General features: G+C 36.7%; 4 protein-coding genes, 1 long non-coding RNA gene and 11 other non-coding genes across 19 annotated transcripts; 8 read left to right on the top strand and 8 right to left on the bottom strand.

Moving 5' to 3' along the window:
- Positions 1 to 28,903: 28,903 nt before the first annotated feature.
- On the bottom strand, positions 28,904 to 28,977 carry TRNAW-CCA (transfer RNA tryptophan (anticodon CCA)). Its single transcript has one exon. It is a non-coding gene; the product is annotated as a tRNA-Trp (tRNA).
- Positions 28,978 to 29,148: 171 nt separating this feature from the next.
- TRNAP-UGG (transfer RNA proline (anticodon UGG)) lies at positions 29,149 to 29,222 on the bottom strand. The gene has a single exon. It is a non-coding gene; the product is annotated as a tRNA-Pro (tRNA).
- A 19,664-nt stretch (positions 29,223 to 48,886) lies between these two features.
- Positions 48,887 to 48,959, bottom strand: TRNAF-GAA (transfer RNA phenylalanine (anticodon GAA)). The gene has a single exon. It is a non-coding gene; the product is annotated as a tRNA-Phe (tRNA).
- Positions 48,960 to 51,114: 2,155 nt separating this feature from the next.
- On the top strand, positions 51,115 to 51,187 carry TRNAT-UGU (transfer RNA threonine (anticodon UGU)). The gene has a single exon. It is a non-coding gene; the product is annotated as a tRNA-Thr (tRNA).
- A 1,398-nt stretch (positions 51,188 to 52,585) lies between these two features.
- Positions 52,586 to 52,672, bottom strand: TRNAS-GGA (transfer RNA serine (anticodon GGA)). The gene has a single exon. It is a non-coding gene; the product is annotated as a tRNA-Ser (tRNA).
- An 8,729-nt stretch (positions 52,673 to 61,401) lies between these two features.
- On the top strand, positions 61,402 to 61,475 carry TRNAM-CAU (transfer RNA methionine (anticodon CAU)). Its single transcript has one exon. It is a non-coding gene; the product is annotated as a tRNA-Met (tRNA).
- Positions 61,476 to 61,715: 240 nt separating this feature from the next.
- TRNAG-GCC (transfer RNA glycine (anticodon GCC)) lies at positions 61,716 to 61,786 on the bottom strand. The gene has a single exon. It is a non-coding gene; the product is annotated as a tRNA-Gly (tRNA).
- A 4,660-nt stretch (positions 61,787 to 66,446) lies between these two features.
- On the bottom strand, positions 66,447 to 66,518 carry TRNAT-GGU (transfer RNA threonine (anticodon GGU)). Its single transcript has one exon. It is a non-coding gene; the product is annotated as a tRNA-Thr (tRNA).
- A 1,412-nt stretch (positions 66,519 to 67,930) lies between these two features.
- On the top strand, positions 67,931 to 68,013 carry TRNAY-GUA (transfer RNA tyrosine (anticodon GUA)). Its single transcript has one exon. It is a non-coding gene; the product is annotated as a tRNA-Tyr (tRNA).
- Positions 68,014 to 68,345: 332 nt separating this feature from the next.
- Positions 68,346 to 68,419, top strand: TRNAD-GUC (transfer RNA aspartic acid (anticodon GUC)). Its single transcript has one exon. It is a non-coding gene; the product is annotated as a tRNA-Asp (tRNA).
- Positions 68,420 to 71,849: 3,430 nt separating this feature from the next.
- On the bottom strand, positions 71,850 to 71,920 carry TRNAC-GCA (transfer RNA cysteine (anticodon GCA)). Its single transcript has one exon. It is a non-coding gene; the product is annotated as a tRNA-Cys (tRNA).
- Positions 71,921 to 90,666: 18,746 nt separating this feature from the next.
- On the top strand, positions 90,667 to 91,565 carry TIC20-V (TIC 20-v-like protein). The gene has a single exon (XM_078587543.1). The coding sequence runs from the start codon at positions 90,789 to 90,791 to the stop codon at positions 91,419 to 91,421; it is 633 nt and encodes a 210-aa protein (XP_078443669.1). The 5' UTR covers positions 90,667 to 90,788; the 3' UTR covers positions 91,422 to 91,565.
- A 333-nt stretch (positions 91,566 to 91,898) lies between these two features.
- LOC144713062 (uncharacterized) lies at positions 91,899 to 94,815 on the bottom strand. 2 transcript variants are annotated; one of them, XR_013583946.1, is made up of 5 exons: positions 94,584 to 94,815; positions 94,426 to 94,504; positions 93,366 to 94,350; positions 92,415 to 92,601; positions 91,899 to 92,302 (listed from the first exon to the last, which is right to left on the bottom strand). It is a non-coding gene; the product is annotated as an uncharacterized LOC144713062 (long non-coding RNA). The 2 variants fall into 2 exon arrangements; XR_013583945.1 differs by having other exon boundaries at positions 93,366 to 94,504.
- A 10,502-nt stretch (positions 94,816 to 105,317) lies between these two features.
- LOC144712922 (Ribosomal protein S21 family protein) lies at positions 105,318 to 108,779 on the top strand. Its single transcript, XM_078587335.1, has 2 exons — positions 105,318 to 105,807; positions 108,599 to 108,779. Exons 1-2 carry the CDS (start codon positions 105,449 to 105,451, stop codon positions 108,606 to 108,608), a joined length of 369 nt encoding a protein of 122 aa, XP_078443461.1. The 5' UTR covers positions 105,318 to 105,448; the 3' UTR covers positions 108,609 to 108,779.
- Positions 108,780 to 110,410: 1,631 nt separating this feature from the next.
- On the top strand, positions 110,411 to 111,107 carry LOC144712921 (uncharacterized). Its single transcript, XM_078587334.1, has one exon. The coding sequence runs from the start codon at positions 110,467 to 110,469 to the stop codon at positions 110,956 to 110,958; it is 492 nt and encodes a 163-aa protein (XP_078443460.1). The 5' UTR covers positions 110,411 to 110,466; the 3' UTR covers positions 110,959 to 111,107.
- A 1,307-nt stretch (positions 111,108 to 112,414) lies between these two features.
- MPB2C (movement protein binding protein 2C) lies at positions 112,415 to 118,570 on the top strand. 3 transcript variants are annotated; one of them, XM_078587631.1, is made up of 6 exons: positions 112,415 to 112,819; positions 112,892 to 112,966; positions 113,104 to 113,412; positions 114,302 to 114,520; positions 117,019 to 117,171; positions 118,286 to 118,570. In XM_078587631.1, exons 1-5 carry the CDS (start codon positions 112,616 to 112,618, stop codon positions 117,157 to 117,159), a joined length of 948 nt encoding a protein of 315 aa, XP_078443757.1. In that variant the 5' UTR covers positions 112,415 to 112,615; the 3' UTR covers positions 117,160 to 117,171; positions 118,286 to 118,570. The 3 variants fall into 3 exon arrangements, with proteins under 3 accessions (XP_078443757.1, XP_078443756.1, XP_078443755.1); XM_078587630.1 differs by lacking the exon at positions 118,286 to 118,570 and adding an exon at positions 117,395 to 117,423 and having other exon boundaries at positions 112,416 to 112,819; XM_078587629.1 differs by lacking the exon at positions 118,286 to 118,570 and having other exon boundaries at positions 112,419 to 112,819; positions 117,019 to 117,423.
- Positions 118,571 to 144,179: the final 25,609 nt, after the last annotated feature.

The raw sequence follows: 144,179 nt of genomic DNA, 5'->3' as shown, positions 1-144,179 counted from the left end.
GTCGCCTGAAATTGTCGATGTCCTCGTCGACTCCCGCTGCTCCGCTTCATATGCTCGCAGTAGGTCCTCGAACTGCCATAAGTCCGAGTCGCACTCCCAGGTGACTAATTCCTCTAGTCTATTCTTCCACTTGATTAGGTACTCTATCTTGTGGTAGCAACCGTGACGTCCTCCTCGGTCAATTTCCCGCTTCGCCAGGACAGCTTCTACTTCCTGATCAAAGTGTGTCCGCACATGTGTGGCGCACGCTGGGGCTGGTTCCTCGTCATGTCTTCAGGATCTGTTATATATCTCTTCAGAACCAACACGTGGAAGACCAGATGGACCGCAAGCCGACAGGGAATATTGAGTCGGTAGGCAACCCATGCGATTTTAGTTACCACTTTGAAAGGTCCATCATAGCGGGTAACTAGACCCTTGTGACGCTGCTTTGCTTGCTTCATCTTCAACATCTGAGCATTGTTCTTCAACAAAACCTTGTCACCCACTTGGAACTCAGAGTCCCATCTGTGCTGGTCTGCGTACTTCTTTATTCTTTGAGCAGCACGCTCCAACGCCTCACGGGCTTCCTCAATGCGAGCATGATAGTCTCGCACAAAGTGGAAGGCCACATGGAAATGTCCATTCCCTTTTCTCTTCACAACTTTCAGAGGAGTCAGTGGCTGTCTTTCCGTTGCAATCTCAAACGGCGAGTGACCTGTAGCCGAGCTCCGGTTGATGTTGTGCGCAAATTGTACTGTATCCAACAGGTCCACCCAATTCTCCTGATTGGCAAAAACATAATGCCGGAGGTATTCTTTGAGCATGGAGTTGACACGTTCTATCTGACCATCTATTTTTTCTAGGGGGGAAGATCGTAGAAAATTTGAGCTTGGAGCTCATGTATTTGAACAACGACTCCTAGAACCGACCAGTGAACCCTGTGTCTCTATCGCTAATAATGTCCAGTGGAAGACCCAAATACTTCGCCACATAGGACATGAACAGACAAGCCACGCCATCTGCGTGCACCTCTGACGTGGTGGGAATGAACGTCACATATTTAGAGAAATGATCCACGACAACCAGGATGGCGTCTTGCCCACCCACGTGCGGAAGGCAAGTGATGAAATCCATCGAAATAGACTCCCATGGTCTGCTCGCCCTCGGGAGAGGTTCCAGCATTCTACCTGCCTTGGCCTTCTCCGTCTTGTCTTGTTGACACACCAGACATGAATGAACATAGGCTTCTACATCTCGTTCCATTCCCGGCCAGTGATAGCTGCTGGATAGGAATGCAAGCGTCCGGGCCTGCCCTAGGTACCGGGCGTGGGGTGTGTCGTGTGCTTCGTAGAGGAGTTTCTAGCGCAACCCACCTGCACGCGGCACATAAGGCATGTTCCTGTTTGTGTATATAATGTCATCCTCGATCCAGAATCTTCTTGTCTCGCCAGCAGCAATGCGCTTCATCAGGCGAACAGCTTCCGGATCATCTTTTAGCGCCAACTTGATTTCGTCGAGAATGCTTCCTTGGACTGTTGAAAGAGCAGCCAGAAACACTTCTGGTTCTTTGCGTCTTAGGGCGTCGGCCACTTGGTTGGCGCGCCCCGGCTTGTACTTCAAGTCGAAGTCAAACTCCGCCAAGAAGTCTTGCCATCTCGCTTGCTTCGGGGTCAGCTTCTTCTGGGACTCAAAGCAACTGGTGGCCACATTGTCGGTGTAGACCACGAATTTCCCTCCGAGGAGATAGTGGCGCCAACCTCTCAGGCAATGTACCACCGTTGTCATCTCTGTCTCGTGCACCGAGTACCTCCTTTCCGTGTCATTCAGCTTGCGGCTCTCGTAAGCCACAGGGTGTCCGTCCTACATCAAGACACCTCCAAGTGCAAAATCAGAAGCATCGATGTGTACCTCGTATGGCTTGTTGAACTTGTGCAGTCGGAGCACTGGTTCACTAGAGATTGCACTCTTCAGCTTATCAAATGCTTTTTGACACCGGTCTATCCACTGCCACTTCACATCCTTCTCCAACAAGTCTGTCAGAGGGGCAGCTAGTCGGGAGAAGCCTTTGACAAACTTCTGGTAGTAATTTGCCAACCCAAGGAAAGATCTCAGCTGCGGCACTCCCTTTGTCTCCGTCCAATTCCTGTTGGCCTTCACCTTGGAGGGATCCATGCTCACACTTCCCTTCTCGACTAGGTGTCCAAGAAACTCAATCTCATGTAAGGCTAACTCGCACTTTTTCGGGATGAGGTAGAGCTCGTGCTCTTTCAGCTTGGCCATCACCTTCCTCAAGTGCCTCACATAGTCATCCAAGCTCTGGCTGTATACGAGAATATCATCCAAGTATACAACGACAAAATCATCGATATAATCCCAAAAAATATTGTTCATCAAGTAACAAAACGTACCAAGAGCGTTTGTGAGCCCGAAGGGCATCACGCAAAACTCAAAGGAGCCATAGCGAGTCACGCACACCGTCTTCGGTTCATCCCCCTCCTTGATCCGCACTTGGTGGTACCCGCTCTTCAAGTCCATTTGTGAGAAGCAACAAGCCTCGCCGAGCCTGTCAAATAGCTCTTCAGCATTCAGTACAGGATATTTATTTTTCACTGTTACCTTATTCAATGCTCGGTAGTCCACACAAAGTTGGAGCGACCCATCCTTCTTCTGGAAAGGAACCAGGGCACCGAAGGAAGCCTTGGACGGTCGAATGAGCGTGCTCTCTAGTAGTTCTTGGAGCTGCTTCCTCAGCTCCTCCAGGTAAATGGGGGTCATCTTGTAGGGTGCCCGCGCGGGGGGACGTGTACCGGGGAGCAATTCAATCTTGTGGTCCACATCCCGCCTGGGCGGCAGCTTCGCGGGGAGTTGCGCAGGCATCACCCCGGCAAACTCCCGTAGTACGTCCACATTTGGCCCCGGTAGTCCACCCGTGACTGCACCGCGGTTGTTGTCACCATCGTCACCCCAACTAAGTGCCGCCAAACGGGCTGGTGCACACCCCTGCCTTTCACCCTTTTTCCGAGGTGTCGGTTCTCGTATGGTGACGAGGAAGGTCTCTTCCCCCTTCCTCAATCCGCCCATGATTTGCATGGCGGACAGGAGAACGGTGTTCTGTGGCTTCTTGACCCCTTGGTCCCTCACGAAACATGGGTGAGATCCCTCCGTGAATAGTACACCGTCGTACTGGGGGAACACGACAGCAAGTGAACCCATCAAAAGGTCGACACCAAAAACGACCGTGAAGGCATCCATGGGGGACACCATGAAGTTGGTCAGGCCCTCCCACATTCCCACCTGCAGCAGCACCCCCTTGGCCACGCCGACGATATCTCATGCTTCCGTGTTGACGGCCTTGATCTTCCCCGCACTTGGGGTCAACTACAGGCCAAGCTTCTTAGCTTCCTTCTTAGCGATGACGTTGTGCGTTGCCCCCGTGTGAACCATGGCCGTGGAGGGCTTGCCGTTGATCAGTACCCAGACGTGCAAGAGGTTCAGACCCTCATACTGGACTAGGGCTCCCCCTTGTAGTGTCGCTAAACACTTCAAGGGGTTTAGGGTCACCGTACTGCTTTCCCCGCGAACATCTGGTTGGGACGGCGGCACGACCATTGCATTAACGTTGGTGGCCGTTGTCGTCCCTCTTGGGCAATCCTTCATGAAATGGGGTCCTCCGCAAGTGAAACACGTTAGCTCATTGCCCCCATTGCCTGGACCCTGTTTCCAAAGTCTCGGACTCTTGCCCTTGTCCTGGCTTTTGCCGTGCCTAGTTTAAACTTCCTCTTTAGGCCTTGATTGCTTGGTGTTGCTGGTGCCTCAGTGCACTCTTGGCGCGGCCTATTCCCTTTCACAGGTCTGTCCTCTGTCTTGGCGGGTCTAGAGGGGCGGAGCTCCGTGACTTCCACGACCTTGTAGGCCGAGTTCAGATCTCAACATTGTCTCCTCTCCAGCTCTGTTTGGAGCCAGTGGGAAAGGCCCTTGGCGAAGTGGTAGAGCTTGTCCGCCTCAGACATGTCGGTTATCGTCTGGATTATGGACACGAATCGGCCCACATATTCCCTCAGATTTCCCGTCATCTTGAGGTTTTCCAGCTCTCCCCTTGCAATCCACGCCATGTTGTGCGGCATGAAGCTCTCCTTTATCTCCCGTACAAACTCTTCGTATGTCGGGGGTGGCCGATTTCCACATTCTTCCTTCGGTGGCCACCACGACTTCGCCTCATCTGTGAGGAAGTAGCTAGCCTGTAGGATTTTACTTTCATCTGAGTGTTGTCTTTGGCCAAAATACCGATCGTAGTCATATAGAAAATCTGCCACTACGTCTTCCCGGCGAGAACAGTCGAACCGTGGTTCAGGGAGTGAGTGCTTCCTCCAATGGTCATTGCTGGGATGACGGCTGGTGCCTTCTTCCAGCTTCTCCATCTAGAGCTCTAAGGTCAGGACCATCTCGGTCAGCTGCCAGATGGTGTCCTCGTGTTATCTGATTGTTTCTTCGAGGACGTCTTGCCTCTGGCGGGTCTCCACCCGCACTTCCCTTACATCTGACTTCAACTCATCGTAGTTTCTGTCAACTTGGGTCTTCAAACCCATCACATTCTTGTGCAGTAGCCTCTGCTCCTTCTCCTTCTGTCGTCTCTCTTCACGCAAATGCGCGCGAAAGGACTCCATCTCCTCAACCAGAATTCGGAAGCATAGGGGGGGCGATCCAACCTGGCTCTGATAACAATGTCACACGGTCAAATCTTGAGCTAGGTTTCTTGCTTGGAAATGGAGTGTGCCGGCCTTAGTTCTTGGAGCAGAACACTAAGCAGCCTTGATCTCTTGCAACGGAAGTTTTTGCAATTGCTTAAGATCGCATAGAAGGGGTTAGAGGAGATGGTGGTGCTAGGCACAGTTAGTGAATAGGTTTATTGCATTCATATCATAAAGAGTACCTCATAATTGGGGATGATTACATGGGAGAAGACGAGGGGTGATACAAGAAATGAGACGAGGCACTTTGCGCCGAGGTAGTGTCGCCACACCCCCTTAGGGCCGTCGCTCTGCGCGTGCACGCCCACTCTACCGCTACACAATTGCGCCGGGTCGGGCGTCATGCGCCCGCAGACCTGGCGATCACACACGCTACCCCTGCCTTGACGATCATGCATGCGACCGGCACCCGTGTCAACACTCTAGCGCGCAGCTTGCATTCGGCGCCCCCGAGCTGGGCGCTGCGTGCCCAGCACTACCCGCAGGAGCGTTGCACGCCCGTTGTGCCGTCTCGGCGCTCTCTGTGCGCCACATGCCTTAGTCTCCTGGCGGGATGTCTCCCGGCCCCGCGCCCCGCACACGCAATGCGCGCGCTGCCCGCACGGCAGCTGCGCGGCATCTCGCACAACTCCGCGTGCTGCAACCGCGGCATGCCACCTAGCCTGCGCGTCCCGCACCCACGCGCAGTGCTTCCCGCTCTTGCGCAGAGTGCTCGGCACTGGCGGGTAGCGTTGGCGGCCGCGCGTGGTGCTTGGCATTGGCGCGCGGCGCTTAGCGCGCGCACACACACCGTTCGGCCCGCGCGCCCAGCACGCGCAGACCGTACCTAATCCGTCCTGCCTTGGGCGTGGACGGGCACGTGCACAGTCTGCCGTGAATCACCACTGACAGTGGCAATGGCCTAAAAGATCAGGTATTTGGGCATCGTTACCAATTATGACTCAGTCCTTTAAAGTTGTGAGCCGAATTACACGGACACTCCCTCCGAATGAGCACGTAGGCCTCTAGAAAATGAATGCTACCTAGTTAGGGGCCTAACACAGGCACAGCCATAGCCGCAGGTGCTAAGGTAGCACCGAGGGCCACAGTTGTAGCTACATGTGAAGGTAATCACAGCTGTTTTAGGTCATCGAGGAGGAACACAACAATGATCAGGGTATGCAAGCATTGGAGAGTGGTGAATTAATTTTCAGTACTATTTTTGCGCAGCATTTTTATAGGTATGATATTTCTTATTAATCTTATTATAAATAAGAAATAAGAAAACTTTACTTGCCTTTCAGACAAGTATATCTCAAGCCTATGGCCAAGAAAATATGGCCTGCAAGCCATATCAGTAACAAATAAATAATTGTAAGAGGAGAGTGGGCGTGTGGTTGACCTGGCCCGAAGCCCGTCACAAAACGAGCTTCTATTAAATGATTGTATGTAATCGTGATAGTCGATATTTTTTAAGAACAACGAATAGTCAAGTTCAATCCCCATTTTTTTTTAATATCTCTTTCTCTCTATTTTAGGTTATAAATCAACAGTGGGCACTAACGTGGACAAATGAAGAAAGGCCAGCTGGAGATAAAAGCTGACTGAACCTCGCTGACAAGGACGAGGGCCACCAAAACTTAAGAGGGTGCATGGCTATGATTTAAACATAGTCGTTGAACCCTCCAAGATAGGAATCGAACAACCCCAAGGAAAGATTTTCTCTTCTTACCCCTGGCCCAGTCTCTGTCACTGAAGGAGAATCTCCCCCCAATTGCCACTGGGAAGCAGCAGGGAGTGGTCCCATACCATTGAAGGAAGTTCTAGGAACATTCCCGTCTTACCAAACCTGAGTTTATAAGTTAAGAACACCTCTAAAATCTAATTCAAAAGTTGAGTTTAAAATCTAAAACAGAGAAAGATCCTCCTTCATGTATGCTTTCTTTGTCCTTGAACCTTTCAAAATGAGGGGTCACAACTTCAAGCTCTTGAGTGAAGGTTAGTGAATGAATGAATAAGAGGAAGCATAGCTGGAAGAGTAAGCTTCACATAGGAGGAATCTAAACCTAACGGTGATTTCTTCATGGCGGCGATGTCTGGTAAGTAAATCAAAAACATACATAAAAAAATCATAGATTAAATTAATATTTTTTCACGTGGGCATTTTCTCAAATACCTTACAGATCTTATTTTCAAATGGTTATTATTTTTTTCCTTTGAAATTATTAAAATTACCTTAATTCTCTAATCAATGGTATTCTCATACAAACTTCAGCTTCTAATAAAATCAATAGAGTAAAATTTCATCATAAATTCCTATAAAAATTTTCACAAACACTTAATGATTACTTTCATTTTCTTCAACAACTGTTTTATTTTTTCTGTTTCTTCACGATTCCTCACTCTTTACATTCTGATTATCTATCTCCAGAGATATATCCTTACATCCTACTCTATCTGTGAATTTTCAAGAATAATAATAATCAGAAAATTTTCCATTAGTATTATTCTCCTACTATATTGTATCCCTTTCTTCTAATTCCTTAACTAACTCTACCTTTCAGATCCACTCTCTAAGGAGACGACCTAACTCTCTGCTATACATCTTTTAGTGAGATTAGAAATTTCTAACTAATATTTGATTGATGTGAAATTAATGACAACGACATATTAACATATCCAATTTTGCCTTATCACAAATTTTGTTTAATTTAGGCAAATTAAATTACAATGACATAAAAATTAACATCGCAATTTATTTGGCTTCATCACTTGCACAATCATGATATAAAAAACCTAATTGACAATTTGATATAATATTATTCATGTAATATTACAGATCAATTTAGTATAATATCATTAGGCATTTTTACCCTAAAGAGAACCCATAATATGTCCTTAATGTCTTCACAGTAATGGCTACATCGTCAAAAATACTCCACATATGAGTGACTAGATAGTGCTATTTTATCCAGATATTTCAAATTTCTTCTTAATGTCTCCCACTAACCCAGACATTGGATTGAAGACCGATAGTGTGAGGACAGCCATTGCCACTAGTGTGATTGCCCTTGACGAGTCCAACCCAGGGCATACCAATAGAGATTCTATCCATCGGAATGATGAAAGGCGCGGCGGTGGCACGGCATGATGGAAGAGCAGTGCGGCGGTGGTGTGGTGTGGCGGTGGTGTAGCACGACACGGCACAGCGGTAGCACGACGTGGCAGTGACGCGGCATGGCGCCATAGTGGAGCGGCACGGCGTGGCTTTGTCAATGGTTGTCAGCGTAGTGGCTTGAGCGGTGCGAGGGGTGGTGTCGACATACGGGCTCGGGCAGCAGCGGTGACAAGGCCAGCAAGCGGTGGGCAGCGCTGATGGAAGCAGCTGTACAGGAGGTGGCACAGCGAACTGTGGCGATAGTAGCGCTCTCAACAGCATAGCGGCGGCAAGTGCAGTGCTCTAGGCAGCGCAGTGTCGGCAAAGGCAGCCGAAGACGGCAGCAACAGCATTCGAATGGTGATACATGGTGGTGGTAGGCGTGCAATGGGTGCACACAGTAGAGGCAAATGCAGATGCATAGCGGGCGCGGCCATGCAGCGGACTCGGGCAAGCACGAGTGAGCGTAGGTGAGGTAGTGAACGCAGACCAGGAGGCGCGAGCGAGAGTGAGCAGCAGCCTGTGTGGGCATGGCGGCTGGTGAGGGCATGGGTGGTGGCCAATGCGGGCGTGGTTGGCGGATTGGAAGGCGTGGCGGCGGCTTAAGCGGCGGCAGTGGTGTCCTAAGCAGATGTGGCGGTGGCAAGTGTCAGTAATGGCAGCAACCAAAGGCGGCAGCTGTGGCGGCCAGAATTAGGTTTTCAAACACGATGCCATTTTTCTGGTGGCATTTCGTAAATAACTTGAAAAGTAAAAAATACACTAAAAATAAAAGAAAAATGTTTTTTTCTCCGTTCCTCTTCTCAGCTCAATGAGGGATGCCCCTCCCCCTTACATAGGGGTGGTGTCATATGGGCCTTCCTCTAAGGGAATGGAAAAGAGGCCCACTATAGGGGCCCTAGTGGTCCTCTAGACGTAAATGAGGTCCATACATACGAACACGTAGGCCCATATATGGCCTTCAAAACTAGAAAGAAGTGATAAAAAATATGACGAAGATAACGTCAACCTTCGAGGGCTCGTTGACTAGGCCGAGTACTTGAAGATTGGGTCTCTCCTTCAGCCCACGCTACACGCGCTAGCTGAGCCCGTCTTCGGTGCTAGATGGTCCCCATCACATAGACTTCATATTAAGCATCAAAAGTTTATTCTAATAAATAGGTATTGTCTCAATCAACATTGAACAACATATGGAATGTGCGGTTGGTTTGTTAGAAAAATATACTTATACCAGGTCCCACATGTGTACTAGCCTATTTTTTACTGTACACCTCTGAATAAGGTATTTTATTTTGTTATTTGTATTTCTGTGGTACAGGCTATGCTTAGACATTAGATTATATATTAAAGATGCAATAAAATTATAAAATATTTATAAATAAGTAAACTCATAAGACTTCCATTATCATTTATCAACACTTTATGAACCCAGCATACATGCTATGAAACCCTACATATTTGAAAGTTATTTTTTGCATCATTTTATTGATATCACCTTCATTTTGGTATGAATTCTCATTTCACGAATATTTTTTCCATTTGGTTAAACAACACCTTCTAGTATATAACTTCTACATTATTTAGATGCCAAAAAAAAGTATCATTCAAAATGAAGTTTAAAAGCATCCTTTTGATGAACTTCATTCACTTTTGAGTTGATGTTGTACATTATGCAGGGCTGGAGTGAAATAAAAATTAAAAAATATTTTCTAAATATTTTCTAACCACACAAGGAGCCCTCACAAGGCCCACACAAAGCGCCCACGGAAGCCTTCATAAACACTAATGAAACATTTCACAAAAACTACCATATGATCCCTATCATTCTGAAAGATATTTGGCATGCATTGTTGAAAGGTTGGAGGAGCATTACATTACACAAATGGCATTTTACGGAATGCATGTGTCAAATAGGCATGTGGATGTAGCTATTTCATTATCCTCAGGAGAAATTTTTATCCGATTGTAACCAGAGTACCCATCTAAGAAAGAAAAATATTGATGACTGGTAAATCTCTCTAATATTTGGTCCATGAACGAGAGACGAAAGTTATATTTCTTTGTTGCGACATTCAAATTCCAATAATATACACATAATCTCCATTTAGTTGGTAGCCATGTTTAAATTTCTACATCTAGTTCATTTATTGCAATTGTGACACATACTTTCTTTGGAACCACATGGATTGGCTCACCCATGAGCTTTCTAAAATAGGGTATATGATCCCAGCCTGTAGCTATTTCATTATCTCTTCCTTCATTGCATCCCATACTCAAGGATTGAGAGTTCTTTGAGCCTCTCATACTAGTCTTGCATTATCCTGTGAATAGATTTCATGCATGCATGAGACTGAATCTAGCGCTTTCAAGTCCATAAGTGAACACCTGATCAAGTCTCAATATAATCGAAGCACACTTAGACGTTGCATTCCTTGATCTGTGGTAAGCTGCACAGATATAATCACCGATGAGGTTCTCTGCTTCTGAGAAAGGCACATTGAGTTTCATTTCCAACATTTTCAATGTAGTAAAGGGAATTCTCACCAAAATCATCAAAGTCTTCCTCAACTATTTCCACATCATCCACATCTTCTGGAGCTTCAGAGGGATGTTTTATAAGTCTTGAGATATTTAGTTTCACCCTCTCATGTCCGACCTTAAGCTCTACCTCCCCCTTTTCCCATTCTGTGATGGCCTTTATTGTTGCCAAGAAAGACCTACCTAATATAATCAGAGCTTGACTAAGCTCTATAGAAACCCTCATCAGTTTGTTGAGAATAGTTTCCTGGTTCTCAATCTAGCTCCCTTCACCGGGTTGGCCCATGCTTTTTTGCATATTATAATGTGAAAAAAATTGACATTCTGGAGTCATGAAATGGCTTGTAGCTCTTCCTCTCATTGTTCAATCACGTGAATTTGATTCATGTGATATTGAATTGTTGATGATCCCAGGTTTTGAGGTTCTGAGAATATAATGGATATCAGAATTAACTTTATTTCCCTCCTATCTGTCACTGCTTATTGCTCCCGCAGACTATAACTTCTCTACTCTTGATGTTGCTTTGTGAGCAATCTCATTTGCTCGATCATCTGTGTCATCATAGCCTGCATAGATTTTTCTTCCCTTGAAAATGTTTATTGTGATCTCCCTAAGGTACGGTGGGGCCTAAGATGACTGGGATAATATTTTTGCTCAGCTCCCATTTTGAACCTGGGGCTCTGAGCCATATTTCCATTGCTCATGCTTCCATTGTTGTACCTATTCATGTGGTGGTATCGCTATATATGCCCTTGAGCAATGTATTGATTGTAGCACTTTGATCATGAATATCCACCACATTAGGGTTTAACTAACATTCAGCTTCATCATACTCTAAAATAAAGCAGAATACACAAGGGGCTGCATCTGTATTTAGCTGGCTTGTCTGGAGGTACTGACCTGATCGTGTTTTTCTGATAAACTTCCTTGCCCTGCCGCCAGATTTTCTATATTTTCCATGATCATGTCTGTTTGCACTACTTGCACATTGACGCTCCCCTCTTAGGAATAACGCTCCTCCCTATTTGAGTTAATGTTGCATGAGGAGCTGTGTTTTCAGCCACTAACTCTATGATTTAAAAGGTATTGTCATCATATTTTCACATGAATTCTCTACTAGTAGCTTCATGCAGCATAAGTCGATCTGAATGGTTCAGGCCTTCGTAGAATATATATACAATCTCATGATCAGGAATACCATAATAAGGGTATGATATAGTATATTCTATCAATTGCTCCCATGTCTCATTGAATGATTCTCCAACACCTTGATGAAAATCCCAAAGGGATTTCCTAATAGCATTGGTCCTTTCTGTAGGGTAAGTTTTCCCAAGGAATGCTTGCTCAATCTCGTTCCATGAGTCTAAGGTTCAAGCTAGATTTCTGAACCATTCCTTAGCACTTTCCCTTAGTGTAAACAGAAAGAGACGCACCTTCATCTCACATACTCGTTAAAGATATTCAATCAACCTATTAGGGTCTGCGGAAGGTTTCCCTAGAAATGTTGGTAGAAGGCTCTTAGTGTGATCATCAATTATAAAGTTCACCCTTGCATCAATAGGGGCATTTAGTGTTGTCATCAGTCTATACTGCATCGGTGATGAATGGTCTTGCAGTCGCATTCTTTCATTGTGCATGTATTCCCTTCCATCATACAAAACTATGGTGTTGACATAGAGAAGTCTTCAAAAGATGACCCTTGTGCTGGGCTTAAACGGCTAACGAGAGGATTTTTAAGCGACCTCCTCCCGGGGACACGCAATTCACCTCTATAGATGGAATGAGTAAGGAGAAATTACTCATCAATGTATCCCCTAATGAGAGGAGATAACTCAACTTCTATGGGGATTCTCTTTCTAGTAATCCATTCACTAGGATCTTATTCTATCTGCCTTCTTCTCCTCTCTTATTTCAATACAACATGGTTTATCTGAAAAAGACAAAAAGAAACACTAGAAATTATCTTTCAAAAAAATATCTATATCTAATAATATCTAAATCAAAGAAGGCAAAAAAAAAAATTCTAGAGGTAAATTGAGATATCATAATTAAAAAAAGAAGAAACAACTTAATCTACTCTTGGGGATGTCAAGCTGGAAATGGCACCAATTTGATGAAGCAAATTTAGGTTTCTTAATATGTTGTTGTTATTAATTTCACTTGAATAAAATAATATTTCAGAGTTTTAATCTTAATCTTATTACAACATCTATAGCAAATAGCAAGGTTGTCTCCTCAAGGATCGGCACTTAAGGGTTGATTTAACTAAAGATTTAGAAGAGGGACAGGGAAAGAGATATTAAGATAACTATACTAGTTTGGAATTTATTATTATTAAAATGCTAGGCGTGCGTAATGCACCATCTGGGTCCCACATGCATGGAGCACGTGAAGGGCACGTGGCACACAGAGCCGCACACGGGGGCGCTGAGTGCGCACATAGGCGCAGAGCGTGTGAAGCGCCCACATGCGCGTGGAGTGCGCGGAATGCACGAAATGTGCCCAAAGCGTGCGGAGCGCGTGCAGGTTGGCACCGGCGGCTGACGGCCAGGCGACTGGCATATGGCGGCACGTGGGAAGGGCACACGGGAACTGGGTGCCGGCGCGCTTGCTAGGATGCGTGGCAAGGCAACCCAGCATTGAGCGCATGGTCAGGCAAAGGGGTGCACAGCGCTGGAGAATGTGTGGGTGGGGTGAGAGCGACGTTGCGTGCTGGAGCTGGACGATGGGCGCAAGGACCTTGAATGCACAGCGCTGACTCCGGGAGCATGGATACAGGCTGGGCGCTGATGCAGGTGTGAGCTGGGCGATGGTTCTTGGTGTGGTGGGGCGCAATCCACGATCGACGAATTGACAGGCTACGTTGTCGAGCAGCAAGATCACAACGAGCGCTCAAGAACAGGGTTGTTCTAGGAGGATGGCTCCAAGAAAACCCAAGAACTGCTACGATTATCAAGAAATGGCTGATGGCGATGTTGTCATTCTTCCATGGAGAAACGGTTCGACGTGGTGAAACTAGCGATAAGATGACGTGTGGCTTCCCACGAATTACTCTAGAAACCTGTAAATGTATAATTCCCAAAGGGAGGAGGTGGGATCCCAGATGAAGTAACTTTCTTTCAATTTTCAAATGAACTCCAAGTGGCTCCTTGGGCATGCCTCCCTTTATATAGGGTAAGGAGGATGCCCAAGTGGACCGAGTTAGGGGAAACCGTCCCATGATGAGGACTTTCCCCTAACCATCCAGCAATACATGCAAAAAATTAAAACGATAATGGATGAGGCCCAAAACACAACGGCCAATCCGATAACTCAAAAAACACGTACAAGAAAATAAAGGCAACCAAGGCAATTGTTGCTAGGCTGTATACTTGAAGCTCGGGTCTCAAACATCGGCTCAAGCTTCCCGTCGTGGTTGTTCATGAACCGTTGTCCTGGTAGTTGGATGGTCCCCCATCACATTGCATGTGTTAATGAAGTTCAATTAAATATATTGCACATGCATTATTATAAATATATTGTATTGATGTATATTGAGTGAGATGTGGAATGTGTGATTGGCTTCCATGCCACATATATTTCCAATAATGTGATGGCGTTAAATATGGAGTAATTCCAATTCCTTTCATAAAACACTCAAATAACTCCCATGAAACTTGATTTGACTTAAAATTTTATGTTCTTCATAAATTTTAAAAATCCATAAACATATGAAAAAACAACATTCACAATATTATTCTAAAAAAGATTCATAAAAAATATTTTAATATTGATAAAACACATGAGTGATCATTTTAATGCAAATCAACATAAAAGATTTACTGGACCAATATGGTAATAATCATGTCATTATACATCTAGTCTATCTCTTTTTTTCACACCCACATGTTTGTGTGTGATGGGCCCACGGGCTTCAGCACATAATACCCACAGCACGTAGACTCACAAGTGTAGTGCATGCATGCATCCAATAAAATATTACCCTAATACACAAAAAATTGGGGTTAATTACATTCTTTAAGGCTTTTTATTTATAGGACCATATTTATAATTTTCCTTACGAGCAAAGGGCTAGTAAGGGTCGTATCCACCAGTAGCCAGTATTAAATGACTGAATCAAATCCATAAGGAAAGGACTGAACAAATGAATCTTACATTAATTTTTTTTACTCATAAATCTTTAACTAATTATATTTAATAAACTTACCTAGCAAAAACTAATTCTAAAATGATGATGAAATAGTTTACCTAACCAACCTAATTTAGTCAAGTTTTATGAATTTTATAGTATAAATTTTATAGTATAACCTAATGGAATTTCGTAGTATAAATTTTAAATAAATAGCTTAGTCAATGGCGGTGGCATGAATGGAGTGCCAAGTGATAGTTGATGGCAGTGGCATCAACGGAATGAGCAGATGAGTTCGATCATTGTAAATAATGAAGAGATGGATATGAATACGTGCTGAAAAGTAGAGCAGGGTGAGGGATGCAGATTGTATTATCCCCGGTGGTGACAAGATCAAGGCAAACTCATGTTGACGAGTGATAGAGTTGGTGGTAGCGTGTGTAGTGGTGAAAACCTACTCAATCAATGACAACAACCTGCACAAATGGATGACAACGTGAGTTCAAAAAAATAGGATAACACTGACCTTTTCATAACGTTTCCAATGGGCCAAGTGGTGCTTTCTCTTCTTGAGTCTTGATCTAAATGTTACTCTTTGAATGATTCACTCTTGGAATGCAAAAACGGGCCCAAATGAGATTTTGAATGAGCCTAATGATGAATCCAAATTGATGCATGAAATCTTACATATTTTAAGGCCATTTTGGCATCATTATGTTGGTATTATCCTCATTTTAAGTTGAATTTGCATTGCATGCATGAATTGGATCATTGTATTAAAACTACACTTTTCGTATGATTTTAAAACAGTTTATAAAAGCCCAATAATTTTCTACTTCAAAATATAATTTAACATTTCGACCTTTAATGGGGAAGAGCATATTAATGATTTTAATTCTTCTCTTGATTTGGTTATTTTATATTTTGCAGGGCTGAATTTAAATTTAAATTAATAAAAAAGAGAAATAGCAAAAGAAGGGGTTTTAGCCAAAGCGTCGTTCGTCAAGCCAGGGATAGCAGTGCTCAAGCCAATTGCAAGTCGGCAAGCATAGAGTGCTCCAGCATATAGCGTCAATACACAAGCATCAGCACCTGGCAGGTTCAGCACAATGAGCCTATCAAACCCCACGCTGCCCACATTTGAGGCCTAGAATAGAGATAGCACACTCTGCAGACTCACACACTGGGGAAGTTTACTTAATTCATCTTATAATCATGCTGAAGATTTATACAATAACTGTGGCTCTTAATTTTTCCAATATTGCACATCACTCCAATGGTTTCGTTCAGCTTCACTCCAGTCCAAACCCACAATACAAGAGAAGGATTGTGGCCCATTAGGTCATCATCTTAGGGAAAGAAGAAAGATAATAAAATTCTCTCATCTCTCTTGATCTTAAAATCTTATCTTATATAAATGTTTATCCAGTTCATTATCTACATAGCATAAAATAATATCTTCCTTATTATCATCATAGTTCTTATCTCCTTTTCTTCTCCATCGTTGCTCTTATCTTCTATTAAAATAAAATACATCTATCCAAAAAATCCCTAAATCTTAACATCCATTTAGTACTTATTTCTACTTACTAGTTACCTTTTATTATTCAACTATGTAACATCTTATTATTATTCATACTATTCATTATTCTTCTAAAATATTAACTCATGTATTTGATCTACCTCTAAATCCCATCCCGCATGGAGATGAACTCCCTCCTACTATATATAATTGAGTGAGTTTCTCTACGTAAAAAATTGATTTAATATTGGCAAATTAAGTTTATAATGACATTAAAATGAATATCCTAACTTGTGTTCATTCCCTATCACTCTGTTCATTGCACTTAGGAACCAATCCATGGGTATCTTTTTAGCAACGATAGGGGATCTAATTATAGATCCAACGGTGGATGAATAGAATAGGATAAATAGAATCACTCTTAAAATTTAGCCCATAACTCACTCTAGATCATTAGATATCACTATTTGAAGTTGAATCAATCTCAATAGTCCAATTTTCTCTCTCCTCCTCAATCCATGAGGTACATTACCACTGTGGCACAAATTATGAGGAAGATCAGAAAATTTTAAAACTACTTAAAATATGTGAATAAATTAAAAAATATAACTTGTGACTTATGAAAGTATTTTCTTATTGAATATAACATCAGAAACTTCCATAAAAATACCATAATTAGAAAAATCAAATATTTTAAGAGTGATTCTATTTAGTGATTGTAAAATAATAAACCCCAAAATTTTAAATAAATCCAAATATTTATATTGACTTATATTTTTCTGAATTTAATGTCCGTAAATTCCATTAAATTACCATACAATCAGGAAAGTTCATGTTTTCATTCTAGAAATATAATCAACCCTTGAAAAAAATTAAATAAATCCAAATACATATTTTTTACTTGTAACAATAATGTAAAAAAAAAATTAAAGAAGTAGGAACTTCATTCTTAAAGTGCAATTGATAATTTTAAACCTTAATAGCATGAATTTATAATCATTTTAAGGAAAATAAACACACATAAAATATATAAATTACTATTTAAATTAACATGTTATTTGAAATTATCATATGCCTAGGACCGCACGGTCTTGAGAATTCCATGCTGTAATACAGCCCATACACACTTGCATCATGTGAACACCCAATAGTGTCGTGCATGCAGCGCTTACCATCCCCATTTGAGCATCACTGCCCACACTCCTGATAATCTCAAATTATGTTGTTTTTACTGGGTTTTTACTAATTAGTCGTGTGAGTATTTGAGATAGTCAACGAAAAATTAACCTCACAGCCTTAGGGCGAGTAAGGTGTCGAATCACAAGGAGCAGGTAAGGTAATAGTAATTCTTTTCAATTTAGTTCGTGATATCAAATCAGCAATTAAAATATCTTTAGTAAAACTTTGTTGAATATTCTTCAGTGAAATCAATTTAGCAGGATCTCCAGCAGATAATTTTAAGTTAAACAAATCTTAACTAACTTCTATTAGGTCTTTCTGCAGAAGATTATATTTAGAAAATATAATCTTCATAAAATGCTGAAGTACCTTTGGCCTTGCTTAGTTACAAGCTCTCTCTTGTAACTGCTCAGTTACAGGCCTACGCCTGTAACCTTGAGCGAGAGCAGGCTTGCGTGTGGGTGCGCTTGTGCGCGGCCTGTGCGCGATGATGCCTGTGCGCGGCCTCGGCTGTGCGCGCGGCCTCAGCTGTGCACGCGGTGTGACTGCGCGCAGCTTGCGTGCGGGCTTGCCTGCGCGCGGGGCTGCGCACAGTGATGTCTGCGCACGGCCTCAGCTGCGCACGCGGCGTGACTGTGCGGGGGCTGCATGTGACGTTGGCTTGCGTGCGGGCTGCTTGAGGTGCTGGCTTGCGCGCGGCCTCAGGTGCGCGCGGGTTTGCTTGTGCGCGGGCTGCGTGTGGCACTGGGTTGCGCGCGGTGCTGCTGCTGGCGCAGCTTGAGCCCTCTACTGAGCTGAAGAACGGTGAGAATGGGTGGATGGAAGTGGATGGATTGATGGAAATGGGAGAATCACAAGAACGTGCTGAACAAGAAACTTCAGATAAACTAGAACAAACAACAATTTCAGCTGGAAAATGCTGGAAATACACTGATTGATGCTTTCCAACCCAACCTAGATTGTCTTAGAGGGAGATGAGCACAATCTCTGAAACCAAAACAATCACACCAACCTTGTATCACAATCCTTCCAGCGAGGTGGTGATCGTCTTGCTCTGGTTATGCCTCAGCTTGATTATCCTCCCCAACTCCAATGCTCATCAGCTCTTGGAAGGTCTACAAATTTCTGTTTAGGCAGAAATTATAGACAGCCTAAAATGACTCTTTGAAGGATTGTTGATAGGTTTCCTCTCTTGGGCTTCTTGGGCCTTTTGGGCTTCTTGGGCTTTAAGGCTGGCCCAAGTGAGTGACCTTCAGTATTTGGAGAATTTGACTTCTTCTTTCAAATCTTGTAAGTAAGTCTTTCTTACTCAGGTGCCTTCTTCGTTGGATTTCATCTACACCTGTACTCATTTAAATGAAAGATAAGATCTAATCCACTTGATTCCCTGAACCAAGTGGGGTTAGTAAAAATCATATTTGAAACGGTAAATATGGAAATACTGCATGCAAATAATGCTTTGATTAATGGCAATTCCCTGATTATTTATGACATAATTAAAGTCATCAGCTCACAAGCACCATCTCTATAGCATAATACATCCTCTAATGTTGTTCATGTACTATTTCTTTGTCTCTCACTCTGTCTATGCCTCTGTATCTGTCATGTCTGTCTCTGTCTCTCTATGTCTCTCTCTATCTATGTGCTTGTCTCTCCCTATCTTTGTCTTTCTCTCTCTATCTATGTCTCTATCATTTTCTCTCTATCCATTTCTGTCTTTTTATCTCTCTATCTATCTATCTGTGTGTCTTTGTCTCTCTATCTGCGTCTCTATCTACCTCTCTATCTATGTATTTGTCTATCTCTATCTCTCTATGTCTCTCTATGTCTCTCTGTCTCCCTCTATCGCTCTGTGTCTCTATATGTGTCTCTCTATCTATATATCTATCTATCTCTTTGTGTATCTATCTATTTATATCTCTCTATGCCTCTCTCTCTCTCTTTATCTATCTATCTCTCTGTCTCTCTCTCTACCTCTCTCTCTGCCTCTCTCTTTGTGTGTCTCTCTCTTTCTACCTTTATCTTTGTGAGTGTCTCTCTCTCTGCCTCTCTTTGTCTCTCTACCTCTCTCTATCTCTTTATTTCTCTCTCTTTCTCCCTCTCTATCTCTCTTTGCCTCTCTCTTTCTGCCTCTCTCTCTTTACCTTAATGTTTCTCTCTGCCTCTCTCTCTATCTATGTCTCTCTGTATGGGTGTGTCTCTTCCTCTCTTTCTCTCTGTGTGTATGTGTCTTTGTCTATGCCTGTATGTGTGTGTGGCTGTTCATTGTCTTTGCCTCTCTATCTATCTATATGTGTTTTTGTGTATCACTCTCTCTCTCTCTGTTTGTGTGTATATGTATGTGTATGTGTTTGTGTCCCTGTCTATGTCTCTATTTGTGTCTTTGTCTGACTTTGTGTGACTTTTTGTGTCTTTGTGAGTCTTTCTGTGTCTTTGTCTCTCTGTCTCTCTGTCTCTCTGTCTATCTCTCTCTTTCTCTCTGTCTATCTGTCTCTTTGTCTATGTCTCTTAGTCTCTCTGTCCTCTGTCTATCCCCTCTCTCTCTATGTCACTCTGCTCTATCTCTCTCTATCTCTATGTCTCTCTCTCCCTCCCTTTCCGGCCTCTTTCTATCTATCTTTTCATTAGCAATTACTTTTATATATTAATCGACTTATATTAGCGTCTCCATTCCTTTCACTTAATTCCAAACTGAGTCTATGTATAATACCTCATTCCCAAGAAGATAGCCTCTCTTTTAGCTATGCGAATTGAAATACAAGTTTTATTTCATTAAAACAAAATAAAATACAACGGCACATATTTACATATACAATTTTGATTTTTCTAAAGGCCCATCATATGATACATGACGAGATGAAGGGAATATTGAAGAATAAGAAGAAAACATGCATCTAATGTTACACCATGTTGTTATCTTAATAAAAGACCTGTAGTACACTGTAATCATCCATGAGTTAATTAAAATTGACCTTTGTTACCTCATTTGGAGAGAGGACATTCCATGGAGTATCACATACATCAAGGAATTCATCAGGGATTACTTGGTTTTTTCACAGTTTGAGATGAATATTCTGAGCTCCATAATAGTAAGTCAATCTTAAAAAATACTTATGAAGCTTGAGTTGGCACCACATCTCGTCACCATTGAAAGCATCTCCCTTAAAATTGATGCATGGACAATGAATAATCATATTGAACTCATAGGCCTCATTATGCATCAAATCAAAGATTAATGTAACTTATAGGATAATGTTTAAGCAATTATGGAACTTCCCTATGGACACTTGACTGACAGTATGTGTTATATTGTGCTCAAAGATCATGATGAGTTTGGGCTTAATTAAAGGTATCGTCAAGATTAACCACATTTTTTAATTCCAGATTGATTTTGACTAACAGATTGTGTTAAAAGTTTGTGTAATTATATTTGATATCACTTTCAGCAATTGCAAAATGATCAAGTTTCTCTTAAAAAGAATGAAATATGCGAATCTCATGATAAAATATTCTGAGCTCCACAATAGTAAGACAATCTAAAAAATACTATGAAGATATGATAAACTTAGTCATCCAAGCTGGCCTGGTGAATCTTTGCACCAGATATAATATTTTGACTAATGAAAGTGATGAAGAACTGACAAAGGAGAGTATATTAACTGTAGATTCAAATTTCTCTCACAAAACATCTTTCTCCATACAAGAGGCTCTATCACTTAATTAAAAGAGCTGACTTATTTTATTCATAATCAACCCAACTTGCCAAAAAATATTATGAGATATGCATTATTTTTGGATTACAATTCCAATTGGCTTGGGCTTTAAATTCCAAAGAGATGGAATTTCGACTCACGTTGTGATCACCACACTACTAAAGAGAAATGTCCTTGTCAACATGACCTTCATCATTAATGCACATTAGGTTTTTTATGTGCCATCTGAAATTTCTTCTTTTGACCTAGGTTTTTGGTGTTCTGTACAGTGGGTTATGCAAGTGGAGCTTGGGAATAGATGTGGAGGTAAATCACCAACCTACTACTTATTTTGATGCTTTTTATTTAACCCATTTGATATTTATTTCATACATTCATCTTCAACCTTTTCAATACTGAACTGTTATGTGCATGTTATTTTGTGAAACAATCCCGTCAACTTGAATTTATTTGACAGAAATATTTTCACATTTTTTTATTTCTTGTACTTGAACTTGAACATATCTTCATAATCTGATATCATATGCACAAACTTATAAATTTGAGTTCATCCAGATTAAATTTTTTATCATATTTTGGATTGAAACTACAAACTTTTTGAGGTCATATCCTGATCATGCGCATGATGATCAAGGGTATGGTGATAGATTCAGTATTAATTCCACAAAACCAATGTTTAAGGTTTCTGTCATGAAAAACTTTGGTTAGCTGATGATTTTGGCTGAGATTGAACTGGATAGCTCACCAGAATTAACTGTTACACTTTCTGTAGAATTACGGGTTCATTTTGGCAAATTATTTATCTAGAATTATGAGTCCAGCAATTAAATCACACTCTCTATATCTCATTCAATGTTCACTTATACAATATATTCATGAATACATAATCTTTCTAAGTGAATACATGATCACTATCCTATAAACATATGTTATAAATATTCCTATTTGAAGGATACTTATGAAGGACATAAAAATATCCAGTTAGAATATCACTATCTAGCGGGTGATCATGTAGCCATTAATATGGAGACATTAAAGACATATATTGGGTGATTTTTAAGGAAAATAGTTCAATAAATTAATCAATATGAATATCCAAATGGTATCATACCAAATTTCCCATTATGTTTATTCATGGCATGCTCATGTAAGTGGTCCTAATACATGAAATGCCAAAGACATCTTGTGGATGGACAAGTATGTTTTGACTATGATTTAGGAGTTCTTGTTCAGTGAATTATAAACTATCTTATCTCAGATGCATCAAGAAGTTCACGAAGATGATGAAGTTAAATCCCTGTCCAGTGTAGTGTAAACATTGGATAAGATGTTCTAAGATGATTTCTCCACATATAAGTATTAAGTGGGATGATCAATTAGTGTTTGATAGTTGACCTCACCCTCAGTCCTCTAAGGAGTCAAAGAGATGAGAGATTATACGTACAGAAGAAATGATTACAGTGATGGTTCCGTGAGAGAGTTGATATAGTACTTTGAATATTCTAGAGCATGAGGTGTAGCATGACAACCTACCTTCTGCAAACTAAACCTATGGGTTTGGTTAAATTGATCTTTAATAAATTAATATATATTCATATATTCAAGTTGTAAGATCGGTGATATGACGTAAATTATGGGGTTAATTTTGGGAAGGATACACTTTTATGCATTAAAATGAATATAAATATGTGTTATCAACCTTTAAATGATTAAACCTATTTTTTAGATTAATAATCATATTTTTGTGGATTTATTTGTATCTTTAAGGATTTTCCAACATCTTATCCTTAAAGAACTTAGTTTTCTTATTTGGAATATATTTTTTTTCAATTTTTTGAACCTATATTCAGATATGTGAATATTCTAAGTTGAAATATATATTTATTATATTTTTGACATAGTATTTATTTTAGAATGATTTATTAATCTATATTACAGCTTGAATATGCGCACTCCATGTGTCTCCATTCAATTCATTGAATGTCAACCAATGATGAGTATCCACAATGATTAGCTGAGCTAATCATTGTTAAAATGCGCAATTATGGCAAGGTGAATCGCGATGTCATAATGCATCAATTATTAGCAGACACTATCTTTAATTTTTTACAGGAGGTGACATGGACCAATAGAAAAAGGCACAATTTAAATTGTAATATATGTAATTCGAAAACTAAGAAAACTAAATAACAAAAAAAAGGAAGAGAAAAGTCACATGTTGTGGCGGTACGCATGGCGCGCACGTTAATGCTGACGTAGCATGCAGAAATGTGTGGCATGTCAAGCAATAATAAGCAAATTTTCCCCTTTTTCTGACGAGAATGACACGCGTCATCATGTCATTCAGGGAAAAAGAGGAATATTAAGATGTGGTGTGTGGCGACAAGCTGCCACGTCACAAATATTAAAAACAAATTTTAAAGTCATCTTTTGTCTTTTCTCCTGCAAGTACATGCGGCGTTCTTGGTGTGTGCCATCACAGAAGACGAGGTGATCTCTCCAATCATTAACTATATGATGATTGGAGTAGTTAAGTGAAAACCAAAAAGAGGAAGTGTCAGCGCCAATAAGGAGGAAAAAATGAACAGTTAGGAGTATTGTGATGTGGTGCGTGGCAACGCGCTGCCATGTCACAAATATTAAAAACAAAATTTAAAGTCATCTTTTGTCTTTTCTCCTGCAGGTACATGTGGCATTCTTGGTGTGTGCCATCACAGAAGACGAGGTGATCTCACCAATTATTAACTATATGATGATTGGACAGTTAGGATTGCTCCAACTTCAAAGTGCGATATCTGATTATCGAGAGGTCCGATTGAGCTGAAATTTTCAGGTCACCCCCTGTTTCCATCCATACCCTCTGATCTATAAATAGGGGTTTGGATCACTATAAAAATCATCCTTAAAGTTTCTTCCTACTCATGTAAGGTGATTGAAAGATAGTTGTTGGGTTCTTGAATCCTAGATTTAGATGAATAAATCAAAATGACACGCAGCGCAGGACTTTTGCAAAATTGAATGACATCGATAAAACCATGAAACGATGTACCTTTGCACAGATCACATCCGTGATTTCTTGGATCCCGGAGTTATAATCTGTTTCGCTATTCTAAGTGGTTATTTTATTCTGAGTAATAAAAAACTTGTCATTCTTAATTCTTGGATTCAGGAATTCTTATATAACTTAAGTGACACAATAAAAGCCTTTTCGATTCTTTTAGTCACGGATTTATGGATCGGATTCCATTCTCCACATGGTTGGGAATTAATGATTGGTTCGGTATACAACGATTTTGGATTGGCACATAATGATCAAATTATATCCGGTCTTGTTTCCACTTTTCCAGTTATTCTAGATACAATTGTAAAATATTGGATTTTCCATTATTTAAATCGTGTATCTCCGTCCCTGGTAGTGATTTATCATTCGATGAATGAATGAGACTGAAGAATTTATTGGATCTCCTTATATTAATCCAATCTGAATCTTGCTTCGTACATAACGAAATTTTAATTTGACTTACTCTTTCTTTATACTTCTACCTGTTTAGTTAAAGTATTTGTATTCCAGTACAACGACAGACTCGTGGATAGGGAACTAGACTAGCTACCTACCTAATTTATTGTAGAAATTTGGGGATCAATAAGAATAATTGGACCATGCAAAATAGAAATACTTTTTTTTGGGTAAAGCAGCAGATGACTCGATTTATTTCTGTATCGATCGGGATATATGTAATAACTCAGACATCTATTGCAAGTGCATATCCCATTTTTGCGCAGCAGGGTTTTGAAAATCCACGAGAAGCAACGGGACGAATTGTTTGTGCCAATTGTCATTTAGCTAGTAAACCCGTGGATATTGAGGTTCCGCAATCTGTGCTTCCTGATACTGTATTTGAAGCAGTAGTTAGAATTCCTTATGATACACAAGTGAAACAAGTTCTTGCTAATGGCAAAAAAGGTGGTTTGAATGTGGGGGCTGTTCTTATTTTACCTGAGGGATTTGAATTAGCCCCTGCCGATCGTATTTCTCCTGAGCTGAAAGAAAAGATCGGCAATATTTCTTTTCAGAGTTATAGTCCGACCAAAAAAAATATTATTGTCGTGGGTCCAGTGCCTGGTCAGAAAACTTGAGTCTATTAAACTTGATCAACTATTAACGAGTAATCCAAATGTGGGGGGATTTGGTCAGGCAGATGCTGAGATAGTCCTTCAAGATACCGCACGCGTCCAAGGTCTTTTGTTCTTCTTAGCATCAGTTGTTCTAGCACAAATCTTTTTAGTTCTTAAAAAGAAACAGTTTGAAAAGGTTCAGTTGTTCGAAATGAATTTTTAGATACAGGTATTTCTTAATACTAAGTTGATAAAAAAAGGAAAGGACGAACTTTTTTTGATTGAGGGCATCCTTTTTAATAATCATAAAGATTTGTACAGTCTTTTTTGTCTGTTTTATTTATACGCTTTTTTGAGAGATATCGAGATTTTATTACCTTTAATTTCTAGTACATAGTACTACTAATGGATATTAGGTATACAAAGACAATACACAGGAACCAACTACCTGGTCAAGTATAACTAACAAAGAAAAGACAAATGCTTCTAAGGGGTTTTTATAGTCTTTCTATTCTTCGATTCGACACAAAAAAGGGATATTCCTTTTTTTATTGTGTCGAATCTAAGAATAATATAATCCTTGTTTTCTCCTGTGCGTGAAAGATAAATGACTTTTTTGTCCTTTTACAAATCTATTAGAACTTTTAAATTAATAAGAATTAGTGAACAAACAAAAAAGGGCGGATGATTTTTAAAAAAATGTTTGATAAAATTGAATTCCTTCAATCAATTAGTCAATTCCCTTAATTTTATTTTTAAAAGAATTAATAACAAAAATTTCACAAGTTATTTATCTTTTGTTTTCTTCTTTTTTCTTAGGCTCTGTCATATTATATTGAAAAGTGAATAATTTATACACACCTTTTTATTTTCATAATATTATCACAGTGAAATTTTGCTCTTACGTATAAATAGAATTGGATTTGATGTGTATCATCCATAGAATGGATCCATTACTTTTAAAAGTGAAAAAAAAAAATGGAACATCAATGATAAGGAGATAATAGAGAGAGAAGGGAGCAACTCTCAATTCTCATTAACGAATTCACTTCTTCAAAAATAGAGATAATCCAAATCAAAGGAATCCCATTTTAAAAGTATTAAACTAAAATATCAGAACAAGCGATTTTTTTTCGGATATTTTATTTACAAGTAAAAATAGTAGTGATTGTGTTGAATAAAAATTTTCCTGCTTTCTTTTAGCTTATGGAATGACTTAAAAGTTCGTTATACTCTAAAATAGTCATATAATAACTCGGCAGGACCGTACCCTTTGTTTTATTTGATTCGAGGGTATGGTCCTGCTGAGTTATTAGTTTTTGATGTGTACAATTCTGCTCATCTTATTACTAGAGAGATGAGCCTAATCCGGAATATGAACCGTAAAAGAAAAGACCAACTAAACCAATCACAAGAATACCAGCTACAGTACCTATCAGCCAAAGAGGAATCCTTCCAGTAGTATCGGCCATTTATCCCACCTTCCTCCACATTTCATCAAGTGATCATGCTAGAGACAAAAACAGTCATGGATAATTATGAAGAGAGTATCCTTCCGAATGGGATAAGAGAATCCTTACTATTTTGTTCTTTCCCTTAACCTTAATTGAAGAAATAATTAGAAAATAAAACAGCCAGTACAAAAATGAGTAATAACCCCCAGTATAAACTGGTACGATTTAATTCAACATTTTGTTCATTTGGATTTGATTGTGTCATAGCTCTATAATTTGGATTAGGTTTATCGTTGGATGAACTGCATTGCTGATATTGCTCCCAAAAAAGAAACGGTAGGTACAGCTAGTCCATGAACAGCCAACCATCGCACTGTAAAAATTGGATAGGTTCGATCTATAGTCATTGGGGACCTCCTAAAAGGATCTACTAAATTCATCGAGTTGTTCCAAAGAATCAAAACGTCCAGTAATTAATGGAACACTTTGTCGGTTCTCTGTAAAATATTCGTTTGGCCGAGGGCTTCCAAACACATCATAAGCTAAACCCGTACTGACGAATAACCAACCCGCAATAAATAGGGAAGGTATAGTAATACTATGAATTACCCAGTATCGAATACTGGTAATAATATCAGCAAAAGAACGTTCTCCCGTGCTTCCAGACATGCTGAGCTCCACATATTCTTGTACAGTCAAAAAGGGGAATCGATTCTGTAAAAGATGGGATCAGTAAATAGAAAACTACTGATATAACATCTTTGTAAGATCGTCAATATTGTACCGAAGGTGTATTTAGAGTATACCGAATCAGTATAGCTATCCTTCCTCTGACACAGCAACGCATTTTAGAACAGTATTAAAATGAAATCCTATTGAATTTTTGCCTATTTTTTATTGTTGCTTGTCTATGTGTATGTTATTCAACACAATATACTTAAACTTCACGTGTTTATTTATTAGTATAAATAATAAAAATTTTTATTGCTGGTTTAATAATATAAATTCCTGATTTTAGTTTAGTAAAGTTCGAATAAAAGGTTTCTGTTTCTAATATAATTCTTAATTAAATATTATATGAAATTTTTTGATAGTGAGGCAATACAATAAATGCTAAATCCATTTTAAAAAAAGTTTTTTTTTGCTCTACCTTTATTTAATTATTTAATTTCAAAAAGTGGATGCGTCATACAATAGACTCTAAAAGAATAAGATATAGACGTTAATGAAGAGAACAAATAAAACAATAGTTCTAGAAATCTAAATTTAGAATGCAACCTTTAGTTCAGCTAAAGGAAAGGTTCCTTTTGGACCTAACCAGAATAGAATTAGAATCTAATGATCCAACTACCTAAGAGGATATGTCAAAAAAGACTGGAGAATCTCAAAAGATAATGTAGTGGAAACTCCTAACGCTCGAATTGAGTTGTACCCCCAAAAATAAAGTCAAACTTTATTTTATTTACTAAATACTATCATCGGATACCTTTTTTTATCTTCTTATTGGATTGGAGATTTTTGATTTATTATGTTATGGTCAATTGCTTCCTGCTAAATCTAATGAGTTAAAATAGTAAATAAATGAATAGGGTTCAAGCATTAACGTACGAGTTGCACAATGAATCGCCGATTCATAATTATAGGATTATATTAAATTAATTTAGATTCACAAAATTCAATCTTTTTTTATCTCTATGTCATTCTATCTTTGTTAGTATTGTTTATAATGACTGATGAATCAAGAATTTTAAATTTGAATTAATTCTATTCTGTTGGTATTTTTTTTTATTGTATCTTGCAAAAAAAAATAGAAGCTTAGGTAAATGTTTTATGAGTCTATGTAGCAAAAGAATATATTTTTTTGGGTGTTTCATGCTTACTATAACTAGTTATTTCGGTTTTCTGTTGGCTGCTTCAACTATAACCTCAGCGCTTTTCATTGGTTTGAACAAAATACGTCTTATTTGAAGTTAACTGAGTCAAGAATAAAAAACAACGAATATTTCTATGAGATTTCAAGTATTCTAAGGTTCTTCTCCATGTCAATTGCTAAAAAGGGTAATTGAGATTCACGTATGATTCAGATTAATATTTAGGAATAACTTGTACCTCTCCTTTTTCCTTTACTTAAACAAAAAATAAATCGAAATGATTGAAGTTCTTCTATTTGGAATTGTGTTAGGTCTAATTCCTATTACTTTGGCAGGATTATTTGTAACGGCGTATTTACAATACAGACGGGGTGATCAACTGGACCTTTGATTGATTAAGTAAGATTTCAATCTTTTTTTTTGATTGACCTCCTCTTTGCAGGAGGTCAAATTGCAGTTGTAATTCAACTTTTGAAGGTAGTTTATTGTTATTCACTACAACAAAGAATATAGTCACGCTCTGTAGGATTTGAACCTACGACATCGGGTTTTGGAGACCCACGTTCTACCGAGCTGAACTAAGAGCGCTTTCTTATGATAGAAAATACAACTGTAGGGAAAAGAATTCCTTTTGTACGCTTAGCGTAAATCAAGAAAATAAATCTTGGATGCATAGAGTAGGATAATAATGAAAGATTATGTCTAATTTTAAGCGATCTCAATTAATCCCCCGTTACTGCCCATAGGAGGAGTAATAGGTAGGGATGACAGGATTTGAACCCGTGACATTTTGTACCCAAAACAAACGCGCTACCAAGCTGCGCTACATCCCTTTTTTCAATTGTTGTACAGTGTCATTGTACAAAAGCCCGGCCTTGTTTTCCACATTATTATTTTATTCTTTATCTATCATATCATAAAATTGTCTTGCCATTTCTTTTTTATTTTTTGTTTCATATACATATAATAAACTATATACATCTGAAATGATGTATAAGCACAAAAAGAATGACAATTTTGTGTTGATCTTGAGGAAGAGGGGATCATTTTTTCGATTTTATAGGGGAAGCACCGTCTACTCGCTGATTGCACATAGACATTTTAGTTAGAAATGTTGCATAACATAAAAATACGAGCGATCCTTTAGTTACTTTCAGTATCTAATTATATATGTATTACACTAAAGAAGGAGAATTTTCAATGCAAGATCTAAAAACATATCTCTCTGTGGCACCTGTACTGAGTACTCTATGGTTTGCTATTTTAGCAGGCTTATTGATAGAAATTAATCGTTTATTCCCGGATGCTTTGTTATTCCCTTTTTTTTAATTCTAATTCGAATTATTGATATCAAAATCAATCAAGTAAATTATAGATATAAACAGGTCTCTGTGACTCATTTATATCACCGCCCCTTCTTTTGATTTATTTAGGATAGTAACAAAATCTAAAGACTAAAAGGTTACGGCAGCTGATTTGTTGTTTAAGATAGAATTTTCTTAGTAGAATTGAAATAGAAATATGGGTCTAATAGAAAGACAGGTTCCACAAAATAAAATACATAAATGAAGTCCTATTGATTAGACTACAAAAAATCAATATATAGTTAGAAAAAGTTGTATCAGTTAATAATTATATTACGTTATAATAAAAACTTTAGAAATGAAATTTGAGTAATTTCTATTGAATTTTTTCCTTTCTTCTTCTTCGGTTCCAGTTGAAAAGAGAAGAGTTGAGTCGGTCCGAAATCCAAATCAAAGGAGGTACATGGCCAAAGGTAAAGATGTCAGAGTCAGAGTTATTTTAGAATGTAACAGTTGTGGCAGAAATGAAAACGGTGCCACTAAGGAAGTTCCGGGTGTTTCTAGATATGTTATTTCAAAAGAATCGACACAATACACCCGGTCGATTAGAGTTAAAAAAATTTTGTCGCTATTGTAACAAGCATACAATTCATGTGGAAGTCAAGAAATAGATAGATAGAATAGAGCCTGTGATCGAGTTTTTACATTCAATTCAAGTAACAAACAGGAAGACATTAATAAGATATATTATAAATATATATAAATATAGAATAGAACATTAAAATTAATATATAGAGAGAAATAAAGAATATAACATATATAAATATATAACTAAAACCCTATTTCAGTCGTATATAAAAGGTATGTATATGTATGAAGAAATAGGATTTTAAAGATAAGGACTAAACTATGGATAAATCCAAGCAACCCTTTCATAAAACCAAGCGATCTTTTCGTAGGCGTTTGCCCCAATTGGATCGGGGGATCGAATTGATTATAGAAACATGAGTTTAATTAGTCGATTTATTAGTGAACAAGGCAAAATATTATCTAGACGAGTCAATAGATTAACCTTGAAACAACAACGATTAATTACTATTGCTATAAAACAAGCTCGTATTTTATCTTTGTTACCTTTTCTTAATAATGAGAAACAATTTGAGAGAACCGAGTCGATCCCTATAGCTACTGGTCCTAGAACTCGAAATAAATAGGCATACTATACTCTTCAATTGGCTAAAAATTTCAATATTAACTCAACATTGAAGTTTTTGAAAAGACTATAATTATAATCCGTATTTAATTATTGTGTTGTAATAAAAAAAATGGAGAAGGAGACGAATAAATCAAATCCTTTTTTGTTATTGAAACATGTTCGTTCATTTATACTACTTATCTTAATTTTTTGAGTCTGTGTTCCCGGAGTTTATTCTCCGGGGAATTTTTTTTTTCAACCATTCCTATATATGATTTAAAAATCTATTTTATTTAATGATTTTTTCGGAAATGATGGAAAAACAATTCTTATTCAATATAGCTATTTGCGCAAGTATTTTACGATTAAGAAGCAATTTCCTCTTGTACAGATTATGTATCAATCTACTATAACTATAGGAAGCCTCGTTCTCAAGTGTTACTGAATTTATTCGAGTGATCCACAAACGACGAAAATCTCTTTTGTCTACCTCTATCTCTATAGGAAGAAACTAAAGCTCTCATTTTCTGTTGAGTAATAGTGCGAGTAAGTCTTGAATGAGCCCCTCGAAAGCTTGATGCAAATAAACGAATTTTTGTTCGGCGTCTACGAGCTATATATCCCCGTTTAACTCTGGTCATTTAATAAAATTAAACTTTGATGAACAACTAATTGATTTCTGTTCATTCAGTCATTCTTTTCCCCCCGGTTCTATTAATAACAAAACGGATTATTCCGATATATAAAATATAAATTCCAATGGCTTTTGCTACTATAACCTTCCCAACCACAATTTATTAGTTCTTTCAGTCGGGTCTTTCGCTTGTGTGTGTAAAGAATAAATTCGACTGATAAAAAATTGTAAAACCAATCACAATTTTTTAGAAAAAAAAAGAGTGGATTCCTTCGTTTCTATGGTTACTTCTTAAACGGTGAGGTCCTTTCTATACACGGAGCTCTTTCTCCCATCCCATTTGATCAATGTTTTTGGTAACTTGTACAGTTCGCACTTTTTGGCTCTACCTAAGAATTATATAGTAATAGGTCTTTTCACAATGAGAGCTATCCATACAGTGACGGCATTTAATTATGAAAGTTGGTTAGGTAGCTGACCCTGTTAGTCCGTTATTTCAAGAATAGGAGTATAATACTTTGGTTTCTTAAATACCGTTTCCCCGCTTAATGGATAACTTGTTGCTACCACTGGAGAATTGATTTTCATCTCAATTTGAGGTGATTGGATTTGCACCAACAGAAACCATAAAATTTATACACAATCAATAGAGGGATATGAGAATCTGTTTATTTTTGTTTTAAATACTAAACTCTTTCATTTTTTCCATTCTCTTTATTCTCTCTATTCATTCGTACAGGTCCTTGATACTGGAACAATTGTTTCATTTGTTCGAGCTCATGATCTAAACGAGTCGCACATACACCCTAGTACATGTTCCTCGACGCTGAGGGCATCCTCGAAGAGCGGCAGATTTCGTTACATTTCTGATTGGCTGTCTTGCATTTCTAATAAGTTGTTTAATAGTTGGCATCTTGAATCGTATATTTATATGATCGGATTATAATGGCTGGTTTAGATCGATCTTAACCTAATAATTCTTAATTATTTGATTTGTCTTCAATTGAATAACTATTTTAATTGGATTAAAATAGTGAATCTCAACTTACGGAAATTTTAAATTACGCTTTGTTTGTTGTTTGAATAGAATCCGCTATTTACGAGAAATCCCCCGTATTTTCGACTGCTACAAGATCAATAAGACCATAAGCTTGGGCTTCTGTTGCTGACATAAATACATCCCTTTCCATGTCTTCGGATACAACCCATAAGGGGTTACCGGTTCTTTGTACATAAACCCTTGTCAGGGTTTCGCGAAGTTTCAGTAGTTCTTCTGCTTCCAGGATGAATTCGCCTGCTTGTGCCTCATACGAAGAGCTAGCAGGTTGGTGAATCATAACCCTGATTCTATACTATCCATTATGAATGAATGGCTTCTCTATCTTAAATGATTGGTTCAAGGTAAGAAAAAGAACAAAAAAAGATAGAATTAAACAACCGTACAGGCATCTCTTGTACATTGCATACGGCTCCCCAATGTAATTGACTTCTCTCTTCCGTCCGCGAAAGAACGGTAAGAAGAGACTAGTGATAAATACAATTGATCCGATACAGATCAGATCGCTGAATTATCCATTTACCACCCTTCCTTTCGTAGAAGTAAAAATACTATGATGGTTCTGTTGCTTTATATGTTTCTTATTTATCTCATCTTTAATTGAGCAATCCCAATGTTTTTTCTGACCCGATCCTAGGGTAAGTAAAAAAGATCTTCTTTTTTTTAACATAAATATCAGAGAGGCACTTCTGATGTGTAAGAAAAATCGTTTGTGACGCTGAAACATACCTCCACTCCAAAATAAAATATATATCAGATTAAATTGGAAATAACCTTTGTTTCATACTCCTATCTCGATACATAATTTCATATTATAGAAAAACAAAAAGGTTTGTTCATATCGAACTTAAAATGCCATGCTATTTTTACTTATTATTAATGTTCCATACAGCGAAGGCATAGTCTTTTTTCTCAAATCAAACAAATAAAAAACTCATTGGCGCCAAGCGTGAGGGAATGCTAGACGTTTGGTAATTTCTCCTCCGACTAGAATGAAAGATCCCATTGAAGCGGCTAATCCCATGCGTATTGTATGTACATCAGGTGGAACAAATTGCATAGTATCGTAAATAGCGATTCCAGGTATTACCCATCCACCGGGGGAGTTTATAAACAAATAAAGATCCTTAGTATCATCCTCTATACTAAGATATACCATAAGACCAACAAGTTGATTCGAGATCTCGCTATCAACCTCTTGGCCTAAAAAAAGTAATCTTTCTCGATAAAGTCGGTTGATTAGGACAAAAAAGTTATCCTTTAGGAACCGTACATGCACCTTTTGATGCATACGGTTCAACAGCGAAAAATCAATGTCTTGATTCCAGTCCTATTTCTTTTTTTTTAACATCTTTTGATGCATACGGTAAAACTGCCAGTTGAGCCAATAGTGGCACCACTCATCGTTTCATCCTTTGCAATTAACGATCACGTTCCTCACCAAAAAGGATATAAACTCATCTACTTGTAAATTCCAATACAATGAGAATCTTGTGAGAAATAAGAAAGACGACCAAGGAAGATTCAGAACTTGCTACTGAGATTGAGATCAAGAGCAACTCGTTCTAGGTTGCAAGCACGAACACTATAAAACGAGTTACCAAACCAGTAAACAAAAACGATCGCACCTGGGCCACAGATCAGTGGTTCATCGGTTGCTGATCAAGAGTCTAAGGCTGGCTTGTGTTGGGAAGCTTGAAGAACTTCGATCTCAACAACAGTGCTCGTCCCGTCGATCCGCGGGCTCTGATACCGTGTAGAAGTGGAAGCTGAGAAAGGAGAGCCCTTTGAACAAAACAAAAATCGTCCCTCTTCTCATTGTCTAGGGTTACTAAATACAAAGTCAGAATAGAAGAGAGAAAAAGATACTACAGCCCTTAACGGGAAAATAGAGAGATAATAGTAATAGAAAATATGGCAACGGCCATATTTCCTCAAACTGTGGACCCGCGTGATTGTCACGTGCGGTCCCCTGTTAACAAAAATGCATGGTTAAAATGTCACTCCTGCTTTATTGGGGAGTTTCATGTAAAATTGTAATAGTTTAGCTGACTATTTAAGACAAAATAAACTAAATGAAAGTGAGCTATTCTATTTATTTTCGATGGTTTCTTTCCTTGTCCTACGATAGCGGGCTCCACCCATCACCTTGCCTCCTCTCTCTCAGCTCTGATCATCCAAAGTTTGACATGGTACAGTGTTTTGTCAAACACCCGCTGCGTGTGCACATTGGTTGGCCTGGTGCTGTTGAAGCAGTAACCCTGGATGCTAGCTGGTCCTTGGAGGGCAAGCCCTGACACAGCAGGCTGCTTGTGAGGTGAGCGCTCATCTTATGTTGCTGAAATGTGCTAAAAACACATCACAGTGGGGCACGATCTGGTATGGCTGCAGTCTTACAGAAGCAGTTGCACCACAGGAGGCCGGGCTTAGCTTTAAAGCATGGGTACATCCAGGTGCACCAGGAGGCACACCCAGGGTGTTCGACATAAGGCACGATAGTGTGCACCATAGGCCAGGGGGGCTCGCCACAGCAGCCCTGGAGACCACAGAAAGACAAGGGCACTACAAGTGTTTGAAGGAATGAATGTGTGCATGGAAGCCGCGCAGCTGGAGAGTGAGAAAGGCGCACAAATAACTAATATTTGAAGAAATTGCAGAAACACCTTACAGGAGCACAGGCAGGCCGCAGAAAGGCGGGTGCATAATGAATATTTGATTAAATGCATGGGCACACTTTGGCAACAGGGTGTAGTGGAAATGTGAGTGGACTCCCGATGTTTGATTAATTTTTTTGGCTTATCATGGCAGCATGGGTGCACTGCCAAAAGGGAGACTGGTGGAGTCTCCAGGTTACAGCACAATCGGTAATCTCAAAGAAGACAAGTCAACGGTAATCTCAGTCAGCAACTGATTCTTAGGGGGAAGAAATTTCAAATTCTTGAATACCCCTTGTAAAGAGATTTGATGCACATGAGATAAATGGTCATTGAGGTTCTTCTTGGCAAGATTGAACTATCCAGCCATCGTGAGGGCAAAGGTTTCTGTATTCTTGAGGGTTAGGCCGCTCTTGCTTCTCCTCTTATTCTTCTTCTGTCTTCTGTCTTCTTTCTTGGTGTTTGATAGTTCTCTGTGGGGTATCTTTCACAGATGCTCCCCTGATGTTGGGTAAAATGCGTGGACAAGTTTGGACCCCTGGGTATTTTTTCAATTGATAAATACCTTGTTTGTTGCGTTGGAACGCATACTAAAAAAGGTTTCCATTAGACTACGAACTAAAAACGGGAAGGAAGAAAGCGAGAGGATCTGCTAGTTACTAATCCTAAAATCAGTCCTTCCCGGAGGTATTCTCTCAACGAATAAGTAATTGTTATAGTGCAATTTAGAGATAATTCGAATAAGCAAAAAGCTAGTATAAGTCAAAAAACACTATTACGTACTATTTTATTCGAGAATTAAACAAATGGATTAGCAAATAAAAGTGCTAACGCCACAACTAGTCCATAAATTGTTAAAGCTTCCATAAAAGCCAAACTTAACAATAAAGTACCTCGTATTTTACCTTCTGCTTCTGGCTGTCTCGCAATACCTTCTACAGCCTTGACCAACTCCAGGTCCAATAGAAGCAAGTCCTACAGCCAATCCAGCAGCAATAACAGAAGCGGCAGAAATCAGTGGATTCATGATAAGCTAAGCTCCTCGCAAAAAAAAAAGAAATGGTTAATGATACAATCAAGGAATACATCAGCAGAAAGACATTAAAATATCGCTTTTTGTTGTTATCTGTGATAGAGTTTTTTTGTTTTAGATAAATCTCTATGCATAGCATCTTATTATAGTTATTACATTTGTTTATTCTAAAACCTTTTTTGATCCAATCAGTCAGTCTTCACTCTTCGACTTCCTTAAGTTCAGAGTTGATCTGGTTATTTGTTCAATCCCCAATTACAGAAAAAACGAAGAACTTTCTAGTTTAATCCCATTTAAGTGCAGTGAGCAACCAAAAATATATAAGACCCTCACTATAACTAGTTAATTTATAATATGACATATACATTTGTTTCTTCTATAACGTAAACCGCTTATTGAAAATAATTATAGAATACGTTTTTTGAACCATTGACGAAGGCTCATTATAGTGATTTGACTTTTTATATTTATAAGATAAGTGAGTTTTTTATATTTATAAGATAAGTGAGTTTTTTTAGCTTTACGTGGGACAAAGATAACAATTGCAACAAATGTAAAACTACGTTAAGTGGACCCTTTTTTTTGACACGAATATGTATGATAATTCCATTTAATAAACTTATTCGTTTTTTTTCTTATCTTCTTTCTAAAAGAAAACTAAAATACTACTAACTTTTTATAAGTTCGCGACTCTAACTAATTCCAGGGGGATTGATAGTCAAAAAAGTTTCGGACGTTAGAGAGGTTACATCAATTACTACCTACTTTTGTATTTTATCAAATAGGTATATCATAGGTATATTTAATCTTTTTTTATTTCATATTTAGTTTCTTATATTATCTAGAAAATAAAAATAATTCTTAGTTCATTATGATATTTAATTATTATTTAGTACTTTATAAATTCTATTCTATATATAATTTTATATAAATTATGAAATTAAATCTATTTTTTTTTTAATTATATATAATATAATAAAATTTTGACATTCTATTTTTTTAGGCTATTGAAATTCAATTCTTATTTATAGTTTAAATTTATCTATATTTTATCTTTTATTTATATTAGTATAATTTATATTAATATCTAAAAACACTATTTATATATAATATAATTTTCATTACTAGATATTTATTCATTTATATCTTAAATTTGGTTATATATTCACTTTTATTTTGATATATTACATTAACACTAGTACATTTACATTAAATTTCTTTTTTTGACCTAAAAAAAAATCAAACAGATAAAATATAAATAAGATTAATCTAATTAGATTAAGTAAATAAAAAAAAAATAACAAACAAAAAAAAAAGAATAACTAACAAAAAATTTAAGTCAAAGGAAAGAAACCGTGGAGCTGAAATAACTCAGCCAGAACACCCTTTAAAAGATTCCGTGGTACGATTAGATCAAATAATCCCTTCTGAAATAAATACTCAGCTGCTTGTGAACCGTCGGGTACTGTCTTATTCAATGTTTGTTCAATTACTCTTTTACCTGCAAATGCAATGTAGGCATTAGGTTCAGCAATTATGATATCTCCCAACATACCAAAACTGGCTGTAACCCCACCTGTTGTCGGCGATGTAAGAATTGGTACATAGAATAACTTTTTATTTAATTGATAATTATATAAAGCAGAAGATATTTTAGCCATTTGCATCAAACTCAAACTTCCTTCTTGCATGCGTGCTCCATGAAGCACATACAATAATAACAGGTAGAGACTTATTAGTCGCATATTCGATCAAACGGGTGATTTTCTCACCGACTACAGATACCATACTACCTCCCATGAACTGAAAATCCATGACTCCAATAGCTATAGGAATACCGTTTAGTTGACCTATGCCTGTTTGAACAGCGTCAGTTAAACCTGTCTTTTTTTGATAAGAATCAATACGATCTCTATACGGTTCTTCCTCTGAATGAAATTCAATGGGGTCTGTCGAGACCATATTCTCATCCATAGGATCCCAGGTGCCCGGATCAATCAAAAGTTCGATTCTCTCTGAACTACTCATTTTCAAATGATATCCACAGTGTTCGCAAATATTCAGTCTTGACCTAAAAAATTTCTTATAATTTAATCCATAACAATTTTCGCACTGAACCCATAAATGTCGGTATTTTTTATTTATATCTAAATCATTAGATCTTCCTCTTATATTAAAATCACTGGCATTAATACTAGTTCTGATAGTAGAATTACTACTTTCACTAACACTTATACTTTCATTAGAAATAAAATTATAAACATAATTATCACTGTAGTTATGGGTCTCGCCTGAAATGTAACTCTCACTACTGATTTCATAACGCAGATAACTATCAATGCAACTATTTATATGATTATTCCAACTAGATTGAGTATCATACATGTAACGATAAGAGTATCGACTAGTATTTTTAGATCCACTATTCATATAACTCGAATTCGGGAACTAGAAAAGAACGTTCTAGTTCAGTGATAAAAGTACTCTCATTGTCAATCTCAAAAATCTGATTTTCACTATCAAAATATATAGAAAAACTGTCCCAGTTACTATCCCTAACTAAAAAAGTGTCGTCAGAAATGAAACTCCAAATGTCTATGATATCCAAAAACTGGTCAACATTACTGAAATTACAACTCCCACTCTCATTCCAACTGGAAACGTTCTTATCCATAGTATTTTAAACCGGGTCTTCACTTGCATTGGTATATCTAATAGGACCAAGACTATCCATCGATCTACTTAACCTAGACTTGTTTCTAATTTATCAGTAGAGAAGAGAAGATCGAGTTGAACCAAGGGTTTTCCATATAGTATTACCACCGCTTATTTAAAAATCTAATAGATGAATAGTCATTCGATAAACAATTTTTTGTTGGATTTAGAATTAATAGAGATTCAGCCCTTTTGTTTGGACCGCTACGTTAAGTAATACGAATAAGTTAAGTATTTATTTAATTTAAAGAACTAATTAGAGTGTTCTGGAATACGGGGTCTAATATCAATCTAGATTCTGATTTATCATATTTAGGTTTAGGATTTAAATCATCGAATCTTTTGCTCAATTATAATACAAAAGAAGGATTTATTCTCATATTGTGTACAAATTATCATCTTATTCAAAGTATAAATACTAGTTTACTGACTTCATTCTCGTCTACGCGACACGGAACGAAAAAGACAATATACAGGATCAGTGGAAGGCACGTTTCCCTAGCTTGAGCTATGGTCTGCAACTCTGGTATATTAACTAATCCACCAATCCCAAGGATCCATAGGATTTATTATGTATAGAACATAAGAAAAAAAGAAGTCTTTTTTTTTAACCTTAACTTAGTCTTGGATTTATATCGTGGATATATTGATTCTAAGTAAGGTCCTTGTCCCTGTACATTCTGTATATATTGATACATAAAAGAAAAGATATATGCAAAAAAGATATATGTAAATACAAAAGATCCTCATTTTTTCGGCCCAATCTTTTACGAAAAAAGTGTTGAGCCGAGGTTAATTACAAGTAGGATAACAAACAGGAATTACTGAATTAGGTAAGCTTAGTTTTTATTTAACATCTAGCTTATCTACTGGTTCGAATTCAAATTTGATCGCTTTCCAAACTTCACAAGCAGCGGCTAATTCAGGACTCCATTTGCAAGCTTCACGGATAATTTCATTACCTTCACGAGCAAGGTCACGTCCCTCATTACGAGCTTGTACACAAGCTTCTAAAGCTACACGGTTAGCTACTGCACCTGGTGCATTACCCCAAGGGTGTCCTAAAGTTCCGCCACCAAACTGTAGTACGGAATCATCTCCAAAGATCTCGGTCAGTGCAGGCATATGCCAAACGTGAATACCACCTGAAGCTACAGGGATAACACCAGGCATAGATACCCAATCTTGAGTGAAGAAAATACCACGACTTCTGTCTTTTTCAATAAAATCATCACGTAATAAATCAACAAAACCTAAAGTCATCTCACGCTCACCTTCTAGCTTACCTACTACGGTACCAGAGTGAATATGGTCACCACCAGACATACGTAATGCTTTAGCTAGTACACGGAAATGCATACCATGGTTTTTCTGTCTATCAATAACCGCATGCATTGCACGGTGAATGTGAAGAAGTAGACCGTTGTCTCGGCAATAATGTGCCAAACTAGTATTTGCAGTGAATCCACCAGTTAAGTAGTCATGCATAACAATTGGGACACCCAATTCTCTAGCAAACACAGCTCTCTTGATCATTTCTTCACAAGTACCTGCGGTAGCATTTAGGTAATGCCCTTTAATTTCACCAGTTTCAGCTTGTGCTTTATAAATTGCTTCAGCACAGAATAAGAAACGGTCTCTCCAACGCATAAATGGTTGTGAGTTTACGTTTTCATCATCCTTGGTAAAATCAAGTCCACCACGTAGACATTCATAAACCGCTCTACCGTAGTTTTTCGCAGATAATCCCAATTTTGGTTTGATGGTACATCCTAATAGAGGACGACCATACTTGTTCAATTTATCTCTTTCAACTTGGATCCCGTGAGGTGGGCCTTGGAAAGTTTTGGAATAAGCAGGAGGAATTCTCAAATCTTCCAGACGTAGAGCTCGTAAAGCTTTAAACCCAAATACGTTACCTACAATGGAAGTAAACATGTTAGTAACAGAACCTTCTTCAAAAGGTCTAATGGGTAAGCTACATAAGCAATATATTGATTTTCTTCTCCAGCAACAGGTTCGATATGGTAGCATCGTCCTTTGTAACGGTCAAGACTGGTAAGACCATCAGTCCACACAGTTGTCCATGTACCAGTAGAAGATTCCGCAGCTACTGCAGCCCCTGCTTCTTCAGGTGGAACTCCAGGTTGAGGAGTTACTCGGAATGCTGCCAAGATATCAGTATCTTTTGTCTCATACTCAGGAGTATAATAAGTCAATTTGTAATCTTTAACCCCAGCTTTGAATCCAGCACTTGCTTTAGTCTCTGTTTGTGGTGACATAAGTCCCTCCCTACAACTCATGAATTAAGAATTCTCACAACGACAAGGTCTACTCGACATGGATTGGGCGTGAATGAAACATTTGAAAAGAAAATCAATTCTTTTACAAATTTTTTCAATTCAATTTCAATTATCAATTAATATTCTCAATTAATTAATAATACCATGTATTTGATTCGTCAAATACATCATTATTATATACTCTTTGATATGTATGGCGCAACCCAACCTTTGATTTGCAAGTTTGTAGTTTATCGCTTTCTTGGTTTTATTTAAATGTCTTTCTTATCTAAATAGTTATCTAACTGTCTTATTTCAATATTAAATATTTTCTAAATACTCAAAAAAATCCCTCTTGACAGTGATATATCTTGTATATGTAAATCCTAGATGTAAAAATTAACCTAACTCATCCATCAAAAAGGTATAGTCTAACCCACAAATGGGCAAAAATCCTTCTGAAAAAATAAAAAAAAATGAACAATGAGATAGAAAAAATGAATAATAGATAGAGTTCAGGTTCGAATTACATAATTACATAAATCATAAAATAAGATATGATATGTATGGAATTATCTATAATGGTAGATAAAAGAAACACACTTCTTCATGCTTCTTAGTCATCTTCATCTACTTTAGTTGAAAAACAAAATTGTGGTTAAACTTGAAAATTCATTCATTGAATGAGTAAATGATTGAATTAGATTCAGTTGGATAGTACCAACTAAATAAAGTGCTAACTTTCATTTATTATTGAATTAACCGATCAACTTGCTATCGGACATTTTTTTATTCGGAAATATAATATTCCAAAAAATTTCGACATATTTCACTTTATCATCATTATGCAAATAAATCCTACTACTTCTGGGACTGCGGTTTCACAATTGGAAGAAAAAAACCTAGGGCGTATTGCTCAAATTATTGGCCCAGTACTGGATATCGTTTTTTCCCCGGGTAAAATGCCCAATATTTATAATGCCTTGGTAGTTCAAGGTCAAGATGCGGATGGTCAGGAAATTAAAGTTACTTGTGAGGTACAGCAATTATTAGGAAATAATCGAGTTCGAGCTGTAGCTATGAGTGCTACAGATGGTCTAACGAGAGGAATGGACGTGATTGATACAGGAGCTGCTCTAAGCGTTCCAGTCGGTGGAGCCACTCTGGGACGAATTTTCAATGTTCTTGGTGAGCCTGTTGATAATTTAGGTCCTGTAGATACTCGCACAACATCTCCTATTCATAGATCCGCACCCGCCTTTATCCAGTTAGATACGAAATTAGCAATCTTTGAAACTGGGATTAAAGTAGTGGATCTTTTAGCCCCTTATCGCCGTGGAGGAAAAATTGGACTATTTGGGGGAGCTGGAGTGGGTAAAACAGTCCTGATTATGGAATTGATCAACAACATTGCTAAAGCTCATGGAGGTGTATCCGTATTTGGTGGAGTAGGCGAACGTACTCGTGAAGGAAATGACCTTTACATGGAAATGAAAGAATCCGGAGTCATTAATGAAAAAAATATTGCAGAATCAAAAGTAGCTCTCGTCTATGGTCAGATGAATGAACCGCCTGGAGCTCGTATGAGAGTTGGTTTGACCGCTCTAACTATGGCGGAATATTTCCGAGATGTTAATGAACAAGACGTACTGCTATTCATTGACAATATTTTTAGATTCGTCCAAGCAGGATCCGAAGTATCGGCTTTATTAGGTAGAATGCCGTCTGCGGTGGGTTATCAACCTACCCTTAGTACAGAAATGGGTTCTTTGCAAGAAAGAATTACGTCTACAAAGGAGGGATCTATAACTTCTATTCAAGCAGTTTATGTACCTGCAGACGATTTGACTGACCCTGCGCCAGCAACGACATTTGCGCATTTAGATGCGACTACCGTACTATCAAGAGGATTAGCTGCTAAAGGTATTTATCCAGCAGTGGATCCTTTAGATTCAACGTCAACCATGCTACAACCTGCAATCGTTGGTGAGGAACATTATGAAACTGCGCAAAGAGTCAAGGAAACTTTACAACGTTACAAAGAACTGCAGGACATTATCGCTATCCTTGGATTAGACGAATTATCCGAAGAGGATCGTTTAACCGTAGCACGAGCACGAAAAATTGAGCGTTTCTTATCACAACCCTTCTTTGTAGCGGAAGTATTTACTGGTTCTCCAGGGAAATATGTTGGCCTTGAAGAAACCATTAGGGGCTTTAAACTTATTCTCTCAGGCGAATTAGACAGTCTTCCTGAACAGGCCTTTTATTTGGTGGGTAACATCGATGAAGCTACTGCGAAAGCTATAAACTTAGAAGTGGAGAGCAATTTGAAGAAATGACCTTAAATCTTAGTGTACTGACGCCTACTCGAATTGTTTGGGATTCAGAAGTTAAAGAAATAATTTTATCGACTAATAGTGGCCAAATTGGTATATTACCAAACCACGCTCCTATTGCCACAGCTGTAGATATAGGTCTATTGAGAATACGCCTAACAGACCAATGGGTAACGGTGGCTTTGATGGGCGGATTTGCTAGAGTAGGTAATAATGAGATCACCATTCTAGGAAATGATGCAGAGATAAGTACTGATATTGATCCGCAAGAAGCTCAAGAAGCTCTTGAAAAAGCGGAAGAAAATTTGCGTAAAGCAGAAGGTAAAAGACAAGCAATTGAGGCTAATCTAGCTCTAAGACGAGCTAAGACACGAGTAGAGGCTATCAATGTTATTTCCGCTAGTTGATGTTGATGCATCGGAACAATAAAAAGAAGTTCTTTATTAGACAAGACTGTCTATTTTGAGCCCAAAATGGAAAACAATGAGATTAAGTCTAATCTAAGAAATACAACAAAAAAATGAAATGAGTATAAAAACTTATTAGATACCGGAATAACTGGTATCTAATAAGTTGTACCTACTATTAGTTTGAACCAATGACTCCCGCCGTATGAAAGCAATACTCTAACCACTGAGTTAAGTAGGTCTTTTATCACTACAAAGAAAAATTCAACTTATCACTTTTGGGATTATATATAGAATAGGATTTCTAAGCAATACCAATCCTTAAATTAATTAAAAAGCAATGGGCAAAGAATTATTATGGAGATCATCAAATACCCATCTTGACAAGAAATTATCTATATGTTAAGATGTTTATCACAAGGGCTATAGCTCAGTTGGTAGAGCAACTCGTTTACACGTGCGCCAATGTTTTTTCAAAGGAGTCAATCAAGTAATCAAATAATTGATCTTATTGATAAAGTAATGTCTTACTCCATGGATTCAAGAGAACAAGAGAACAATAGCCTGACATAACAACTATTTGGTCAGTCCGATTCGAGTGTGAATTCTGATGCCAAATAAAGCCCATCATTGATTTGAGAATTGATAAGGTGAATACCCAGTCTATTCAATGTTAGGTATAACGAGTATAAGGGCCTTAAAAACCTCTTTTCGTCCTATGAACTTTAAGGTGTAAGAAGTCTCATATTTGACTCTTAGAGCGGAACGATAGAGACTCCATTAAACTTTCACTTAGTTGGATCTAGGCCATAACCCTAAACAGACCTACGTCAAAGTAATCCTTCTTTGAAACACTTTGGTATTGCTCTTAGATCATGATTCGACTAATGATAATGAATCAGAGCAAGTGGAGCCATCTGATTATCTTCCTGTTTTTGTTGAAGAAAAAACATGGTGGACTAACTGATCCTTTTATCAGTTAATGAAAGAGCCCAATGCAATAAAAAAATGCATGTTGGGTCTTTGAAACAGTTCGAATCATTTTGATAATAAAAAGTTTGAGCTGTTTTACCGAGAAGGTCTACGGTTCAAGTCCGTATAGCCCTATACCTTATATTGAATATTTACATATTCTTTTTTCCTAATCTTATTACTACTAGTTTTTTACTAGTTAGTTGGTGAGTCCCTAGACCTAGAAGTATTACCTTCTCATAACATCGAGTCATATGTACAAGAAAATGCAAACCCAAATTTTATTTATTTGACTTCAATTGATACAATTAATAGTTCTATTTATTTTATAAAATCTCTGATCCGCTAAAAAATTCATTCTTTTTTTTTGTTAATCGTCGAATGAAATGAGATAAAACCATTTTATATTATAGTACCTTCATCAAAGAGTTTGGTTTGTGATAGTCTTTTTTTGACTTTGGTATGTATCCCTAATCCCTTTGTTTTTAAGTTAACTCAAAATCGTCACATGATCTCGGTTAAAAACGACAAACCTACTCAAACAAATCTAAGCCTCTTCGATTTCTATGAATTCAGTTGGTTTCGATATTTCATTTCTCAAATCTTTCGATTTTGCTAATATGTTATTATTTTCTATTACTATTAGAAAGTATCTTATGTCAAATTTCTGAGTCCACTTATTAGTCCACTCTACTAGACTTATATGGGTTTGCCTCAAAACAAACTTACTTTATTTATCTTGTAGTAAAAATTAAGATTCGCCTTACTAATATGAATAGGGGTTAATCTGACTAAGTGATATTCCTGTAAAAAAAAGAAGTCGGTTCATTACAAATGACCTTTTTTTTTTACTTTAGTATTACTATTCAAAATATTTTTGCATTATAACTCTACAAAACACCTTTCTTTTTATTTTTTGTTATAAAGTCGGTGGGGACAGTCGAGTTCCAACTAATGTTTTTTATATGGAAAAAAATTCTAGTTTGGTTCCTAGCCCTTAAAGAGATTTAATTAACAAAATTAAGAATTATCTCCATTTTACAAAAATTATCTCCATTTTACAGATAAGAATTCTAGTATTTTATAAAAGAATAGAAATTTAGGATAGGTCACAAAGAGATAATATAATTATTGCATGTATTCCTTTTTGTATATAGTTGTATTGACTCAATAGCCACATTCTATACCTGACTTTTTTTATTCAAAAAAAGAATTAAATAGATTAGAAATTCCTCTTTTGTTAATGCCTATATGTTATATCACTAAGGCTAAGAATAATAGAATCCTTATTTGACTTAAGTTAAACTGTTCTGGACGAATTGACAATTAATTCTAATTCAAATCGACTAATTCAGTCTATTCCACATTAATTAATAGGAGTGCATCTATGTTTCTGCTTTACGAATATGATATTTTCTGGGCATTTCTCATAATATCAAGTGTTATTCCTATCTTGGCATTTCTTGTTTCTGGAGTTTTAGCTCCCCTTAGTGAAGGACCGGAGAAGCTATCTAGTTATGAATCGGGTATAGAACCTATAGGGGATGCTTGGGTACAATTCGAATTCGCTATTATATGTTTGCTTTAGTTTTTGTTGTTTTGATGTTGAAACCGTCTTTCTTTATCCGTGGGCAATGAGTTTTGATGTATTAGGTGTATCCGTATTTATAGAAGCTTTAATTTTTGTGCTTATCCTAATTGTTGGTTTAGTTTATGCATGGCGAAAAGGAGCATTGGAATGGTCTTAGCTCATGAATATTCAAATAATAAAAAAGAGTCTATTGAGACAGTTATGAATTTGATTGAGTTGCCGTCACTTGACCAAACAATACCCAATTCAGTTATTTCAACTACCTTGAATGATCTTTCAAATTGGTCAAGACTCTCGAGTTTATGGCCACTTTTATATGGTACCAGTTGTTGTTTTATTGAATTTGCTGCATTAATAGGCTCGCGATTTGACTTTGATCGTTATGGATTAGTACCAAGATCAAGTCCTAGGCAAGCGGACCTAATTTTAACAGCCGGCACAGTAACAATGAAAATGGCTCCTTCTTTAGTCAGATTATATGAACAAATGCCTGAACCTAAATATGTCATTGCCATGGGGGCCTGTACTATTACGGGAGGGATGTTTAGTACCGATTCTTATAGTACCGTTCGGGGAGTCGATAAGTTAATTCCAGTTGATGTCTATTTGCCGGGTTGCCCGCCTAAACCAGAGGCAGTTATAGATGCAATAACGAAACTTCGTAAGAAGATATCTCGAGAAATCTATGAAGATAGAATTGGTTATCAACAAGAAAATCGATGTTTTACTACCAATCATAAATTTAATGTTCAACGCAGTATTCATACTGGAAATTACAATCAAGAATTGCTTTATCAATCATCATCTACTTCAGAAATAACTTCTGAAGAATTATTTAGATCCAAAAGTTCAATATCTTCACAAAAAAGAGTCAATTGAGCAGGTTATTTTTGTTAAGGAGAATCATAAAAAGCTTCAATCTGTATAAATTTCATTGTCAATATGAAAGACTTCTATAAATCCAAATGTGGGAGAGATCAAGAAGATGCAGAGTCATTTATCTGCTTGGCTAGTCAAGTATGAGCTTGTTCATAGATCCTTGGGCTTTGATTATCAAGGAATAGAGACTTTACAAATAAAACCCGAAGATTGGGATTCCATTGCTGTCATTTTATATGTGTATGGTTACAATTACTTACGTTCTCAGTGTGCTTATGATGTCGCACCAGGTGGATTTTTAGCTAGTGTATATCATCTTACGAGAATACAGTATGGGGTTGATCAACCGGAGGAAGTATGTATAAAAGTTTTTGTCCCAAGGGAAAATCCTATAGTCCCATCTGTTTTCTGGGTTTGGAGGAGTGCAGATTTTCAAGAACGTGAATCCTATGATATGTTAGGAATTTCTTATGATAATCATCCACGCCTTAAACGTATTTTGATGCCTGAAAGTTGGATAGGTTGGCCTTTACGTAAGGACTATATTACTCCCAATTTCTATGAAATACAAGATGCTCATTAAATGATAAGAAACTTATGTCACTTAGATGATACAACTTCATATTTCAAGTCAAAGAATACTTTTACTTTAAGGTCTGTTCCCTATAAAACAGAGTTACTTGATTCTAATTCGTATTCTGCATCAGTTAAAAAGAGTTAATTTATATTATTCCTAACCCCATTTAAAATGCTCTTCGTTTTTTGATAAGGAGACACAATAGAATGAATGAAAAGGGTTCTGTACTATGAACTTTGTACCGCGCATATCACATAGATAAATCCCATAAAATAAAGTAAAGTAAAACAAGTAAGAATAAATTAAAAATACATCGAAAAAGAAAAAATTCACTAATCAAAAAAGAATCAGATTTAATTTGTACTGTCTATGAAAGGATAATTAATTTGATCTCTTTTTATCTTTCAACCTATAAGTTAGGGTGCTATTTTGACTTCTGATTTATATATTACTTAAAATATAGATAAAGTTAGTGAACTTTTTTCTTGGAATTATTATGCATTTTTGTTATTTTTATTCATTAATAAATTTCTTTTATTAGTAATATAATTAGATCTAATAATATTAATCTAAGTACATAATAATAATAGAATTAGAAAATATAAGAAATATAATGGTAAAAAATGAAAAACGAAACTTTTTGAATCAATGAGATCAGTCATAATTTAAAGACAAAAAAGTGAGTATAATGGAATTTTTAACCCCACACCCACAGCACTTATCTTAAAGTCATCAAATCCTCCTCTTTATCTAACTATAAGCTATAAGGATGAATAAGTACGTATCAAGTTCTATTAATGTACTCAGACCTTTCTTTCTTGCTGAATTTGTATTCTATTCTTCCGAGAATTAATTAGTTGTCAGGAACCAGGTTTGAACTGGTGACACGAGGATTTTCAGTCCTCTGCTCTACCAACTGAGCTATCCCGACTATACTATTTGACATGCATCACCTTATCTTACTCCATCTAGTACTTCTGTTTGTGTTCATTAAAATAACAGGACAAAAAAAAATAATAGGCGTTTAAAACTTTTTTGACTTTTTTGGTCTTAACGTAAATAGGAATTTCAAGATTGATATTATAAGTGAAAGGATAACCTAACACTAGAAATTGTTACTAGTGAATAAGTCACTTCACTATTCTCGACTATTTGTCCATATATCTTCATTTGTACGTATACAAAAACCCTTGGTCTAAACATAAAGTGCTCGGATCTTTTAGTGAAGGAGTAGAGTAAATGTAAAATACAGTCAATTTTGAGTCACCGATGAAAAAGAGGAAAAAAACTTAGGAAGTCAAATCGTTTTTTTGGGGATAGAGGGACTTGAACCCTCACGATTTCTAAAGTCGACGGATTTTCCTCTTACTATAAATTTCATTGTTGTCAGTAGTGACATGTAGAATGGGACTCTCTCTTTATTCTCGTCCAATTTATTTTATTGTCAAAATAAGAATAAATCAGATTCTGGAGTGAATGATTTGATTACTGAATATTCCACTATTACTTTAAATTGGAATGAATTCAGAATAACTTTTAAATCTGAAATTAAAAAATTTTTTATTTTAATTTATCTATTTATAGATATATTAAATATTTAAATTAATATTCTGGATTCGGGTCCTGATTAATCAGTTGAAATATCAGTATATATACGTGTGTGTTTGGTATAGAGGGTGAGCCTTTCTTAGATAGAAAGAATAATTCCAGATACCAACGTAATGCAATCAACTCCATTTGTTAGAACATCTTCCATTGAGTCTCTGCACCTATCCTTTTTCTCAAAACAAGGATTTGGCTCAGGATTGCCCATTTTTAATTCCAGGGTTTCTCTGAGTTTGGAAGTTACCACTTAGTAGGTTTCCATACCAAGGCTCAATGCAATTAAGTCCGTAGCGTCTACCTATTTCGCCATATCCCCTTTCTTTTTATTTCAGACTGGAATTCCATTGTCATCCCTTCCACTTCTTTTATTTCTATTTTAGAAATCCAAATGTGGAGTTAATTAAATTAGCTACTGATTTCTATAGTATAGCGAAAAAGTATTTACGGCTCTTTTTTGATCTATTCTCTCGTTTTAACCTTATCAAATGATCCATATCCCAATCGAAATTGATTCTATCATTGATATATCTGCAATTCAATAGTGATAAGATATATCCCTAGATCTATGTCTCTACCCACTTGATTTTTACATCCGTACATGGAATACTGCAACGGTCGATATTTAATCTTCTCTGTTTTGTCCTATTTACTTACTTTACAAATGAAACCAGAAAACTATGATCTGGATTGTATCTTTATCCTTATCTTAGACTAGATCTGCTATATGCCGAATAAAAGAGATGGGACTAAAGAAAAGACTATATATAATAAGACCAAGTATAACTCTACTTGTATTAATTTAATTTAATTTTTTTTTCTTTTTTTTAGATTAAAAAAAGGTTTTTTTTAATTTTTCAATTCATATTTTATACATTATATAATTTTTTATAGTTCTATTTAATTATCAATTTAAGTATTTCATTCTTATCTTATGAATTTTGATTATATATTAAAATTATATATATATTAGTTCCTTCCATTACTAATTTAACTAATTTATTCAAAAAATTTATTAGTACTTTTTAATATAGTCAAATTGGATTTTAGTAAGTTTTGGTATTGTTATATAAAACTTATATTCTTATAATATATAAGGTCTAATAGAGTTCTTATAGAATTAAGTAGATTAGCTAATAAATAGTCTAGTTATAATAGTTAAGTTAACTTATTTGTTTTTTTTTTGTAATTAACTATAATATAGTTAAGTAATATATTTTTTTTTATGCTAATCAATGTTTAAGATAAGAATAAATACACAACTATATACTATTACATTAGACAAAAAGGACTCTAATACTAGACTAGAGAGATATATATAATATAGGCTATATATAAGATAATAATAGACAAAAAATATAACATACAAAGAAAAGACTATACAATAATTCTGAAATGAAGAGAAGATAAGAAGAAAATAAACTGAATTGTAAATAGTCAAGATACTCATAATTTGCGTGCTATAAGTTAGTTTGGTTATGTGAGCCCGCTTAGCTCAGAGGTTAGAGCTTCGCATTTGTAATGCGATGGTCATCGGTTCGACTCCGATAGCTGGCTTTTTCCCTATTATCTGATTTTTTGATGATTGATGATACCCTCTTGACATCAAAAAAAGTCAAAAGACTGCTCTTTTTTTCCTTTCGTGAAATGTTGAGTTGCTCATTTATTATATTATGCGACATTAACTTCCACCTATGAATCAAAAATTGGAGTAATTAGATTTCTATCCAACAACTCTAGAAAGAACACCCATCATAAAACGTAGTCTTAATCTCGTATCTATATCTCTATACATGTATCTCAATATATATGGATATCTATCTATAACTATAAAATCTAAATAAACTATAATAGAAAATATCTAATTCTAATAAAACATGTAAAAAAATGCGTATATATAGATACAATTCCATTTCGTTCTTGTTTCTAATACTTACGTAGATTTTTCTTTGCTTTGTTTATGCTTTAGTTCAGCCTTAATTTAGATTTTTTTCTATGAAATTTCAATAAAATAATAACATAAAGGAGTTTTTATGTCTCGTTACCGAGGACCTCGTTTCAAAAAAATACGCCGTCTGGGGGCTTTACCAGGACTAACTAGTAAAAGGCCTAAATCCGGAAGTGATCTTAAAAACCAATTGCGTTCCGGTAAAAGATCACAATATCGTATTCGTTTAGAAGAAAAACAAAAATTGCGCTTTCATTATGGTTTGACAGAGCGCCAATTACTTAGATATGTGCATATCGCTGGAAAAGCCAAAGGATCAACAGGACAGGTTTTACTACAACTACTTGAGATGCGTTTGGATAACATCCTTTTCGATTGGGCATGGCTTCGACTATTCCTGCAGCCAGACAATTAGTTAACCATAGACATGTTTTAGTTAATGGTCGTATAGTAGATATACCAAGTTATCGTTGCAAACCCCAGGATATTATTTCAACAAAGGATAATCAAAGATCAAAAGCTCTGATTCAAAATAATATTTCTTCATCCCCCCATGAGGAAGTACCAAAACATTTGACTCTTGATTCAATCGAGAATAAAGGATTAGTAAACCAAATAATAGATAGTAAGTGGCTCGGTTTGAAAATAAATGAGCTCTTAGTTGTAGAATATTATTCTCGTCAGACTTAAACAAACAAAAATCACAAGGAAAGGCTTGGATAATTTTGTCCCCTTTTCGGAGAGAAAAATAGCTAAGAAATCCAAGTTTAAGCTAAGGTCTTTTTGATCTAGATTTTTCCTAATTCTGTATTACAAGAATCAGGAGTAAAATTTTCATTCCTTTTTCGCGTTTTTTGGTATTTTTATACTACAGTAATTGGGAATAGAAAATATCATCTTTCATCTCAAATAAAGGTAGAAATCTAATAGAGGAGAAATAAAGGTATAAATCATTATTTAATAAATTGTGTTAAGTAGCCGTGGTAAATTAAGTGAAGGTAGAGAAAAGGAAAGAGAGGGATTCGAACCCTCGGTAAACAAAAGCCTACATAGCAGTTCCAATGCTACGCCTTCAACCACTCGGCCATCTCTCCTACATAACATAATCTTATTATTGACCACAAACCGACTGAATAGCGAGTAATTCCTATTTTTGCAGTATAGGTATAGCCAATCCATTCTAATGATGGAAATAGAAAAACTTTTCCACACATAAAATACTCAAAAAAAAAAACAGTCAATAGATTTTTAGAATTAAGGAAAAGGGGATAGACATTACAATTTGGTAAGACGAAAATATTTTTTTATTATATATATATATAATATATATATTAGACTGAATAATACCAATGACTTAACCTCAACTAAATCAACTGACTGAAGTATCGCTATTTTAGACTATGGTTAGATTTAGACTATGGTTCTATTGTAAAAAACGCTTTTTCGAGTCAACCCCTGATGTCTCAATGGCAACTCCTCTAATTATCTACCCCATGGATCTATTACAAATGGATGAATTCTTCCGTAAGTTTTTCTATTTCGACTTTATAGTGTATTAGACACATTATAAAAACAAACAGGTGAATAGAGAATATTTCTTTTTTTCTCTTTTCTTTGAATCATGATGAAATAAAACTTCTTAACTTAAGTTCTCAGAATCTGGAGTGGAGGAATATAAAGCTCTTGATTCTTTAAATTAAAAACTTAGTTAAATTAAACGGGTCATACATAGTTCTATTCATTGAGATACTGCCAAATTTAGATGAAATTACAATTATAGTAAATCTTATCTCGCCCGACAAAGGGCACAATTTGAGTGTAAAGTCTAGTCTATCTTTTTAGAATTAGTCTGTTTTTATGTTATTTCGTACTGTACAATTCACTTGTTTGTTAGATCATTTGCCTTAAGGTAAATGAGAAGAATTGTAGAATGGGTTGCTAATTATGCCTAGATCTCGGATAAATGGAAATTTTATTGATAAGACCTTTTCAATTGTAGCCAATATCTTATTACGAGTAATTCCGACAACTTCAGGAGAAAAAGAAGCATTTACCTATTACAGAGATGGTGCGATTTGATTTTTTTTTTTAGCTATCAGTCTTACTAGAAAGAGACATTTCTGGGGTTCAAGATAGAAAGAAAATATTTTATGTAAATAAACCTACCCTTCGTGAAGGTGAAGTTAATCTTGGAGAGAAAACAATGCCTTCTGTCGTGTATCCTCGATTGATGCGGCCTCAGATGCTTGAATCGTTGATTTGAGTATTGAGCGAAAGGTTATACCTATAGATATTGCAATGGCAGGCAGGTCAATTCTAGTTTACATTACATTAGTAGTATGAATGGGTGGCATAGGGGAAGAAGCACTACACTTAGAAATCAACAACGCGAAAACTTTGTTATAAATGACCCCTTTTACTTACTTATCGGTATCGGGACTAATCAAAAAAATGGTTGGGACAACAAACATCCATCTCGTTTGTATTTTGGATACCCATATAACCATCGAAGATCGTTGAAGTGACTAATTCCTGAAAATGGGGCGTTAGGGACAAAGAAATTGTTGGAGTTACCTTTTCTATCTAACTAACACTTATATGATTGTTGGTAATATAAAAACCTCTTGCAGGAAGGATGGCTAGAGATTTCTTGTAAAAATACCAGTCCCTATCAGTTCATAAAAAAGGATATTTTGATTTATAGATCCCACGGATTATTCCTTTTAAGAGTATGCACAGAAAGGAGGAGCCGTATGAGGTGAAAATCTCACGTACGGTTCTGGAACGGGGATTCTTTGAATAGAATGACAACCGTAACGGATGTCGGCTCAATCTGAAGGAAATTATGCGGAAGCTTTACAAAATTATTATGAAGCTATGCGACCAGAAATTGATCCTTATGATCGAAGTTATATACTCTATAATATAGGCCTTATACACACAAGTAATGGGGAGCATACAAAAGCTTTGGAATATTATTTTCGGGCACTAGAACGCAATCCATTCTTACCACAAGCATTTAATAATATGGCCGTGATCTGTCATTACGTGCGACTATCTCCACTATAGAAAGAAAGAAAAAAGGATCAAATCGGCTAGTAAATCAAAGCGAAATACTAGAAAAAGAAATAGGCTTTCTACATAGGCATCGTTGAAAGCAACGATTTTTATAAGCTGTAGCAAAGAAAGAGATTTCAGGGGAACAAAATAAATACCAACATAATATGAAGCCTATATACTCTTTCTATGGATAAAGGATCCAATTGATAAAAGAAGCACCGTAAAGATCCATTAGCAAGGTTCTCAGTTAATAAAATAAAAACTGCTTATTTATCTTACATGATGAGATAACATGATGAGATAAAAAATTAGGAATCAACTTATGTAATAGAGTTGATCCACTAAGGTATTGAGCAGCGGTGTAGCATCAGATCCCAAAGATAGTAAGTCTTTTTTCTTATATATACTCTAGAAGAAATAGAAGAAAGTCTTTTTCCAAAATTCTATATAAATTTCATCTATGAAACCGAGATAGTTACCTTTCAGAAAAATATAACGATATGGGAAATACCATACCTAACCTATATTTCATTCTTCTGAAGGTGGGAGAAAAGATAAAACTAATTTAATGATTTAAATTAGAGTTTGAAACTTATGTCAGTAATTTCTTCTGTTTACCCCCCCCCAAAAAAAGGGATAAATTTATCAGAAATTTCATTCAGTTAAGTTAGATAGGGTAGAGTAAGATGCAACGTCCGTCTAAATAACTGATTGCTGAGCCGTATGAGGTAGGAAACTCTCAAGTACGGTTCTAAGGAAAGGAATTGATTTACCTATTCCGACCGTGGAGAACAGGCCATTCGACAGGGTGATTCTGAAATTGCAGAGGCTTGGTCCGATCAAGCTGCTGAGTATTGGAAACAAGCTATAGCGCTTACTCCAGGTAATTATATTGAAGCACAAAATTGGTTGAAGATAACGAGACGGTTCGAATAATACCACTCTCCCTTTTTAATTCATCACAATAGGTTTGTTGCGTCCTGCAAATGGTTATTAAATAAATAAAATCAAATAACAGTATTCTCGCCCTGATAAAGATCCAATCAAGAAATTTCATTATATCCCTTCCTTTTGTAACAAAAAAATTATATTGAGTTTTTTATCGTGTCATATATATAGGGTAGCAAGAAGGATGTAGGAATCGAGTAGAGTAGAGACTATAGCTAAAAAGAGACTAGAGACTTTTAGTCATTTTTAAAGTTAACTAAATCTATAAATAGAGATAAAGACAAGATATTGGAATGATCCTGATGGTATTAATTATCAATGAGGTTATGTTTTGATTTCTAATTAAAGTAGTTCTAATTAGAGTAGAGTAATTAAACTATTTCATTTCTTATATGCATCCACTTGGATGCATATGACACTTACCTATTTATATAGGATAGGAATGCGCGAGATTATAAAAAAAAGCGTTTTTTCGTGAGACCTGGAAAGTGGTTAAAGATTTAAAAAGGTCCGTTGAGCACCTAATCGCTATGTCATAATAGATCCGAACACTTGCCCCGAATTGACTTCAATATCATAATTGCTCTAGTGAATAACTAAAAAAATAAATAGATAGATGGTAAGTAAGAAAAAGGGAACTAATCATAAATATCTATCTCTCAGAGGTTCACTAAAAACTTGACTGTTGGCAGGTCTCTTTGTATGTGTTGTCCGGAAAGAGGAGGACTCAATGATTATTAGTTCGCCGGAACCAGAAGTTAAAATTTTGGTGGATAGGAATCCCGTAAAAACGTCTTTTGAGCAATGGGCCAAACCCGGCCATTTCTCAAGAACAATAGCCAAGGGCCCTGAAACTACCACTTGGATCTGGAACCTACATGCTGATGCTCACGATTTTGATAGTCATACCAATGATTTGGAGGAGATCTCTCGAAAAGTATTTAGTGCTCATTTCGGTCAACTCTCCATTATCTTTCTTTGGCTGAGTGGCATGTACTTCCATGGCGCTCGTTTTTCTAATTATGAAGCATGGCTAAGTGATCCAACTCACATTGCACCTAGTGCCCAGGTGGTTTGGCCAATAGTGGGTCAAGAAATATTAAATGGTGATGTGGGCGGCGGTTTCCGAGGAATACAAATAACCGCTTGGGTTTTTCAGCTTTGGCGCGCATCTGGAATCACTCGTGACTTACAACTCTACTGTACTGCAATTGGTGCCTTGGTCTTTTCAGCATTAATGCTCTTTGCAGGTTCGTTCCATTATCACAAAGCTGCCCCAATACTGGCTTGGTTCCAACATGTAGAATCTCTGTTGAATCACCACTTAGCGGGGTTACTAGGACTTGGTACTCCCTCTTGGGCAGGACACCAAATTAATGTATCTTTGCCGATTAACCAATATCTTAATGCTGTAGAAGATCCTAAGGAGATACCACTACCACATGAATTTATCTTGAATCAGGATCTTTTGGCTCAGCTTTATCCTAGTTTTGCTGAGGAGCAACTCCATTTTTACCTTGAATTGGTCAAAATACTCAGATTTTCTGAGTTTTCGTGGAGGATTAGATCCAGTAACAGGAGGTCTATGGCTGAGCGATATTGCACACCATCATTTAGCCATTGCTATTCTTTTCCTGATAGCTGGTCATATGTATAGGACCAACTGGGGTATTGGTCATGGCTTGAAAGACATTTTAGAGGCTCATAAAGGTCCATTTACCGGTCAGGGCCATAAAGGTCTTTATGAAATCCTAACAACGTCATGGCATGCTCAATTAGCTATTAACCTGGCTATGTTAGGCTCTTTAACCATTATTGTAGCTCACCACATGTACGCCATGCCCCCTTATCCATACCTAGCTACTGACTATGGTACACAACTTTCATTGTTCACACATCATATGTGGATTGGTGGATTTCTCATAGTTGGAGCTGCTGCACATGCAGCCATTTTTATGGTAAGAGACTACGATCCAACTACTCGATACAACGATCTATTAGATCGTGTCCTTAGACACCGTGATGCAATCATATCACATCTGAACTGGGTCTGTATATTTCTAGGTTTTCACAGTTTCGGCTTGTATATTCATAATGATACCATGAGTGCTTTAGGGCGTCCTCAAGATATGTTTTCAGATACCGCTATACAATTACAACCCATCTTTGCACAATGGATACAAAATACCCATGCTTTAGCACCTGGTACAACCGCTCCTGGTGCAACAGCAAGTACGAGCTTAACTTGGGGGGGAGGTGACTTAGTAGCAGTAGGCGGAAAAGTAGCTTTATTACCTATTCCGTTAGGTACCGCAGACTTTTTGGTTCATCACATTCATGCATTTACGATCCATGTGACTGTATTGATACTACTAAAAGGTGTTCTATTTGCTCGTAGCTCCCGTTTAATACCTGATAAAGCAAATCTTGGTTTTCGTTTCCCTTGTGATGGTCCTGGAAGAGGGGGTACATGTCAAGTATCCGCATGGGATCATGTTTTCTTAGGTCTATTCTGGATGTACAATTCGATTTCGATAGTCATTTTCCATTTCAGTTGGAAAATGCAATCGGATGTTTGGGGCACTGTAAGTGATCAAGGGGTCGTAACTCATATCACAGGCGGAAACTTTGCACAGAGTTCCACTACTATTAATGGCTGGCTTCAGAGACTTTTTATGGGCACAGGCAGTTCAAGTAATTCAGTCTTATGGTTCTTCATTATCTGCATATGGTCTTTTCTTCTTAGGTGCTCATTTTGTATGGGCTTTCAGCTTAATGTTTCTATTCAGTGGTCGTGGTTATTGGCAAGAACTTATTGAATCTATTGTTTGGGCACATAACAAATTAAAAGTTGCTCCTGCTACTCAGCCTAGAGCCTTGAGTATTATACAAGGACGTGCTGTAGGAGTAACCCATTACCTTCTGGGTGGAATTGCCACAACATGGGCATTCTTCTTAGCAAGAATTATTTCAGTAGGATAATGGCTAGGAGGATTTGAAAGGCATTATGGCAGTAAGATTTCCAAGGTTTAGCCAAGGTTTAGCTCAGGACCCCACTACTCGTCGTATTTGGTTTGGTATTGCTACCGCGCATGACTTCGTTATTCATGATGATATTACTGAGGAACGTCTTTATCAGAACATTTTTGCTTCTCACTTTGGTCAGTTAGCAATAATCTTTCTGTGGACGTCCGGAAATTTGTTTCACGTAGCTTGGCAAGGAAACTTTGAGTTATGGGGAAAGGACCCTTTACATGTAAGACCCATTGCTCATGCAATTTGGGATCCTCATTTTGGTCAACCGGCTGTAGAAGCCTTTACTAGAGGAGGTGCTCTCGGCCCAGTTAACATTGCTTATTCTGGTGTTTATCAGTGGTGGTATACAATCGGATTACGCACCAACGAGGATCTTTATACTGGAGCTCTTTTTCTATTATTTCTTTCTGCTATCTCTTTAATAGCAGGTTGGTTACACCTACAACCTAAATGGAAACCAAGTGTTTCGTGGTTCAAAAATGCCGAATCTCGTCTTAATCATCATTTGTCAGGACTTTTCGGAGTAAGTTCCTTGGCTTGGGCAGGACATTTAGTTCATGTAGCAATTCCTGCATCGAGGGGGCAATATGTCAGATGGAATAATTTCTTAGATGTATTACCATATCCGCAAGGGTTGGGCCCACTTTTTACAGGTCAATGGAATCTTTATGCCCAAAACCCGGATTCTAGTAGTCATTTATTTGGTACCTCCGAAGGAGCGGGAACGGCTATTTTAACTCTTCTTGGTGGATTCCATCCACAAACCCAAAGTTTATGGCTAACTGATATGGCTCATCATCATTTAGCTATTGCATTTATTTTTCTGATTGCTGGGCATATGTATAGAACTAACTTTGGGATTGGGCATAGTATAAAAGATCTTTTAGAAGCGCATAACCCACCGGGAGAGTCAGTTAGGACGTGGTCATAAAGGTCTTTATGACACAATCAATAATTCCCTTCATTTTCAATTAGGTCTTGCTCTAGCTTCTTTAGGTGTTATTACTTCTTTAGTAGCTCAACACATGTACGCCTTACCTGCTTATGCATTTATAGCCCAAGACTTTACTACTCAAGCTGCGTTATATACTCATCACCAATACATCGCAGGGTTCATCATGACAGGAGCATTTGCTCATGGAGCTATATTCTTCATTAGAGATTATAATCCGGAACAGAATGAAGATAATGTATTGGCAAGAATGTTAGCCCATAAAGAAGCGATCATATCTCATTTAAGTTGGGCCAGCTTGTTTTTAGGATTCCATACTTTAGGCCTTTATGTTCATAACGACGTGATGCTTGCCTTTGGTACTCCGGAAAAACAAATCTTAATTGAACCTATATTTGCCCAATGGATACAATCCGCTCATGGTAAGACTTCATATGGTTTTGATGTACTCTTATCTTCAACGACTGGCCCCGCATTTAATGCCGGTAAAAGCATATGGTTACCTGGCTGGTTGAATGCTGTTAATGAGAGTAGTAATTCACTCTTCTTAACGATAGGTCCTGGAGATTTCTTGGTTCATCATGCTATTGCTCTAGGTTTGCATACAACTACCTTGATTTTAGTAAAAGGTGCTTTAGATGCACGTGGTTCTAAATTAATGCCGGATAAAAAGGATTTCGGTTATAGTTTTCCTTGCGACGGCCCGGGACGAGGTGGTACTTGTGATATTTCGGCTTGGGACGCTTTTTATTTGGCAGTTTTCTGGATGTTAAATACCATTGGATGGGTTACTTTTTATTGGCATTGGAAACACATTACACTATGGCAAGGTAATGTTTCACAATTTAATGAATCCTCCACTTATTTGATGGGATGGTTAAGAGATTATCTATGGTTAAACTCTTCACAACTTATCAACGGATATAACCCTTTTGGTATGAATAGTTTATCGGTTTGGGCCTGGATGTTCTTATTTGGACATCTTGTCTGGGCTACTGGCTTTATGTTTTTAATTTCCTGGCGCGGTTATTGGCAGGAATTAATTGAAACTTTAGCATGGGCTCATGAGCGCACACCTTTAGCAAATTTGATTCGATGGAGAGATAAACCAGTGGCCCTTTCTATTGTCCAAGCAAGATTGGTCGGATTGGCCCATTTTTCTGTAGGTTATATATTCACTTATGCGGCTTTCTTGATTGCCTCTACATCAGGAAAATTTGGTTAATTTAGTTATTCGTTTTATGTCCTGTATTGTATCGTCAAGAATTTCATTCCTTTTATTTTGATGAATAAGGGGAAGCCCCCTTATTATATTTCTACATCTAAGATCCGAACTATATTTTTGATAATAAAATAATAGGAACTGAAAATTATGGCAAGAAAAAGTTTGATTCAGAGGGAGAGCAAGAGACAGAAATTGGAGCAGAAATATCATTTGATTCGTCAATCCTTAAAAAAAGAAATAAGCCAAATTCCGTCGTTGAGTGAAAAATGGGAAATTCATGGAAAATTGCAATCCCTACCACGTAATAGTGCACCCACACGGCTTCATCGACGTTGTTTTTTGACGGGACGACCTAGGGGTAACTATCGACACTTTGGACTATCCGGACACATACTTCGAGAAATGGTTAATACATGTTTGTTACCGGGCGCTACAAGGTCTAGTTGGTAAGGATAAAAATACCGTTCACTTTTGTTTTTATAAATCTCTATGATCCATGATCATGGAGTGGCCCCTCTTTACCATTCTGTATAAATGGACTATTCTAATTATATAGATATGGTAAAGGGGCGTATATTCTTTTTGTCCACTTAGTTCTTCAACGCGGAGTAGAGCAGTTTGGTAGCTCGCAAGGCTCATAACCTTGAGGTCACGGGTTCAAATCCTGTCTCCGCAACATTGTTTTTTGATCAAATCAAAATAGATAAAAGAAATATACATATCTAGATAATCTCACTATTTTCTTATTTTAGGTGTGGTATTATTCTAGTATCTAGTTCTTAATAAGCTTTTTGTTTTTGGATGGTAGGTTTTGTTTTTCGATTGGCGGGTAGATAAAGAAACAGAATCATCTAACGACGACACTCTAGTAGTAAACTAGACTAAATTAGTAATCATAGTAAATGACTTCCCCATGGGCGGATAGCGGGAATCGAACCCGCGACTTCTCCTTGGCAAGGAGAAATTTTACCATTAAACCATATCCGCTTTTTTGATACGCACACATATGTCCACACATATATGACATATATGATATATCATATATGCGTTTGGATCATATTTGTGCAGGACCTGATACTATTTCTTCTTCTTCTTTCAGGAAGATTCCGATTCCAAAAAACCGATAGATACGATAAAATAAGTAATCAAAAAATGATATCAACGATATGATTGAAAATAAAACAAAAGAAATATCTTTCTTTTTGTTTTCAAACTTTAATTCAAATCTATCTCAAAAGAAGAATTTTATTAGAAGTAGCTGTGTTTTGGATGGAAGAAATGCCGGAGAAAAAGTTCAAGAGATGAGAGAATTGAGGATAGCTACCAAAAAAACTAATCCAATCCATAATGAAGTAGCAGAAAATACAATATTTTTGTTACTTGACCAACCATCAGAAGAAGCAAATACAACAGGTACACTAATCAGTAAGACTGATGAAGTCGCAATTAATGCAAAAACAGCCAATTGGAAAGCAATAGTCATGCTTGTAATCCTCCAAGCTACCAACAAATAAACTATACCATTTGATCCCTTATTTAGTTAAAATTTTGAGAAAATGCATCATGGCGGGATTTAACCATGAATCAATTCATTCATTAAAAGTTATTACCACTTTATTTAGTATTTGATTTAGTTTACTATATATTTAACTAACAAATAGATATACTAGATCCTGTATATACCTATCAATATACACATAGATACATACAAATGAATACATATATAGACCCTATCTAGAATGTCACTTTAACAGGGTAGTGTATCAATTCATATGGCCATGTTCTATTTGTAGAAATAAAATAGAAATTGTCTTTTGGAGAGATGGCCGAGTGGTTGATAGCTCCGGTCTTGAAAACCGGTATAGTTCTAAAGAACTATCGAGTGTTCGAATCCCTCTCTCTCCTTTTTCTTGTTGAATCTTTTTTTATTGGCCTAATATACTGTTATAAATTGTTCTGGCTCGGCTATCCTACGTCTAGCCGAGCCAGAACAAAAAAAGATATATAAATCAAAAAATATCAATTCAATTAATTAAGAGGGGTCATGAATAGAACAGGTTCCAATTCACGATCGATTCCCTTTTCAAATCCTGCTGCAGCTGCACGGGCTCTTCCGCATGCCACAAATGACCCACAAAAAAGAAGAAGCCTAGAACAAAATGAGAAGTAGCTAACCAACTTCTAGGAGATACATAATTGACTGCATTGATTTCGGTAGCTACGCCACCCACGGAATTTAAAGAACCTAGAGGAGCGTGAGTCATATATTCCGCTGAACGGCGTTCTTGCCAAGGTTGTATGTCTTTTTTCAGCCTGCTCAAGTCCAACCCATTTGGACCTCTTAGAGGTTCTAACCAAGGAGCTCGTAGATCCCAAAAACGCATGGTTTCCCCTCCAAAAATGATCTCTCCAGTTGGGGAACGCATTAGATATTTACCTAAACCAGTAGGTCCTTGAGCGGAGCCCACATTAGCCCCAAGGCGTTGGTCTCTAACTAGAAAAGTAAAAGCTTGAGCTTGAGAAGCTTCTGGTCAGGTTGGACCATAAAATTCACTAGGGTAAGCAGTATTATTGAACCAGACAAAACAACAAGCTATAAAACCAAATACAGATAAAGCAGCTAAACTATAAGACAAGTAAGCCTCTCCAGACCAGACAAATGCGCGGCGAGCCCACGCAAAAGGCTTGGTTAAGATATGCCAAATTCCACCAAGTATACAAGTGAAACCTAACCATACATGTCCGCCAATTATATCTTCTAAATCGTCCACACTAACAATCCAACCTTCTCCTCCAAAAGGAGATTTTAGTAAATAACCAAATATAACACTTGGGCTAAGGGTCAAGTTGGTAATTTTTCTTACATCTCCCCCTCCTGGAGCCCAGGTATCATATACACCACCAAAATAAACAGCTTTGAATACTAAAAGAAAAGCACCTAGACCTAACAAAATTAAGTGAATACCTAAAATTGTGGTCATTTTATTTCTATCTTTCCATACATAACCAAAGAATGGAAAAGATTCTTCAAGAGTTTCAGGTCCCAGAAGCGCATGATAAATGCCGCCAAAGCCTAAGACTGCAGAGGAAATTAAGTGAAGTACTCCAGACACAAAGTATGGAAAAGTATCTATAACTTCTCCTCCCGGACCTACCCCCCAACCTAAAGTAGCTAGAGGTGGAAGTAAAATCAATCCTTGTTCATACATCGGCTTTTCCGGTACGAAATGAGCCACTTCAAATAGGTTCATTGCTCCGGCCCAAAATACAATTAATCCGGCATGGGCTACGTGAGCTCCAAGTAGTTTACCGGACAAATTGATAAGTCTGGCATTACCGGCCCACCAAGCAAAACCGGTGGTTTCTTGGTCACGACCTGCTAAAGCTAAAGTTCCATTAAAGAGCGTTTCCACGTGGTAGAACCTCCTCAGGGAATATAAGATTTTCATGAGGCTGATCCTGAGCCGCCATCCAAGCACGAATACCTTCATTTAATAGAATATTTTTGGTGTAGAAAGTCTCAAATTCAGGATCTTCTGCTGCACGGATTTCTTGGGAAACGAAGTCATAGGCACGTAGGTTCAGAGCCAGACCGACTACTCCAAGAGCACTCATCCATAAACCAGTTACTGGTACAAATAACATAAAGAAATGTAACCAACGTTTGTTGGAAAAAGCAACCCCAAAGATTTGGGACCAGAAGCGGTTAGCAGTTACCATTGAATAAGTCTCTTCAGCCTGAGTTGGGTTAAAAGCACGGAATGTATTTGCACCGTCACCGTCTTCGAATAAAGTATTTTCTACAGTAGCACCATGAATAGCGCATAGCAAAGCAGCGCCTAATACTCCAGCAACTCCCATCATATGAAATGGATTCAACGTCCAATTATGAAACCCTTGGAAGAAAAGGATGAATCTAAAGATTGCTGCTACACCAAAACTAGGTGCAAAGAACCAACCAGACTGACCCAGTGGATAAATCAAGAATACAGAAACAAAAACTGCAATTGGACCGGAAAAAGCGATTGCGTTATAAGGTCGCAATTGAACAGATCGAGCAAGTTCAAATTGACGTAACATGAAACCTATTAGCCCAAAAGCCCCATGAAGAGCAACAAAAGTCCACAGACCACCCAATTGACACCAACGAGTAAAATCTCCTTGAGCTTCTGGTCCCCACAGAAGCAATAAAGAGTGAGCTAAACTATTCGCAGGAGTAGAAACTGCAGCAGTTAAAAAATTGCAACCTTCCAAATAGGAACTCGCCAATCCATGGGTATACCATGAAGTGACAAAAGTTGTACCTGTGAACCAACCGCCTACGGCGAAATAGGCACAAGGAAATAGCAATAGGCCGGACCAACCCACAAAAACGAAACGGTCCCTACGTAACCAGTCATCCATAATATCAAATAAATCATTTTCTTCTTTGGTAAATCTACCAAGGGCTATAGTCATAGTGATCCTCCTATTTAACTACTTCAACCATTTTCGAACACCTCATCTCATTTTATTTCCAGGGTATATCATATTTCGATTTTATATAGACGATACCAAGAATCGCCCAATACCCCTTCGAATGGGTTTCGAAGATACAAACTCTTCCTTTAGTAGACTACTAATAGTAGACTACAAATTAGTAGACTACAAACCGACCTAGGTAAATCCATCAGTTAGTTTGATTTGATTAGTCTTTACTATTACTTTTTTTTCTTAAAAACAACAATTTTGAACTGAACCCCGAATTGTCCTCTAACTCGAATGCAGAGTACTTTTTTAGCGGGCCTAACCAAGAAAAAAAGAAACTTCGAATATGTATCTTTTGACTTTACCTTTACTCGTTAGATCAAAAAATATCGTATTGTAGTTTTTTTTTCTCCTAAATCTAAATTAAATTTGAAATACTAAACTCAATATTAAATAAAGGTAAACTAGAAATGAAAACCCCCTTATTGTATTTGTTCTCTATTGACTTGGCTCAAAAAAAATATCTTATTTTGTAATCAAAGAAAGAGATTGAAAAATTTATTAGTGAAATAAAGTTTTCTTTTTGGGGAAAAGGAATAGCAAATTATTCCTATGGAGCATCCAGTAAAAAGAAGATGAAAACGGGAGATATCGACAAATTCTTGGATGGTTAAAGTTAAAAAAAAAAGTCAAAAAAAAAGAGTCCGCTTTTAGAATTTCATCTCTATAGAATTTGAATATCAGAATAGCCAATATAGTCATGATTCAACGTGTCAGGTCCACTTATTTTTTTTTGTTACTTTAACTATGGCTTTGATTGGGAGACTGTAGAGATTAGGAAGACTTTGGTTTGGTGATTAATATCTAATAGATCAGAGATCTAGAATAGCAATGTCCTAGGGTTAGGACGAAAAATAGATCTAAAAAAGCAAAGGAAGTCTGGTAACAATTATTAGATCAATAGAGGATCGACTCCTCCTCCCCTAAAAGGTTTAAAGATTTTTTATTATCTAAAATATAGTGAACAACTTTATAACTAGGTTTTAATCATAACTAGAACTATTCATGATAAAAGGTGTTTTATGTTTCTAATATGGTTATCTTTTTCACAAATATCAACAAGATCCATCTATTATACTCTCCCCTAAAAAATGAAGATTCAAATTTGGGTCAAAAAAAAAGCCCCTTATCGGATTTGAACCGATGACTTACGCCTTACCATGGCGTTACTCTACCACTGAGTTAAAAGGGCTTAAAACTCACTAAATTCTCAATTTTCCATTATGAGTCTACCGCGGGTATATATGTCCATATATTACATCTACATATAGATGTATAGGAACTTATGCAGGAACAAGAAATTATATAGATTTAAAACTAAAGGGTTGAAGTCCTAAGTCAAGTCTAGCAGAAAGTTCGTCAAAAACCTTACCAATAAACTAAAGTGAATTGTTTCAATGTTACTTTAGCTATTGTATTTGATCTATTGTCTTTGCTTTTGAGGGATCATGAGAACAATATTGAATTAATTCCTACATATACAAATCTTACAGAGATGTATGAGATCAAATCGTATTTTATTTAAAGAAATCTATTAGGGTAAATTAAATTCAATAACTAAAATTTCTATACTTTTGATCTTCGATCAATCACTACTTCAACTAATTTGATATACTACTTTTTTTATTTGTTAATCTACTAATATTTTTGAATATTTTTTCTTTTTTTTTTTATTTAATATATTAATTAAATTCTATAATATTAGATAAATATATTAATATATAAATAATAGAATATATTATAGAAACATATTAATACATATGATTTTAAGACATATTTCTTTAATAGAAAAAACATATATCTTACTTAATATTTATCTATTCTGAATTTTTATATTCATGTAAGGACTTTTATATTAATTAAAAGTTGAATATTATAATTGAGTTTAATATTAAATTAAAAGAAAAGAAATTTATAATTCATTTTTTTATTATGACTTTTACTAAACTTATCTAGCTTATTAGCTAGCTTAATATAAACTTAATTTAATATCGTCTAGTTCATTAAAGAGAATAGGTAGGGAACTTTCCTATTATCTTTTCCTATTATATTTAGTCTAACTAAATAAATAATGAATATTGAACCGAACCTAATTAGATTATATAAGGAAAGAATTCTCAAATAATAAAATCTCAAATTTGACCTATTAAATAAGTCTACACTATTGTATTATATAGTATATATGACTATATTATATGAGTATAATAAATAGATCATAGCGGATGACACATTTATGACCTCCTACCTAGAGGGTCGGTCGGGAATCATCAAAGTTGAAAAGCTCTTTATAATCAGACCAGTACTTACATTTTTACAATTACTAGGTCCTTTTTGTATATTTTTCCATTTTTTTAGATTCTATTTATTGTATTGACAATTCCAAAAAACTGATCATATTATGATCATAGTATGATGGTGGTCGGGCGGATATGCCCCTATCGTCTAGCGGTTCAGGACATCTCTCTTTCAAGGAGGCAGCGGGGATTCGAATTCCCCTAGGGGTAGGGTACTGGGAAAGTAAGTTCATCGTGGCTTAGTAATAATTGAGAAGCCCATATCCATATCAATTATCTATTATATATGTATATGATATGGATTCTTCCTGGGTCGATGCCCGAGTGGTTAATGGGGACGGACTGTAAATTCGTTGGCAATTGTCTACGCTGGTTCAAATCCAGCTCGGCCCAAAAGTTTGCCTTTCCGCTTTCTTTTGAGTATGACATCACCTTTTTCTAGAAATACCTGATATGTATGTAAGAATAAATAAAAGTCTAATTTGTGTTCTTTTTTATCATTATTATATTAAAAATAACTAATAAATATTAAAGCAATAGTAATTATTACAGGTTACTATTTAACCAGTGTTATGATTACTATATGAATCACTAGATATAGTATAGGCTATATCTAGTCTAGCTGGATATCCCTATAGCATTCGTGTTTATGTTATAATACAGCAAATAGAGTGTTCTTAGGAAACCCTAAGAATAGACAGAATAGACATACTGTCCAGCCTGCTGGGATTGTAGTTCAATTGGTCAGAGCACCGCCCTGTCAAGGCGGAAGCTGCGGGTTCGAGCCCCGTCAGTCCCGAACTAAGATCCGACGACCCGATAAATCTTTGAATTTCTGTCTGTATTGTTCCCGACGCACAAGGATAAAACGGGGAGCAACATATAATTCTAGGTAGGCATCTTTCTCTCTTTTTTTGTTTTAATGTTCGATTTAGTATCACACAAATAGAACAATTTATACTTACTAGCCATTAACAATTTCAGAACAAGGAGACATATCTATGTGGATTGGGACAATTGAATTGGTGGTATCACTCTATTTATTAGTTTGATGGATACTCTAAAGGAAAGGTCTGACATGACGTTTTCGATTGCTCTTAATCCATGAAATATATTAGAGTATTAATATTTTTATAGAGTATTAATATTTTTAGTAGGATAGGAGTACACATATAAGGAGTCTATATATGGTATTTATTGCATGATACCTAATGATCTTACCAAAATCAGCTTGACAGAGAATTTTTCATCTACAAAAAAATGATATATATTAAGTTATAATTAGTAGTTTATTATTATTAAATAAGTTATTAGTATTATATTAATTGTATTATATTAATGACTTTTTTTCTTGCACTTCTACTGTTTGTTTGGATGGCCAATGGAATACCGGTCGGTCATATGATATCTCATGAGCTAATTAATGGGAGAAATCTAACAAAAAAAAATGAAGGGGACCTTTTTTTATAGTCTAGTCTAAAAAAGAAAGAGTGAAAACATAAACTCAATGAATTCGTTAGAGAATCAGGAATCCCTTTTTTTACTTGGTATGGATAAAAGATCTTCCTATGTTATACTAGTCTATTCAATTCTCGATGATGAATCTCTTTGATAGATTAGATATTGTTATTCATACACGGATTTCATTTAGTATCATTAGGATACAATTAATCCAAATTAGATTATAGCAGTCAAATTTATTACCTCTATGGGATTAGATCCCGAGTTATTGCGAAGAAAAAAACAATAAGATTATGGAAGTAAATATTCTCGCATTTATTGCTACTGCACTGTTCATTCTAGTTCCTACTGCTTTTTTACTTATCATCTACGTGAAAACAGTGAGCCAAAATGATTAAGTTAACTGAGACTTTGATTTCTTATCCGTCATTAAAGAAAGGGATTTAAACTCCAAGTCTTAAATGGAATGATTGGACTGGAATCGACACTAGTGGAGATAGTATGGTAGAAAGAACTAAATGATATAATATAAATCTTTCTACCACACTATCGTGTGTTCTATTGTAGCATCTCTATATTTAGAGACTATATATTTGTAGACAGATATGGGCTTGACAACGGAGATCAATCTCCAATACGTCTGTACACAGACTTTTTAATTAGGGAAATAAATATATAAATTCAACTAAACTCAAATTTCGAGTTATTTCGTATTTTCGTCGCTTTTGAATTTTGACCAATCAAAAATAAATCATAATTTAAGGTCCAGAGATTTTTCTAGCTCTCTTTTAATTTATACTGAGTATCCCGAGATAGATGAAAACTGTTCAATTAAAAAAAAAAAAAATGGGGGCTAGTTTTCTATAAAACATATAAAAAAAATGAAATAAAGAACTCGAATCATTCTTCTTTTTTTAGCGTTATAAAGAAGTCATTCATCAATCTAGAAACTGATAATCGATGCCACCTTGTATGATCACTTCTTTATATCTGTAAAGAGGAGTCAATTGGCCCATTTGTTAAGTCATACTTAAACATGACATTACATCAGATTTTGAGATTTGTTGATAAAGCCTAAATAAAGAAAATTTCTAGAAATTTTAAATGTTAAATTATGAGACGTAGATCGCTCAACACAAAAAGTTTTATCCCTGGTGGCTGTGTTCACTACTACAAGCTTGAGTAGAAAGTATGTATTAAAATAGTAATAACAGAACAAATTTATCTCAGAAGAGTAAAAGTAAACAAAGAAGAAATCACATAAAGCAAAAAAGAACGTTGGCTTGGTTCTTAGTTATTATAATAGCCGTAAGAACCTGTTCAACAAATCAAAAAATAGAAAAAAATAGATATAGTAACAACTTGGTTGAAAAAAAGCCTATCATGAAAAATCTTATTAATATAAATATATTCCGTTGCCTTTTTTACAAATACACCTAGAGAATTTAGTTATTTCATTTTCTGCTCAAATGGTTAGTGTTTATTAGTGTATTGTAGTTTATTATTGCTATTTCACTGTAGCAGAATTTGAAAGCATAGACATCTTGATTTCAAACAAACAGGTCGTAAAACATTAAACAGCTGATACAATTTTATGACTCAATAAAAAGTACCTCTAAAGTCCACTCCTACCCCAGACTACTAGTGAAAGAGAAAATGTAAAGACTACCATTAAAGCAGCCCAAGCGAGACTTACTATATCCATGTGATATATCTCCTATCCTTATCATATGAAAGAATTATTCCATTATTGATTACTAATCATAGTAGAATCAATGGGGCAGAGTCAAAATGGAATTATGACTTACCCCTATTGATCATCCAATAAATAGATTTGTAACAAGTTCCTATAGTTAGAACATTTCTGTTATATGAATTCAATAAAGATTAGACACAAATAAGATAGACATACTTTCTAAATATCAAGCCAAGGCTTTTATCCTAAGATAAAGATAGAGGAATAGTAAGACTTACATTTTTGTTCACTTTTATAAGCAACAAAATAAAAACAGAGATATAACTACCTCACCAGCAAGGTAAGGTATATAAATTGCTATTTCATAATTCTATTTTATCTAAACCTATTATCATTCTGTGAAACAATTTGAAATATGATGCGTTCTTATAGTCTTGTTGTTTTCCAATCTCCTATAATGTCAAAATTGAACCTTTATTCTATTTCTAGAGGAGAGGGTACAATCAATCAAGAATGACTAGTGATTATTTATCACTAGGATTTTCCAGTTTAGAGACAACGTATCTTTTTTTAGTTACTTACATAACTGAGAAATCAATTTCCCCTCAGCCTAGCCAATTGACTCAGTAGAAACTTACTCACTTAACTTAATATTGATTGTATAGTCAACTAATGAAAGTATGAAGATTTGATAGTGTTTCCTATTAAACCTAAGCCGAAAACTAAAATAAAAAAGGAGTCTCTTTTTTGTTATTTTTCGACTCTGCTCTTTCAGTCATGACTAAAATAGTATTTCCTATCTCTTACTATGGTGGATATGAATCTCATAGTTGTCTCTTAATATTTTTTTTTCTGTTTGTTAGTTACTTATCAAGTTTGGTTTGTTCGTAACATACTGAAAACTACCTAGTTTGAAGAATTACAGGCTTTGCTTTTTGAGAACCGATGGTTACTTAGAATTAAGTATTAAAAAAAAAAAAGGCCTAAACCTTTCGCTCTGTCTGTTTCTCTTTACGAAGAATTAGGTTTAGACCAGCAGGATAGTCTAAGAAATCGCGATTTTTTCTTGATCAGGCGACACCCAGATTTGAACTGGGGATAAAGGATTTGCAGTCCCCCGCCTTACCACTTGGCCATGTCGCCAAATAAAAAGAATAAACGCTAGATATAAATGCTATTTATATTAGAAATATAAATTGTCTATTAGTATTTATTATAAATAGAGATTAGCTTCTTTTTTTTTGATGAGAAAAAAGTCTCACTAAGTATCAATATTATCCCAGTAGAATATTACTGGAGATAAACTCAAGTAAACTCTATTATATAATATAATTCTAAAAATATCAATACCATTTTCAATAAAATCTTAAAAAATGAAGAAATTACTACTCATTTTATATTATTACATATATAAATTAGTATTAAGTACTAAACTCAAAAAATATTTTATTTATATATATAATATAAGTAATAGACTATAGAATATACATAAATCCCTTTTTCAATTGTGATTTTGACTCATAACACTAATTATGTATATTAAGTACATATATAAATATAAACCCCAGAACACAAGTAATAGATACAGAGCGAGCGGGTATCTTCTTTGTATATTTCTAGAAATATTAGAATTATGGTGCTTTAATTTTTCCTTAACTAGAAAATTTATGATATGGCACAACCTGTGTTGCCCTGAGTAGAACTATCATAACAGATCAAATTTACGACTAGCTCACTGTACTTAATTCATAAATACAAGAAAAACGTCTTATGTATTTTAATTGTATTGTATGAATTCGAATTCTACAAAAGAAGCTTCTAATCATTTGTTGAGTATGTCATGTTCAAAAAACTCTTTACTCCTCCCTATTATTATAATATGGCTTTCTCGCATTACGTGAAAGCCAATTAACTCCCTTTTTTGGTACCCAATCTCATCATAATATCATAAATAATAAGTCGAAATTGGATAAATTTGGATAGTCTATACAAGACTCCCTAAGTTAAGTTTACAAAGCGGCAGAAGATTTTCCAGGAATTTATCAATTTATTTCCATTTGTATCTTTCGCAAATTCGAGTCAAATTTGCGCCGAAAATTCTCTTTATTTTCTTTTTATTCAACCTCTTTTTCTCAGATCCGTTGATATGTCGGAAATACATATATGGAGTTGTCTAAAATTTTATGTAATTCAGTAAACAGAATATATATTCCATCATTGCTAGAGCGATCCATATGGATCGATGAAGAGGCGAACTAATAATGGGATTTTTCGATAAACAGGAAACTTAAGATTAAAATGCTCCGCGATGGAAATGAGGGAATGTTCACAATACCTGGATTTAGTCAGATACAATTTGAGGGATTTTGTAGGTTTATTAATCAGGGTTTAATGGAAGAATTTAATAAGTTTCCAAAAATTGAAGATACAGATCAAGAAATTGAATTTAAATTATTTGTGGAAACATATCAATTGGCAGAACCCTTGAGAAAAGAAAGAGATGCTGTGTATGAATCACTCACATATTCGTCTGAATTATATGTCCTTGCGGGATTAATTTGGAAAACCAATAGAGATATGAAAGAACAAACAGTATTTATTGGAAACATTCCTATAATGAATTCCCTCGGAACCTTTATCGTAAATGGAATTTACAGAATTGTAATTAATCAAATATTGCAAAGTCCTGGTATTTATTACCGTTCTGAATTGGACCATAACGGCATCTCGGTCTATACCAGCACCATAATATCAGATTGGGGAGGCAGATTAGAATTAGAAATTGATAGAAAAGCAAGGATCTGGGCCCGTGTAAGTAGAAAACAAAAAATCTCCATTCTCGTTCTATTATCAGCTATGGGTTTAAATCTAAGAGAAATTCTAGATAATGTTTGTTATCCTGAAATTTTCTTGTCTTTCCTAAATGATAAGGAAAAAAAAAAGATCGGGTCAAAAGAAAATGCTATTTTGGAGTTTTATCAACAATTTGCTTGTGTAGGTGGGGATCCAGTATTTTCTGAGTCCTTGTGTAAGGAATTACAAAAGAAATTTTTTCAACAAAGATGTGAATTAGGAAGAATTGGGCGGCGAAATATCAACCAAAGATTAAATCTTGATATACCTGAGAACAATACATTTTTGTTACCACGAGATGTATTGGCTGCTGCAGATCATTTGATTGGAATGAAATTTGGAATGGGTACACTTGACGATATGAATCACTTGAAAAATAAACGTATTCGTTCTGTAGCAGATCTGTTGCAGGATCAATTCGGACTGGCTCTTGGTCGTTTAGAAAATGCGGTTCGAGGAACTATATCTGGAGCAATCAGGCATAAATTGATACCAACTCCTCAAAATTTGGTAACTTCAACTTCATTAACAACCACTTATGAATCATTTTTCGGTCTACACCCTTTATCTCAAGTTTTGGATCGAACTAATCCATTAACCCAAATTGTTCATGGTCGAAAATTGAGTTATTTAGGTCCTGGAGGGGTGACAGGTCGAACTGCAAGTTTTCGGATACGAGATATCAACCCTAGTCACTATGGACGTATTTGCCCAATTGACACCTCCGAAGGAATTAATGTTGGACTTATTGGATCCTTAGCTATTCATGTAAGGATTGGTCATTGGGGATCCATAGAGACTCCATTTTATGAAATCTCTGAGAGATCAAAAGAAAAAGAAGCACGGATGGTTTATTTATCACCAAGTAGAGATGAATATTATATGATAGCGGCAGGCAATTCTTTGGCCTTAAATCGAGGTATTCAGGAAGAACAGGTTGTTCCTGCTCGATACCGTCAAGAATTCCTGACTATTGCCTGGGAACAGGTTCATCTTCGAAGCATTTTTCCCTTTCAATATTTTTCGATTGGAGCCTCTCTCATTCCTTTTATTGAGCATAATGATGCCAATAGGGCGTTAATGAGTTCTAATATGCAGCGTCAAGCAGTTCCGCTTTCTCGGTCCGAGAAGTGCATTGTAGGAACCGGACTAGAACGCCAAGCGGCTTTAGATTCTGGAGTTTCAGTTATAGCCGAACATGAGGGTAAAGTTATTTCTACGGATACTCACCAAATTGTTTTCTCAGGTAATGGAAACACTCTAACTATTCCATTAGTTATGTATGAACGTTCGAACAAAAATACTTGTATGCACCAAAAACCTCAGGTTCAACCGGGTAAATACGTTAAAACGGGACAAGTTTTGGCGGACGGGGCGGCTACCGTTGGGGGCGAACTCGCTTTGGGAAAAAATGTATTAGTAGCTTATATGCCATGGGAAGGCTACAATTTTGAAGATGCGGTACTTATAAGTGAGCGTTTGGTCTATAGCGATATTTATACTTCTTTTCACATCCGAAAATATGAAATTCAAACTCATATGACAAGTCAGGGCCCTGAAAGAATTACTAACGAAATACCTCATTTAGAAGCTCATTTACTCCGCAATTTAGACAGAAATGGCATCGTGCTGCTCGGATCTTGGGTGGAAACAGGTGATATTTTAGTAGGTAAATTAACGCCTCAGATAGCGAATGAATCGTCGTATGCACCAGAGGATAGATTATTACGAGCCATACTTGGTATTCAGGTTTCCACTGCAAAGGAGACTTCTCTAAAACTACCTATAGGTGGAAGGGGTCGAGTAATTGATGTGAGATGGATCCAGAAAAAAGGGGGTTCCAGTTATAACCCAGAAATGATTCGTGTATATATTTCACAGAAACGTGAAATCAAAGTGGGTGATAAAGTAGCAGGAAGACATGGGAATAAGGGTATTATTTCTAAAATTTTGCCTAGACAAGACATGCCCTATTTACAAGATGGAACTCCGGTTGATATGGTCTTCAACCCTTTAGGAGTACCCTCACGAATGAATGTTGGACAGATATTTGAATGTTCGCTCGGCTTAGCGGGAGATCTTTTAAATAGACATTATAGAATAGCCCCTTTTGATGAGAGATACGAGCAAGAGGCTTCAAGAAAACTAGTGTTTTCAGAATTATATGAGGCAAGTAAGCAAACAAAAAATCCATGGGTATTTGAACCCGAATATCCAGGAAAAAGTAAAATATTTGATGGAAGAACTGGAGATCCTTTTGAACAACCTGTCCTAATAGGCAGGTCCTATATACTTAAATTAATTCATCAAGTTGATGATAAAATCCATGGACGTTCCAGTGGACATTATGCACTTGTTACACAACAACCCCTTAGAGGAAGGGCAAAACAAGGTGGCCAACGAGTGGGAGAAATGGAAGTTTGGGCTTTAGAGGGATTTGGCGTTGCTCATATTTTACAAGAGATGCTTACTTATAAATCAGATCATATTAGAGCTCGTCAGGAAGTACTTGGTACTACGATTATTGGAGGAACAATAGTTACTCCTGAGGATGATCCAGAATCTTTTCGATTGCTTGTTAGAGAACTACGATCTTTGGCTCTGGAACTGAATCATTTTCTTGTATCTGAGAAAAAATTTCAGATTAATAGGAAGGAAGCTTGATCTGATCTGAATGAATCAGAATTTCTATTCTATGATTGACCGGTATAAACATCAACAACTTCAATTGGACTAGTTTCTCCTGAACAAATAAGTGCTTGGGCTAACAAAATTCTACCTAATGGGGAGGTAGTCGGAGAGGTGACAAAACCCTACACTTTTCATTACAAAACCAATAAACCAGAAAAAGACGGATTGTTTTGTGAAAGAATATTTGGACCTATAAAAAGTGGAATTTGTGCTTGTGGAAATTATCAGTGATCGGAGCTGAAAAGGAAGACCCAAAATTTTGTGAACAATGTGGAGTCGAGTTTGTTGATTCTCGTGTACGAAGATATCAAATGGGATACATAAAACTCGCCTGTCCAGTAACTCATGTGTGGTATTTAAAACGCCTTCCTAGTTATATCGCGAATCTTTTAGATAAACCACTTAAGGAATTAGAGGGCCTAGTATACTGCGATGTGTGATTTGATCGAAATTAGCATTTTACAGATTCGAACTGAGAAACTGTCATCCCATTGAATCTGATTGGGATGCCCCTAGTTTGACATGTCTATTGGGACGAGTAACATGAAGCTCAGATTTATGGGTGTATTCAATACTTCCAAAAAAAGGGGAATTGATCTATGGTCGATTCTTTACCAGATAAAAAAGAATTGCTAGTTCTACCTCGTGACAAAAAAACTTTTTCTGTTCAGTTCAAGTTTAAGTAAGCAAATATAGCATGGTTATAGGAGTTTATCCATCGCATATATGCTTCAAGGGACATCACGGCCTAACCATCGAGGTGAGTAGGGACCTAAAAGATCGGATAGCATATATAATATATCGACAAGTAAATCCCTTCCGAATTTAAAACTATTCTTTTCAAAAAAAGATTCATCATTCGGAGGAAGTAGACTACTCAAAATTTTTAGATTTCATTTAGTATGTCGTAATTGAATAAGTCATTTAGAAAATTTTCATTTCCGATGAACAATGAATCAATCAAATATAGGTTCCCTTTATTTACTGAGAACTTGAGTAAAGAGTAGTTCTTTTGGGGTTTTTTTAAACAAAGCCAGAAAAATGATAAATAATCGCTTTGTTTAGTTGACTTAACTACTTGAGCCGGATGAGAGTAAACCCTCACGTCCGATTTTGAAGGGGGGAATCCTTGAGGAACCTATCTTGATTTTTCTTTTGCTAGGCCAATAGCTAAAAAACCTACTTTCTTACGATTACGAGGTTCATTCGAATATGAAATCCAATCCTGGAAATACAGCATCCCACTTTTTTTTACTACCCAAGGCTTTGAAACATTTCGAAATAGAGAAATCTCGACTGGCGCAGGTGCTATTAGAGAACAATTAGCCGATTTGGATTTACGCATTATTACAGATAATTCATTGATAGAATGGAAAGAATTAGGAGATGAAGGGTCCACCGGAAATGAATGGGAAGATAGAAAAATTCGAAGAAGAAAGGATTTTTTGGTTAGACGCATGGAATTAGCTAAACATTTTATTCGAACAAATGTAGAACCAGAATGGATGGTTTTGTGCCTATTACCTGTTCTTCCTCCTGAGTTAAGACCTATCATTCAGATAGATGGGGGTAAATTAATGAGTTCGGATATTAATGAACTCTACAGAAGAGTTATTTATCGCAACAATACTCTTACTGATCTACTAACAACAAGTAGATCTACACCGGGTGAATTAGTAATGTGTCAGGAGAAATTGGTACAAGAAGCCGTAGATACACTTCTGGATAATGGTATACGTGGACAACCAATGAGGGACGGGCATAATAAAGTTTACAAATCATTTTCAGATGTAATTGAAGGAAAAGAGGAAGATTCCGCGAGACTTTGCTTGGTAAACGAGTCGATTATTCAGGTCGTTCCGTCATTGTTGTAGGTCCGTCACTTTCCTTACATCAATGTGGATTACCTAGAGAAATAGCAATAGAACTTTTCCAGACATTTGTAATTCGTGGTTTAATAAGACAACACGTTGCTTCCAACATCGGGATTGCTAAAAGTAAAATTCGAGAAAAGATCCCATTGTATGGGAGATACTTCAAGAAGTCATGCAGGGGCATCCTGTGTTACTCAATAGAGCACCGACCTTGCATAGATTGGGCATACAGGCGTTTCAACCCATTTTAGTGGAAGGTCGTGCTATATGTTTACATCCATTAGTTTGTAAGGGTTTTAATGCAGACTTTGATGGAGATCAAATGGCTGTTCATGTACCCTTATCGTTAGAAGCTCAAGCAGAGGCTCGGTTACTTATGTTTTCTCATATGAATCTATTGTCTCCAGCTATTGGTGATCCCATTTCTGTACCAACTCAAGACATGCTAATTGGACTTTATGTATTAACGCTGGGGAATCGTCGAGGAATTTGTGCAAATCGCTATAATTTCTCTAATTGCAAAAACGATCAAAATCAAACTCTTGGCAATAATAATTCTCATGCGACGAAAGATAAGGAACCCTTTTTTTCCAGTTCCTATGACGCACTTGGAGCTTATCGGCGAAAACGAATCAATTTGGATAGTCCTTTGTGGCTCCGTTGGCGACTAGATCAACGTGTCATTATTGGATCCAGGGAAGTTCCGCTGGAAGTTCAATATGAATCTTTTGGTACCTACCATGAAATTTATAGACACTATTTAATAGTAAGAAGTGTCAAAAAAGAAATAAGTTCTATATACATTCGAACCACTGTTGGTCATATTTCTTTTTATCGAGAAATAGAAGAAGCGATACAAGGATTTTATCGAGCCTACTCGTATCCTAGCTAAACTAAGTAATTAGGGGAGACTCATGAGAATTGGAGCTTTAATGATATCATAATTCCTGAATTTTTATGTGAATCAAGATTGAGTAAAGGAAGTTTTTGAATCACTGACTCAGACCTATTGTAGAATCCTACTCAGCAGAATAGGGAGGTACTTATGGCAGAACGGGCCGATCTGGTCTTTCACAATAAAGTGATAGATGGAGCTGCCATGAAACGACTTATTAGCAGATTAATAGATCACTTCGGGATGGCTTATACATCACACATTCTAGATCAAGTGAAAACTCTGGGTTTCCAGCAAGCCACTGCTACATCTATTTCATTAGGAATTGATGATCTTTTAACAATACCCTCTAAGGGCTGGTTAGTGCAAGATGCTGAACAACAAAGTTCAATTTTGGAAAAACACCATCATTATGGCAATGTACACGCGGTAGAAAAATTACGTCAATCCATTGAAATATGGTATGCTACCAGCGAATATTTGAGACACGAAATGAATCCTAATTTTCGGATGACTGATCCCTCTAATCCAGTCTATTTAATGTCCTTTTCGGGAGCTAGAGGAAATGCATCTCAGGTACACCAATTAGTAGGTATGAGAGGCTTAATGTCCGATCCCCAAGGACAAATGATTGATTTACCCATTCAAAGCAATTTACGGGAAGGGCTCTCTTTGACGGAATATATAATTTCTTGCTACGGGGCCCGCAAAGGAGTTGTAGATACTGCTGTACGAACATCAGATGCTGGCTACCTGACACGTAGACTTGTTGAAGTGGTTCAACACATTATAGTACGTAGAACAGATTGTGGTACTATTCGAAGTATTTCCGTAAGTCCGAGAAAGGGGATGCCAGAACGCATTTTTATCCAAACACTAATTGGTCGTGTTTTAGCAGACGATATATATATCGGGCCGCGATGCATTGCCGCCCGAAATCAAGATATTGGGATTGGACTTGTCAATCGATTCATAAGTTTTCGAGCACAACCAATACGTATTCGAACTCCATTTACTTGTAGGAGTACCTCTTGGATCTGTCAATTATGTTATGGTCGTAGTCCCACTCACGGTGACCTGGTCGAATTGGGAGAAGCGGTAGGTATTATTGCGGGTCAGTCAATTGGGGAACCAGGGACTCAACTAACATTAAGAACTTTTCATACGGGCGGAGTATTCACGGGGGGGACTGCTGAACATGTACGAGCTCCCTTTAATGGAAAAATCAAATTCAACGAGGATTTAGTTCATCCCACGCGTACCCGTCATGGGCATCCTGCTTTTCTATGTTCAACAGATCTGTATGTAATTATTGAAAGTCAGGAGATTATTCATAATGTAAATATTCCTGCTAAAAGTTTGATTTTAGTGCAAAATGATCAATACGTAGAATCAGAACAAGTGATTGCTGAGATTCGTTCCGGAGTAGCCACTTTAAATTTTAAAGAGAAGGTTCGAAAACATATTTATTCAGAATCAGAAGGAGAAATGCACTGGAGTACCGATGTCTACCATGCACCTGAATATACTTATGGTAATGTGCATCTATTACCAAAAACAAGTCATTTATGGATATTAGCGGTAGGTACGTCAAGATACAGTATTGTTTCTTTTTCCCTTCACAAGGATCAAGATCAAATAAATGCTGATTCTGTTTCTCTCGAAGAAAGATATATTTCTGACCTAGCAATAACTAAGGATCTAGCGAGACATCCATTGTTTAGTTCGGATTCTTCTAGTAAAAAAAAGGGGAGGACTCGTCATTATTCAAGACCTGATCGTAGCATATCCAATGGTCAGTCGAATTTAGAACAATATCCTTTAATTCTGCACCAAAATGCTGATTTTTTAGCCAAGAGGCGAAGAAATAAATTCATAATTCCAGTACAATATGATCACGAATGTGATAAAGAACTCCTACCCCATTTTGGTGTTTCGATTGAAATACCCATAAATGGTATTTTACGTAGAAATAGTATTCTTGCTTATTTCGACGATCCCCGATACCGAAGAAACAGTTCTGGAATTACTAAATATGGGGCTATAGAGGTCGATTCAATCCTTAAAAAAGAGGATTTGATTGAATACCGAGGAGCAAAAGAATTGAGTCTAAAAAAAGTAGATCGATTTTTTTTCATTCCCGAGGAAGTGCATGTCTTACCAGGATCTTCGTTGATAATGGTCAGGAACAATAGTATTATAGGAGTGGATACACCACTCACTTTAAATATAAGAAGCCGAGTAGGTGGATTGGTTCGAGTGGAGAGAAAAAAAAAAATAATAGAACTAAAAATATTTTCTGGGGATATCCATTTTCCTGGGGAGACAGATAAGATATCCAGGCATAGCGGCATCTTGATACCACCGGGAACGGGAAAAATGGATTCCAAGGAATACAAACATTTGAAAAATTGGATCTATGTCCAACGGATCACACCTACTAAGAAAAAGTATTTTGTTTCAGTTCGACCCGTAGTCACATATGAAATCGCGGATGGCATCAATTTAGCCAAAATTTATCCACAAGATCTTTTGCAGGAAGGCGATAACATCAAACTTAGAGTTGTCAATTATATCCTTTATGGAAATGGCAAGCCAATTCGAGACATTTCTAATACAAGTATTCAATTAGTTCGGACTTGCTTAGTATTGAATTGGGACCAAGAACAAAATAGTTCTATAGAAGGTAGTCATGCTTCTTTTGTTGAAATAAAGACAAATGATCTAATTTGCGATTTCATAAGAATTGAGTTAGGTAACTCCCCCCTTTTGTACACCGGAAAAAGAAATAGTAAGGTGGGTTCAGGATTGATTAGCGATAATGGATTAGATTACAACAATATGAATCCTTTTTTTTCTAAAACAAAGATTCCATCATTTCCCACACATAAAGGAACAGGCGGTACGTTGTTGAATAGAAATAAGGAATCTCAATCTTTGAAAATTTTGTTATCATCGAACTATTCTCGAATTGGTCCATTCAAAGGTTTGAAATCTAACACTACCACTGTGACAAAACAATCAATTAAAGCGGATACCGTAGCTCCAATTAGGAATTGTTTAGGTCCTTTAGGTACAGTAGTATTCAAAATTGCCAACTTTTATTCATCTTGCCATTTAATAACTTATAATAACACTTTGTTAAAAAAATATTTCTTACTTAACAAATTTAGTCAGACTTTTGAAGGACTTAAATTTTTTATTATAGATGAAAATAAGGGTATTTATAATCCTGAGCCAGCCCGTAAGATAGTTTTTAATTTATTTCATTTAAATTGGCATTTTTTCCATCCCGCTTTTTGTGATGAAACAGCCACACTTATTAGCCTTGGACAATTTTTTTGTGAAAATGTATCTCTACTTAAATACGGATCACAGAAAAAATCGGGTCAAGTTCTAATTGTTGATGTTGACTACTTAGTTATAAGATCAGCTAAACCTTATTTGGCTACTCCAGGAGCGACGGTTCACGGTCATTATGGAGAAACCCTTCATCAGGGAGATACATTGGTTACATTTATATATGAAAAATCAAGATCGGGTGACATAACGCAAGGTCTTCCAAAAGTGGAACAAGTTTTAGAAGTGCGTTCGATTGAGTCAATATCAAGAAATCTGGAAAAGAGGGTTAAAGCATGGAATGAACGTATATCAAGAATTCTGGCCACACCTTGGGGGTTCTTGATTAGTACTGAGCTAACGATCGCCCAAAGCCGGATCTCCTTGGTTAATAAGATCCAAAAGGTTTATCGATCCCAAGGGGTACAGATCCATAATAGACATATAGAAATTATTGTACGTCAAGTAACATCAAAAGTCGTGGTTTCAGAAGATGGAATGTCTAATGTTTTTTTACCCGGAGAACTTATAGGATTGTTGCGAGCGGAGCGAGCAGGGCGTGCTTTGGATGAAGCAATCTGTTATCGAGCAATCTTATTGGGAATAACGAGGGCATCTCTTAATACTCAAAGTTTCATATCTGAAGCTAGTTTTCAAGAAACTGCTCGAGTTTTAGCAAAAGCTGCTTTACGAGGTCGTATTGATTGGTTGAAAGGGTTGAAAGAAAATGTTGTTCTAGGGGGAATTATACCTGTTGGTACCGGATTCAAAAAATTAGTACACCACTCAAGGCAGCAAAAAAACATTCATTTGGAAATCAAAAATAAGAATTTGTTCGAAGGAAAGATGATAGATATCTTATTTCACCATAGAGAATTTTTGAGTTCTTGCATGCCAAATAATTTTCAGTAGACATCAGAAGAATCATTGAAACGATTCAACGATGCCTAAACTAAAGTCAAAATAAGTTTATTTATTTTATATTTATATAATTTTATTAGCCGGTCATTTTTTTATTTGATGATCGGGGTAGATCATACTGAATTTAAAGTCATTAATGTTTTGGAGCGTATATCAAGGGTCAATCTTCCGTATAAAGTTCCATCGGAACAATTATTTATTTTACATACCTCGTCTCTTTAGTTTTTTTTAAGAAAGAGGAAGCAAGTGTGGGGAAAAATGACAAGAAGATATTGGAACATCAATTTGGAAGAAATGCTGGAAGCAGGAGTTCATTTTGGTCATGGGACTAGGAAATGGAATCCTAGAATGGCACCTTTCATATCCGCAAAACGTAAAGGTATTCATATTATAAATCTTACGAGAACTGCGCGTTTTTTATCAGAAGCCTGTGATTTAGTTTTTGATGCAGCAAGTAAAGGAAAACAATTTTTGATCGTTGGCACAAAAAATAAAGCAGCTGATTTAGTAGCATCCGCTGCAATAAAGGCTCGTTGCCATTTTGTTAATAAAAAATGGCTTGGTGGTATGCTAACGAATTGGTCCACTACTGAAACGAGACTTCAAAAGTTCAGGGATTTAAGAGCGGAACAAAGGCTGGGAAAACTGAACAGTCTCCCAAAAAGGGATGCAGCAATGTTGAAGAGACAATTATCTACGCTGCAAACATATCTGGGTGGGATCAAATATATGACAGGGTTACCTGATATTGTAATTATTGTTGATCAGCAAGAAGAATATACGGCTCTCCGAGAATGTGTCATTTTGGGTATTCCGACGATTTGTTTAATTGATACAAATTGTGACCCAGATCTTGCAGATATTTCGATTCCAGCTAACGACGATGCTATCGCGTCAATCCGATTGATTCTTAACAAATTAGTCTCTGCAATCATTGAAGGGCGTTCTAGCTATATAAGAAATCATTGATTATTATTATTAATAAGATAAGTCAATTACTTCGATAAACTCTATATAGATATTTGATTTATTGGATCGGTTACTATTCCTGTATTTCGTAAAAACATAAAAACGAAAATAGTCGGACTTGGGATATTATTAAGTACTTAGTATCCTAAATAGACCACTTATGATTAAAATGGGTCAGTTGAGAAAGAGATGGTTGAATCAAATCAAAATAATTCTTTTTTTAAGTTAGATTTCTGTCAGAGGACAATATGAATGTTATACCATGTTCCATTAACACACTCAAAGGGTTATATGATATATCGGGTGTAGAAGTAGGCCAACATTTATATTGGCAAATAGGAGGTTTACAAGTCCATGCCCAAGTTCTTATTACTTCTTGGGTCGTAATTGCTATCTTATTAGGTTCAGTTACCTTAGCTGTTCGGAATCCACAAACCGTTCCGGCTGACGGTCAGAATTTCTTCGAATATCTCCTTGAATTCATTCGAGACTTGAGTAAAACTCAGATTGGAGAAGACTATGGTCCTTGGGTTCCCTTTATTGGAACTATGTTCTTATTTATTTTTGTTTCTAACTGGTCAGGTGCTCTTTTACCTTGGAAAATTATAGAGTTACCTCATGGGGAATTAGCGGCGCCCACCAATGATATAAACACTACAGTTGCTTTAGCTTTACTGACCTCTGTCGCCTATTTTTATGCCGGTCTTAGCAAAAAAGGTTTGAGTTATTTTGGTAAATACATTCAACCAACTCCAATACTTTTACCAATTAACTGCTCAAGTGTGCAGCCTCTAGATGTATCCACGTGATCCTCAACACGTCGAATCTCCTCCTTCTCATTGACGAGCCCCATTCAATCTTCGTCGTTGTCGTTACGTCGTCTTGATCGCATCAGGCATGGAGAGGGGTGTTAGGAGAAGGGAAAATAAGGGGAAAGCCCCCTGAACGCTTCTGGCCTGGGTGAATTTTGTTCAAGGCCTTCCTATATTTATACCAAGTAGGTATTTTTCATAAAAACCCCCAAACTTAAGTATTTCTTCTGACGTCCAAAAGACCATTTGCGTGTGACCCTTTAGGCCCACGTATCAGTCTAGTTAATGAGTCCAGTGGCCGAATAACCTTTACTGGCCTTAAAAACTAATTAACTATATCAACATGTAGATTAATTAATGTCGGATCAATTTAACCCAATCAATAGGTCGAGTCTCGAACACGTGGGGTGCCAAGCTACACATCGTGCTCTAGAAGATGCAAAGGAGTGTGTATTGACTCACTCATGGAACTTGTTCATCATCTGTTATCGTGTATGTATAGTCCCTCATCCACTTGACGCTCCTTAGATGACTTTTGGTATGGTCAACTGCCAAACCTGAATCGGTCATCCGAGTTAGTACTGATGCATTCGGAAATCATTGGAGAACTCTTCTCCGATATTTCACTACCTTGGCCAAGGACTTCATTGCATCGTCTTCCTTGAGCTATCACCTCTTCTACCGAGGGTGGACGATCCCATCTTGACCACTCAATCATCTCTGTGAACTTCTTGACCACCCAAATTATGACCGTTTAGAATCCCATGATTAGAGACTCGTTGGCCATAGTCAAAGTATAACTGTCCATCCACAAGACGTCTTTGGTGTCTCAGGTCTAAGGACCACTTACACAACTATGACGTGAATCGACCTGATTCACAGTTCAATTTAGTGAACTCTTTCCACTAAAGAGCACCCACTATCTATCCTTAGTGCCTACCACACTAATGGCTACGGGACTGGCCATACTCATCATATGAGTGAGGCTAGATAGTGCTATTCTATCTGGATACTTCGATGCCCTTCTCGAGTATCCTTCCAATAGGAATGTTTAAAACACATGCTTAAATACTAGTGATCTCCGTATTACGATCTCATCATAATTCACTAAGTCTGATCATGTATTCATGGACTTCATTATAAGTATCACACGTGCACTATAATAAATATGTTTTATTAATGAACATGGAACGAGATGTAGAATGTGTGATTGGCTTACCGGCCACATATATTTTCTTCAATAGTGAGTTTTTGAAATCCATCAACTGTGTTCTTTGTGTCCTAAGTGTGTGGGAAGAAGCAACAGAGAAGTGGGGGAGCTTACCTGCACTCAAAAATCACCATGATCCTAGCAAAACGTAAGGATTTATAGTAAGCATTTTTGCCTTACGCTGTTATTTCTCAACATCGTCAATAGCTCAAATCAATTTCACTACCATATCTCACCATCACATCACCTCTATATGTTCTCCAAATCATGTCTTACCACCTTCACGTCATTGTCTTATCGTTAACTTACTCATCAATTATCAGATTTGACTTGTTCTCTATCCCTTTCTCATCACTCTTCTGTCATCATTATTTCATTCTCCCATTCCCTCAATCTTCTAAAACCCAAATTATCACTATCTACTAACTACTCTCCTCAACTTAATATCACTATCTCGTTCAGTATTTTCTATTGATTATGTATTTAGTAATTAAATCTTCCCATCCCAATAATTGCCGTATTAAGAATATTAAGCCCTTAATCATTGTCCCGTGTGGAGACGATCCGTACTCATCACTAGCTAAGATTACTGAGTGAGTACAGGTTTATATATTTTTTATTATTGAATAATCTCAAAAATACCAACAAGAAGTTTAAAACCCTAATTTTGAGATTATCAATCAGTCGATAAGGATCATTAGGCCATAGAAGTCATTAACCGGACTCATACAAGGGACTAGAATGTCAAAATCAAATGGCATCTTGGATGTAGGAATAAGTTTTTTTATGAAACATTCTTGTAAGGTATAAATAGGAGAAAGAGCTGAACAAAATTATAATATGCCATAATTCTCGAGGGACCCATCCTTATTCTCCCTTCTCTCCTCCTATATGACATCCCCTCCTAATGTTGTCAGAATGGCAAAAAAATCTATGGTGGATCAATATTAGTGCGCATCAGGATGGAGGAGGATACATCTACATGCTGGATACTTGACAATTCAACACACTCTCTTGAAGAATCATGGAATGATCCATGCAAAAGTGATTCAATCATTAATGTAAAATTCCATAGATAATTCATGCGTCTTCTTACAATATGTGAATTGAATAATTTTTATGTCAATCACAGCGTCAGAACTGAACTTGGAGAGGATTCAGTAGGAGAGGGAAAACAGGCACAAATAAAGGACAATGTGCGTTTGTTCTTTAAACATTTTTTTAACATTTAAATATTTAAACATTTGTTCTTTAAACATTTCAACTCTTCCTTTACATTTAAACATTTTTTCAACACTTTTATGATGTGTTTTTTTATTCAAAACATTAAGTTTCTTAAGAATATTCGCCTGAATTTACATAGATGAGGCACACGACAGCTCAGGAAGGAATTTGAATTGATGTGTTATTGGGCAACGGGTCCGTTTCATAACTTCACTGCCGTAAATATCACTTATTTTCTCACTCTATGTGGAGTCCATGGATAGAACATAACCAATAACTTTTTCTGGGACAATAGCCGAAGAATGATAAAATAAGAAATGAAAATAAGAGTGATTTTCCATTTTTAATCACTTTTTTTGTCTATAAGTGATGTTGATCGTTATTGATGATGATTGTTTTGTAAATAATGATATCATCTTCTATGTATTCATACATTCTTTATGCACCACAAATACCAACCGAGAAACTCATCAAATCATTGATCTCTAATCTACTTGGATGTTTTCCTTCACCCAAAGTGATAGACTTTCATTCCTCCAGAAGGCAACCAAATGGAAAATGTTCAGTTACTTTTGAGTATCTGAGGTTTGATTTCACATTTTTTTCCTGAAATTTAATTTGATTGGTTTGTTTGACATTTTCATCGTCTTATCTGTTTTTCTAATTTTTTTCAATCTCAAACCTACGTTGAACTACTAATTTTGCCTTATATTGATCTATTTTTATTTTTTCCAACATCTTTATCACTTTATTTAAGCTTCCACCATTATTTAATATGTTTAATTACTATTGAACCATCCCTGATTGGCTGGAATTGATTTTTTCTGGATTTGTCTTGGACACTTTCATCATATTCTCTCTGTGTTTGCTACTCGTGTCTATCTAAATACTATCATTTGGTCTTCAATTGAACTTTTGGGTATGGTTTTTGGACAGTTTCATCATCTTCCCAGTTTTCACTATATTATCCATCTCCAACCAGTGTTGAAACACTGTTGTTTGGTCTTCAAAATTTTGTTATGTGTTTTTGTCATTTTCATCGCCTTCTCTGAGTTTCTGTAATTTTTTATATGGCCAAATCATTTTAGCCATCCTTCTTTGGCCTGAAATTGATTTTTTTGGACATCTTCAATGAGTTTCTTTAATATTTTCTGTCTATAATCGAAATTGAGCCATTTTCAGTGAGCCTGGAATTTATCTTTGTTGGAAATTTCCATTAGTCTCTCTATTTGTAGAGTATTATCATCATATACTATATTTTTGCCTTTAATTGTTCCTTCTTAGATGATTAGACATATAAAATATTGATTATTTTTACTGTGTATCTTCCAGTTCAAGTGATGTTTTATGGGGCATTGGATCTGTTTCATGCCTTCACCATCCATAAATATCAGTTTCAAGCGATTTCAGACCATAATCAACACTTTTTTCTATGAAAAGGAATAGAATAATATAATAACATAGCAAAACTAATCCTCCAATTAAAGTGATTATTTCATATACATTTATTTTGAGACAGCTTTGAACATTAAATTTTACCTCTACTTAAACTAGCCCTCTAGAAAAACCACTATCAAGTATGATAACAAATTTGATCAGAGAGATTGAATGATTGCGTGAAATGCAGTATCAAAAATCGACCAATCCAATTTGATTTGATTGCCAAGGTACAGGAGAACCATATAACAATCGTAACCCAACTTATAGGCTTACTTCTTGGCTGTTTTTGCCTTGATTTTGATGTCATATTTTACTTTTGTGAAATCAACTAAGGATGACAGGATTTTCTGAATGCATCATCAAAGTTAGATCAATCCCATTCGATTTGATCAATAGGATTTATGTCAACCATATTTGGCCGTTTTGTCCTTGACTTTGATTCCGTATCTGACTTTTGTGCAATTGAGAACCAGCGACACATTTTATTGTAGTAGATAAATGATTCTATGATTCCATCATCAAATTTGGATCAGACTAATCAGATTTGATCACTAGGGTCTACGTCAAACATATAAAAATCACTACCAAAATTTTAGCCTTACTTCTTGGCTGTTTTGGCATAGACTTTGACATCATACTTAACTTTTTCTGACATTGACCATCTTTAACACAATTGACTTTCACTTTCAAGCTAAACGGATATCAAAGAAAATTCAGATTTATTCTATCTTAGAAGCAACAATAAAAGTGATCTTCTGATTTAAATGATGATCTTCAGAGGCAAGTTTAACCATTAAATTTTATCCCCAGAGAGAATTTGGTTGGATCAGGCAGACCGGAAACTAGGCCAGACCATGAACCAGGGCCTTAGATATCAGATATAGGGAGTGCCACGTCCGGGACGTGACGCCCCGGACGTGACAGGACAGATGACGATCTGTGATGGACGGTGACATGATGAAAGTTTCGTCACGACACCGTCCCATCATACGTCCGAGGATTTCGGAAAAATCCGTCACGTTCGTGTCACCTTCATGGTTTGCGGCGTCCCCGTCATGTCCCCATCACCGAACGGCGTCACCGTCACGTGTGACAGGAAAAACAACCATGCGTAGGAGAGAGAATTAGAGGAGCATATCTCCAATTATCTTTGGACGGCATCCGTTTGCACACGTGAACTAATGCAGGGACTTTTCTGCAAAATGCCAAGAAATCGAGTTAGCGACACCACGTGGCGAAATCTCGGCCGTCAAAAAGCTTAAATCTAATGATCTTTAAGCTTCATAGGTCATTTTTAAAAAACCTTCACGACCGTCATCTAAGGCAGCCGTCACGTCACGTCATGTCACGTCACTCGTCCGAGACCCCCTGTCACCGTTGCGTCACCGTCACACCCAGTTTGTCATCTGTCACCATCAGCCCCTTATTTCGCCATCGTCATGTCGTCCGTCACATTGCTGTCACCGTGATGTGTGACGTGATGGATGACGGCTGCCGTTCCCTAATCTCGTCGCTAATAGTAATAGAATGAGTAAACTAATTATAATTGGTGAGTGAATTTTCTATTTTTATTAGAAATAAATTGATTTGAATTAACAATTTGAGTTTTTTCTTTCAAATTTTAAATGTCTTCATTCAGATATTAGATTATCTTCCTCCGGCTGCGGCAGAGAGGCAGGACACGCGGTAGCGGAGGAGAAGAGGGAAAAGAAGGGCTATTTCCTCTTCACCGACTGCCATGGCGAGCTAAACCCATCTCCCCCTCTCCAAACCCATCACGCCCATGGCTTCTCCTCTCTCCTTTTCCTCTCGCTCTCCCCTTCTCTCCCTTCCGTCGTCCCAGCCCAAATCCCCCCCTTTCCGACCTCCAATCCTTCATGGGTACTCGCTAATTCGATCGAAATCGCCGTCCTTGACGATAATCCGGGCCAAGAACGACAAGGGAGACGGCATCGCTCCGCCGGACCGGCTCCTCTCCGCTGCCTGCTATCTCTACCCTTTCCTGGACGGAGTTCAATACGGCAAATACGTGATAACCCAGTTCCCGGCTTTCCAGTTACTTCTGCAGCCACTCGTGCCCGCTATCCGGTTATTCAAAGGATTCCCTCTCAATGGGCTTCTCATCTTCTTCACCTTGTACTTCGCCGTGGTGAGGAACCCGGGCAGCTTCAGCCGGTTCGTCCGGTTCAACACGATGCAGGCTATCGTCCTCGACGTGCTGCTCATCTTCCCCGACCTGCTTGAACGGAGCTTCTCTCCTCGCGGCGGCGTTGGGCTTGATTTGATCATGAGCTTGGACAGTACGGTGTTTCTGTTTCTTCTCGTCTCTCTCGTCTATGGGTCGTCTTCTTGTCTCTTTGGGCAGATTCCGAAGCTCCCCATCGTTGCCGAGGCTGCGGAGAGGCAAGTCATGTGAAGAAGCTCTCGATTCTTTATTGGGGATGATCTGGGCTTGAAGCTAGAACTTTGTAGAGTGTTCTCACACGATGGTTCACGGCTGGTCTTCCCGAAACTCTTGATTTTGTTTGTATAAGCTCGTTTATTTTAGCCAAATTCTATAGCTGAGATGGAAGAAGATTAGATGCCTGGTGAGTCCGATTCAGCTCAAGCAGTGCTGTTAAGTTATGTTTAGGAGACGGATATGAGTTAGCATTTCTTGGCCATGAACTTTGTACGAGTGTTCTCACCTGCTGCTTCATGGCTGATCTTCCCAAAGCTCTTGGTTTTTTGGTAAAAGTTTGTTTCTTTTAGCCAAATTCTATAGCTTGGATGGAAGAAGATGAGATGCCTGGTGAGCCCGATTCAGCTCAAGCAGTGCTGTTAAGTTATGTTTAGTAGACGTATACAAGTTAGCATTTGTTAGCATTTAACTGGAGATGATTACAATCTGGACTGAGAAAACTTTCTCAGGAGAGAGAGGGAATAATCACCTAACTAGAGAAGTGTAGTGATCTTTCTAAGAGTAGACGTGGAGAACTTTTTGTGGGGAAACCTGCAAGTCAAGTATTCTACCCAACCTTATGAGTATTCGATCAAAAATAGTAACAGTTCACATGAATGGCCACTATTTTCGACAGTTATATGATTCCAGAAGATGATCCAGAATTGGGTCAAACACGTTTTTAGAAGTGGACAATAGAGTGGTTGTACCAGCCAAAACTCATCTACGTATGAATGTAATACCTGCTGATGTGCTTTATAGTTGGGCTGTACCTTCGTCAGGTGTCAAAGTGGTAGGTGTGATCTTGGTTTGTCTTGCTGTGGATTGGCGTATTGTCAGAGAAGAGAAGGCCAAATCTGAGATGGAGACGGAGAGAAGAACTCATTAATTGTGGACTGAAAAGTCATCCATAAGGTATTTGGAAACCCCCCTCCCCAATTGCATTAAACTTATATTTCGGTGACTTACATGAATTTGAATTGCTTCTGTCTGAATGTCACGTTTCAATTTGGATATGCTAACTCCTAGGCTCTGAATCAACCTCTGGTTGTCCTGTTAAATAATTTAATGGGGGACTCATCTGCCACTGGTGTAGGGAGGCGGTAGGAATGTATTCATAATAGATATGCTAACACCAGCTGCCGTTGTCTTTAAACTACAATCAACGGATGGAAGACTTGATAAAAATATTGTTATATTTTGAATAATTCATGACGCTCTTATGGAATGAAAATACAATTTTTTTAGGACAAAAGATACACGGAAGTAGATTGTGTTTAGAATATTAATAGAATGATATGCTTCACTGCAAAAGGGGAGCCATTGGTGGGGAGAGAAAAGACCCAAGAAAATCACTCAAATGAGAGTTTAATTGAGCTCGTTACCTCTATTATTGATGTGAAGCAATGAAGTTCATTGAAGATAATTTGACTTTTCATGAGTCATACTTCCATATTTTCATTGAATATCTTGCTTTAGAAATGTAGGGATCTCTTCATGACATGTCTCTTTATTTCAAATAATGAATTTGATGAAAAATAGCATCCAAAAAGAATTACTACGTCCTAGTATCTTATGATGATGAATTCTAAGAAATGACTTGTATCCTATAAATTCCAACATAGAACATCATGTTTAATCTGTCATTATACTTGTTGGATGATCAATTGATAACATGTTAGGTGTCACGTTACTAAATGTTATTCCCATGGGGATTTCACCACTTTTTGCCAGACTGCTCGGAATTAGCCTCACATCAATGATAAGTGATCAGCAATAGACACAAGCTAGAAGAGTAGGTGGTACGAATGATAATTATCAGATTCTGGGCCATGATCAACAATCTGAAATAATTCACACATCAGAGAAAAACAAATCAAAATGAACATATAAAATAAAGATAAATGATGAAATAATCACCTTGTCCAGAAAGGAACTTGCTACGACTTGATTCCTTGAACGAGTCACAAGAGCCACACAAATGTCTGGATTTTAGCTGTATTCGTCCTCGTCCTTTACATGATAATTAAGTAACTTCAGTCCTTTACATGATAATATCATTGTGTTCTACATGATAAGCACCATCATTGATTGGGAATGATGTTCTTATTGTTCTTGTTACACTAGGAACGGAGGTTGCCCAAAGAGAGAGGGAGGAGGGGCACTCAAGAGAAAGTCACTATATTTTTTTTCATTTGGGGTTTTATACTTTTTTTATTCCTAAAGACATGTTTTACAAAAAATCTCATAACTGAAATGTATCACTTGACATGCGGTAAATCTTGTATCTCTAACCGTCCAGGCCCATGTACTAGTCCAGTAAATGAATCCCTATTCTAACTAACTCTTTATTCAATCAGTTGTTCACTACTAATAAATCCATAAGTTTACCTTGAAAACTGATTTGTCCCAAGGCTTCTCACCGAAAACTTCATCAATTATCACCAGTTATCATTCATGGAGGCTTTAACAAAATTTATTTTTCTCATCTATTATCATGTATAAATAATTCTTCATCTATGCGATAGTGTCATGATGAATCAAATAGTAGGTGATAAATCAAACCCTTAAGTGAATTGTTTAATGACTTTAAATATTTAAGTTTATCATTTAAACATCATTTAGCACTTAATTCATGAAGTTGGCCTAAATTAGTAATTGAGTATTTATAAGTATCCTTTTAGACTAAGCCGACTTGACTCTATGAGTCAAGTGGAACAAATATCACTCCTCTTTTAGAGTGTTTGACATTTTCAGGTTTAGGTCTCATTTGAGGGTTATTGGACTCAGGAAAAGAGGTTCAAGAAGGCCCAACCACATTTAGAGCTCTAGGAGTGGCCCAGAGTTACAGCTTGCATGACTTTAATGAGCCTTTGATGAGCCTTTAATCTCATTAAGGCCAAATCTTCAAAAAAAAGAAAGTCAAGTGAGCGACCATAATGAGGAGCAATTAGAGGACTTAAACCTGATTGGAGGACACCTCTTCACCAGGATTGAAGCTGCAGAAAATATCTGGACCATTCAAGGCCTTCGGAGTGTTGGGTTCTAGAGGGCTAGATCTAGATGAACAAATCAAAACGATACGCAGCTAAAGACATTTGCGAATCGAACGGTAATCAAAACCATGAAACAAAGTACCTTTACACGGATTGCATCAGTGATTTCTTGGATCTTGGAGCGAGCCGATTCGAGCTACTCAAGTATGCAACCTCTAGATGTATACACGCGATCCTCGGCACGTTGAATCTCCTCTTTCTCTTTGACGAGCCCTGTTCAACCTCCATTGTCGTCGTTATGCCGTTCCGATCTCATCGGGCATGGAGAGGGAGGGGTGTAGGGAGAGTGGAGAAGAAGGGGAAGGCCCCTAAAAAATTCGAGCCTGGGTGAATTATGTTCAAGGCCTTCTCCTATTTATACTATCTGGGTATTTTTCATAAAACTCCCAAAACTTAAGTATATATTTTGACGTCCAAAAGACCATTTGCGTGTGACCCTCTAGGCCTATGTATTAGTCTAGTTAACGACTCCAGTGGCCCAATAACCTTTATTGGTCTTCTAAATTAATTAACTATATCATCATATAGATTAATTAATGCCGGAACGATTTAACCCAATCGATAGGTCAAGTCTCCAACATGTGGGGTGCCAAGCTACACCTCGTGTTCTAGAAGATACAAAGGACTGTGTATCGACTCACTCTTGGAATATGTTCATCATTAGTTACTGTGCACGTATCGTCCCTCATCCACTTGACGCTCCTTGGATGACTTTTGGTATGGTCAAGTGTCAAATCCTAATCGGTCATCCAAGTTAGTACTGATGCATTTTGAAATCATCAGAGAACTCTTCCTCGATATTTCACTGCCTTTTCCAAGGACTTCATCACATCGTCTTCCTTGAGCTGTCACCTCTTATATCGATTGTGGAGACGATCCCATCTTGACCACTCAATCATCTTCGTGAACTTCTTGATGTACCCAAACTAAGACTGCTTAAAATCCAATGATTAGAGACTCGTTGGCCATAGTAAAAGTACAATCGTCTGTCCACAAGACGTGTTTGGTGTCTCAAGTCTAAGGACCACTTACACAACTGTGACGTGAATCGACCTGATTCACAGTTTGGTATAATACCATTCATGAATTCGTACGGATCCATTTAGTGAACTCTTTCCACTAAAGAGCACCCACTATCTATCCTTAGTGCCTCCACCATAATGGCTACGGGACCGGCCATACTCATCATATGAGTGAGGCTAGATAGTGCTATTCTATTTGGATACTTCGATGCCTTCTCGAGTATCCTTCCAATAGGAATGTTTAGAACACATGCTTAAATACTAGTGATCTCCGTATTACGATCTCATCATAATTCACTAAGTCTGATCATGTATTCATGGACTTCATTATAAGTATCATATGTGCACTATAATAAATATGTTTAATTAATGAACATGGAACGAGATGTAGATTGTGTGATTGGCCCAGTCACATATATTTGCATTTGGGAGATGCAAGGGTCATCATTTCTCTCTCTTCCCTATATAAGCCACTCACAATCCAATGTAATACTCACTCTTGTTTCAGTCTAAATCCAAGCTTTAGTAGCATGTGTGCAATTGTTCCTGAGTCATCTTACCTTTAGTGAGACTTGGGTAGAGCAGGGGCATTCCAGAGCAAGAGCTGTTAGGGAAGTGGAAGAGCCTTTGATCGCCTTGGGCCTTGGCGGGTGTGACAAAGAGGTTCGATCACTATTTATTTCTCTCATCCCTTTCTGTTCACCTTTGTCTGCAGGTTAGTCTTGAAGCAGCTAGCCAACATCTAGACGGTTCCAAGGCCTCCAACATCTGGACGGTTAATTTTTTATTTATTTTAAATTTAAATAATTTCCTAAAAATCTTCAAAATGCCCAAAAATCATACTTTGTCTAAAATTTTAGTAAATAATTTAAATAATTTACTAAAAAATTTTAATTATAATTTTAGTAAATATAGTTACTTTGCTTTATAGGTAATAAATTATAAGTATGAAACAAACTTATGCAAATCTACCAAAAAAATATTTTAAAACTAAGAATTCACTAATTATTACTTTGCTCTATGAGGATCAACCTTTACTCTCTCTAGGCTTGTAAGGTTTATAAATATTTTTGTTTGAATTCAGATTACCTAAACGACTATAATTAATGATTACTTAATCATTAATCTACCCCAAAATCTGAGTTATCATGTCATGTGGTCAAATCCTAAGCTAGAAATAGTGCTCGAATCTGACACGTGCCGCCCTCCGTTCTTCGAGTGGAGCACTGAGCAGCCTTGCTTTGTTGTAGCGTAAGTCTTCATGTGTAGCTTAAGATTTCATAAAAGGGGTTAGAGGAGAGGGTGGGGATGCAACCCCATCGGGGAATAGGATCATTGCATTAATATCGTAATGAGGTTACATTGTAGTCATGGACAATACATGGGGGAAGATGAGGGATGATACCATAGTAACAAGACAAGGTGCCATGCGCTTGGGTAAGATCGCTCTTGTGCCTTGAGGCTCGCCGCTTCACGCGTGCGCCCCCCAGCCACGCTGCTACATACGTGCCCCCAGGCTGGCGCTGCGCGCTCGTGGGCATGGCGCTAGGCCATCTGCCACCCATCCCAGCCTTGACGCACCATGCGCCGCCAGCACCCGCACTAACACCTATCGCACGTGGTCCGCTTGAATGCCGCCGTGCTTGGCACCTCAAGTTGCTTGGCCCCAAGGGCACCAAGCGCCCACGCCGTCTCGGTGCTCTCTATGTGTCAATGCCTTAGCCCTAGCACAAGGTCTTCTGCCGGTGCCCCGCACACGCGATGCACGCAGTGCGCGAGCAACTGCGTGGTTTACACGCTCGACTCTGCGCGTAGCACTGTGGCACTGCTGCCCGGCCTGCGCGCGCACAACACTTGGCACCCGTGCGCGCTCTCAGTGACCTACACGCCCTTCACGCATGGGCCTTCCCTGATCTGCCACGCTTGAGCGCCAACGGGCATGCACATCATAAGGGCGATGGCCTAAAAGATCAGGGTTGGGTGTCACCGCCTGTAGTGTGTGTTGTAGTGTTGCACTAAAGGACTTAGTCTCCAAATTGTGAGTCAATCATGCAGGCATGTCCCCCACAATTGGCACACAGGCCTCTGTGCAGGAATGCCACATACTTTGGGGCCTTACAAATAGTTATAGAATGGTCAACTATCAAACCCTAATCATTCATCTTAGTTAGGTATGATGTATTAGGAAATCATCGGAGAAATATTTATTTAATATCTTCATTTTGTTGTCTCCTCTCATACTATAGGCAGAATATTCCATCAAAAACACTCAATTACTTTCAAATACTAATTATTGCATTCAAACTAAGACTGTTTGAATTCCATAATTAGACGCTTGTGTGGCATAATCAAAATACAATCATACATCTACAAGATGTATTTTGTGTCTTAGGTCTAAGGACCAATTACCCGATTGTGACATAAATTGACCTAGTTGATACCTAATATCATCAACAGGCCAACTCAATTGACCACGTTTTTTAAGGATCCCAAAATATCTCTCCTTAACATCCTTACACCAATGGTTAGAATATCAACCATAGTCATCATGTGAATGAGAGTATATGCTGCTATTGTATATCAATATTTTAATATCCCTCTTAAATATCTTATGACTAGTAGTGTTCCAAATATATGTATACAAATATTTCATTATATTATTATGATATCATCATAAATCACTTATCATCATACTTATCCTTGAACTTCATTATTATTGTCACATGAGCATAATAATTATTATTTTTTAAATTATGAATTCATAATGAAGCGTGGAATGGGAAGGATCATTCAAATACTAAAAAAAAGAAATGGTATGAAAACTAAATAGGGTAAGCTAAGGGGTATTTTGGGGATGTAATCCCCAAGTATGAAATATTTTTTTCCACTTTATTTTCTCACATTTGGAGGTAACATTATCTGTGGTTTTCTTAAAGGCAAATGTTCTCCAAGATATAGATTGATACTCCTTGTTCAGGCTTAAACATATGTATACTTTTTTAGTTCTTAGATTATCCTTATTACTATTGAATACCTAGGTATGGGACGAATGTATATACCCGAGGTTGATTTATTGAGTCTTTAAGATTCATATTTTATTTATTAACATCTTAATTGACTTTGTCATCTTCATCAATAAAAGTATATGTATTATATCAATTTATACAACCATTCTCTTCAGGATCTTGAAGTCCTTGAATTTGTTTGAAAATTATTGATCTCCTTTATTATGTTATTATCTTCCCTTACCATGTGTAATTTCATGTTCCCTAGAATTATATCATTTGTTTACACATAAAAAGTTAAAATTCCATCTATTTCTTTATCTCTCCATGCTACCATTATATTCTTCTAATCCCCTTTATCTTTAGCCCATATAAACAAATCATCAAATCAGCCCATGATTGTATGTGATTCAACCCTAACTATATCTGACCTAATAATAGAGTAATGAGATAAAAAATATAAATCAATTTTGTATAAAAATCAAGTTAAAACAATGACCATATAAACACCCTAATTTGAGTTTATCAATAGCTCCAACTTGAATTAGATGTAAAATCCTCATCCCTATTACATATCCCATTCCTTTGATATGGCTGCACTTTTTATTTTTTCTGTTGAACTAAGAGGGGGTGAATTAGTTCTACTTCTTTTATTTATATAGATTCCTTCTTTAACTCTCTCTTACTTCACTCAAGGGACAATAAATTTTTACCCTGCTTCGGGGCACTAATGTGCCCTTACTGCAGCCGCGCCTCGCCCGAGGAGTCGCCCTGACTCCACTAATCACTTTGGCAAATGCAAAGTGAGAAAAACTGTTCGCGATGTACAATCGCTCGCACTGATCTCAAGTAATCACACACTAAAAACACTTGCTCGGTGCCGACGTCTTCCTCGACCTCAATTGAGTGCCTTCTCAGCTTCCAGCAACGTTCTGAGCCTCCCCTCAGTCCACTCTGTGCTGACGAAGTCCTCAGGCCTCAGGCCACCATCCCGTGTTCACGTGGATGTGATCTTTCTCCTGTTAGTGCACTTCCCTGAAAAGCAATATAATGACAATATCTTTGTTGACCTTAAGTAAACTTTTCTCCTAACCCTAGTTTTCTCCTAAATTCTGTTTTTCAACTTTCAAGTCACAAATCGTGTATCAAATGTCAATTGATGTCAACTACCAATGGATATGATCAAATGCAGTCAAAATCTAAACTTATATCAACTGGTAATAATTCTTCTCAATTGTAATAAGATAGTCCAATGAGATCAATTGATGTTTACTAATATCAGAAATATTCAAAGTAGACAATCAGATCAATCAATATTAAAGATCAATTGTCTTAACTCAAGTTAAATGTGATTTAACAAATATCAATTCAAATAAAGTAATTATAGTGAGTCTGATCGAATGTGATTTAGAAATCTCAAATTAAATCAAACAATTTCACTGTGTAAATCCTGATCGAATGTGATTTAGAAAATATCAATTCAAATCAAATAGTTATATCAATTCTGATCCAATGTAGTTAGATGATATCAATTTAAATCAAATACTTATATCAATTCTGATCCAATGTAGTTAGATGATATCAATTTAAATCAAACACTTGTATCAAATCTGATCAGTTATAACAAAGATATATCAATTCAAATCCAATAGGTATATCAATTATGATCGAATATATATATATGGGAGATATCAAATGTATTTGAATTTGCGAGTTAATGCATTCAAGAAATCGATTTAGATAGTTATTTAAATTTCATCCAATCTAAAATTCAAATTCAAGTTTACAAGATGAATGAATAATTTTCGAATTGAATTTCTTATATCTGAAGAAAACTGAATTTCAAGAATGTTACTTAAAATCAATTAGAATTAGGGCGCCTAAAATATTCCAGTATTTTGAAATCGAATTCAAAACTAATTTGAATTAATCAAACAATTCAAATATATTTAAAGCTGTCAATATATTCAATAATCAAGAAGTCCAAGAAAGTTGGTTATATGATTTCAAATAATTGCAAACATCAAAATCGAATTGAATTTTATATCAATTAACTATGTAGTAAAAAGAGATTTAATCTTTAATCTTTATCAATCAAGATTTCAATTAGATTTTATATTTGATTTCACATAATCAAGAAACCAAAAACAACTTGTTATTTAGATTTCAGAAATCCAAGATCAAAATCAGTTTTTCAAATTATGAATGTTCAAATTTCGATTTTAGATTCTAACTTACGAAAGTCAATGAATTTCAAGAACCCTCAAATTAATTTCAACAGAAATCAAGAAATTGGTATCTTGATTTCAAGAAATCATGAAATTAAGAACCTTCAACAAGATATGGAACAATCTAACCAGGATTTTCTTGAAGAATCAGTAATCACAAACATGCAGATGATGACGTCCACCAATCTTGAATTTCCTCACCACCAGCCAGAACTTTCAGTTGAGAGAGAGAGAGAGAGATCACGATTTTTCAAGAGAAGAGAGAGAATGAGCACCAAAAAGAACACCTTAGAAAGAGGCTACATTGGATATTTATAGCCTTCAACTGTTATTGGGCCCAATTTTCCTTGTCTTATTGGGCTTCTACCTTAATTATAAACTTATTATCCCTAATATACTCCATCACATATTTATCTAATAAATGTCTATATATTACTACCATATTCAACTACTTAATTAATTTCATTAAATATCTATTATATTAAATCATCAAAATCCTTTTCCTAACATTTTCATAGGACCAAACTTAGTTTGTCTGTATCTTCTTTGTCCACTGCTCACTCTTACTAAAGATGACGTTTTTAAACAGCTATTTCAACCCCAATTTTTCTATGGCCTAATCATGAAATTTTATCAAGATCATAAATCTTTGCATTTTATTAAATCTTTAATATTGATAGAAATAGCAATGACCGACTAGTCAATCATGCATTTTCTATCTTTTTCAATGTTCTATAATATAACATATTCATTATGATGCACATGTTATGCATTTCATGAGGTGAGTGCATGATTTGAGTAAGTGATATTTGATGCTCGAGGATCACTAGTTTTAAGTATGTGTTTGAATATTCCTACTCAAAGGACACTTGAGAAGGAAATGAAACTATTTAGTCTCACTCTTATGATGAGTGCAAATGACCTGCATCACTTCATGTATTTCGTCATACCAAATTAACAATCAGGTTGATTCATGTCATGGTTGTGTAGTTAGTTCTTATATTTAAAACATCAAAGACATCTAAAGGAGGGTGGTTCCATTTTGAGTAAAAAATATGAATCCCTAATCACAATATTTAAATTAGTCTTAGTTTAGATGTAGTAATATATTTAAAATGGTGATTGAGTGATAAAAATGGGATTTCATGTCCTCTGCATAAGAGTAGGTTTTTCAAGGAAGATGACATCATTATGTCATTGGCAAAATTAGTGGAATATCAAAGATGATTTAAAAATGCATTAATACTAACTGGGACAACCAGTTAGTGTTTGATGATTAACCATACCTTAAATCATCTTATGAGCAAAAAATATCTGATGGATTATATTTGAAGATAACAAATGGTGATAAAGGTTACAAGAGAGTTAATATTCTCATTTATATCCTCTAGAACACAAGGTGTTGCTTGACACCCTAGAGCTGAAAACTCAACCTATCGATTAGTTTAATCGGGTCCTTGGTAAATTAATCCATATGTTGATATAGTAATAAAAAAGATTGGCCAATAAAGGTTATTGGGCCACTAGTTTCACTAATTATATTGATACATTTGATGTTATTTATGGCATCTTGAGTGTAGATATAAAAATCTTTATCTAAAAAATCATAGAGATGAAAAAATATAAAATTCAATTATGCATGTGATTTACATAAGTCAACATAAACTTAATGTATGTAGATTGTGATGGATATTATGTGGCCTTCAATTCAATCACACCTATTTATTTTTCTTAAGTTATTAAGATAAAACTTCATATGTTTTGTTCTTTGTGATGTTTTATGATGAAGTACTGAAATATATTTTGTGATTATGTGAATTACGGTGATATCATAATACAATGATCACTGGTCTCTAAAAGTTTATTCTTTTTTTTTTACTCTCTAGATGGATATCAAATTTTCGAAAAAGTATAGCACATAGAAATATTACTCACTCCATAACTATGGGCGATCGATGTCCATTAGTGTAGAAATATTATGGATGGATGGTGGGTACACTTTATGGAAGTAGTTAAATAAATTGATCTATATATGAATCCTTCAATTGATTTAATATTATCCTTGAATCCTTCAAATATTTCTGTCTGATTCATGCCAAGGCTGTAAGACATCAGAGGTACCATGTGAATAGCTGATTGTTTTTTACTACAACTTACATGTCTGTAATCGTGAAATTCCTATCAGACTTGGTGTGAATTCTTCAAGTATACAAAAGTGATTGTATGGTCAAGCTGATATTTTTTGTCCTTGGTATAATATAATATTGGCTTCAGGAAGAAGATCCATTTAATTCCTTATCTAGGGTAATAGATGTATTTGATAATTTGTTTTCCAATGATTTTTCTATTATGCATTATTACTGACAAGAATGATCAATTAAGGTTTGATAATTAACCATACCCTAAGTTGTGCGGGAGTGTCACGTGAACAAAGGATTATACATACACAATAACTGACGATGATAAAGTTTTCATAGCGAGTTGATATAATATTGTGTATCTTCTAGAGCACAAAGTGTAGCATGACACCCCATGGTCTCGCAATTGAACCTATCTATTGAGTTAAATCAATCTTTAATTAATTATATAAATATATATGTTGATATAGTTAATTAATAAGGTTGCTTAATATATATAATTCTGTAATTAAATTTATTTACTAGACTGATACATTGGTCTGGAGAGTCACAAGCATTAGGTGCAATCAAAATTTAGAGGCTTTTATGAAAAAGGTACCCAAAGAGCTTTAAGTAGAGGGCACCCTTTTTTGGTGCATATGTAACAACAGTCTTGGAACCCCACTTCTTCTCTTCCTCTCTTATAACCACTATCTTCTAATGTGACTGGAGGGTGAAAATACGTACCAGATTTTCAAGAGGTTATGTTCAATTGAACCAATAATACGTACAAGGTTTTAAGATCAAGTGGACACATCTAGTGTCCAGACATGTGACTGCCTTGACAAAACCCACGTAAGGATTCTTGTTATCACAAAATCAGTTATACTTAAGGTGATCTGATCATCTATTAGTCTTTAGCTTCGACTTGTTTCAATCAGTGCATTTTATACTGAGAATAGTCATTCTGGAACATCAATCATGCCGCAAGAACCCAACAGGTTTATGATTTATATGAGTCCACATTAGTACATATATACACACACACATTATAATGATTTTAAATTGTATTTCTGGATGGCAATCTAGGTGTACACGGAGTTATCATCTAAACTTTTTGAAACATATTAATTGAGCCCAAGTATTATTACTGAGAAGAATGAGACTACTTAGGGAGTCACTCAATACAACAGGAGGATTCATAAAAAACTGGACCTATATTTAAGAAATAACACAATAATTGTTTATCATAACTTTATAAAAGAACCATCCCTTAGTTGTGTTCAAGTAAAGTACACCACAAAAAATTGAATAATAAAAACAGCATGACAAAACGGAACAACTTCAAAAGCTCTACAGGCACCAACGACTCCTCGTGCAATTGTCCAATTGGATTATAATGTATACTTATTTAACTTTCTCTATAAATTCATATATTTTGTATGTGATTAGGTTGAGGTTGAGTTGAAAACTTGAGATTGGAGAGGTCCAGCAAGTTGAATGGCAGCCGTTATCTGTCACGTCACACGTCACGGTGACGGGAAGGTGACAGATGACGTGACGGTGACGGAAATTAGGGGCCCGTATCTATGACGGTGATGGATGACGAACTGGGCGGGACGGTGACGCAACGGTGACGGGGGGCCTCGGACGAGTGACGTGACGGGACGGTTAAAAATGACCAAAAAAGCTTTAAAATCGTTAGATTTAAGCTTTTTGACGACCGAGATTTCGCCATGGGTGTCGTGAACTATATTTCTTGGCATTTTGCAGAAAAGTCCCTGCATTAATTCACGCTCGCAAAAAGATGCCGTCCAAAGATAATTGGAGATATGCCCTCCAATTCTCTCTCCTCCGCATTGTTTTTTTTTTCCGGGGGTCACACGTGACGGTGACGCCGTCCGGTGAGGGGGACATGACCGGGACGATGCAAACCAGGATGGTGAAGCAAACGTGATGGATTTTTCTGAAATCCTTGGATGTACGACGGGACGGTGACGTGACGAAACTTTTGTCACGTCACCATCTGTCATGGATCATCACCCGTCCCGTCACGTCCGGGGCGTCATGTCCCGGACGTGCAGTTATCTACCAGCAAGCCGTGGTGACAGACAGAGGTGGTATGTGGTGGTGACAACAGCGGCCGACAGGGCAGGACGGGACGGCAGCATGTTATTTCTTCTTGTTATCTGTTATCCGTTCCATTATGATATCATTATGGCTATTGCTAAGGATGTCACTATCATCTTAATGATATCATAATGTCAATATAGTCTTAATGATATTATCATACCAGTACTGTTCCGAAACTTTCGATATCCATTATCATTATCCGATATCCACCATAGAAACCATGATATCAATATTTGTGCTTTAAGCATAACGGGTATTGTGATATCTGATAGCATATATTGGATACGGGTAGTCAGGAGCACCCTAAATTGATTAGCTCTGAAAACATCGGGAAGATTGAAAAAGCCCAAAACTTTTGATCACCCTTCTGTCCAGGGAGCTCAAAATTTTTGGGGTTTTGGTTCAGATCTCGGCTTCTGGTTCTGCTTCTTCAATTTTGGTCATGAATCGCGTTGCGGGTATAGTTTCATCGTTCTTCCGGCGCCAAACTGAGAATCTGGGATGGGGAACAGCGGCGAGATCATGCCGAACGCCGGTTCTTCATGGGTCTCTGACAATGCTGGGCGCTGTTCGTGGTATCAGAGTGAGAGTAAGAAATGGTAATCTGGAGCAGGCTCTTGCCATAATGAACAGGAAGATGCAATCGAGCGGGATGGAGAGATTACTGAAGCGGGCGCGCTTGCAGGAAAGACATCTCAAGAATTCCGAAAAGCGCGTCCTTGCCCAAAAGAATCTCGAGCGCAGGATTCGCGCCCAAGAATTTCATAAGAAGCTTCGCCAAGCCCTTGTCAACAAACTCAGGTGTGTTCTTCGCTTTTCTGCATTTTTGTTGGTTCTATTATAATCAACATTGTTTGGTTTGGTGTGGTGGTATAAGATTCTTAAGCATCAATTCTTGTAATCTGACACATAAGAATGTTGTTGTTTCCGATTGATGTTCGGTTGTGTTTATAATCTGCATTAATCCTTGAAGGCTATTTCTTTGCTTTATTACTCCGAATATTCAACGAAGGTACCCGACTTTTGTTGTAAATGACACAATCAAAGTACTTAAGTTCAGTGTGGTGGTAATTTTGATTGAATACATTCTTACGCAATGCTGCATAAAATGTGAGTCGTAGCAGATTTTGCTTTGCTCGATTGATGTACTATAGTGTTTCTCATGTGAATCAGCCCGTGATGTCTTCCTTCCAGATGTATGCGATTGATGTACTATAGTTCTTGAAGTTGTTGCATACTGTGCTTCTGTGAATAAATATTAGGCTCATTCTGTTTAGAAATGTATGCGATTTTTAGATACGACATCTCATTCCAGAAGTGTTTATTGGGTTTCCATAAACTTTATTTATTATCTGACCCATTCTTTGATACTATTAAAAATTCTCTCGTCAAGTTTACTCCTGATCACTACTAGGATTACTGTGGCTATGAGCTCCGTGGAGAAGTTGTTACTAGTTTTCATCTTCAACTCACTAGGCTTGCATTTAGTCTGGTCAGAGAAAACTCATAAATTTGTATTTTCAAATGTTTTTCTATCCAGAAACTTGATGATTTACCAGTACCCGCACCTAGGGTTCGGCATCAATGAGGATGATGACGAGTGGAAGATGGCTAGTCTTCATTGTCGTTGTTGTTGATCTACTGATGACGAATTCGTCTGAGTCTTCGTCATTCATTCAAGCTAAACTTGGATGCTGACGATGACGATGATGATGACTAAGTCTTAGTATCGTCATCAATGACCATGACAATGACAATGAAGATTAGTCCGCGTTCGCTCATGATTATCCTCAATTGATGCCAAACACAAAGTGTGGGTACTGGTCAATCACCAGTTTCCGAATACGAAACAGTTGAAATTACTAAGGTATGAGTTTTCTTTGACCAGATTAATGGGAAGGCTAGTTAGTTGAAGATGAAAACTAGTTACAATGATGATGACTATGATGAATTTGTTGTCATCATTCTTCTAGGCTAAACATGCTTGACGATGAATTAGTCATCCATCAACACTGTGTGCAGAGTAGAGTTTGCGAGTCGACAAAGAGAGTGACAAATCATCATCCAGCTCTTAATGATGAACAGTCATGGTCATTACAATCAATCAGACCCCATCCATTGTTGACGCAGGAGTTCATCAGTTTTTTGCTGACTAGTTGGTGGCCAATTAGTGAAGATGATCGAACTTGTGAAGGACGGCGACAAATTTGTCATCCATCTGCAGAGTAGACTTCTCTCATCAATGAAGATGATGCTGAGTGGACGATGAAGCCATCCAGCTGTCGATGGTGACATTGACGTCTCTGATATGATCCCTATCATGTGTTAAGCCCCCTTAGTGCATTTTTACCTTCTTTTCCTCCTCATATCTCCCTTTAAAGATGTAGCCTCCTAATGGAGAGCAGGATTTAGACTGTTAGTGGAAACATTCTTCTGAATTGGCGATTTTGCCGTCGTTGTGGCCTGCCAACAGTGTCCTCTTGGTTTTCTTCATCGAACCCTGTCGGTTCATATCAGTAACAGCCCACTCAGCATCTATGGATGACAATGAAAAAATCTACCGATGATAATGATGTTTTCGCTACTGTTTGCCAACCCTAATTGCATCTCTTCTTGGGCCCTCGCAGCATCTATTGAACAGTGCGCCTGTAAGTCTCATGACAAAGAGTAGAAGTTGAAGCCAACCCCTTATATCGTTACATTGCACTGTTCTTTTGAATTTTCAGCAGAAGAAAACCGCCTTTTTGGGATAGCTTCTTCCCTCTAGTTTTCTTTATTTTGTGGCGCTTCTCTGCCAATATTCATGATTTACAGCAACTGAAGACCATGGAAAACGGGATAGAGTGAAGAAGCAATTGAAAGAAGGAAGAGAGAAAAGAGCAGGGAGAACAGGGGTCAAAACCAATCCCAATTAAACTTAGAGGGTTTCCAATTAAAGGGAAATTACAATAAGAAGCCTTCTTACGTCAGCTTTTCTCCTGATTTTCTTGATGAGCTCCTAACTGATTGGGAATTAGACATACTTCTTCCTTGATGGACCATTTGATGTATTCTCCGCTGAAACAAAAATATATTTGGATCAAGTTATCTTGTTCTTATCTTCGCATTACTATGTCCAACCTTCTAAATATGTTTGACGTTTCTTTTCTATTAGAAGGTTCCTTTAGTTCATCTGCCTTGTCATTCCTCCTGACGAAGAGTGCCATTTTCCCTATTATCTCTTCCATTTCTTGACCAGATTAGACAGCCAATTGAGTGTTCTCTTGCATGATAAATCCATGACAATGCGTTGTCATGTTATGATTATAATCAATGGTCTGAGAAAGAGATGGAAGAAAATATTTTGAAGTAAAAAGTGCTTCTGTGAATCATTTTTCTAATGAGCAATATTTATGTAATGCGTTTTGGATATTTTCCATGGATGTTTTTAACACTTTAAGTTCGAATATTATAAAGTAAAATTTCCTCCCAGACTTACAAAGTTTTTATCCTCGTTATTGGGTGATACTCGATTTTGAGAAAATAACTTTAATGCGTGTAGCGGTCATATTGCCTATGTAAACTAATCTTGGGTGTTTGTTTCTTGTATCAGGGGCCTCTGAAATTATTACCAGGTACGGCTGAAGTTTTTAACTGTGCAGAGCCTAGCGAGAGAAAGAGAGAGAGAGAGAGGAACATAACGACCATCATCCCTTGGAATTTGATCTTCAATAACTCATCTTCCTAGACTCCCTAAACTACCCTTTAATTTCGCTCATTCTTTTTCTGTCTCCTATATTTTCTTACTAGAGAGAAGTTCTAGAGAGAGAGAGAGGTACCCGTTGATCTTCATCCATTGGATTTTAATTTTCATTATCATTTTTGTAGCTTTACTTCTCATTCTTTTTCTCTCTCATTTATTTTCTTTCCAGAGGGAGAAATTCTAGAGAGAGGTACCCGTTGATCTTCATCCATTGGATTTTAATTTTCAATATCTTTTTTGTAGCTTTACTTCTCATTCTTTTTCTCTCTCATTTATTTTCTTTCCAGAGGGAGAAATTCTAGAGAGACGTACCCGTTGATCTTCATCCATTGGATTTTAATTTTCAATATCTTTTTTGTAGCTTTACTTCTCATTCTTTTTCTCTCTCATTTATTTTCTTTCTAGAGGGAGGAATTCTAGAGAGAGACACCCATTGATCTTCATCTCTTGGAATTTAATTTCAAGCTCATTTCCTAGCTATACTTCTCTCATTATTTTTCTCTCCCTTGTTTTTCTTCGATATGTTCTAGAGAGAGAATGCTGCGTTTTCAGCCTACATTAATGGTTGCCCCAACTCCTTATTTGGGTTGTCGGCAACTTTTGATTATCACACAAAATAAACAGATTTTCTGATTTGGCCTGCCCAAGTGGGGCCCGCAAAATAATGACTAGATAGTGGGGCGGCACCGAAATTGACGTGTCAAACCCGGAAGGCTACGTGAATAAATAAAATATAGCAAGTATTCTCCACATTAATATCTTATTTCTAAGAAAATATCCGTTCGAATTAATCGGGATCCATTTATATACATACTTTCATCTAAGTCAACCTCGTTGACTTTTGGGGTGGGTGAACAGGATAAACAGACGGGGAGTTGTTTAATGAAAAATAACTTCCTAATTGCTTTTGATTAGGATTCGAGGACGGACGACGAATAAAAAATGATGGAAATGACGACGAATTATTCTCGTTTTAATGTCAAATCTCGTTGACTTCAGCAGTGAATGGTCCAACATTCCTGAAGTTTTTTGAATCTCCATCAAACAATTATGGTGGGCCCGCCATGGCAAGTTGATATAGTTGGCATGAATTGATTCGGTTTATGGACTTGTTCTAAGTGGGCCCACGATGGGCGACGAGAAGGCCCACTAACGACGTGGACGGGTACCAGAAGGGGCCCACCAAGACGCCTGCGATCCTCATCCGGTAGCCACTCGCACGTGCGGGCGGTCTCAAGAACAACCTCGTACATCCAACGGCTGAGATTGAATGCGAGGTAGAAGATCCGGGACGTTGGCCCACGGATAAGCTCATCCGACGTGGCGCGTCCTGGGCCGCTCATCCGGCGGACGCCCCAATCTGACGTCCCGAACCAGCGAACTACCCACGTGGCCCAATCACGTTACGCGCACTATTAAAGGCGGGCCCCACGCGGACATTCAACTAACAGGCCCGGAGTTAGCTCCGACTCGGGAGTCGGGAGTCAAATAAAATAAAAACTCCATTTACTAAATTCGACAAGCTCTGATTATCCGAATTTTCTAATAAATGCGAGGGCAGAACCGTCATTTCCATGTGATCGTCCTCCTCAGCGATATTTGTACCGGCGGGGGTGTACCTCTAGGCAGGAAGAGATAGAGATAGAGATAGAGAGAGAGAGAGAGAGAGAGGGGATGGAATTGAGGTGATCTGGAGAGAGAGGGGGGGAGGGGGAGAAATGCAGGAATTTCAAGGGATGGCGGGGGCGGCGGCGGTGTACGGCGGGGGGGAGGCGGCGGCGGGGGGGCGGCGGCTACGGCCGCCGCCGCAGCAGAATTTGAGGTGTCCGAGGTGCGATTCGAGCAATACGAAGTTCTGCTACTACAACAACTACAACATCTCGCAGCCGCGCCATCTCTGCAAGTCGTGCCGGCGCTACTGGACCAGAGGCGGAGTCCTCCGCAACGTCCCCGTCGGCGGCGGCTGCCGCAAGCCCAAGCGATCTTCTTCTTCTTCTTCTTCTGCGTTGGGCGGACCGCCGAGCCAAGCGGCGGATCCGATTCCGGCGGCGCCGCCGGTCCGGGCGGCGGATCCGATACCGGCGGCGGTTGCGGATCCGGTTCCGGTGGCGGACCCGAATCCGTGGCAGGGGGCTGCGGAGGCGCCGTCCTGGCTGTTCGAGGAGCAGGGCGGGTGGTGGGGGATGGATCCGTCTCTGTTCTTGCCCTAGATCGAAGATTTCCCGGGCGGTGGTGATCGAGGAGATTGCGAGGGGGAGAAGAGGGCGAATTCCGGCGCCGCCTCCCTTGTATAAAATAGCGTTATCCTTGTTCTTGACTCTCTCTTTACCTATATTTTAAATATTTTATTTCTGCTGAATTCGCGCTGCGGTTCGCGTGTTCGTCGGAGAGAGTCTAGTTGCTCGCGGAGGGAGACAACGCGGTGTTGGGAGTGTGGAATTTTTAGTTTTTTAAACGCGGAGTGGGAGTGTTCATCCGTTGTTCTTCCGTTCGTCGGATCAGACTCTCTCGGCAATCATCGTCTCTCTCTCCCTCTTTCTCTCTCTTTCTCTCCTTCTGTCACTCTCATACAATCTCTCTCACAAACTCTCTCTCATCACTCTTTCTCTCTCTCTCTCCTATATTTTCTCTCTCCCCCTCAATCTTTCTCGCTCTCTCACTCACACTCTCACTGTCTTTCTCTCTCACTCTTTTTCTTTCTCGCTCACTCTTTCTCTTTGACGCTCTGTCTCACTCTCTCTTTCACTCTCTCACTTTCGTTCTCTCTATTTCTCATACTCTCTTTCTTCCTCTCTTCTCTCTCACTTCCCTCTCTTTCTCTTACTTTCTCTTACTCTCTCTCTCTCTCAGTCTCTCTGTTTCTCTTTCTCTTACTCTCTCTCTCTCTCTCTGTTTCTCTTTCTCTTACTCTCTCTCTCTCTGTTTCTCTTACTTTCTCTCACTCTATATGTTTCTCTTACTCTTTCTTACTCTCACTCTCTCTATTTCTCGTACTCTCTCTCACTCTATCTGCTTCTCTTACTCTTTCTTACTCTCTCTCACCCTCTCTGTTTCTCTTTCTCTCTCTCTCTCACTCTCTCTTTCGCTCCCTCTCTCTTTCTCTCTCTCGCTCTCATTCTCTCTGTTTCTCTCACTCTCACACTCTGTCTCTCTCTCTCTCTCTCAGTCACACAGCGACTCTTTCTCTCTCAGTTACTCACTCTCTCTCTCTCTATCTCTCTTTCTCACTCTCCCACTCTGTCTCTCTCTCTCTATCTCTCTTTCTCACTCTCCCACTCTGTCTCTCTCCCTCTCTCTCACTCTCTCACTCTGTGTCTCTTTCTCTCTCACTCAGTCTCTCTTTCTCTCTCAGTCACTCAGTAATTCTTTCTCTCTCAGTTACTCTCTTTTTCTCGCTCTCAGTCTCTCTTCCTCTCTCTTTCTCTCTCTCACTCTCTGTCTTACTCTCGTTCTCTCTCACACACTATTTCTCTCCTCATCTTTCTCTCTCTATCTTTCTAACAATTTCTCTCTTTCTCTCACTCTCTCTCCCTCTCGTTCTCTCTCCGGAATACAAATACTTAAAACTAAACATGCAGAGTATCAAGAAAAAGCAAGTGAAATTAAAATTTCGTTATGTACGAGGCAAGATTCAGACTATATTGATATATGAAGATCACTCTCTCTCTCTCTCTTTCTCTCTCTCCCACTCTCTCTCTCTCTCTCCTGTTCAAATAGCAAGGCTAGTGGGTAACCATTTTGGGGAAATAAAAATCGAATATTTCAATTAATGTCTGCACTTGTTACGGCGGCGGAGGAGCTGCTCATTGATAATCAACGGAGTACACACTCTGTTCAAATCTCGCCGCTTTCAAGAGTTTCTACGAGATGCTCGAGAGGACGTTGATTCAACACGGATTTGCAGATCTGCGCAATCCGACCACCGATTCCGACATTTCCAGATCTTCTTCGCCACCGATTTTTCCCCCGAATTCTTCAAAATCCGACCCCGATCCGGAAAAGAGTGACGTTCTCGACAAGGTTTTGTTCAAGAATCTCGTCGAAATGGTTCCTCTCGTCGAATCTCTCATGGTGAGTGTCGTGCTTTATATTGCCGTGGTTTTCGTCTTCTCTCCTGCTGATATTTCCTTTCTCTGATCGAAGGATAAGCGATCGCGTTCGTCGTTCACTCGGCGAGCTTCCGTGGCTTATACCCCTGCGCCTTCCCACGATAGAAAGGTTACGAACGCTGCCTGATTCATGGTCTTCGATGCTTTCTTTTTGTGGAAATCAGATATGTCATTCTAGCTGTAGCATTGAAGCGCGTTGGATTTAGGGTTTTAACTAGAATTTTCTCCTCTTTTCTTCTATCGCAGACTGCAGTGACGAAAAATAGGAAGACAGCCCAAAGCTTGCCCTTGGCAAATCAAAGAGAAACAGGCATCAACAACTCTGGCAAGTGCGGTAGTAAAGATGATGGTCTGCAGGCAGATGATTCTTCTGTTCGTAAACCGAGCGAAGAATTGCTTTCTCTGAAAGAGGAAGTATCTGTTCTACAGAAAAAAATTCTGGAAAAAGAAGAAATCCTGAAGTCCATGGAAAGCTCGGTGGATCAGCTGAGAAAACAGGTTGAAGAGAAGGATTCAGTAATCAAAACTGCCGTGTCCCAGGTCTCCAGTTTAAAGGTGCCAGAAAATGAATGCATTTGTGATACTTTCCTGTTTATATTTGCAGTATCTTTTTGATGGACATTACTGATACTCGATCCCTATTGTTCAAGTGTCCTAATTGTTTGACTTTGCTATGTGGGATTGTGTGATCGCATCATTCTAGTCTTAAACTAATTTTAGGAGACTCGTGTTGTTAAATTATCTATTCCGCAATCCTCCTTACCAGTAACAATGAGCTCATGTACCTGACTATTTCTTCTGCTAAATGGGCCTTAAACGTTGCTAGCACATTTGAACCGCACTTTACTGTTAGTAATTCTTGTAAATCCCTTCTTCTTTATGTTATTAGTTTTCTTGTTGTAATCATGATCTGTAGTGGATCTGCCTAGTCTATGAAGTGGGTCACTTAATGGACAAAGTAATTTGTAGCCTACTTATAGATTCTGTTTTCAAACCAGTATTAGCCTAAGTAATACCTTTTTCATTGGGGAAAGCCCGAATCAAGAAGAGAGCTGACCTCTTGGCTGTTATTTACATCTCTGTGAAATTTGATGATGACCAAGCCTGATATTCCTGGTTTGGTTGCGTAGTTTTCTTTTTAAATTCCATGAATCCACCTGGTATTTTTGGCTCATTGAGATTGATGTTTACATTTCCCCCCTTCAAATTAACTCGTGGAGATTTATTGGAATAAATATGTGCCCTTAATTTGCGGAATATATTTCTTCTTTACTACTTTTCGACTCTCTAACCTCTAAATGTCAGCCAGTATTGTTTAGGCTGACGGGTTAAAAATATGCCCAGCTGACGGGAAAATTTCTTTTCGATCATTTAGGCTCTTACATAGTCCGAGTCTTTGGTACTTTTTAAACTCCAGTTCTTGAGCTTCGTTTTTGCATTGCAGTTACAACTTGCAGATAAGCAGGCGGCAGTGGAGAAACTGGAGTGGGAGGTAAAAACATCAAATGAGAGGGTTGAGAATCTTCAGAGGGAGTTGGAGACTGTCGAATATGAAGCCAGTTTATTTGTGCGGCTGCTTGAGGAATTGTCGAAGAGTGATTCACAATCACCAACAGATGAATATATTACATATTTTCCTAATCTTGACAATCTTGTTGACATTGTAAGTCTGAATCTTCTTCTCTATCTTTCTAAACACCGTCAATCATGCTTCTTTTAATCCTGCTTTACTGGAAATACATTTCCTCATATCGGACTGAAATTGCTTAAGAACTGCAATGGATAGCAACCTGCGTTAGATAGTTTTAGTTATTCCTGGTAAACACGCAGGTATTTTGGGACTCTAGAAGTGTCATGTTGATCAAGTAGTCTGTGCTGGGTAATTTGATTTAATTTATTTAATGATTTTAAGATCCTTTGGATCCTTTCATGCTTACCTTAATAAATTAGTAAAACTTACTTTTCCTCAGCCTATTGCGGTGCATTATTTTTCAGTTTAGAATGTTCCTTCGCAATGTTTTTAGAAAAAAAAAGTCTGACAACAATTTATGTTCACCTGAGATTTCACGCGAATTCTGTTCCAGCAGAATTTGGTTGAAATATTACAGTATCTGCGGTTGAGATTAAATCGTTTCTTTCCTATGCCATTCTGTCTTCCTATTCGCGCCTCTGGTGGGTCCTCTTCTCAACATTCGATGATTCTTTTAACATGAACAAACTAGGATTGGATCAATGACGCATAAAGTTTGATACAAAGTGGGGATTATTCTTTGTTGATAGTCTGGGAGAATCGTAGAGGAGGTTGCAAACAGTCTCATTCCTGGGATCTGCCCAGGCAGGTTTGACTTGATAAGCTGATTTAGATTATTTTTTGTGTCATTAGGAGAAAATCAAGTGATAAGGTCCCTAGGAGGACTTATAAGGGTTAGAGGCAGAGACATGATGCTGACTCACGTGCAAGGCACGCGCGTGCAATTTCAAATGCTTAAAGGTGGTATAGGCATGATTCAACTGTAAATAGATAAGATCTCAGTGGGGGAAGGCAATGGTGTCATTTTATTGGATTCAGTTCAAGGGGCAGGAGATCCTCTTAGCTTCAAGGAGAATTGATCTGGCTAATCCTCTGATCTGCTTGCAAGGAGGAGCACCGATCCTGACTTCTCTTAGAGCGGCAGAAGTATCGTAAAGCTCTATGTCAGCAAGACTGTTGGAGGAAGAGGGCAACTCACCATCATCATCTCACTTCTGTCAGTTGTATGGAGACCTCTATCGCAAGACCAATATTGTTTCTATCTTGACGTTTACAATCAGACTGATGCTATACAGTCTTGACTCTTACTTGTCGTTTAGTTATTCATTCTCCTTTAGTTACGATCAAGAATACAGGAGGGAGTCATAACACATAGTCCTCTCTTCATAGATAGGTATCATGTACATCTCAAAAAGGTCCTTATTGCGGTGGCTAGAGAAGTTAAATCAAGCACTCCAGCACCTCAAGACCATCATGAGTTCCACCCCTTTCCTTGCAGCTCCATAGCTTCTCCAAGTCTGTCCAATAGAGTGAGACAGTTCTGGTTAAGGTGGCCAATTTTGTGCTTTAAGTAGCCTGTTTTACTGAAAGAACAGACTTGAACCAATAGCAGGAGGGGACTAAATATTCGTGTAATTAGTGCAGAGATGAAAACAAAATCTAATTGCCTGCCAATTCATTATTGGTGGTATATTGGCCCTGCAATACTATGTTGGTGATATGATGCGGAATGGACTCTGTATGACTTTGATAAACGGAAAGAGGACAGAACAGACTGTCTCGTTCAGAAAATAACAGCAGCTTAATAAAACAAGTTGAATTAGTCTCTGATAAGGACGCAAACATCAGTCCATCTCGTAGAGTGAGATAGAAAGCCGATGACAACAGCCCAATTCTGAGCCTGTGCTTCCCCTGGGATGATCCCTCAGCCCAAAAATCACAGAGTATATGTATTTAAATAGAATTACAGCAAGCCTCAAGGACAAAAATACCCCTGATATATATCTCTGTCAAGTTATATTCCTTTGCATATTTTCCTGATGACGAACAATGGATGCTCGCATAGTGAAGTAATATTTTCCAGCAGGGACAGCATTTTCCTCTGCCTCGTCTCCTCTCACTCTTGCTGGCCTGCTATTTTCTCTCCCTACCTTTCTTGTTCATCTCTATTTCTCTCTGTTGCCTATTCTATTATCTAATCACTGCATAGTTCAATACTAGTGCCTAAAATTTTTCTCCCTGGACTGAATCCTGTTTCTGGACATTTTTGTTATTTTGCTGCGATCCAAATTTATTGTTGTTTGCCAACATGTGCAATACGATTGGTTGAAATGCAATGTAATTATGTTAGTGATTTTTAGTTTGAAACCTGGCTGACACGGCCTGGGTTGTTTTGAACTTGGTTTACGTGTGAATGATATTTAAAACTTCACATCCAGATTTCGGCCAGTGGGTAAACATTCTTGTCATGAACGCAGTGAAATTCGTCATTCTGTTACCGCGTCATCCGTTGTCATGAATGTTTGTAATATTCTTTGATGGTGTTCCATAGATGGTGTTTCGTGTTATCTGACTATCCAAAAGTTGAAACTTCAGAATTTTCTCAAAATATGACAATTACACCATTGCAGGATGTCGATGAGGATGGGATGGAGGAGGCAAGAAAGTGTTATGTGGCTGCCATTGCCGCAGCAAAGGACAACCCAACTGAGGAGACATTGCATGCGGCTGCAGAGGCGAGGCAGAGGCTTCAGGCATTCGTTCTCCAATGATTTAAATGCTAGGTATGCAGTTTCTCTGAAGTTAATATTTAAACGTGTTTTGGTTGTTTCCGTGGCACATTGAAGAGTAGGCTCTCTAACTTATAGCTTCCAGTATGTCTTGTTGGTAGGGACGAATCGGATTTGTTTTTTGGTCATCTTCTGTTCATTCTTTGATGATTATTAATCCTGTAAATTCTTTGATTTGGATAAATCTTGATCCTGATCTGTAAACTTTTTGCCTCAGTGTATAATGTGCTTGGACAGTTGTCTTGATCTCCTACTGTAAGAAATTAATCACTGTGGATTATCTGAAGCCTAGTTCTTCGTTTTGCTTGATGCAAGGTTGAACTTAATCTTAAGATCATCTCAGGGAAATGAATACTGATGAGCTGTGCTCTTACAATACTCATTTGGCATTTTGTGCAAAGTAGAAAAAAATCATTGGACAATATAAGGTGGAATTCGATGATAATGAAATCTTAGCATTTCTATTCTTCGGACGTTTAAAAACAGATGGAAAATTAGGTGTGTCGCATTATCTCTTTTATTTAAAGTCTCTATCCACCTGGTTTGCAAGATTGGTGCTGACATCCATATTTCCATTGTCGCATTCACCGTATCCTGTTTTAACTGAATACATTGACGGCAATGATTTCGCTAGTCAGTAGCAACCCTGAGTCTTGCAAATTTGAGTTGTCGTCTTCTAATCCTCTTTAAATTGGAGTACAATCATATAGTTTTTCAACTAGTCAAAATATGAGGCCCTAATTCGGATAATATTGAATGAGATAGATATCATGGGGCACAATTGCAAAACATAATCACTTCATAAATTCTACTTTCCCTCTGGGCAAGAATATGGAGGATTATATGGAATTTTAAAGAACACAACACATGTTATATGAAATAACATACCCCATACTTCAAATCAATAGAACCTGAGTCCTACCTTTGATATGGGTAAATGTTTTTTATTAGTATTTTGATGCTGTAAGAAAAAAAAATTAGGCCAGTGTCACCCATCAATGGAGGTCAGGTCAATTTTAAAATCTTTACTTGTATTTATTGATAAGTGGCCAAATTCATTGCACGCTGCATTTTGATCAAATCACACATTTTAATGCCGGATCTGCAGATTCGGATTACACCTTGGTCCCTAAGGCGAAGCAACTTACAATGAATTTGGGCACTTGCTATGAATTTGGCCACTTGCAATGCATTTGGCCACTCCTGCATTAAAATGTTATCCGAGGTGGGCAGTGAACAGATGGTTAATCCGAAGATGCTGATCAGCATTAAAATGTTATCCAAAGTGGGCAGTGAACATATGGCTAATACGAAGATTCCATTCAGCATTAAAATGAGTGATACGATCAAAATTCAACTTGCAACAAATTTGGAAACTGGAAAATTCAAGGATGTACAAAGAGGGTTGAGTAGAAACAGGAGGATGGAGAACAAGCTTGTCCAAGCTTGTCCAAGCTTTGGTTGAGTAACATAGCCTGGAAAACAAAGGACAGCCCTTTTAAAGATGGTTGATGACTGTGATGTGACATCCTTACATAGTTTGATGGCAGATCTTCTAGTGCTTGTTATCCTGGATCTCACCTAGATGTTAGATCATTTCAACAAGTAGAATAATAGACATAGACGACTGACAGACATCATAAGCTAACAGATTGTATAGGCCTAAGGCTGGTGTGAGCCCATTGTGATGTAGGTTGGCAAACAATCTTAGTCCACAAAAAACATTGGATGTTAGTGTTCATTATGGATCAACGACCAGAACCTTCATGTGAGGACATGTTGGTTTTAGGTGAGTGTTTTTTAAATTGGCAGTCTTTATTTTTAAGTAGATTTATGAATAAAGTATCTATATAGATTAAGATCGTGAAAAGGAAAAGGTTTTTTTTTTATATTTAAAAATAATGAATGTTAAATGAAAAAAAACCTTTTCCATTTGACAAGGTCAATAATTCATTTTACAAAGAGTAAATTGACAATGAAAATTATAAAAATAATAGTATGAATGACCAAATTATTTATGTTTCCATAAAATAAAATAAAACATATGTTTCTACATCTTGTGGAGTATACATAAAATAGGATATGTAATACTGGCCCATTAGGCCAATTATCCTTCTCCCTCTATCTCTCTATCAATCAATAAGCCTATCTTTCTTTTGTCTACATAAGACCAGACTATCCTTGTTTGTTGCTTAAATACTTTCTCCCAGACTCAAATCAACGTATTTTCCTGTCCTAGCCAATTTTTACTGCTGCACTCACTCTACAAAGCTTCCCCTGCATTTTTTTTCTATTTACCTTATTTCCCTCTGCTACCACACTCTCCATGTGCAAGCACATTCACTATAATATGCTCAACTTGTGCCACCATTCTGCCATTGCTATTCTTAATGCCTTGCGCTGCCCTGATTGTCCCTACTTCCTTTGTCACTACACAGTGCCACCATCACACCTTTGGGGCACAAACAACCACCACTCTATTTTTGGCATGCATCAAGGTTGATCCCTTTTTGGTGCACCCTTGCCAAGTCAGGCAACATGCCACATCATCTTCTCTTGCTTCGTTCTTCTGCCATGTCACCAATATCTGCTTCCTACTATGTCACTTGCTAACCGCCATATGAATGACTCATTACTCGGTGTGTTGTGTCACATCATCACACCATTGCCATGTGTTGCATTTCCCATAATCGACTTATTATACTTTTCACCTACCACATCATCATCTACTACAACGCCATCACCTGCTTCTACGTTCCATATCATTGTCTCTTACCACATCATATTGGAAAAAAATAGGCCAATTGAGGAAGTCAAGATTCAATCACGATACCAGCTTCTTATCCAAAAAAAGTTCGCCTAGTCTCCGCGTCATAAAATTTGCCAATAATCTAAGTCTCCACGTCGTAAAATCATTTTTTTAAATGATGAGAAGAACATACATCAACCAATCATTAAACAAAAAGAAAACATGTAGATATAGGCCTATGGCAACACATCATCACATCACATGTTTATTATTTATCTAACATGCATTGATTATGTGAAATGACATGGAAAATGGCACCTGTCATTCTCAGAGTCAGTGATCATAAATGACATGAAAAATGGATTCCAATCAGTGAAAAAGAATATCTGTGACTCAAAAACTGTTAACCCAAAAAAATGAACCGACAACAATGCTAATGAGGTGAGAGAAGTTTGAATCAAATGGACGACATAGATTTTCCCAACTTTTGAGATTGATATCTGACGATCTAGAAGGCTGATTGAGTTGAAATTTTGAGGGAAACTTTGTCTTTCTGCCCTCTTTTCATCCATGCCATCAAATCTATAAATCGATACTGGAACTTTGTAAACATGATTTAATAAGTGTGGGATTCTGAGAACCATCAAACTTGTTCTTGGTGTCCTAGGTGTTTGAGCATTGGCAACAAACAAAAGGGGGAGCTTAGGAAAATCACAGTGGTCCCTAAGGAATGCAAGGATCTAAGGTAAGTATCCTCGCCTCACATTGTTTCTTTTCATCATTGTCATTAGCTTATATACATATTAGCATCACATCTCACCATCACATCAGGTTCTTTGATATTTCTATTACATCACAGATGTTTGAAATGATAGTGCCTTCATCATCTTATCATCATCCCACTCATATAAATCACACTTTCATCACATACTACCTACCTATCGATCTATCTATCTATCTTCTGTTGGGTTCTAGAGGTCTAGATCTGGATGATGAATTCAAAACAATCTGTAGCGGATTACTTAAACAAAACCTTAGCGGTATCATTAGAATAATTAAACAAAAACCTGTGCATGGATCACATCCATGATTTCTTGGATCTTGGAGGGAGACGAGTGGAGCGGCTCAATTGTGCAGCCTCTAGATGTATCCACGCGACCCTCGGCATGTTGAATCTCCTCCTTCACTCTCGCGAACTCTGTTCACCCTCCGTCATCGTCGTTACCCCTTCCCGATCGCATCAGGAGTGGAGAGGAGGTATGGGGAGAATGTAGAAGAAGGGGAAGGCCCCTAAAAAATTCTGGCTTGGGTGAATTTCTTTCAGGGCCTTCCTCTATTTATACTAAGTTGGTATTTTTCATAAAACTCCCAAAACTTAAGTATATCTTTCAACGTCCAAAAGACCATTTGCGTGTGACCCTCTAGGCCCATGTATTAGTCTAGTTAATGACTCTAGTGGCCCAATAACCTTTATTGGTCTTCCAAATTAATTAACTATATCATCATATCGATTAATTAATGCCGGATCGATTTAACCCAATCGATAGGTCGAGTCTCCAACATGTGGGGTGCCAAGCTACACCTCGTGTTCTAGAAGATACAAAGGAGTGTGTATCGACTCACTCGTGGAACATGTTCGTAATTAGTTACTGTGTACATATCGTCCCTCATCCACTTGACACTCCTTGGACGACTTAGGGTATGGTCAAGTGTCAAATCCTAATCGGTCATCCAAGTTAGGACTTATGCATTCGGAAATCATCGGAGAACTCTTCCCCGATATTTCACTGCCTTGGCCAAGGACTTCATCACATCGTCTTCCTTGAGCTGTCAGCTCTTTTACGGAGGGTGGACGATCCCATCTTGACTACTCAATTGTCTTCATGTAATTTTTTAGAATCCCGTGATTAGAGACACGTTGGTCATAGTCAAAGTACAATTGTCTGTCCACAAGACGTCTTTGTTGTCTCAGGTCTAAGGACCACTTACACAACCGTGACATGAATCAACTTGATTAAAAGTTTGGTATAATACCGTTTAGGAATTCGTACGGATCAATTCAGTGAACTCTTTCCACTAAAGAGCACCTACTATCTATCCTTTGTGTCTCCACACTAATGGCTACGGGAACGGCCATACTCATCATATGAGTGAGGCCATATAGTGTTATTCTATCCATATACTTTTATTTCATTCTTGAGTATTCTTCAAATAGGAATATTTGGAACACATGCTTAAAGACTAGTGATCTACGTATTATGATATCATCATAATTCACTAAGTCTGGTTATGTATTAGTGGACTTCACTATGAGCATCACACGTGCATTACAATGAATATGTTCTATTAATTAACATCAAAATAAATATAGAATGTGTGATTGGCTTGCCGGCCATATATATTTCCATCATCTTCTTATCTTATATTCATCACTTTGACCACTATCTCTCACATCCTACCTATTATCCACTAATTAATTATTATAATCTTAATCGTATAAAGAATTATCACCCTCTCGCTTTGTATTTTTTCCTCTCACTATCTCATATTTTATATGTATCTCCCTGCTTCTTGTTAATTATTGTTTAAAGAATATTAAATCAGTAATTATGATTTTCTATGGAGACGATATGTACTCATCACGAGCTATATTTGTTGTCATGAGGTCATGTTTATGTTTTGATTGATTAAACTCAATAAAGAAAAAACACTAATTATAACCCTTATTTTGAGTTCATTAGAATGTTAGACTTAAATGCTCCAGCTTATCATAAGGGTGTGTTATACTAGCTTATTAGGTCCATTCTCTTTCTTGCGCCTATTGAAGTTCATGATTTCCCGCCATTGTAGCTTAATGAAGTATTTATCTTAGATTCATTCTATCTATGACCACCATCTCTTTCTCTACCATCTATGCATTATGTTATATTATCTCTTAGTGTCTTTTGGTTTCTTATATTACCTACCTCTCATCTAGTGTATATACCTATTTGATCCTTAATATATCTTTACTTATTTTATCTTCATCACCTCTAATTCAAAGTCCAATTTATTTGTAACACCTCGTCCATTGGGAGATGACCTTGCTTCCTGCTGTACATTGATTTGATTTGAAGATAAACATAATTAATATTTGACCAAATGAGGATTAAAAAACACAGTGACAAATCAAACAAATAATTTCACACAATCACTTCAGGGGAGTTCTCATATGATTAACTTTAAATTTAAACATACATAGATATTATTTATTAATAATATGAATGCTTGTATTTGGTTTTACATATCTTTTACTATTCATAAACATTATTTAAAATAAAAAATGTACAAATGTATAGCTAACACGGAAAACGTTTCTTATTGTCAATTTACTCATCAACATCAAAATATTTAGTTTTATTGCCTCAAATCTTAGCCATATACTTTTATACACAAATGTTACACGTTTTTCAAAATATATGGTGAATCTGACTCATAAAACACATGTGTAATGCAACGTAGAATAGTATACCTTTGTTAGGGATAAAATTTATTTCTGCACGTTTTTACACAACCCAATGTGAAAGCTTGAAGAATAAATAAATAAATAATTTTTAATTTTTTGTTACTCTTCTTTAATGTTATAAGTTCAAAATAATATTTTTTGTTGTTTTTGTTAATGAAATAAAATGACAGAATGGGCTTATGGGGCCAACAAAGTTGAATAACAAGACAATACCCATAGACTCAAGTGAGGAAATGGGCTCATGGAGAAGACCAAGTCAGGTAATTGAGAGTCATCTATGTTTTCTCTATGGTGCTCTCTAAGTTTTTACTTGATCCTTATGTATCGTAACTAAGGTTTGACAGTCCCAGTTTGACCTCAATTTTTAGCAAAGATTTAAACCTTGAAGTTTTGTCCGGTTCCAGTCCATTCTTATTCGGTCCCAATATTATTAGGTTGACTAGTCAATGTCAAAGTCAAATTAGCTAAGCATGTTAATGATTATGTTGACTAAGAACATAACCTCTTCACTTCCCTTCCCTTCTTTTCCCCCCTCTCCTTCTATCTAACTCTTTGGGTCTTTCTCCCTCCACACCTATCTTTCTTTATGGAGAACTGTCGAGGTAAATATAGCGGGAAGAAACATTCAGTAAAGGAAGAGGCAGCGATGGGTTCTTACAATCCCCCTTCATAGAAAAGCTCCTCTTCTTCAAGTAGATGACAATGGACGGCCAAATATTCTGAGGCTATGTCTGGCTGTTAGACCCCTAACTAGGCGTCATTCCTTTTCCAGAGGCCTGCATGCTTATTGGGAGGGGGTGTTCGTGTTAGACTCACGACCTGTAATGACTGAGTCATATTTAGTGCTACGATGTGCTAAGGGTAGTGATGCCCAAACCTGATCTTTTAGGCCATTGCCCCCGTAGTGGTGATTCATTTCGGATGGTGCGCATGCCCGTTCGTGCCTAGGCGGAACGGATCAGGTGAAGTCCACGCATGATGCGCGTGTAGGCTAACAGGCATGAGCGCGGGGGCGCCAAGCGCCGTGCGCCAGCGCCAAGCGCCGTGCGCCACCGCCAAGCGCCATGCGTGGACGCCAACATTTCACGCAGGTGCCAAGCGCCGTGGGGTAGAGCCAAGCGCCGCGCGTGGGCATGGGACGCGCAGGCCGGGCGGCATGCAGAGGGTGCAATGCATGGAGTTGTGCGGGATGCCACGCAACAGCCGCGCGGGCACCACGCGCATCGCGTGTGCGGGACGCGGGGCAGGGGACATTCTGCCAGGGGACTAAGGCAGTGGCACACAGTGAGCGTTGAGGCAAAATGGGGGCGCGTGGTGTTCCCACGGGTGCGCGCCCGGCTTGAGGAGCAATCTCCCCGAGTGCTGGTGGCGTGAGTGATCGTCAAGGCAGGGGTGGCGTGTGTGATCGCCATGCCCGCGGGCGCGCAGCGTCTGACCTGGGGGCACCTGTGTAGCAGAGGGGCTGGCGGGGGCACGCGCGTAGAGTGGCGGGCCTCGAGGTAGTGAGGCGACACTACTCTAGTGCGATGCGCCTCGTTTCGTTACTTTGTATCATCCCTGGTCTTCCCCCATGTAACGTTCATGACTACGATGTAGTGTTCGCCCGTCCCGATATTCTTCCGATATCTGGTATCGAACAACCGATATCCGATATATGGAAAAAAATGGGACGGTTCCGGATATCGGATATCGGATATCGGGCGATATCCGTCAATCAGTGGTTAGACGGATATCGGTACCAGATATCGGAGGGGGAGGGAATAGGCGGATATCGGATACCGGATATTGAAAACCGATATCCGGCAATTTTTTTTCAGTTGTCTACAATCCCATATGGAAAAATTCTAATTTAATTGGGACTTTAAATTCTCCCCAGCCATCTTACAGTTAATTCTCATCTATGCCAGCTCGCCGTCCACATATGATACCTGATGTAATTATGAAAATTTTAAAAATCATGATAAAGAAGCTAAAATTGCATATTGTAGAATTGTTTTTTTTAACTAACAACTAATGCTATTAAGAAATTAATATATTTTTATTTTTAGAAAATAAAATTGCGTAATATAGTTAATAAATTGAATAATAAATTTAATATTACCTACCAACTAATGTTATTAAGAAATTAATATATTGTTATTTTTAGTAAAATAAATTTGCGTAATATAGTTAATAAATTGAATAATAAATTTAATATTACATAGCAGCTAATGTTATTAAGAAATTAATATATTGTTATTTTTAGAAAATAAAATTGCGTTATATAGTTAATAAATTGAGTAATAAATTTAATATTACCTAACAACTAATGTTATTAAGAAAGTAATATATTGTTATTTTAAGAAAATAAAATTGCGTAATAAAGTTAATAATTTGCATAATAAATTTAATATTACATAGCAACTAATGTTATTAAGAAATTAATATATTGTTATTTAAAGAAAATAAAATTGCATAATATAGTTAATAAATTGAGTAATAAATTTAATATTACCTAACAACTAATGTTATTAAGAAATTAATATATTGTTATTTAAAGAAAAGAAAATTGCGTAATATAGTTAATGAATTGAATAATAAATTTAATATTACCTAACAACCATTGTTATTAAGAAAGTAATATATTTTTATTTTCAGAAAATAAAGTTGCGTAATATATTAATAAATTGAATAATAAATTTAATATTACCTAGCAACTAATGTTGTTAAGAATTAATATATTGTTATTTTAAGAAAATAAAATTGCGTTATATAGTTAATAAATGGAATAATAAATTTAATATTACCTAACAACTAATGTTATTAAGAAAGTAATATATTGTTATTTTAAGAAAATAAAATTGCGTAATAAAGTTAATAATTTGCATAATAAATTTAATATTACATAGCAACTAATGTTATTAAGAAATTAATATATTGTTATTTAAAGAAAATAAAATTGCATAATATAGTTAATAAATTGAGTAATAAATTTAATATTACCTAACAACTAATGTTATTAAGAAATTAATATATTGTTATTTAAAGAAAAGAAAATTGCGTAATATAGTTAATGAATTGAATAATAAATTTAATATTACCTAACAACCATTGTTATTAAGAAAGTAATATATTTTTATTTTCAGAAAATAAAGTTGCGTAATATATTAATAAATTGAATAATAAATTTAATATTACCTAGCAACTAATGTTGTTAAGAATTAATATATTGTTATTTTAAGAAAATAAAATTGCGTTATATAGTTAATAAATGGAATAATAAATTTAATATTACCTAACAACTAATGTTATTAAGAAAGTAATATATTGTTATTTTAAGAAAATAAAATTGCGTAATAAAGTTAATAATTTGCATAATAAATTTAATATTACATAGCAACTAATGTTATTAAGAAATTAATATATTGTTATTTAAAGAAAATAAAATTGCATAATATAGTTAATAAATTGAGTAATAAATTTAATATTACCTAACAACTAATGTTATTAAGAAATTAATATATTGTTATTTAAAGAAAAGAAAATTGCGTAATATAGTTAATGAATTGAATAATAAATTTAATATTACCTAACAACCATTGTTATTAAGAAAGTAATATATTTTTATTTTCAGAAAATAAAGTTGCGTAATATATTAATAAATTGAATAATAAATTTAATATTACCTAGCAACTAATGTTGTTAAGAATTAATATATTGTTATTTTAAGAAAATAAAATTGCGTTATATAGTTAATAAATGGAATAATAAATTTAATATTACCTAACAACTAATGTTATTAAGAAAGTAATATATTGTTATTTTAAGAAAATAAAATTGCGTAATAAAGTTAATAATTTGAATAATAAATTTAATATTACCTAACAACTAATGTTATTATGAAAGTAATGTATTGTTATTTTAAGAAAATAAAATTGCGTAATTACGTTAATAATTTGAATAATAAATTTAATATTACCTAAAAACTAATGTTATTAAGAAAGTAATATATTGTTATTTTAAGAAAATAAAATTGCGTAATATAGTTAATAATTTGAATAATAAATTTAATATTACCTTATAACTAATGTTATTAAGAAACTAATGTATTGTTATTTTAAGAAAATATAATTGGGTAATATAGTTAATAAGGGTACTAGCGTAGAGTGTAATATATTAGTGGAATGGTTATGAGAATGACTGAAAAGTTACAAGTAATGTTTTAATGAAATTAGCACAGTATATTTTTATGTGAATAAAATTGCAGAAAATATGTAATACCTTAACTAGGTAGTAGTTGCAGTTAGTAAGAGGAATAATTTAATGTAATCTAAGAAATCTAAAAATTCATAATAACGAGGATAAAATTGCATATTGTAGAATTGTTATTTTTAACTAACTACTAATGTTATTAAGAAATTAATATACTGTTATTTTAAGAGAATAAAATTGCGTAAGATAGTTGATAATTTGAATAACAAATTTAATATTACCTAACAACTAATATTATTAAGAAAGTACTATATTGTTATTTTAGGAAAATAAAATTGCGTAATATAGTTAATAATTTGAATAATAAATTTAATATTACCTAACAACTAATGTTATTAAGAAATTAATATATTGCTATTTTTGGTAAAATAAAATTGCGTAATATAGTTAATAAGGGTACTAGTATAGAGTGTAATATATTAGTGGAATGGTTATGAGAATGACCGACAAGTGACAACTTATGTTTTAATGAAATTAGTACACTATATTTTTAGGAGAATAAAATTGCAGAAAATATGTAATACCTTTACTAGATAGTAGTAGCAGTTAGTAAGAGGAATAATGATATGATGGTTTAATAATAAGGGTATGAGGGTTTGTTATTTTAGACTTACGGCAAATTTTTTGAACGAATAAAGGTGCATGCTATAATTTATATTTGGTATATATACCCGAAATAGTTAGTAATAAAAGTAATAGACGAGTAAGTATACTTCTTGGCAGTATATTTAATTACAGGGATTAATTTTTTTGATTGATACTAATATTATTTATTGGATAGCTGGAGGAATTAGTAATGCCGGATATAAATATATAACAAGAACTGAAAGTGTCTATTCAAATTGGTATAAAATTTAATATTATGGATTCATTTGACTCGTCATAGTAATTTAGGGATATTCAATGGAATTTTTAGAAAATGTATCAAAATTTATAGAAATTCAAAAGAATCCATATGTATGCCATGACTGTGGCTCTGTCAAAAAAACGTAGTCCCAAAGGCTCTGTCAGAGATTTGTGCTTACTTGATCATCACCTGTGTTGCAGAAGATAAGAGATAAGTAACAATAATTACGTAGAAATAACAAAATCTAGTTCAGTTATGTGATGTGTACCTCTGATGAGCCAAAAATCACGTAAAATTACGTGGTCGTTGCGCTTTTTAGACTTATGCAATAAATTTATAATTCCCTTAATTACTAAATAAGAATATAGAGCAAGCAAGGGGTCGATCCGCAAGGAGGCAACAATTCAGAATTTTCAAACAATTTTTATGAATCAAGTCAAGTAATTTTGAATTTTGCAATATTTAATTCAATTAATATTAAATAATATTCTTAAAATAATCAAAATTAAGTAAAACTTAATTTTGATTTCGGTCAGATAATTCCAGATAAGAATATTATTATTATTTTAAGCTCATAAAAATATAAATTATTAATTTCCCAATTTAATAAAATTTATAATAATTTTCAGAATTAAAATTGGGAGTTTAATAATCAAGAAAGTGATTTTTGAATTGGAGTTCAAAATGGATGAATTTTCGGTTCAAATTTTATTTTTGGGTTTTTTATATATTAAATTAAATTCCTAAACAATAAAACCGAAATCTAGAGAGAGAAACAAATCAAATTAACCTAGAGAGAAAGTGAAGAAATTGGGGAAAGCCCCAATTTCGACCCTAAATTAAAAATGTAATGAAGCAGAAATGTCCTAAAATGATTAAGAATTAATTATCAAAAGTCAGATCTCGAATCCAAATCAAAAAGAAGTGCTGATGCATTCAAAACATGAATCTAGGGCATGTACATTTCGCCCATGCCAAGGCATTTTTGAATCGTTCTAGAAGATGATCAAATACAATTCAGAAACTTACAAATTTGATAAAGAGATCCAGATCTGACGACTTCCAGAATGCCTCCTGTGTCCTTCCTGGCCAATTGCTTGGGGAGAGCCTCCAAAAGTGATTTTCGCCCTTTTCCAGACCTCCATTTAAAATCCAACCGTCTGGATTGTAGAGGGGGAAAAGACGAACCTACCCTCAAAATTTCAGCCCAATCGGACATGTAGATCTCAAGATATCAAGGTTTTAGTGAGAAAAAATCTGAGCCGTTGAATTTATTTATCTCTCCTCCAATAAGCTTGGAAATGGCGCGTTTTGATTGGCTAGCATGATAATTTCTCGTTTTCCGCTTTCTCAGATCACGCCCTGACACGTTGTTGTGCGCTTTCTCAGATCACGCCCACAATCATTGGCAAGTGATTTCGTCATTTGAACGGCTAGGAATTCTCCACGTCACCCTGAAATAATAAAAACAAAAGAAAAGGACAAAAGGTTTTTTTTTAAAAATATATATATATATTTTTATTCTCTTAGCCGTAATCTTTGACCATTCTTCTCTCTTTTATTTTAAATCATAAGCCGCTATTCTTCTCTCTCTTCTCTCTTTAAATATTTTAAATCATAGCCACTTATGTTGACTATTCTTCTCTCTCTCTTCTCTCTTTTATATATTTTAAATCATAGCCGCTTATGTTGACTATTCTTCTCTCTCTCTTCTCTCTATTTATTATATAATACTAACCACTCATTCTCTCTCTCTCTTTATTCTTATTTAAATAAATATATCCATTTATTCGCCCGGGCGAATGACGTGGATACTCCTTAGTAAATATTTAAATATATTATAAATGCCAAATAAATAATATATGTGTTATTTTAATATGTAAAAATCATTTCTTGGCTATATAATGGTCAAAAAATTATATAAAAATATGGAAAATTCCAGAAAAATCATGGAAACACTTACCAACCTTTAGCCAAGTATTTAAAACCCTGTAAAAAATATTTCTTCACTGAAATGAAGTTAAATTCCATAAAAAATGATAAAAAATCAGAATTAATAATAAAATGAAAGGTTAAATGATCTATCTTTATTTTAATATGATAACATGGAAATATAGTCATTAAAACACATAAATATAATATAAAATTCATTAATTAATCATGTTAATTTGTAAGTTATCATACCCCCCCACTTAAATTATTGCTAGTCCCTTAGCAATGTACCATTATTTCTTTAGATGACTTCTTCATCCATCAATACTCATTCATCTGTATGAAGTGTTAGAATTATCAATAACATGCTTAAACGAAACTCTCTTCGACAATTCGGATTCCACCTTGTGAGGAATATAAGTGCCGTCCTCATGGTTTGGATAGAGCTAATGAAATGAGTAGAAAGATGTACTTCTCTCTAGATATTACACTATGATCCATAATGCTCCTCACTGCACTCATCAAGTGGTGGGCCTTTCCCTCTCATAACAAGATCACTCTCTCACGGGTAGCGGCTACTTGTGTTCAAATTTTCCACTACGTTTCCTCCCACTATAAGATGAAATTTAAACATTCTCCGCCTCCCAGTTAGCACAGAATATCAAGTGGTGTGATGGCATGGGTAAGAGCATAAGAATGAATGAAAAACGTAGGCTCAAAGGTGAAGAGATGGGTCGTGAATGGAGGGTATATCAAAGATGTCTCATTTCAAGTTGCCTTCTCCCAAGACTTAGACGAAGTGAGAAAGAAATAGAAAGAAGATATAGTGAAAAATGCCCTTACTAGAATCAATAATTCAAAGCAAAAATCAATCTACCAATAATCCCTATCACAAAAAACCCCATTTGTTTTCTTTGAATGAATTTTTTTTTATTAATTTTCCTCATATTTTTTCTTGAGCTTGAGGACTTCCAATTTTTTTTTTTTTTTGAAAGGGGTAAAAAAACTACTAAATATTTTGAAGAAGCAAATACAAACATATTTATCATTGACTCTAATAAGGGCATGATTTTTTTTTTTTTGTTTGAAAAAATCATTTGAGAGAAGAAGAGTTAATAAGAATATGAAGAGTGAAATTTAGACAGAATTGGAGATAGAGGTGGGATAAAAGTGATCCCATGGAAAGAGAGATAGAGTGGCTTGGGAGATGGCTACCATCCATGAAAGGCTGTTAGGTTAGAAAGAAAAAAAAAAAAAATTCAACAAGTGGATAGGAAAAATTGGCTCATGGTTGAATAAATAGATGATAATGTGGATAGCATGATAAGTAGAATGGTATGGCAAATGGCATAAGGTAGATCAAGAAAAGGGAGTTATGTGCTTAAGGACTTGGAGAAATGCCTATCTTCCAGCCTACAGTAAGATTGACTCAATGGAAGAATGAAAACAATCAACTAGGATCGGCTCATTTATTGGTGGCGCGATGGGGGTCCTCAATTCACTCAACTCTCTAGCATATTGAACCATAGTGCTTCAATCCTTTGATTTTCCTATCCCCTACACACCCACTAGATAACCTAGCCATTTGGAAATCAACTCTCATATCATCCAAAATCAAAGTTTGTCCCATCTTTGCATGATCATGATCCGCTATATAAAGCCAAACTTCCCTACACATGTAATTCGAATTCATGGATGAAGAATATCTCCTAAAGGTGGGTTTCATTTATACATGGAATTTATATGACATAAAGAAAAGTAAAGGTTTGCATTATACAATGTAAACACATGAAATGTTCTCTCCCCCCCACTAAATTATGCAATGTCCTCAATGCATGGGAAAAAGATCAAAATTGAAATTCAGAAGTTCAGAATTGCAAACCTGCTTGGCGTGATCTTTGAAGGACTTACTAATGATGAGTCGACATCTCGTGTTGTTTCTGAATTGTACTTGATCATCTTCTTTATTCTGGAAAAGCTATAAACTGAAAACAAAATCAAAGAAAAATTACGAGCTAGGGAATTAGGTTAATTCCCCTTTATTTGCAAAATCAAAATTCAATAATAAAAAGAGAAAAGTAGTGAAATCAAAATCCTAGATTTATGCTTCCTATATGGTGGTTTCGATCGGATTTAGCGTTATTGTTGCCGTAGGTTGCGATATATCTTCTGCTTCCACATATGGCTTAAGTCGCATACCATTAACTATGAACTCCTTCCCTTTCTTAGGATCAAAAATCAAAACAGCTCCATTATCATATATGTCAGAAATTGTAAATGGCCCATCCCATCTTGATTTTAATTTTCCTGGAAAAATTTTCAACCTTGAATTATAAAGCCAAACCTTTTGTTGTTTCTGAAAATGCTTACGGTTAATATTCTTGTCGTGGAGGTGCTTCGTCCTGGGTGTATAGATTGTTGAATTTTCGTAGCTTCGTTCCTTAGCTCCTGGAGTTCATGCATCTGCAATAAACGCTGTTTTCCCGCTGCATCTAAAGAGAGATTAAGTTTCTTAATAGCCCAATAAGCTCTATGTTCTATTTCAACCGGAAGATGACATGCTTTACCAAAAACAACCCTGTAAGGAGACATCCCTAAAGGTGTTTTGTAAGCAGTTCTATAAGCCCATAGAGCATCATATAATCTGCTAGACCAATCTTTTCCATCAGGCCTAATGATCTTCTTTATAATCTTTTAATCTCCTATTTGAATTCGCAATTTGACCATTTGCTTGTGGATGATATGGGGTAGTGATTCTATGTTGAACCCCATATTTTTTAAGCATGGTCCTGAATTGAGAATTATTAAAATGGCTTCCTCCATCACTTATGATTGCTCTAGGACAACCAAACCTGCAAAATATATGTTGTTGAATGAATCTAAGCACTACTTTATGATCATTTGACCTAGTGGGGATTGCCTCAACCCATCTGGAAAGATAATCCACTCCCATTAAGATGTACTCATGCCCATCTGAATTAAGAAATGGTCCCATAAAATCAATCCCCCATAGGTCAAATATTTCTACTTCAATGATAGGCTGTAGTGGCATTCTATCATTCTTTTTGATATTCAGCGCTGCTTGACATTTTAAACAACTAGAGCAAAACTTAAAAGCATCAGAAAATAGAGTTGGCCAGAAAAATCCACAGTTTAAAACTTTAAATGCAGTCAATTTAGGAGCATAATGTCCAGCACATAAAGAAGAATGGCAAGCATCTAAAATGCTCCATTGTTCTTCCTCCAGTACACACCTTCTAAACACATGATCAACACCTAATTTAAAAAGCTCAGGTTCATCATAATAATAGTAATTAATATCTTTATAAAATTTCTTTTTATCATTCATATCCCAATCATTAGGTATTAATCATGTGACAAGAAAATTCACAATATGAGCGTACCATGGAAGCCTTTACTTTGAATTTTTAAAATATATTCGTCGGAAAACCATCATGAATAGGAATAGATAATTCTGTAGATAATCTAGAAAGATGATCTGCAACAGTATTATCTATCCCTCGTTTATCTTTTATTTCCAAATCAAATTCTTGCAAAAGTAAAATCCACCGAATTAATCTAGGTTTGGTTTCTTTTTTATTCAGTAAAAACTTTAAAGCTGCATGATCTGAAAGCACAATTATTTTACTACCTAAAAGATAAGAACGAAATTTTTCTAGGGCAAAAATAATAGCAAGCAATTCTTTTTCAGTAGTTGAGTAATTTACTTGTGCTCCTCCTAGAGTCTTGCTTGCATAGTAGATGGCAACTGGCTTCTTATCCACTCTTTGTCCTAAAATTGCTCCCACTGCATTGTCAGAAGCATCACACATAATTTCAAAAGGCTTACCCCAATCTGGAGCTTGCAAAATAGGTGCTTGAATTAGAGCTTCTTTAATCTGCAAAAAGGATGCTTTAGCATTTTCATCAAAAACAAATAGTGTATCTTTAGAAAGTAAATTAGTTAAGGGTTTAGAAATTTTAGCAAAATCTTTTATAAATCTTCTGTAGAAGCCAGCATGCCCTAGAAATCCCCTAAGTTGCTTTAGGGTTGTGGGCAGGGGGAGGTTCTTGATAACCTCGACTTTGGCCCTGTCCACCCTTAGCCTATCCTTGCTGATATGGTGGCCTAGGACAATTCCCTCCTCCACCATAAAGTGGGATTTCTCCCAACTTAGAACCAGATTGTTCTGTACACATATCTGCAAAACCTTAGTTAAATTAGATAGACAAATATCGAATGAGGAACCAAACACTGAAAAATCATCCATAAAATTTCCAAGCAATCCCCTACTAATTCAGAAAACATGGCAGTCATACACCTTTGAAAAGTAGCTGGAGCATTACATAACCCAAAAGGCATTCTTTTAAATGCAAAAGTACCTACTGGACATGTAAATGTTGTTTTCTCTTGATCACTTTTGTTAATTTCAATTTGATTATAACCTGAATATCCATCTAAAAAACAATAAAAATTTTGACCTGAAAGTCTTTCAAGAATCTAATCAATAAATGGTAATGGATAATGATCTTTCTTAGTCACAGAATTAAGGTTCCTATAATCAATGCATACTCTCCAACTAGAAGCTACTCGAGTTTGTACCTCATTACCATTTTCATCTTTAGTCACTGTTATTCCTGTTTTCTTAGGTACTACATGAATAGGACTTACCCATGGGCTATCTGAAATGGCATAAATAAAATCAGCTTTTAGCCATTTCATGATTTCCTTTTTAACAACCTCCAACATGTGCGGGTTAAGTCGCCTTTGGGGTTGCCTTGTTGCCCTATAATTTTCTTCTAGAAAAATTCTGTGCTCACAAATATTTGGACTGATGCCTTTAATGTCATCAATTGTCCATCCTATAGCAGATTTATAAGTACATAAGACATTCAAAAGCTCTAATTCTTGTTCAGATGATAACAATGATGATATGATTACAGGAAAAGACTTGCATGGTCCTAAATAAGCATATTTCAGAGATGATGGTAAAGGCTTAAGTTCAATTTCAGAATGCAAAGAAATATTTGTTGGTATGGAAGATTTTTCATTCAAACATTCATTAGATTCACAAGAAAATAAATCATAAGAGCATGGATCAAAATCAAAATCATCTTCTTCTACCAACCCTAGAAAGCAAACATCTTCACTTGTGTCTTTAGGGTATTTCATTAATTTAGAGATAGATAGTTCAATTTTTTCATCTCCTACTTTAAGTTCCACTGTACCCTTATCCCAATCCGTTGTGGCTTTCGTAGCTAGGAATGGTCGACCTAAAATGATAGGGGCATGGCTCAAATTTCCTGTTATTTTCATATCTGCAACTATGAAATCAACAGGAAATTTACAATTCTCCACTTTTACTATGACATCTTCTAATTTTCCATAAGGTTGCCTAATTGAACCATCGGCTAATTGTAATTCAAGAAAAATAGGTTCAAGCTCACCAAATTTAAATTTATCATACAAAGCTTTAGGCATTATGTTTACACTAGCTCCTGAATCAAGAAGTGATTTACTAAAACCATGCCTCCTATTTCACATTTAATGAGAGGAGCACCCGGATCTCTTCTTTTCCTAGGAATATCATTCAATAAAATTGAACTGATATTTTCAGAAAGTTGTACCCTTTTCTGCTTTCTAGAAGGTGTACATAGTTCCTTCACATATTTTGCATAAGAAGGAATATTTTGTATTGCCTTAGTCAGTGGAATAGTGATGGTTGCATTTTTAAATATTTCAAGCAAATGAGAATTTTCAGGTTTTTGCTTGGATATATTTAAAGCACTAGGAAATGGAATGGGTGGTCTATAATCAATTGGATTAGGGTCTGCCATTCGTGGATGCCTTTCCTCATCCTGGCCACCCTTATCTTGTTGATCATTTTCCATCTCTCCATTTTCTTTATCTTGATGCTCCGACAATCCTACATTTTTTTTATGAGTATCTAACAAAACCTTCCCACTTCGTAATTTTGAAATCACACTCACATGTTCATCATTAATCATATCTTCTTCAAAGCCATGTAAAATATTATTTGTAAAATCATGACATAATGCAACATTATTATTTTCACCAATGCAAGATTCATTTAAAATTTTGGAAGACACACAACATGATGATTCTAAATTTCTATCTACACACAACATGATATTTCTAGGATTTATATTAGGTTGGGTAGGGAGTTGACCTGGATGTCCTTCTCTTAGAAGGATTTCTTCTGATTTACCTTTCATCCTGAGAGCAGGTTGTTGTGCTTGAATCCCTTGTCCTCGCTTGAGCATCTCAATTTCTTTCTTGTGCTCTTCTAAAGTTTGCATCAACATCTTCCTGTCCTCATGCATGCTTTTTCTCTCTTCCTGCATTTCCCTGATAAAATCCATTAAAGTAGAGTTAGTGTTGTCATTATTGTTGTTAGGACGAGAGTAAAAGGGCTTAGAAAAATTTTGAAAATTTTGCTGATATGGTTGTGGGGCGAATTGCTTTGAGGCGAAATTGTTGTTTCCTCCTTTGCTCCAATTTTGATTAGGTCGTGCATTCCATTGGTTTTGACCTGCATCTTGTCTCCCAAATACATTAACCTGTTCAACCATAGGACAAGCCTCATCAGAATGTTCTTCACTAGAACAAAAACAACAAGGGTTGTTAGTGGAATTGTTGCCCTCGTTTGCATTCGCCTTTCCTTTAGACTCTTGCAAAAAAGATTTAATATCATTGCTCATATCTTTAACTGTTTTACCAATATTGCTCATTTCTCTTTCTAGCTTATCAATCCTGATCTCCGGTTCAACTGCCTTGACGTCAATGATTCTTCCACGCTTGGGACGTGCACTTCGGTTAGTGTACGAAAAACTTTGACGGTATGTCCAATCTTCTACTAATTTTTCCATCAATTTCATGGATTCATCTGCATGGGTATCAAGGAACATTCCTCCACTAGATATATCCACTAGATGCCTTTCCTGATCATTCAATACACCATAAAAAATTTCAACCAATTCATGAGATGGTATGCCATGATGTGGGCACTTCCTAATGAGTGACATGAATCTCTCCCATGCTTCTCCTAGAGTGTTAGTTCCTTGACAAAAATCTCTTATATGTTTCTTAATTGAAGATGTCTTTCCATAAGAAAAGAATCTCTTTAAAAAGCAAGCTTGCATTTCACTCCAAGATTGAAATTCTTGACCTACCCCTTTAAACCAATCTTTTGCCCTATCTTTCAAAGCAAACTGAAATAACCTTAGTTTGAGAATTTCCTGAGGAACACCTGCATAACTATAAGCAGAACAAATCTGGTTATACTCTTCCAAAAACTCATAAGGCTCCTCATTAAATCTTCCATAAAATGTAGGCAATTGATTAATCATATTCAGGTCAATTCTAAAATTAACATTTTCTGGTACAGGAGCAGATATTTTAGTGTAGGTTTCACTCTCTATAGGGTCAGAAAATTCTCTCAACCTCATTCTTCTAACACCCTGTTCAACCCCAAAATTTTCATTATTCTCCATTAAGTCACAAAAAGGCTGATTTTCACCTTCGGAGCTTTCAAAAATACAATCAAAACTAGGAGTTCTACTAACTGTTTCAAGATTCACGAGATGAGGTTTTAAAGATCTCCTACCGAACATGCAATGTTAAACACATCAATATAAAAAATAATCAGTTTTGATGAACAAGAAAAATTAATTATGCAATGATGAATTTTTTTTTTTTCAATTTCACTATTTCATCAAAATTCACAAAATAATTGCAAAATTCAGCTCAATCCAAGACTTAATATAAAAAATAAAGAGTAATGAATCCACACAGAATAATTTAAAAATTCAAACCGTGCGTCCCCGGCACAGTGGAACTGCATCACCCAAATATAACGGCTTGCGTGGTCCCTCATTGTCATCAGACGCTGAGAATATATCACCGAGATCATTGTCGTGGTCGCTGGCGTAGTGCTCTGTTGTCCTCGTCACGTCGCCTTCTTCGGGTTCCACACCTTGGGCCGAAGGAATATCGAAGCTTTTTATTGACGCTATTCAGAATGTGTGCCACACATGGGACATGCCTCCTAGCGCTAAACGCCGGGTTTACGCTCTTCATCTTTCTCGCCATCAATGCCAACATCCTCTTATTCGCCGTGGCATTGTCAGTAGTCACGGTGTAGATCTGCATAGTTACGTTGCATAAATTCAACTAATAAAATGAGATAGACGCTGAGTGTTGACCTTCGTCCGTAGACAGAATTCATCTAGTGCTTGGAGAACAATGGACGCCATGTTCTCCCCATCGTGCTTGCCGGCGATTTCTCGGATGGCAAGCACCCGCTCTCTGTACGTCCATGTGTCGTCCACCTAGTGGATGGTGATGCCTAGCAATCCAGTTCCGTTCTCCGCAGTCCACGCATCCACGGTGAGTGACAGTCGGGCCACATTCTCCCAGAGCTTCCTCACATCATGTTTCATTCGGCCGTGCATTTGGATGGTCCATTTCTTTATGACCTTCGCACTTGGAGGATCCAAGTCAATAAGCGTCGCGTCACACCACATATCCTTGAAGACGACATTGTCAACAATGCTCCAGGGTGAATCAGTCAGGCATACGAATCGTGTAATGAAATTCTTCGTATCATTCGGAGCGTGCCCTCTAATCAGCCCCCGTCAGCTAGGCTCTCCCTGTTGTTTGCTCTACATTTTGTCAGTGATGCGTGGCTGACTAGGGTCTTTAGGGGCTTCGCCCTTCAGTTCCGTGTGACGAGTTGGATGACAGGATTTGAAATGTCGCCAAAGTACATTTGTGCTTCTGTCGGCTTGCCTCTTTATAGGTTTCCTCTTACTGTGCGGGTTCAACTCCCGGCACAGTAAGCATGTATAGTATCCATCTTCCATCTATTCGAAGTAGTCAATGATGACTAAACGATTCGAACGAGGTGGACTCTATACGGCATGAGAAGTTCCCGCCTCAGTATGTTGGGGGCCTACAGCTCCGGACCCAGATCTTTCTTCGGTTGGGTCATTGCCTCTAGGTGGGTTCATGTTTCTGATGTCATAATTTGGTAAGCAAAAAGCCATCACAATGGCATCACATGATGCCAAACTGCGATTTAAACTATGAATTACGTAACGGATGCAATGAATATGACAATTTAATAAATAGTGAAAAAGGGAGAATGGAATATATAGATAAAGGAAGAATGATAGATAATCAAGCAAGAATTAACGAGTCAGAGAGCATGAGAATGAGGTGAGAGGAAGAAAGCAGAATTATAGAATTAAAGAAGGGGGGGAGAGAACGTAAGAGATGCTGCACGAGGGGGGTTGAGAATCCTTCTGTACGTTAGAATGAGAGAGAGAAACGAGGTGGGAGATGTGGAGGTAGAGAGTTATAGATGGTGAGAAAAGAGAGAGGGAGAGTTGGAGGTTGGAACCACTAATGAGGAAGGAAAAAAAAGAAGAGACCAAAATGGTAGAATAGGAAATTAAAGAAGAAAAGGAGAAAAAAAGAAGAGGAAGATAAATTGATATGCATAAGTGAGGATTAAGGAAGAAGAATAATATGGAGAAGAAGGGAAGAGAGGGGTAGAGGAGGAGATTAAAGAAGAAGAAGGAGAGAAAAACGAGGGAGAGAAAAAAAGAGGAGAATAAAAACGTAGAATATGAAAGTACAGAAGACGGAGAAGAGAAAAAACAAACAAGATAAAGAAGACAAAAACCCAAAGAAGAAAAACACGAGGAGAAGATGGGATAGAGTAAAAGGAAATAATGAAGAAGAAAAAAATGAGGAAGAAAGAAAAAGAAGACACTAAAATAGTAGAGTAGGAAATTAAAGAAGAAGAAAACGAGGAAAAAAGAGGAGGAAGATAAATTGATATGCATAAGAGAGAATAAAGGAAGAAGAAGAATATGGAGAAGAAGGGAAGGAAGGGGTAGAGGAAGAGATTAAAGAAGAAGAAGGAAAGAAAAAACGAGGGAGAGAAAAAAAAAGGACAATAAAAACGTAGAATATGAAAAGCAAGAAGAGGAAAAAGAGGGAAAAAAAGAAGAGGAAGAAGAAAACGAAAAACAAAGAGGGGATAGAGTAAGAGGAAAAATAAAGAAGAGAAATGTGAGGAAGAAAAAAATAGAAGAGACTGAAACGGTAGAGTAGGAAATTAAAGAAGAAGAAAACGAGGAAAAAAGAGGAGGAAGATAAATCGATATGCATAAGAGAGGATAAAGGAAGAAGAAGAATATGGAGAAGAAGGGAAGGAAGGGGTAGAGGAAGAGATTAAAGAAGAAGAAGGAGAGAAAAAACGAGGGAGAGAAAAAAAGAGGAGAATAAAGACGGAGAATATGAAAGTATAGACGTAGGAAAAGAGAAGAAAGAAGAAGAAGAATATGGGGAAGAAGGGAAGAAAAGGGTAGAGGAGGAGATTAAAGAAGAGGAAGGAGTGAAAAAAAGACAAAGAGTTTAAATTAATAGGCATTAGAAAAACAAAGAAGAGATTCAATAGAGAAACGAAGATGAATAATAAGCAGGTAGAGTAGGAAAATCAAGAAGAAGAAGAGGAGGAAGAAACAAAGAAGACAAAAATGAGGAAGAGAAAAAATTAGAGAATCCAACAGTAGAATAGGAAAATAAAGAAGATGGAGAAGAGAAAAAAAAAAGGAAGAAGATAAATTAATAAACATAAGAGAAGAAAGAAGAACAAGAATATGGGGAAGAAGGGAAGAGTAGGGTAGAGGAAGAGATTAAAGAAGAAGAAGGAGAGAAAAAAAGAAGAAGTTAAATTAATAGGCATAAGAGAAACAAAGAAGAGATTCAATAGAGAAACGAAGATGAATAACAAAGAGGTAGAGTAGGAAAATCAAGAAGAAGAAGAGGAGGAAAAAAACAAAGAAGACAAAAGAGAATCTCTTCTTTGATAGCCATAAGAGAAGAAAAAAGAAAATTAATACCCATAAGTGAAGAAAAAAGAAGAAGAATATGGGGAAGAAGGGAAGAGTAGGGTAGAGGAAGAGATTAAAGAAGAGGAAGAAGAGAAAAACGAGGAGGCGAAAAGAGAACAGAATAAACAGAGAAGAGGAAGAAGACAAAAAAAACAAAGAATAGAAAAACGAGGAAGAGAAAAGAGAACAGAATAAAAAGGTAGAATAGGTAAATAAAGAAGAAGAAGATGAGAAAAAAAGAAGAAGACGATAAATTAATGGGCATAAGAGAAGAAACAAGAAGAATAGGAAAGTAAATAAGAAGAATACTTGCAAATTGACCGGGTGAGATAGAAGGTGAACGAGATAAAAAGGAGAGAAAGATTTAGAGAAACAATAAGAGAGTAAGAGAGATTGGGAGAGGCTCAGAATTAGAGATAAAAAGATAAAACGAACCAGAGAGTAGGAGAGAATTGAGAGAAAGAATTAATTGAGATAAAAGGAACCAGAGAGATAAAAGAAAATTGAGAGAAAGAATTTAAGAATTAATCATAGAGTAGGAGAGAATGAGAGAAGAAAGGAAAATAATAAAGATTAGAAGATAGAAATAAACAGAGTTTGAGATGGAATGAGAGAAGAGAATGAGAATTACAGGAATAATTACAGTGAAATGGAATTTGAGAACGGAGGGTGACAGAGTGAGTGAGAGGGTGAACGAGAGAAAAAAGAAAAGTATAGAATGAGAGAGTATGCGAGAATAAGGAAAGAAAAGTTAGAATTTGAAGTAAAAAAATAAAAAAATTCGGAGAGTGAGTTAGAATTAAAGGAGAGAAGAAAGGGAGACGAGGAAATTGAATATGCATTTGCCATGGTATAAATTCAATATCAATAATGAGGAAAGAAAAATCAACAGGAACACAAAACGACATCTGAGAGACAAGAAAAGCAAGAAAATCATAAGAACACTATAAAAATCAGAAGAGATAAGAAGACATACCTCTATAGCCGCAGCTGTCAGTCGCCACCGTCCGCCTCCCCTGTCCTTCACCGTCCTCTGCCGTCCTTTGCCGTCCTCCGCCGTCCTCCACCGTCCTCCGTCGTCCTCCACCGCCTAAGCTCTGAGCGTCTGACCGAATGACCATGTATTTTCGATTCAAAAATTTTGAATCGAAAGTACACGGTCAACCTAACGAAACTTAGGAAATAGCTCACATCCGATGTGGATATCGGTTTTCGATATCCACATCCGATATCTGATACCGGCATCTGTCCCCTTAAGATGGTGACGGATGCCTAATCGGGACGGATATCGGTATCGGATATTGACACTGTAGCAGCTGATATCCGATACCAATATCCGGCATCCGGATATCGAAAAAACCGGATACCAGCATCCGTCCCGATACCAGCATCCGGTACCGGTATCGGGACGGGCGAACACTACTACAATGTAACCTTTTATGATATTAATGCAATGACCTTATTCCTTGACGGGGCTGCGTCCCTACACTCTCCTCTAACCCCTTCTATGGGATCTTAAGCTATTGCAAAAGACTTCCGCTGCAAGTGATTAGTGTTCTACTCCAAGCACTAAGGCCAGCACGCGTCAGATTCGAGCAATCGACATAGCTCGGGATTTGACAGCGTGACACAAGCTCAAAGGGACCTCTCCAAGGAGTTGGATTTATTATTTTCAAAACAATTACTAAAAAAATTTAAATAGATACTTAATAATTTGATTCCAGTTGATAACACCCTAAATTTGGTCTTAATTTCAAGCAATTAGCACAGTTTTATGCACTTAAAGAGTTTAAAATGGGGTTGTTATCATATATTTAAATGTAATTAATAATTCCAAGTGATTTCTGATTTTTTCCTAATTTTTAATTAATTTAATGAATTTTCTGGGATTAATTTAAGCTTGAAATAATTATGTTTAAATGAAAATGGCAAGTCTAAAATTTAATTTTTATGTCAATTAGTTTGGGATGAATTATTAAATTTTCTAGAATTTTATTGGATTTTTTTGGAATTTATTCTCGGAAGAAATGAACTTTTAAAGAGGAAAAGGATATATTTATAAGGGAAAAATGAGTTTTAAAGTAATTTTTAAACTCCTAGGGGCTTTTCGTAAATATGTGTTGCAATTATAGCCCTAAAAAAGGCTCTCAATCATTTCGGCAGGGACATAGATACAATTATGAAAATTGTGCAGGGATTTAATTGCAATTTGTCATAATATTTTATGATTTCAGGAGAAATTTGAAGGAGAGAGAGTGCGGAAGGGCATATACACAATTACTTTTGGGCAGTGTCAAACGGCAAATTCACATTTTGAAAAGAACTTACGTGCAAAATGTCAAGGCAATTTTTTGCGTGACCTACGTGGCCTCATCTCGACCGTCGGATGAGAATTCGACTGTATTTGATGAGGGGGGCCACAAGGCGAGGGTACGTGAGGCACGCAGATTCAACTCGAAAAAATTAATTCAAATGGCGCTGGCCAATCAGCATTCGACACATCATTGACTGTTAAAGAAGAAAATTAATAAATAAATGAATTTCAATCCAATGACTAAGATTGGTCGAAATTCATTTATTCATAACTTTGATCCTGAAGTCCGATTGAGATGATTTTTTATGTATTTGCTGGTTTTGACCTCCTATATTTATCTGTATGGTTGGATCATTCAGATCAAGCCTACATTGATAGATAAAATTTAATTACTGAATGGGAGTAAAATGGTAATTTTTACTATATACCTAAGTATAAAAGCCAAATTTCGAGAGGAGGAGTTCATTCTGGATGGTGT

Source organism: Wolffia australiana, chromosome 15 (assembly GCF_029677425.1).
Source record: "Wolffia australiana isolate 7733 chromosome 15, ASM2967742v1".
In the NCBI taxonomy this organism is placed as follows: Eukaryota; Viridiplantae; Streptophyta; class Magnoliopsida; order Alismatales; family Araceae; genus Wolffia; species Wolffia australiana.
The sequence above is the reverse complement of the archived record's forward strand: the minus strand, read 5'-3'. Positions and strand labels throughout refer to the sequence as shown.

What these genes read in the sequence shown, in the direction of transcription:
- TIC20-V (XM_078587543.1), top strand. Translation starts at nt 90,789, where the DNA reads ATGGCTTCTCCTCTCTCCTTTTCCTCTCGCTCTCCCCTTCTCTCCCTT.
- LOC144712922 (XM_078587335.1), top strand. Translation starts at nt 105,449, where the DNA reads ATGAATCGCGTTGCGGGTATAGTTTCATCGTTCTTCCGGCGCCAAACT.
- LOC144712921 (XM_078587334.1), top strand. Translation starts at nt 110,467, where the DNA reads ATGCAGGAATTTCAAGGGATGGCGGGGGCGGCGGCGGTGTACGGCGGG.
- MPB2C (XM_078587631.1), top strand. Translation starts at nt 112,616, where the DNA reads ATGCTCGAGAGGACGTTGATTCAACACGGATTTGCAGATCTGCGCAAT. An exon ending in CTCTCGTCGAATCTCTCATG is followed by an intron (nt 112,820 to 112,891) that starts GTGAGTGTCGTG and finishes CTCTGATCGAAG; the next exon opens with GATAAGCGATCGCGTTCGTC. An exon ending in TTGACAATCTTGTTGACATT is followed by an intron (nt 114,521 to 117,018) that starts GTAAGTCTGAAT and finishes ACACCATTGCAG; the next exon opens with GATGTCGATGAGGATGGGAT.